Consider the following 144,179-nt stretch of genomic DNA (forward strand, 5'->3'; position numbering starts at 1 on the left):
CTCATGGAGGCTGGGCCCCCTTGGCCATGACCTGAGGCTGGTTTGTGCCTGTGTACAGAACAGTCCTGGGGGCAGATCTGTGGCCTGGAACAGCTGGGAGGCCTGGCCCCTTCCCCAGCAGGGCTCTGGGCTCCAGGGGCTCCCAAGGGCTGTGGGACCCTCGCTCCTGTGCCTGCCTTGCCTGGGCTCTCGGCTCTCACATGAAATGCTGAAGCTGCAGGAATGTTTTAAGTTCAGTGTGGATTTGTGGAGGGCACTCCTAGCCAGCATGGAAAAAGCATTTTTCTTATTTCAAGTCCAATAACAGACACTTCCACATGCATGAAGAGGTGGGATTAGAAGCAGTCTTTCTTCTGGTCTGGTAGACAGACCCCTTTCTAGGAAGGGTGGCTTAGAATAAAACTACTCCTCCTATTTTACATTTTGACAAGCTCTTCTGGGTCCTGTCAGAGCAAAGGACAGCAAGTTTACAGAATGTTAAAAATCACAGGCTCTTTATAAATACTATGTTGAAATAGTCCATATACCTATTTGTTATATTATTATTACTAATTTTCATTAAAATTACATATTAACATATTCCTGTAACAAGTAGCAAAACTTAAAATGCAGTTGATGCTCTTTAAACCAAGTTCATGTTTTAGAAATGTGTCACAAAAGGCATCATCAGACTGCTCTTAGTTGTCATTTTGAAAATAGCTGCAAGTTTGGCACATTTCATTCAGAAAGGTCCAAGAGGAATCAGTACTTTCCCACATCTAACCCAGTTAAGTCTGGCTCTGTACTAAGTTTCTCTCAGTTTCTCTGTGCTATGTTACACACAGTTCTTACCTCTGTATTCTCCCAGCTTTAAGCACTCTTTCAAAGGCAACCTGTCAAAAATGGCTGAAAATTACAACCAGAGCTCCTTGTCCCATCTGGTCCTTCTGTGTTGGAGTCAACATCAAGAACTTGCACTGACAGCAAAGGAAGGAAGTTCACGCAGGCTCAAAAGAGTGGTTTCATTAGAAATTTATTTCCTTAAACATGGCCACTTTGAGATTAATGATACTACTTCAGGGAACATGAAAGAATAATAAACAGTTTTAGAAGGGAAACAATCAGGTAAGTCAGGATTTGCTTTTCAAACAGTAAAAGGCCAAGCTCCAAGAGGCAATAAATTTTGGCATATGAGGACTAGTATTTTCAAATCCAAAAGTTGGCTTAGTTTTACAGTGGAAGCTGACTGCAACCTTAGCTACCTTTCCACAACGCTGGACTCAGTCATAACTTAAATGTACAGGAGCATAATGTGAAAAGATTTTGTTTTATTAATTAAAAGTTAACAGCAACAGGCACATATTAAAATGAATATGGCAAAGCCTTTACAAATGGCTTTACGCTGAAGCTCTCTTCCAAAAATGGCTGTTGCAACAAACTGTAAACAGAATTAATAAACAGTCTTTTACAATAATAACAGGGAAATACAAATGAACTAAAAGAAAGCACCAGTTTCTCAAACTAGATTACAGTTGTGCTTACTGTACTTAAAACAATGTAAAACAAATTACAAAAATGGAATGTTTTAAAGTTTAAAATTAGTCCTTTAATTTTGTCCTAAAAAACATTTTCTCCTTTTCCCATCAAAAATCCATCAGTGGGTAATGTTTCAGTAGAGGGAGGAATACGTAAACAATGCACTTTTTTTTATTATTTTTTTTTCAAATCAAAAACAAATTTGGTCACTTAGCTTTGTGCATAGTTTAAGGCATCTGTAGCAATTTGTTACAGTTTCCTCCCCAGTGTGGCTGTTCATGAAATTGTCACATTCTAAAAGAATAAATTAAAAAAAAAAGAAAAAGAAAAAGAAAAAATGTTGCCGTTCAAACCCTTCCCCGAGCCCTCCCGCCCTCCCCCGTCCCAAACGTACTCACACACCCACACATACACACACGCTGCAGCGAAAGGGGCATTTGTACCCTTGTTCTGAAGGACACGCTTCCCATCCCACTTTATTTCAGATTGGCAAATACCCTGAGCTGATTATGGTGTTTAGACATTCCACCTTTTTCTTGCATGTGCAGTTCAAGTGTACAATAGTGAGAACAACATGCGATGTTCCCACTGCAGAATCGCAATGCAGTTCGGACGCTTCCCCCCCACCCCTTCCCTTCCCAGATTCAGAAGTGTTTTTTCGCTGTTAAAAAATTGCATTCCCATACAGCACTGGAGTAAAGCTTGGCTGTGCTCTATGATGAATGCTCAGTTCCCAGTGCACAAACAAAATTATGGCAAATGGGAGGCTTTTCTGGCATCCAAAGAAACAAGAGCTGCAGTCTCAAATTTGATCTTTTTCTTTTAAAAAAGCAAAAAACCCAAGTTAGTGGTTCCTTCACAGCCATGCGCAAAGGTTAAGTCTAGAACCGACAGTTTCAGAGTACATTTGTAAACATCGAGTCTTGCCAGAGGCAGCAGAGGATGGGCACTTCACATTTCCGTATTAAAACAGGGACTGAGTGGAAGGTATGCTTTGAACACATTTATGCAAGTCTTGCTAAATTCCAAGGGAGTGGAACAATCCATGTCAAGTCTTAGATTTGAAGACCGTATTCCAAATATCATGAGAAAACCCAAGCCAGGGGGCACGGCGACGCTTCCGTCCCGTTGCTCCGAGGCTCGGTCGCTGCTGTGCTTTGCATATTCGAGGTTCCGAACGACAACCAACTGAGGCGGGTGCATATTGCTCTATGTTCAGGTCTGGTGGCTTAAAAAAATTCTGGGTTAAATGGTCTGTGTCAAAGGAAAACTTGGAAATAAATAATGCTGGCATCATTTTACCATTCTACCAAAACCTTGGGCTGGCATGTGTCTCCTTGAATCCAACCGTGTGGATACCGAGGGAAGAGGCAGTTTTGTCATGGAGATTGAGGTCAGGACAATCGAGGTTCCTGAGGTAAAATGTCTGAGTCCATTTCCTCAAAAGTGGGGTCAACATCGTCACCGCTGCCCGACTGTTCCCTCTGCACTCCCTTCCAGCTTGCCTTGTTCAGTCCCAGGTGGCCAAGCATTGTCTGAGACAGCCTCGTGTTGGAAAACCGGGCCCATTCCCCAAACAGTGGTTCCACTAAGTAAGTCATAAAACCTTCAGAAACAAGCAAACAGGCAGATTAAATAAAAAAACAATACAGAGAAAAAGTAAAATACTCAAACTACATACTTTAAATAGCATTTAGTAGCAAACAATAAATGTGTTAAACTACTATCCTCCAATGTGCATTTAAATATTCATGTAGATATTTTGGGCATCTTTACAAAAAAATCTCTCGAAATGTAAAAGATTCTACTAATCAGAAGAACATCAATACACTGCATCACAAATTACCCTCTTTCTTTCACAGCAATGACCAAATGAAGACAAATACTGGACAATATGGAGGAGGAGAGAAATCTAAACATCAGCAACTAAGTCAGACAATTTAGGAAACCTAAAGTTCTAAAAGATTTTATAATTAATTGCCCTTCAGTGTGTCTGAATTATACTAAACAGGGGAAAAAAGAATATATTGTTTTCACAATCCTAGGGTGACTAAAAATAATTTAAAATACTACCTTTAGAAACTTTTTAAACAAGGCCACAAATCAATACATTGATGTACTTTGTGTGTATGCACATGTTCATTTATTTGTAATGTCTATTTACATGAAACAAAAAAATCAATGGTAAGATAGCCAAAACTGAATCTTTTAATTAAAAAATATATAATTTCCTAGCATTCTAAATTAAACAGTGCAGCTGATTGAACACATCAGCTTTTGTGTAAATCTAAAGCATTAATTCATTCTGTGCTTGTTGTTAAATTTTTTCTTTTCTTTTACTATGTTTTTAACTGAGTCCCACTTTACCTCCATAATCAACTTTTATTAAAAAAACTATAAAAAGACATTTTACTATTTAAATCCAAGTTAGGTTAGCAAAAACTATTAATATAATGGCTATCCACCATTCTCCATCACATCTCTGCCCACCACCCTCCTTAAAGGCTGTATTTAAAGGGAATGCTGACATTCCAAAAAGCTAAACCCAGCATGCCCAGTTGTCACAAGCTCACTGCAAAAGGCACCCAAGACTATATGGCAAGGGCAAGGGACCCTCCTCTTCCCAAAACACCCTTCAGATGAGGAAAGTTCTGGGCAGCAGTGTGGAGAAGTCAGACAGCTGCCTCCCACACTGAACCTGCTCTGTGAGGAAACAGAGGGGCTCCAGGATTGTCAGGGCAGCGCCATTCATAAACAATCCAAGAGAGGTTATGTAGCAAATAAAAATAAAATTGCTGTTTATAATGAAGTGCTGCCATACACAGAGTATGTTCAGCTTCTAGGAAATGTATCCAAAAGGTGCTTTTTTTCAAATTGCATGCTGAAAGAAATCTACTAATATGAACTGAATTGCAGTTACCAATCTGGATGTTGGCAATAGTTTCTGTCTGTCGGTCACAAAGTGGACTCACACCCAAGTGATATTTTTTTTCAATATCACCTAAAGAAACAAAAGCATAATGCAACAATTAAATCATCAAGCCCCAACCAAATCAAACACTAACAACAGTGAACTGTGAGCACTGGCTAACAAGGATACTACCCTACAGCTGGTGGAATGCATTTAGTTCTCTTCCCAACTCCCAAAAAACCAAGCAGATCTGTCAGACTAACAATACTTACAACTACTGTATTTAAATACTTGGTATTTTTCATCAAACAGTAATTACAGAAACCCCATAGAACCACAAGTTTCCTGAAAGATTACCATCCTCTTTCTTGCAAAACCTACACTGTCATAGAAACGACAAATTAATCCCCCCCCAGCAATATGGAAGAGGATAGCTTAGCTTTCAGAAATTTCTTGCTAAAGGCAATTTGTGTTTCTGCTTCCCCATCACCTTTATCTAAGATTACGTCTCACATGATTAGCACCGAATAAAGCAGTCTGTCCCCATTTACCATATTCACGTGCAAATTAGCAGGTCTCAAGTCCACCAAACTACCCTTAATTTTATTATAAAATAATTTAATAACAATGGAGCAAATTCACTCCATTTGCAAATGAAAGGCTTTATTAACTCCTTACAGAAGTAGTCTAAACTGCACAGTAACTAAAAATCTCCCTGGCTCTTACCTGATTACCAACAGGCCTCACAGCTGAAGCTTAAATATTGAAGACACATGATGAACGTATTCCATAATTTGCTGAAACCACTAGGGCAATTTTAAAGTGGCCATAATTATTAATCTGCAGCACCTTTCAGCTGAAGGATGTATTTTATCAGCCATGCTAGGTTCAGATTCTAAGCAGATTCTCTGCTGAGTTTTAGTAACTCTGACCTTTTGCAGGAGACACAACCCATGGAAGTAAAAAACTCCTATACTGTACATCTCTGTTAGTGCAAAATATAAATGGACTAGGGCTCATGGACACTCTCTCCACACTGAATACATGATATACTAACAGATACTTCTACTCTTACTTGCCTTGATGGAAGAACTCCTCCGTTACTTTCTCACTCCACTGCTTGCTCAGCTCCCATGTCCGACAGGGGTTACAAATATCTGCACACTTCAAAGCCATCTAACAAGTTAACACACAGTGTTAGATCATCTTTTCTTCAACTCAAGTGCCTGTAATTACTTAACTCTTGAGAGCAGATTATTTTAGGTTTTGTGAATAACAAACCTACCTACCACTTCTGCTCCAAAGTTATGTTCTGTAATATTTAAAAAACACTCAGGGAATTGTGAGATCTCATGATCATCCCTGAGTAATATGGAAATTCAGTCAACTCAAAGTATTTCAGGACCACTATATTTAGTATACTCACTGGTACAGGAACCAAAAATAACTACAGAAAAAGAAGCATCAAAGTAAGCAAGCCGTGGTTTCCATTTCTGGCTCTCATGCATGTATTTTTAGGAATAGTTTGCACAAGACAGAACTTCTCATCTGTTTGTCCACTTTCTCTTATAGCCCACAATATGAACCTAGTAAGAAAATGCCGACAAACCTAAGAAGATTCTCAAGGCTTTTGTTTTTAATGTTTGCTAAAGCTCACTAGCACAACTGCAAATTGATTCACAACAGCAGTGTTTTCCTTCTCCAAAATATGTTCTGATAAAGCATTTCACAGTTCTGAGGCTGCAATGGAGTTGTTAGAAGAGCTAAACCTTGTCTTGGAAACACCTTGATTCAGCAGCTCCAAGTTATCAGACGTACCAACACACACCAGCACTTGGGAGAAGTGCTGGCTGTGGGAACTAAAGTGAACAACCTCTTTGTAATGGAACAGAAAGACTAAAAGACACTTCTGCTCCGTTTTGAAAGAGGAGAAGGCCTGGCAGAAGCAGTATTTAGTATCTTAAAGCAAATTAGTTTTTCCACTAAAATGCTGTTTTCAAAAATACGAGCAGGAAGTTTACCTGTAAGATGAAGTGACGATGGTTTGCGTTCTCCAAACATAGATCTCCTCTATCCAAATGGGATCGGAACATGGACAGGTACTCGTTTTGTTGGCTGATGTCTGTGGCAAGAATGAGATCACCTATCTGGCTCTCCATCAGCTGCCTGAAATAACAAACATTCAAAAGCATATCATTTAAGAACAACAGTCATCACTAGATCTACTTGGCATTTTATCATATTTATTATTATAGAAATACAAGCTTTATAATAAGCCTTTTCACTGAATTGTTTGTTTTCTTTTCCTGAAAAATTCCTGCAACATTCACAGAAATATCAGAATATTTCATTGGCAGCTTTCAGAAAGACTAAAACAGTTTTTAGCTTTTTTCCTCCCCCTCCTTTTTTTTTTTTCCCTTAAAAATGCACGAACTGATTGTCTCAAGATTATTTCTTGTCAAGAGTAGGTGAAGATGGTCTATTTTAAACTACAGTTGTGGTGGCAGAACGAGAAAAGACTGCCAAGTTTAGTCTGAACAGGTGCTTGACTACATGAATACACTCCTTCAATGTGCTTGCAATACATGTTATTTTCTGAGTATCACGTTGCACCATGAACTGCTCTACTCTACCAGCACAGTATCCAGGAATTCTTAAAATAGATCTCTATATTTTGTACTCAAAACTGCTGTGCAATAACTTATCTTGTTTTGCAGGGCTGTCTTAGCTGACAGATTGCTTCTATCTGAAACTAATCTATACTATGTGGTATAAACATACCTGTTTTCTAATGACATATGTGCAAATAAACCAGATTCTCTCAGCAACCCCACTGCCGATCTCCAGTGATGGTTCTCTAATACTGAGGTATTCTGTGAATTAAAAGGGAATAACGCATATCAGTAAATGCCCTTTTCTTAGGCTGAAGAGCTATATAAAATTTGGCTGTGTTTTGGGGTTTGTGTTTTATTTTCTTCTCTTCTTTTTTGTTTTTCCCAGAGGTTAAAACCCACAAATCCTGAATACTTACTTAATTTGCACAATTTTTTATCCCAGTGCCATGGAAACACTGTCTGCATTCCATCCTTCCACTAGCTAAACACATCACAATTTATACTCCTTTTCTACACTCCTCTCCAAACCTGTTTTTAACAAAACAACTGATTTTATCCTTACCTTATATAAAGTCGCTAAATAATGATTTGTTTTAATTAGGAAAGGTTGGTTAACGCCTGGGTGATCCAAATCATGTGTGGCAGCTGCTATTAAACTAAGCAGGACATCCCATGGAGTTAAAGACTCAGAAAGCTGCAAGACAAACCCAAGAAATGTTAGTAATGCAATAAGGCCTTAGAAAAAGTGCATGAATGTTTTCAGTAATTAACAGCCAATAGAAATTTGGAGAAAATCTTGAAGATGTAAAACTAACATTCTACTGACTTTTCACAGTATTTCCCCCCACAAAAGCTACAAAATTTCAACAATGGTTTAAGCATTATTCTTTCTGAATGGCAAAGTCCACTCATAAAAAATGCCAGCACACAAAATCCTTTGTGTCTGGTAATGAAGCTCAATTCCTAACCAGACCCCATAAAAGCAGCAAATTCTTAAAATTAGCTCTCCCTCTCATTCACCAAGTCCATTTGTGTCTATTCTGCTTTAAATTCATACTAAATTTTAAAAAGCATGAAAACCTTTCCTCCTAAGAGGAAGAAACTAATGCTCTGGAAGACTTGGAACTATTTAGAATGTATTTCTACTCTTATGCAAAATTGTATTTCAAGGTCTACCAGGACCAGAACTAAAGGAGGAAAATCTGCCACAAATAAATATTTTCAAAGAGCATGTCAATTAACTCAGCATGCATCTACATGGACTTACTGTCACTGTTCATAGGTGTTCCTTCTTGTGGTAGAGAGGTTTGAAAGTTTAAACTCAGTAACAAAGTCTAGTTTGCACTAAAACAGAGAGGACAGTTCTGCCCATATAAAGGTGAACTGCAGCAGACACCCTGCAAGGACAGAAGTTTATGTTCCCCGTTGCTTTTGCCATCTATCACACCTCACATGTTTATTATGTACTTTAATGCAACAGAGCTGTAGTTCAGTACACTGAACTGTAGCTGCACATGTTACTAAAAATACCAAGCCTATTCTTGTATCTGAAGCTTTACAAAACTTCCATCACGAGTATTAAATAAAAAATGCTCAGAGCTTCCAAACTGAATGCCATAAAAAAGCTCATCATGTACCAGCTCTAATCAGGCTCACTGCACCAATTGGTCTGAGAACAGCACTGAGAAACTGAGTGGGAGGAGTGGGCAAAGAGCCTCTGAAAAAGGTTTTCTGGAGCCAAAATTTACTTGTTTTTACCTCAGAAGCAGAATAAGGAGCTATTCAAGGGAATACCAGATTGGTGATAATCTACAACAAGGTAGATAACTTTTCATCTAGCTACAGAGCACTACAGCTTTCAATTTAATACAGAAGGACAGGACTTTGCCCTGAAACTGTTCAAGACACCACTTGAAGCAGCCTGATAGCAATCTAAGTAGTAGAGGAACAACCACTAAATTAGTTTAGCTCCTTAAAGTCTGCCTCTCTACCCTTTCTCAAAAAGAAAGCCAAAGAGAACTCCTAATGTATTGCTATAAACTGCATCTTGTAGAAGTAAACTGTTCAATAACAGCAAAGATGAGCAAAGCAAGGGTAATGATAATTTATGGAAGAAGAAAACCACCCCAGATGACAAGCACACAGGTTTATTGTTGCCAGCTCTGACTCAGGCTCCAATTCTATATAAATGTCCTGGGGCACAGCACTATATTAAATAGCTGCAACTTTAATTCCTTGCTCTAGTTCAGCAGGAAGTCACACAAAAGACAATGTCAGCTCAGAAGGGGGGACAAAAGAAAAGCACACTAACTGTGAATCCACAGCCTCAGCAACAGGGAAGGCAAGGGAGAGTTCAAAAGTGTTTCTTGTTAGGTTCTTAGGTTTCTTTACTTTTGATAAAACCTGCATGTGCATATACACATAGACACATGCATGTAGGTTTATGTAAGATCAATGACCTTACTGCTCTCTACAACTGCCTGAAAAGAGGCTGTAGCCAGGGAGGCTTGGCTGCTTCTCCCAGGTAACCAGTGACAGCATAGAGAACACAGTCTAAAGTTGTGCCAGGGGAGGTTTAGGCTGGACATTAGGAACAATTTCTTCACTGAAAGGGTGATTAGAGATTGGTATGGGCTGTCCACAGTGCTGGAGTCACCATCCCTGGAGGTGTTTAAATCAAGGTGTTTAGGTGGATGTGGCACTCAGTGCCATGGTCTAGTAGACAAGGTGATGTTTGGTCACAGGTTGGACTCCATCTCAGAAGTCTTTTCCAACCTAAATGATTCTGTGATATGTGCACACAATCCATTCATATGCATATACACACAAACACATATTTCTTTGTGTATGAGTGATGTAAAAGTGAGAATGCTCCTTACCTTGGGCTCTTTTAAGTAACAGTGCATGGCCTGAGTCACATCAGCAGCATGAACTGCATTATGATAAGGATTTTGACTGTGATAATCTTCTTGAACCATAACTGCAGGAAAAAACCAAATATCCAAATTTAAATAAAATTGCAATTTTTTCAAGGACCATTTTATATGCCCCTATTAGGCACAGAAATATGCAGTATCACAAGTTACATACAATAAAAGCATCAGAGTCAATAAATCAACAGCTGAACCATGATGCAGCTGTAAGATTTTTATGCAAAGAAACAATGTTTGCTAAAGGAAATCAACTTCGTGTAAAGTCACCTCAGAGCAAAAATTAAACAACTTGAAATCAATATATAATCTGAGATACTCTGACTTTGAGAACTTCCCAGGGAAGGCTGTCTTTGACAATCTGTCTGAATGGTGAGTCAATACTGAATACAAAATGAAAATTATCATTTGAATCTGAAAAACTCATCATATGAAGTGTTTTTCTTTCCCATTCAGGAAAGTGGTCATGGAAAACCACTTCTATATGTATTCTAGGCATTTTCTCATATTTGCTACTCAAGCAAATGTAAGCCCATATACAATTTAGAAAATAATCTCATTTAGATGCTGGTCTGACTAGCTACACCTAGATTCAATATTCCCTATTTAACTTCTTCTTTGCTTTCCTCCTCTTTCCTCCATCTTCCTGACTGTCCTGGAACATTACAGGCAGAATTTTTTGAAGGGCATCAACATTAGCTCAAGTACAGGGAATGAAAAAACTATAATGTTAAAAAGGATTGAAGGGAAGGAGCACAGCAATCAAACTATATTCTAAAGTCTTGCCTACTATCTCTAAAGTCTTGAGGTTTACTTGGAAGAACTACACATTAGTTCTTCCAAGCAAACCTCAAAAGAACATTTTCCTGTCTGACTACAGTCTGTCAGTCCCACCAAACAAGCATGCCCACAAGCTTCTTTTCCACTCAATTTACAAGGCCAGAGGATCCATGTAAGTGTGAATGTAATGTTACAGCATTACTGACATGGTGTTTGTGAAATCTGAGGTTCATGAAAAGTCAAAATACTGTCACCACCATGTCATCTCAATAGTACTCAATGGATAGGTGACAGCTCATATGAAAAATAATGAAAATCAATATAAATGGCTTTAGGCTTTATTAACCTGCAGTAGAACTCTCTCCCACCTATTCCTCACATCAAGTGCATGAATGCATATATCCCTGGCTTTCCTTTTTAATTTTATTATGGCTTCATAGGCTGATCCAGCTACCTGAACTTTACAATTTTCCTAACTTACTTATTTTATTAAAGCAGATCTAGGTCAACACTTTGATCACAGTTTGCCAGAATCAGAGTAGCACAACCACCCTGTTTTCAGGAATGCAGTACTTTGCATTTTTTCTCCCCTGGTTTAGGTCTGGAATAAGAACCTGTAAAGACACAGTAAGAAGATGCAGATCTCCAAGCAGATCATGGAAATCACTGAAAGACTCTGTGTGTGTGTGTGTGTGTGTATGTATATATACACATACACAAAAAAAAAAAAAAAGAGTTAAGATCCTATAGAGGACTAAAATCAAGATTTCTCTGTTTAAAAAGATTCCAATAGATTCTCATATAATGTGAATTTTGTGTAGCACTGGAGCATTTGAGCTGTCCTAGTCTTCCAGAACTAAGTTGTGAAAACAAAAACATTAAAAGACTTCCAAATGTGATTGCTCCCGTTAAGTGACAAACTTTGTAACCACAGAATTGCTTTTCTCTGAAACTGTGAAAAACTGCTGAAAGGGACCAGAAACTTGTTTCTCCTGGTCAGTTAAAAAAATCATCCCAGTTCACAAAATTAAAGATACTGTCACAGAAGAACCAAAGGAAGGAGGTCTCATACCAGCACCTGTCTATGTGTTGGGATGCAGACAGCTCTGTCAAGTGAATGTAGCACTTGGTTTGAATATTCTACATTGCATTTACAATTATTTTCAAAGAAGCATTCCAGTGACACAGGCCCAGACGTTAAATTAAAATTGTCCTGTACTCTGTCCAGGGAGAAACTATGTCCACAGTGCAATGCTTACTTGTAGGAGAATTTGAGCAAGCAGGGGTAACACCAAACTGGCACCAAAACATATTTCTGACATATTCCATACAGTTAGGAAACTGTATCATTGGAAAAAGTAAAGATCAATATAGAACTAAAAATCAGAACAAAGAAAGGAGCTGTCTAGCCTTTCCCAATACAAATGTCACACAATGACACATATATTCCTGATTGTTTAATAGATACTAAATAGATTTAATAAATAGAATACAGCATCAGCTATGAAACTATTAAACTTCTTAATACTTATTTGGATTTAACACAGAAAATCGTATACTCATAAAAACTTTGAGAGATCGTCTCAATTAATATAATTTAAATCACTGCACAATGTAGATTGCATCAGTACCCTTCAAACCTTATTGCTAAACTACAACCAGGACTTCAGTTAAGGTATAAAAATGCAGATAAACAGCAATATTCATCAAAATAAAAAGCCGTATTTACCCAAAAATCTACGAAGTTTCATCGTATCTAATTGGAAGTGTTCAATTAGTCCATGTAGATTAAACAGATGAAAGGTTAAGCTGACTAGACTGTTTCCTAAAAATAAGATGAAAATACTAATTCATTGGAAGCCATGAAATCAGTGACTCTTCCACAAGAAATGTATTCTGTCAAACAAATTGGTCACAAAAATTATACAAGCAAACTTCTCTACACCAAGTCATGATATTCTACATCAATTCATAAATATTAAATCTTACTACATGACAAGTTTCCATTAGCTGTCTCTAGTAACCAGTGGTTTTGCTTAATTCTAATGCATTCACCAACTGTCCAATGGCAACTGATAGGAAGAAAATGTTACTGAACATTAAAAAACCTGTTTCAATATGCAAATCTATTATAATTATATTCCATTTTATAATTATATTTATGCAACATATCACAAACACATATACAAAATACAAATGTAATCAGGCAAAGAGAAAAGCTAGGCAACACTACTGATTAGAGGACATTGCAAATATGCTCTCTCTCATTTTCATCATGTATTTTGCTGGACTTCTTATTTTACCTGGAACTCTACAAAAAATGTATATTCTTACAAGCTTATAATATATGTTGTCTACTCATAGCTTTATTACAATGTTTTGCAGTGGTAAAATAAGTAAAACCATAAAGAGACACAGACCACAATGTTTATATGTTTATTTTTTAATAGCTTGTCTATTATTTGCTCTGCAAACAATGTTATGGCTGAGAACCTTCATTTAGCACTACAAAAACTAGCACAGACAGAAACTGAGGTACAAGGACACAACAATTTCTTCTAAATAAAGTTTATTACTAGACTAGAATTAATGTATTCTCATGCCACATCTTCACAATGATAATACGCAATTCTTGGAACAACATTTACTGGGGAAATTCCTCCACAGAGGTTCATCCAGGGCAGCTCATCCAGCAGTTTTATATAAAGCATTCTGCCCTTACAAACTTTCAAGAACAAGCCTGCCTCATCAAAATTATTTAATTAGGATGCAAAATGGATGGTGATATTGTAAGGCTTCCACAATAGAAGCTCTTCTGGTAGTACTTTAAATGTATTTGAAAAAAGCACATCTAAAAGGTAGAGAGGGCTCTTATGAGACGGATGACTTCAGACTTCTCTCATTTGATAAACTAATCTAAAGAAGCTATGCTTACATGTTAACTTGTACACATAGCTTTTTTTTATTCAGTTATATAAAGTTTATCATTATCTATATAAGCATTCCATTTTAACAAGTCCTGGCTATTTTCATTTTTTTCTATCCAACTTCTGTATTAAATATAACTGTGAGGTTACTACTTTTACACTTGATTAAGCCAAGGACCCCTTCAATGAAACAGAGGAGAAAAAGATCTTTTGGTGCCACATTCTCCTTTTTGAACTTAATTTCTTGTTCTGGCAACTTTAATTGCAACTTTGCTACCTACTCCACATGACTGCTGCAAAATCTGCAAGAGCTGCCCTCCATTCTCTTCCCACACTGGCACAAATGTCACTGTGATATTGGACTTGCTCATCTCCTCCTTCCATTCTGCTCAAAACCCAGCTGCCATTGCTGAGATTATAACGCAAAACTTCACCCTGCCCAGTGCAGCAGCCCTCCCTCCTCCTTCCCAGCACATTTACACATCTCTTTTCTGCCTAAAAATGAACAATACTTGGGTTTTGGTTTTTTTAACCAACTATTCCTGTAGTTCCTACTGCTATTTGTAATGGGCACACAAAAGTCACCAAAATGGTCTCTTCCTTTTTCTATGTTGTGCAAGCGATGTGTACAGCAGCCTCCCTCTGCTCAACTCCCAATTCTCCAGGTATTCTATGTCATAATTATAATGGATTAACACCAACATGCCTCTTACAGCAATCTAAAGTAATAGAACTATTCTATCTAACACTACATTTATCAGAAAAATACTTGATCAATATAAATGACCTTTTGGACAGAACCATAAAAATTACTGGCACCTCATAATCGAAAAAAGAAGTCAAAGATCATAAAATTTGTCAATTTGTATTCAAATTACTGCTTTAAATTACTAAGAGAGAACAGCAACCTATAAAGTACATAAATGGCCTCTTCTAAAAACCAATTATTAGTATCAGTATTGACAGTATCATTATTTTAGTGGAGTGACCAGGCAAACTAGGACTCAGATTAAAAACTATTAAATCGGTAAGTAGTACCTGATGAAATTTGCACTTTTTTAGCAAACAAACAATCACAAACAACACTGCAACATAAGTGTCATAGTTAAGTTATGCAAGAAGACAAAGCACAAATGAAATACCAAAAGTAAACTCACCATTTGTCAGTCTATCAAAAAGAAAAATATCAAAATTCCAATTTCCAACCTTCTCCAGCATACACTGAAAAGAAACACAAAAGCTGTCATTTTTTAATCAGTATATGTCTATCTTCCTGTAGCTCGGAGGAGTATTTAAGATTTCAGAGACAGATCAAGTCTTTAGAATTTCTACATAAAAAATAGTAGTAAAAGAATAATTAAATTTGTCCGATAACTGAACAACACCACAGATTTACAAATAAAAAGACTGGAGGGAAATAACCAAACAATAAGTGCCTTGGCAGAACTGGTTGGAGATCCTCCTTTCAACTTTCTGTCAATTTCTCAAAAGACAATTAAAAACAATTAGGCTCAAATCAGAAATAGTATGGCAGAATGACTCTGCATTCAGACTAGTAAATTAATCTCTGTGTAGTTTTTACCTTTTCCTTTTTTCCCCTGCTTACAGAACAGTATCTTTGTCATTCACTAGATATTTGAGCCACTGTATAAGCATTTTAATTTAAGAACCTGGCTTTTGACTTTTCACCCCACTCAACTAGCACACCTTTATCACATCTGTTCCACATAAACTGCTCTTCCCACAACAGGAATGACCAAGAACAGCAAACAGTGCAAGAGGCCTCACCAGAGATGAGCAGTCCCAATCTTTGCCTCCCTTACCAGTATGAGAAATACCTGTCCAGCACATTTTACAACAGAGTCCTGCCTTCTCCTATTCTCATTAATTTGGTAGAGCTGTTTTGTGACCTAATTATTGGTTCTAGCTTTTCTCTACCAGCTGCTAAAACTCTGCTATCAGAAGAAACAAAAGCATTAACAGTATCTTTTTATTATTAAATTGCATGTACATTTTTAAGATCCATTCTCCGGGTTCTCCAATATTTTTGTACACCACAGCCTGATAATATTCAGCATGGACACAGCCATTGTATTGTAAGTATATTGGTATATTGTTTTTCTGTGTCAGATGACAAAAAAGCACTGCATGCAGTGACACAGCCTTTGAGATATTGAATAACCTGAATAACCTTTGCCTGTTCAATCCCCTTCAGCACTTTCCATCCTCTGTGGCAAATACAGCAGCCTTTCATCCAGGTAGCTGCTCCCTTAGCACCAACTCTCTTCCCAGTATCTGCTTTCCCTGCTTTAGTGCTGAACAAGTGTATTTCAGCTATCACATTTCTTCTCTAGAAGTGCCTACCAAAGAAAAAGTCAGTTTGACATAAGCATGTCCTGAGAAATCCATTTACTGCACTTTATTGAATTCAGGCAGTCACTCTTCCAGTTGTTCACTAGTGAGGTTGGACTAAAAATCAAAGGGAACAGTTGTCTAAATTGCTCCATTACATTTCTTAAGTACAGATACATTTTCCTCTCTTCATTTTTTCTTCAATTATTCAAGGGCATCCTTAATTCACCAGTTATTAAAAAAACCCAAAAAACCAACAAAACAAAACAACAACAAAAACACTAGCAACATAAAAATCATCCAAGTAAACTTGTGGGCAGTAGAGGAGTTTGCTACTGACCATGAAATTTTGTCTCAATTTCATTACAATATATACATATACATACATACATACATATATATATATATATATATATATATATATATATATATATATATATAAAAACACATAAGAATACATACACAAAAAATATGCTTAAAATTGGTGTTTGGTTGCCCTTTTAATATGTGATATAGTTATATATACCCGCAAGCATTTAGAAAAACACACTTTAAAAAAATAAAAAAATCAAGCAACCAACCTTTGCTTGTCCATTATAATCATCATCTAAAATGTTTGAAGAATTTGGAACAGTGATACCACGGAAAAAACGGGAAGATCTCAGGTATCGCTGGAAACTAAGCAACCTTCTCACATTTCTTGCAGACACAGAGACCTCGATTTCAGAATTTGCTACAAAAAACAAGAAAATAAACACTCTCTCTAAAAAACCTTTATCAAAAAGACAAGTGCTCAGGGAAGTTTGGTATAAAGATAATGCCCTTTTTTGAGTATCAAACATTTCAGCACAAATACAGATATTTTTATTAATACTAAATACAGAGCCACAGATTTGAAAAAAATATGTTCTGTGTAAGCATCCTGTGAAGAAAAACAAATACTTAAATCATAGCTGCAACTCATCTTTTTAAGGAACTCTGTTATTGAAAGGACAAAAATATTACTGATATTGTTTAAAAACACACACAGTACTGCAAACAAATTATTTTTGGAAAATTGGTGTCATGGATACACATCCAATCCATGTCCCTAACAAATCACCTAAGATGACATATACACCAGCAATAAAGTATCAGAAACTGAGTGGTGATACAGGAGATACAAGTAGGCTTTGAGCAAGTACAAATTACTTTTACACAGTTTAGAGCTCAGAAAAATCTCTTAACTCTACTATGCTGAAGTTTTAAACACACTCAAGTAATTTTGGTGCTTTTGCAAATAACTACACTCTTCTGCCAAACAATTATGACATTTATGTTCACAGCATATCTAATTCTGTTTCCCAGTATGGTGAAAACACAACAGAAAATTATTTCAGCCTCTTTCCAAAGATTAATCCAAATATTTTGCTTTACTTGTATTAGGCAAACTGATTTACACAAAGGACCAATACTAGTTTATGTCCAGTTCCATTTGATATACCTGAAGTGTTTAAGAAACCCCAGCATCAAACTACACAGAGCTACAGCTCCTTTGTAGCGAGCCAGATATTCTCATTTTGAATTACATTAGGCCAAACTCAGCCTTGACTTTCTTTTCAACAGTGCCCCCCCAATTGCAGTTTTATATAACCAACAGAAAGCCAAAAATCTTATCTTGATATTCACTCAACCTACCAGAAATGACTCATGTTAAATAGTAAAATTTCAAACAAGAGGTATTAAGTAAGGAAGTCAATGCCAACATGCTATTTTTTAAAAATACAGATAATAAAAAAAATTATCACAAGTCTGTAGCACAGACCTCTTGTCCTTCCAAAAATGAGACATATTAGAAGTTGCTGAAGTAAGGAGTTACAACTTTTATTCTTAAAGTCAGTCTAAAATGTACACAGGAAGGTGTGGCCTTATTGACAATCTGAACTAAAAGTCTCAGTGATTCCTAGTGACAGCAGCTTAATTCTGCATAACATAAATCTTTATCCATTTTAATTCTTCTCCCTGCAGAAGTTCCAATTTGCTTTCTGTTCTATGGTAGCTCATAGCAATTACAGCAATTACATTAATATATTAATTCCCAAAATACACTAATAAAACACCTCTAAATAGAGCTGACAGTGGCATAGAGTGATCATAGAGTATCTAATCAAACACAGCACCATTCCCTACCAATGGTCTGTGTTTACAGAGATTCAACTGACACAACTGAATGTTCTTTCAGACATGCCTGAAACACTTCATCAAGACACTGAGGTTCAGGGCTAACACAGATATCTCCACATGAAGTACCCTCCTTCAAGCCATCATTCTCAAGGCCAAGGGCTTTTCCTCTGAAGACACTGGTACCTATAATATATCCCAGGGTTTTTTTATTAAGTAAACAGATGTACTACATATGATAAAGGTTGCTTATAAAGCAACATTCATGTGTACAGCAGGAAAATAAATAGATTCTGTCATGCTACATTACTTTACCAATATTTCTAAGCATATTTGTGACCATGATGTTACAGTCTGAGCACTACCAGCCTGCATAATAGAGAAGCAGGGAGCAATACAGCTGCTGCTGCTAATGCAGTGTATGCTACCAGTAAGAAGTGTCTCTCCCCCACTCTTGATCCATTTCCCTCAGAGCCAAATTTCAAAATAGAAATTATTGGGTTGAAAATATAATAAAATAAAATTATTATATTTATGTTATAAAATTATCTAAAATACCCACAAAGTCACAAAGCATAGTTAATTTTCTTGTTCTCAAGTGGTCTTCTACAGATCTACAGTTCACAAAAACTTGTTTTTGTTGTCATGCTACAAATTAAGTTTCCCCACACAGGTACCACCCGTTAATCTTGGAGGGAATAGTACACTGTAGGTACTACAAGGAAAACAGCAGCTTCTGGCAGCAAAATACACAACAGAACACAGAAATGCAATAATTTGGCAGTACAGGCCTGTGTTCCACCTATACTTGTATTCAAAGTCATTTAGGAGGGGTTGCACATCTTCTTGCTTCAGGATTTTTTCTGAAGATGATAGAGGTACAGAGGCAAATGAGTTACTTGGTTTTCTGTGAAGCTGAACCGTTGTTCTCTTCACAATAAGCTATTGACACTTACTCATCTTACAAATATGTTTAAACTCTAAATTATCACCAAATTTGCCTAGCTCATAAACCACTTCTACTACGCATTAATCCTAGGTTTTCTACCCCTCATTAAAAAAAAAAAAAAAAAAAAAAAAGCAAAGCCTACATTATTCCAGCTTTCCTAGCAGCAGTGCTGCTTATTACAGAATCACAGCACTGGTGAGGCAGGAAAGCACCAGATGAGGTTCATCTGGTCAAACTCCTCTGCTCAAGCCGAGTCACCTAGACCAGAACCATCTCCCAGAGGCTTTTGTGCATCTCCAAGGATGCAGACTCCACAACCTCTCTTGTTGTGTCAACACTTGGTCACCCATCCTCACAGTGAAAAAGTGTTTCCTGATGTGCATCAGTTTGTGCCTACTGGCTCTGGTCCTCACACTGGGCACCACTGAAAAGAGCCTGGCTCTGTCTCCTTTGCACTTTCCCTTCATGTATTTGCATACATTGAGAAGTTTGCCCTTGAGTCTCCTGTAGGCTGAACAGTTCCAGCTTTCTCAGCCTTTTCTCATCAGCCCTTTAATCTTCCTCACCCTTTGCTGGACTCTCTCTGGTATGTCCATGTCTCTCTTTTCCTGGGGAGCCCAGACAGGGACTCCAGGTGAGGCCTCTGATGCTGCACATAGGAGAGGGATCACCCCCCTGAACCTGCAGGCAATATTCCTCCTACTGCAGCCCAGGATACCACTTGCTTTCTCTGCAGCAAGGGGATATGGCTGGCTCATGTTTAACTTGGTGCCCACCAGGAGACCCAGTTCCTTTTTTGCCAAGTCACTTGAGGGCTGCCCCTGCTTGTGGTGGGGCTGTTCCTCCCCATGGGCTGGGCTTTGAGCTTCCCTTTGAGCTATTAGTTATTGCACATGGATAGCCCAAGCTAGATAATAACACCTTAACTAAATAAATGTCTTTATCCTTTAGATCTGAAATGATCAGAGTAACTTCCAAATTAGAAAAGAGATTTTGAGCATTGCCATCCCTCTGCAGCTCCAGAGCACCTGATTTGTGGGACTACACTAAGCCAAAAACTAAATTTCTCTCTTTAACAGTTAAACATTTACCCCAGGACAATTCAGAATAAGCAAGTCAGATGCAGAGGTCTGACAGGTTATTAATTTAAAGGGGAGGCTGAAACAGAAAATAGCTGGCTTTCAAGGAAGGGGGTGAGGGGAAGATACATTCTCCAGCTGCAGGAACACTGATAGCTACTGTGCCTGCCTTTTCCTTTCCCTCACATATCAATTATTATTAAGGACACAAAAACCAAGTGCTTTGTGGTTTTGGCAGATCAGCTAAGGCCAGTTAATGGAAAAGACTGGTAAAATGAATGATACAGTTGTGCAATGGAAACTTGGCATTTCTCTCCTGGCACATTCATTCTCTTTAGATGCATGATTAATATGAGAATGACAACCTCCCCGCTTCTATCACGAGTCATGAAAAGAGATGCTAATTTCAGAGACACTACCAAACCAAGGCTCAGTAATGTACAGATTATGGAAAGAAGACTAAAGAATGAAGAGTGCACTGCATTTGCTCATGAACAAGCATGCTGCAAAAACATCTCCCAGCCCAAACATCTTTACTTTCATTTGGAGCCTTCAGTGTGCTAAATGCCCTTCTAATATCCAATATTGACTATTTGCTCACAAGGACAGTTTAAGGACAAATAGAACAGTAAAATAAATTTGATATTTACAGCTTTTTGAACTGAAAGAGAATGAAAGCAAAGTTGGGATGATGGGCAGGTTAAGGACACTTTAGCATTGAGAAGTGCTTTTGGTGCAAGGAACCAGAAGGTGAACTATAGGGCTTAGTGCCTACTCAACAGCAGCTGTCCTATGACTTCCTCTTGCCATTCCTTTGTAAATTCAAGTTATCATCCAAAGCATTAATCACAGGTTTTGGGGCTTTTTGTTTGTTTGATAAAAATGGTTATATTCTTGTTTCTAAGCATTTTAAGTGAGATGCTGGTATTATAAAAAATTCCTTTCTCTAAAATAAAAAAAAAGAAGCAATTCTGGTTATTAATATCAGTTATTTTGCTAATGTGATGCATATATAGCAATAAAGTAACACAAGTCGCCTTCATGCAACAGATTTCATCTGTATTCCGAGACACTAATTTTAATCTCTTCCCACTCCCAATCTTTTAACTTCATGAAAACCTAAAATAAAATGTTTTAGCACATTTCACAAGGGTATTAAATATTTATTTTTCTCATGCCAATATAAAAAGCTGAAGTAAGTAAAGACAAGTGACAATCACTTAAAAGATCCCAATATACTGATGGATTTAGCCTCAAAATTATTCTATCTTTTGTATATTAAGGACAGTCCACAAAAGGAAGAATGACAATTATCACTTGGTTTAATTATTAATGGAACCTTAAACCCTAGCAATGTACTTCAATTTTCTTATAATGCAAAGACAGACTTACACCCTCTGACAGCAATCTGGTTAAAACAAGGCTATCCAGGCTTTAAGACCTTTACCTCCGTTTCTTCCTTGCTACAGCCTAAAAGGCAGATAGAAAACTATCCATTATAAAAAGCACTGAGTTTTGCTACACACCAATAAAAAGGGCTTAATTGAGGATCTTGGGTATCACTACCACCAAAAAAAAATGAAGGAAAAAAAAAGGATTTGAGTATTTGATCCTTCCTATGTTTGGATGTAAAAACTGAACTTTGAGGTGAGCATTGGCCCACCAGAGAAGGCTTTTCCCCCAAAAATATGAAGGAATTACCTTCTTTTAACGAAGTGATCTCTCGTGAATTTTCCGTATTAACCCAACTGCACAATTAACAGTTTGACATAGCAGATACTATCACTAAACCTGACACATCCTCTGAAAATTTCCACTACCTGTAAATATTTGTTGGAAAGAAATATTCCATTTTAGATGCCAATTAAAACCATCTAAGGATGCACCTTTCTAAAGATCCATCTTTCCAGAATAAAAATAATTTTCAATTTATTAATAATTTGAAAGTAGGATCTAGCATTTCCCACCACTAGAGGGACCCATAACCATTCTAATTTCACATCTATTCCCATCAAACCATTAAGAAATGCACTATATTAGATCCATGAATGTTTGTGGGTTTTTCTAAATTAAGTCCTGCTATTTAACTCCCCTGAATGTTTACCACTCATGGTTTGAATTTTAAAATATTTTTACAACATTCAGTATTCAAGTGTTCTAGAAAACTATTACTTCATTTGGAAGATATAATTTTAGTAAGTATTTTAAAGTTACATAAAAAGACTAATTTAGATTATTGGGGTCTAAATTACCTCCCTATAGTTCCTGTCTTTCTTAGAACCACTTAGAAGACTAGCATCATTGCAAGGCACTACACTTCATCTTCTGCTTAAAAAAATATTAAGCCATACAGTTTTGGTTTTAATGTAGTACAATATGTAACTATATACACATTCATAAATATTTTTTTATTTCCAAATATTTTCCATCGTTTTCCAAATAATAATGACTGCTGGAAAATATGCTGTGGGATAAGGATTAATGAAATAAACATGGCTTTACAAGTGTCTTCTGAGTGGAATCAGAAAAAAAAAATAAGGTTTCAAGAAAGTCTAGCAGTACCACGACTATCTTAAAAACTCTAGTGGTTTTCATCGGATGGTCCCCAATGGAGGGGAAGTGCTAGGCATCACCACCACCTAAAATAACTTTTTCTGAAGAATCTTACAGAGCAAAAGGATCTCACTGCCTTAGCAAAGCACAGAACCATAGAATAATTTAGGTGGGAAGGCACAGAAGAGACTTCTGAATGTCCTTTATTCCAATCCTCTGCTCAAAGCAGAGCTAATTTAAGGGAATTTGCTCAAAATGAAGGGATTAGACTACTTCAGTATGAAACAAGTGCCAATTCTCCACTGGCACTATAAGTCACTGCACAGCGGTAGAAATGTAAAAAAAAACATCATGAAAAGGTATCTACAGGACTTTACTAATTTACCTCTTTTGAATTTTGGCTCATCTTAGAATTTCTGTAAACACCTCAGGAAAGATACAAAATTAAGTGAATTAAACACTGCCATTTCTGTGCTTAAATGAGTAACATTTTGCAATAATCTCAGGACTATGAAACTACATACAAAGCAGTCTTTCCATACCAGTTTACTGAATCATAAGCCCAGCAATCCTGCAGTTGTGTTTTTGGGGATTTTTTAACCCTAATCCACTCATAGGGCATGACAAATCTGTAATTCACAACAGCATACTGTAAACTAAGAAACCTTGCTGAAGCTAATTATTTAGAGGAATATCATCAGAACATAAATATACAAAATATATACAAACACAGCCTTTTACAAAATGGGTTATGCCATGTTAATCAAGATACTGATCCTCCTGAAGAACTTGACATATAATGGTTCCTAACTCTTTTCCCAAAAGGATAATATATTTCAGATCGTTGCCAAATCATTTTCTTGCTGTCTTCCCAGAAAAGCCCACCTCTCTTCAGTGTCCTAGAAATCTTCAGTTCTACAGTAAATGAATGACAGAACTCTCAACTCATCTTTTTTGTCTATTTTTCATCATCAGAAATAAAATTAGAATTGAAAACCAACCCATCATGGTTAACAGAAAATGAATTTCCTTTACCAGCCTTTACTTTACTTTATGATGGTCAGTACAGAAAGTCAAACTGGGAGCGCAGATGAAAACAAAAGAATTTTCAGGTATTTTCTACCAAATTGTCCAGCATACAAGAAAAAAAAAAAAAGCCTTTCTAAATAAGGTACTAGGAGAAAGAATACATTGGAGAGGTTCAGAAGAAATGGGGGAAAAAATAGAATACATCACTGTCCTCTTCTATGGTCAAACTTAAGCCAGCAATGAAATACAGAGTGGCCTGTACCTGTGCAAGACTCCAGAGCACACAGACTATTCTACAGTACCTTGGAAAGAAGAAACAGTAGGTAAAACAAACATCTAGAATAACAAAAGAAAAAAAACCAAACCTGCTCTATATTCTCAGTTAGAACTTTTTATCCCCACATCTTCCTTAACCAAGTTCACTTCAAGCTCACTCTTTTCATTTGGCCAATACAACTGTATTTGGAGCATTTTCTGATTTCCCCTTGTGTAACTGCATTCTCCAAACTAAATCAAAGTCAAAATTTCTCTCACATTGTGGAACACAATTTATTTGAATAATCCAGACTGTGAATAATTAGAAGACAAATTCAGTATTGTATTATTCACAGAAAGGCAGCTTTTGAAGTAATCTCTCAAGTACAAGCTTTTTACTCCTCAGTGAAGGCATTTTCAAAAGGAAACAAATACTTCAAGCTATGATCACATAAATCTTCCTGCATTACTTTACTCATTGCGAAACTCACCCTTCTTCACAGTGGACTGCTGAACAAGACAGATAATTCCTGTCAAACATAACCAAATAGGTAATTCCTCTATTTTCTGAAACAGAAAGGGCATTGAAATTAATCTGGACTCTGCTTAGTTTATCTCAATCTTTAGATGGTATCACCAAAAGCATCATTAGCTGCTGCTACAAGGATTTTTCAAATTGTTTCAGGCAATCCATTTGGATTTGCACTCTTGTCTCTTCTTTGAATTCTGGAATCTCAGCCAAGGGAAGTCTAAACTCACTGTTCAAGGTAACCATTTTCAAATGGTACATGAGCTAAGAACCAGAAAGTTAAAAGCATCCTTGAAACAGCACATGCTGACATTTTTGCCAGATCTCAGAATAGCTTATAATACATTCCATAAACGGTAATTTCCAAGTAAACAGTCTGAAGGTTGTATAATAAAGGTAAACTCTGAAATTTCATCATGTATTTGCACTCTCAAGGAAGAGAATTAGATTTATCCATCACCTATAAAAGTATCTCTTCCTTTCTTTCCATTTCCCCCTAAAAAGGTTCCAATACACAGCTAAGGAGAATCATCTAAGTCTCGATGAAGTCTTATACTGTACCATTACGCTGTCTGCAAGCAACTATTTTCTTCAAAATTGAGCATTCCTGAATGTTACCAAACACATACTGACTAATTCAAAATCCCTTCTTCTTTCTAAGATATTTTAACTCACAGATGTGACAGATTTGGTTATCTATAAAACACAAAACAGAGGCCGCCCATGTAATGGCATTATCATCTCCCCACAGAAGCATGCTCAGATGAGACTGGCATGAGAGAATTCTAAAAACCTTTTTGACAAGATCTTACTTATTCTAGGCCAGGCATAATAGGAGAAACAAGAAGAAAACCATGTTTCTTCTCTGCAAAACCAAAGTATTCATTGTCCTATGTGGTTCCTCCAGACTATATCCAACAATCCTTTCCTAAAAGGAAGCTTAAAAGCATTAATTTCAGCTGTATCGGCATATGACATTTCTCAATATTTTTTTGTTATCTTAATTATTCATTTTATCTTTATTCATTTTGGCTTCACTTCCTCGCTATAACATACTGTAGGTATCACTGTGCACACTCACTGTTTGGGGTTTTTTTCAGGAGAAACAGAGAATGATTAGGGCACATTATATATGCCTTTCTTTGTGCATGCTAGGAACACCTCCAACAATCAAAATTTCTTATGTGTAGTGTGCATACATACATACATATATAAAAAATAGACACTATTGACAACCTCTCAATAGCAAGAACGCAAAGCCTAAAACTTTATTGCTGGTTTACTATTTCTGAAATAAAGGATTATTTTTATCTTGTCACTTACCAATTCTTCTATCAAAGATTTTGTTTCACATTAGCTTTTATCAACATATTCTGACAACACTGAAGACTGAATTACTGGATATGATGTCTCAAGTAATGTAAAGAAAATTTTGAAGTATTCGTGTAAACCACAGCCTATTGGTAAACCAGAAGACAGTAAGAGTGATTATAACCACTGCAATCACTTCTTCAATAGCTTCCCTGAAAACCAAACAGTACATGCTGCATTCTCAAAGCGAACTGCAAAACTCTCTTCTTGTTTCTCAGGGAGTCAAAAGTAGATCCAATGCTCTACAGTCACTTCAATAAAACATTACAGTGTATGCATTTTACTGTGCAACAGTGAATTCAGAGGAAGAAAGCTGAGGAAGAAATTCAGAGGAATAAAGTTGGCTGCTCTATCCTTTCCAGAAATGGTGGATTTAAGATGTCGTCTTGACGTTATGCCCATGGTCCCACACAGGCATAACCAACAGAACACAGTAACAGAAAACCTACTAACTGATAACATTAACCAGCTGCTAACCAACAAGAAGAATATAATCCTCACTTTGCCTATTCACCAGGAAGCAGTGTTGTTAAAACAAAAATTTATTAAGCTATTCTTCTTGGTAGTTCCTGCAATTACCTATAAAAAGGAGACTGCTGGAATAACAGATAATGAATTAGGAAAACTACCATCGAACAAAGTTAGCTTAATCATCAGTGAAATCCTGTATTTAATAAAGCTCAGATATTACTCCCATTCCACTGTCCTAACAACAACAATATATTTCCAACCATCTTCCTAAAATAAAACTTCCTAAAAGTTACTCTTGAGAATACTTCTGGACAGGTTAGAAACTTGAATATTCATGTATCAATTACAGAATTCTGGGATGAAGATAGTGATGCTGAGCTTATAATGCCTAAGAAGATACAGAAGTAATCTTTAGAAATAAGTGCTGATAAACTTCACTTCAGCAACACTGGTTGAAGCTATGAGTTCAAATAGTTATGAAGCAAAGTAATGCATTTAAAATTCACTACTCTTCCAACCTATCAGTAAAATACTGGTTAAGAGCCTATCAATAAATATTAGAGAAGAGACTGGTCAGCATATTATTACCTACCCCTCCTGAAAGATATTCAACCTCTTCTCCAAACATCATTGACAGAAAAAGAAAACAATGCTGAACAACCAAAGTTAGCTAAGCAAAACACAGAACAGCACTAATGCTTCAGCACTGTGACTGACAGCAACTATATAAATCCTCTGCAAAACACATAAGCAATGATCATTGCAAACAATTTAGAACCACAGAATATAGCTAGTGGATAGTACAAGACATTTACAGTGGAACTATACAAACACAATGGAGAAAGCATGTCCATGCATTACTGATGTTCAGGATACAGCTGTGGTGGGGAGGAAAAAAAAAAGCAACATTCAGATGGTTTAGTCTGCTTCAGCTAAAGAGACCCCTTCCAGTTCAGTATTTGCCCCAAGGAAAGAAGAGATGACTGACTCCTCTCACATGTTATTGCTCGAATGGGTGAGTATTTTTCAGTCATTTACATTTTGCCACATTTACCTCTGTGTGGCAAAGTCAACTCCTTCTGAAGTAACCAGGAGAGGGCAGGGGAACGGGCAGGGAGACTATCCTAAAAATTAGGTCAAGTCTGATTCTTGCAACTTCTCTCTACTGGCAGTCTCATAGTGCATTACTAAATCTCTTAGACTTAAAACAATTAAGGAAACACTGATCAGGACTAAATTATCATTGCATTAAAAAAACATTTTATGGATAAAAAAGAATCCCACATTTATGTAAAGTACTAGATAACCTACTAATATGGTGAGAGATTGTGCTGAATTCCTGGCTTTGAAAGAAACTCCACAATGTGGCAGGAGCCCGGAAGTCAAAGAGCACCTCTTCAACAAACTACAGTCCTGAAGTGCAAAAAATCTGACTATAATATGACAACTCTGAAAACTAACAGACGAACTGACCTGAGAGGGAAGTTAAAGCCAAAGAAATTTTTGGGCCTCCTAGCAATATTTTTTGCTGTCATTAAACACCACAGGTGGTGTTGCTAAAAGCTGGTGGCTGTGTCTCAACAAGTAGGGGCAAGGAGAAAGGGTGTGAAAGTCCTTTTCCTGACTAGTCATGATCTGCCTGATGCACAATCATCAGGATAGAAAGAAAAAGTGTGATGAGGACCATAAAAAAGTTAATCTGAAAACAGCAATAATATCATATGTTGACTGCCTTTTAACAGGCAGCTATTTTAATACTTGTTAGTATTTTCCTATATCAGCATGAAATGCCACACAGATATATATATATATATATACACACACAAAAAGACAATTATGTACTTCATAAATTGCATGCTATTTCTGCAGAGAATTTATTATACTCAATCAGGACTTGAGATGAAACTCTTATCCTCTATATTGAAAAAAATCTACATAGCACACTCTTCAAACTTTGTTTTCTCACCTATTTTCATGAAACTTTTGAACAAAACTAAGAGTTTAAGAGTTTTAGAAATTATCTACTTTTAAAAATTATAACTTCAGTTAAGATCAGAGTATAAGACCAGTTTCTGCCACTCATTTTTATTCATAAGGTAATTACAACAACCACACTTACTACCATAAAATCGGCTTTACTAAATCTCTCCATTGCATTCAGAATAGTTGGAATTGTGCTGATACAATGCTGGTATAGATCCTTTATGACACTTAATACCTTAATTATTGGCATAATTTAATTAAGACTCAGATCCCCTGCATTTTTGCTGCATATTGGTTTGATGGTGTCAAAACTTTATATTACAACTTCTGACAAATTTAGTTGTAACAATATGGATGGATAATTTAACTTTTTTCTCTACAAAAATATTCTTCTTGTAACACTTCTGAAAAAAATAAAAGATTCCTCAAACACATAATCAAAAGAATTTAGGCTGCCACTTTCTCCTAGAACTTTAATTTTTATTTAAGATCTGTCTCTGTCCAAAAATTTAAGTCCTAGCTACACACCTGAGTAGATGTAAATGTTAATTCATTATGATGAGGTCAAGAATATTGACATTACTGTAATTCTGTTCAATCATCATCCTGGACAGGGCCTTTCTAGTGCTTTATAAAAACAGAAAAGTATTCTCCTCAACTGATTGTGTCTGCCAAGTAAGCACACAGCACACACATCAGTAGCGGTTTAGAAGATCCATCTTCATTTTCATATGGATTCAGGTCTAAACTCAATGAGTTTAAAATTATAATTTTTTTTAAAAAAAATATTTAGTAGTGAAGATTTTCCTCTTCTACATTTGGTAATGAACTAGAATGAAAGATTTTCCTAAGAAGTATAAAAAATCATCTTGCTGTAAGAGCTGCTAACTTTACTTTAGAGGCTCAGTTTTTAAAATTGATGGAAGCCTTTGTTTATTTGTCATTTATCTGCTTTTAAATACTTACAGTGAAAAATACGGAAATCAATGTATGGATGAGAACCTCTTCTCTCTGTTTCAAATCCTGCCCGACTTCTTACTCGCACATCTCCTAGAAACAGGGTCAAGAGTGAAATAAAAGTGTGGAAGAGTGGCAGAGATAAAATGCAAATGAACATAGCCTGGAGGGGTAAAGATTCATGTTCTTAATGGAGGAGAGTAATTCAAACAATAGGCCTACTTCAATGCTTTTTGTTTTAAAGGTGAAATTCAAAACAAAGTTTGAAGACTTGTTAAACATGCAATCACATGCTTTCTTGCCAAAATCTCTCCTGCCTAAGCATACGTTGCCAGAAGCATGTGATAAGCATTCAGATGAAATTAGGAAGAGCTTGCTACACCAGTATGGTAAAAATGCACCTTAATATGACAGAAAACAAGAACATTTAAAGTTGATTTGTTCCTCAGTAACACACATACAACAGTAACATTCTGTAGAATACAAAAAAGATTCAACTTCTAGAAATGGTAGCTTTCAGCAAAGAAGCTAGTTACAATATGGTTTTATATTATATAATATTTTCCCACTAGCATTTACTTACTTGCGCTCAGCTGTTTGAATATTACACAAGAGCCTATTAAAATACCAAAACTCAGTATTAAAATTTGATCAAACTATTTTGCACTGTAATTAGCTTCAACCTCAATCTTTTAGCATGCTACTTGATTTCTACTTATGCATTTTACCAACTGAAAGCTGATCAGTATTCTTTTGTTAGATAGTTGTACGTATTAATATAAGCAGTTCACCTGCATTAAAACTTTCACTTAAAATCCTTTTGTAATTACAAATTTGGAGAAATCTTTGAGAATCAAATGCAATACTGTTTCCCTCCTCAAACCCTAACAAAGATAAATTTAAGATGTGCAAATGTTGTGGTTTCTAATTATGAAAATCTATCAAGTGTCATATTCGCCTCACTTCAAACACAGCACTTCCCATATGAAACCAAAATAAGTAATTAACAAAAAGCACTATGATTGAGTTTATAAGAACTAAATAAAAATACAGCTATTTATTTTTCATCAAGTCATAAGCATCTTGAGAGCATTTTTTTCCATTTTTTCTTTTCTAACCTGCAATGTGTAGCGCTGAAGCAGTCAACTTATCAGAAAATAGCTAAAGGTACTGACTTACACTTCAGTAAGCATGCTTTTTAAAGATACCTAATAGGTATTTTTCTAGAGATACATATCTATAAACACTGACACATCTACAGTGATGCACTTTACATGAATGTTATCTTGTGAGGCATGCTGGAAGGACCACAAAAGGGTAAGCAGGCCCAGGGCTCCCTTAAAGTTTACACATCAGTAAAAATATAGTAAATACATGTGCCCTTCAGTTATTAATCCTTTTTTATTTTATCTGAAAACCCTAACTGAGCTGCAAGAGGAAGCAACCCAATTACTATCTCCAAGTATTAATTTTCAGACCACTTACAATATATTACTTATAAAGGCTTCAAGCATTCATTTGAGCAGAGTGCAAGAGACTCGTTTCCTTCCAGGCAATACAGAGGCAGCAAATTGTAGAACTCTTCTGTTAGGCACAAGCAACTGGTGAATTTTATTTACAAAATAAATTAATAAAAATGAAAAAGAGAGGAAACTTTGGAAGAGAGGGGGCAAATGCATTAGTAGCTGTAATGAAAATAACAGGGTGACGGAGGAAAATTTGACTTTCATTACCTTTCACTCATATTTATCTGGGTAATCAGGCATAGCTACAGCTGTGTGAATGAGTTCACCAGCTAAATTAAAAGAAAATAAAAGAGGTTTTTTAGTGAAGCTAATTTTTTACAGAAAAGGTGATACAGCTTTTGTGATTTATTTTTAGTTTAAAATGCAGGTTTTTTACTTTTAAAATTTACAAACCACAGTACCAATCAGCAAATAGTTTCAGACAGTGTATGACTAGGTTGTGGCAAACAATTTGTTTTAAGTGTCAAAAATAGGAAAAGTTTACAGAAAAATACCTGAAGACCAACATGGAATTCTGCAAATAATAAAATGAGCAGGTTCATCTTATAAATGATGTCCAGAAAGTTTCTCTCTGCTTTGTTCTTTTTCATTTACTACCCTTGACTAACAGCATAGACTGAATAATAGTATCCTTGGTACCCTTGAAATGCCTGCAATGTTGAGAACTTTAGGAAGTAAAGCAAGAAAAACTGTAAGTAAAATGAAGAAGTGCAACTGACTACATTACTTTAAACAGGAATGATTAGAATATCTATTTACAGGAATATTTAGCCAAAGAAGGAATTGGATACTAAAAACACACATGGCAAACTAAGAAAAAGGCAGCTGTAAAAAGAAAAAGCTAAAATAATTGTATTTACTTGCATACATATAAAATGAGGAATTCCCAGTAAGGAAGGTAAATATTTTCATTACATAGTTATTGAACAAAATTCTCTCTCCCTAAATCATGGTAGAAGAAGCGATTAAAAAAAAAAAAGAACAATATCTCAACAATTGATTATTTTTTTTAGAATACAACTGGATTTATTCTGGAAAAATATACCCCTTCTACAAGACTGGAATTCATTACAGCAAACAAAGCAGAAAATTCTCTTGTGCCAAAACAAAAGCAAAAGAGATGCCTCCATTATCATGGTACAGAACTGCTGCATTTTTCAAGATTTCAGACCATAAATGTACTTGAAAAATATTGGTACAAGTGGAATTTGATGATACCATACATCCATCTGAAGTTTCTAAATAAACAGAAGTAGAAAAAGGGATAACTGGCTGCACATTATGAAATAATGTGTTATTAGCACAGTGAAACTAATCTCTAGTGCATATGTATAGTTAGTTCCAAAACATCCAGAAATACTGGATCATCATTATGCATTCACTCTTTGGTTAATGTAACCTGCAGAAGATTAATGGATCCCAAATGCACCCACTTCATTGTACCTTCACACAACATAACATGTTCACATCAATTTGCTTGGGAAATCCTGCACAAGTGTTTTGCAACCCTGTGACTGTGAAGTTATGCAGAATTTAATTTTAAGAGACATGTTTATCTTCACAGAGAACTTCATAAAAAAGCAGAAGATATCTCAGATTTGAGATTACTTTTATCAAACAAAAGGACACTGTTACATAATTCCTTCAAACAGCAACAGAACTCCAACCGCAGAGCCAACCATTATTACAGTAGCCAAAAGACAATTAAAATTCAACACCTAAAACAAAAGAACTTATGAATAACTTTTGTTTATTTAGACCCTTACAAACATATTGAAATGCTTACACAATTTTTTAAGCCATCAGATCCCACAGTTTGCTTATAGGTAAATTTTCTTGGGGGAGGGCAGCAAGCTGACTGACAGCTTTTATCTGAAGTATCTCTTCTTGAGCCACTTTCAGCCACACTGGAAAGATTCCTGTGTTACCTCTATGGAACACATTCAGGTCCAGCATCTTAATGATACTGGACTTCCAGGGACAATTTTTTCCCTCTTTGAGAGTCTTGCTGATTCCAAGGAATCAAGAGAATCAAGAGAAAGATTTTAAAAATGTGAAGCTTTCCTTTCCAACCTTTAATCTGAGCACAAAAATGATACAATATCTGATGGCTGAGTATTTAGCTACACTTTTATCCAGAATAGTCCTGCATGATCAGGATCACTTGCATTTTTAAGACAAAGATCATACTGGCAAAAATTTAATTGAAGACTAAATCAATCATGGAAGAAGGAATGTAGGAGGGAGGTTTGCAGCTATAACTGAAAACTGAAAAGTAATTAGGGCTGTAACAAAACTTACCTTGAAACAGATTGTTTAATTCCTGCCCCTGTCTCAGATTCCTGCTCACACCACAAGGACAGCTCTGATACTTACGAGGCAGCTGAAATGCCACAGCTGACATCCCTGGGCGTTAGGGTTACCCAGCACATATTTGGTGCTGCCCTAACACTGCAGTGTGGCACAGCAACAATGCAGCAGCTGCTTGGGGAGCTGAGGCCATCCAGAGCAGGGGCAGAAACCTCAGAGACCATGGAGGACAGCTGGGAGCAGATATTACAACAGCCACCTCAAGGTAAAGGATTCAAGTCAAAGCCATGAGGTTGTGAAGAGCAGGATTTTCAGAGAGAATTAATAACTTCACAGATTAAAATTCCTATTAAATTTGTTGGAGAAACAGATGACAGGTCAGCTGAATGTGCCAGAATTAAAGCAAACAGAAAACATAAAAACAAACTACCAGAGAAGAGCGTGCACAGTACACAGTAGTTTTTCTCCAATGATTCCTATTTGAAGTGATCAAGACCTCTAAAGGAAGATAAATGCTCCAATTGCAGCTGAGAGGTGCATGCTCACCAATACAAGCAGTCAGTGTCTCACACTTTCTACCCCATGCACAGTAGAAAAACTTTCAGTCAATATAAAGCAGCAAGAAAAGGAAACCAGAAAAGCAACAGAAAAATCAGAAAAGTATCAAGATTACACAGAAGCACTTACAAGATATTTTGAGAATTCCCCATAGTTGCTGAGAAAAGTGGTTGCGGTGATGCAGATGTTTTAGCCTTTTCAAGGTCTTAAAAGAAAAATTCTACAATGCTGCATCTGTATCTATATTTTAAAATAGTAAATAAGGCACACGGGAGTGGCTTAGTGTATATTTTGGGAATGGGGTATGACAGATGAGTCATTACAGTCAACTCTGCCTGTTTATATCGACACACTGATGAAGGCAGTTAGGAGTGAGCTTTTTATTTTGCATACTCCTAAAACAGGATCTTTTAAATTGAACCTGGACACACTGCCATAGCACAGGAATTCCTCATTACTTATTGTAAATGAATTTCCATTGGATTACCATTGGAACAGCCTGAAAACATTGAATGAAGCAACTTCATGGCCAGCACAACTAAACAAAGGCAGAGGGAGTTATTATAGATACTTTTAGCCTTACATTTTTGGTCTGCTAAGATAAACACCTTATCAAGGTACATTTTATTAGTAGATACGTTTATTCCATTAGTATGGAATAAAACCAACCAAGTAAAAGGCAAATCTGCTGATGACTGTGCCTAAGTTCCCATTAAGTTACAGCTGATGATTCCTTATAGATTATTTCGCTCAAGTGCACTAAGATAAATAGAACAAAACCAAAAATCTAATAATACTGCAGGAAAAGCAATGCTTCACATTTCTTGCAAAAAATTGTAATAGAATATATTAACCCTTGAATCTACTCTAATATGAATGTTTCTAAATACTGATGAGTCCAACTGTTCAGCTTTCAGGCTGGTCTTTTTTACAGTCGATTTACAAGTACAAAAAAAATATGTAAATAGTTGCTAACTTGTACAGTATAGTACAGATAACATTTGCATAAACCAAATGATATCTATTAAGTGAGAAAATAACACAAATTTACGACACAATGATTCAAACATGCCATGAGCAATTTTTTGTTTGCTTGTTAGTACCCTCCTCCCCCACCTAAGTTGGAAGTCAATCCTTTAAAAGATTTACTGCTTCTGAATAGCAGAACAGCATGAATGAATTATGCCAGCAAGAATTATACTATTTATAACAAACATCAATCTCATTATGTAATAATTAATTTCAATGAGAGTACAAATGAAAAATTAATTTACTTAACATCATGTTCTGAATATTTTCCAGTTCTACCTATGAGAAGAGTGGAAGTTTTCCAAGACAAATTAAATTTTTCTCTCCAGTCAGATGCATGTATCAAAAACTAGAGGAAGCCATGTTTTGCTTCTGTCTAGATTTACTTGAGCATTATCACAAATCCTTCTGCAGAAATGATGGGCATAACTACTTAATTTTAAGTTCTGAAAACAAAATAAACCTATTTACAACAACAACAACCCAGCAGCTTTTTCAATAAACATTTAGAACCCAGTATTTTCTGTTCTCATCTTAACAAATCCCCAAAGTAATTAAATTCTCTGATCAAAACTCCTTCAATAGACAGTCAGAGCTACAGTATTAACAACTACATAAATGTAAAAAATCAAAATAACTGGAAAAAAAAAAGTGAAACTGCTAAGTCAAAATTGAATTTATCTGTATATATGACCATATATTCCTACATATGTAGGTTAGGACTATAAATTCTTATACACACATGCATATATCTTACAATTTTAAATTCAGAGACAATGCAGTTATGAATTTCTGGGGACTTGAACATGTGCAGTATACAACTAAACTGAAAAGACTCAGGGCATAAAAAGACATGTTCTGGCTGATTTAGTTGGAGATGGTTAAGAATTTGTAACGAGTAGCTGCTGGTGTTCATTGAGCTGCGTGAGACATCATGCAAGCATTCATAGTCCATTTCAACACAGATTCATAGCTCAAGGTGGCTTAAATTAAGTGGCATCACACAGCAGTGGAACAGACTTAGAGCACATACACAGTCCCCATGCCATCTGCACCACCAGCAGCCTCCAGAAGAGGTGTGGGAAATACTGAATCTGGCAGCCAGATCTGCAAGAGCCTTCCATCTTTCTCCTCTCAACAAATGACCTCAAGTCCTTCTGTGCACTCACTACCACAGAGGGTCTCCCCTGGATGCTTTCCCCTCCCAATACCATTCTTTTGTTTGAACTGGGCTTTACCCTTTATCTCCCTGCTACTCTGGAAGACTCCTCAGTAAGTTGACTGAACTACTCAGCCCTGTCAAGCACCCTTTCCTTTCTCAAGTCACCTTTAGGATTAACAAGAAAAATATTGTTTAAAATCACATCATTATTTCAAGTACACCTGACACATTTCATAGCCTCAGTACTGAAGTTTTTAAGAATGTGTGGTAAATCTCCAATAAATGTTCTCTAAGCTACAGTTTTAACTAGAAAGATACAATGCAGAGGTGGCAAATTCCATTACAGAAAGATCAACCATGAGTCACTTAGAAAACTTTACTTCTACCAAACACGTTGTGTTAATTATAATACCTTCCCTTTTTCTTCAATATAGGAGTAAAACATCCTACACAATGTTTAACTCAGGAAAAAAGAAACTAAAAAAGGCAAACAATCAAAAAAAACCCAAGTCAACATATAAGAACCCAAACTCTTGTAGAGATTCTAACCAAAATATTATCCAGGAGAAAGAGAATGCTAAGTTTATCAATTCAACAGAGATATAAAAAAGTTATTATTTAAATCAATCACAAATGTTGGAAGTTGCAATATAGAAAATGGTATGCTTACCTAGCATACGAATGTACAACGCAGTCTGATCTGAGCTGTCATAGGAAATTGCTCCACGTCTCTGAAAAAAATAAGTGTATTTTAAGCAAGTTAGAAGCAAATAATTTTTAAATTGAAATGAAAATTATTGACCATTTCCATTTTAACTCTTAATATTAATTTTAGAAATTGTGTGTCTTTCATGCAAAATGCCTTTTTCAAGTATATGTATTGACTGATTTTGCTTTAAGAGGGAACAAAGGAAGGATAGGAATTGGTAGTGAAAAGATTATGAAACACGAGATCAGAGTGTGGTTAAAAACACCCCCATATATTCCTTTCCAATGTTCCTCAATCATTCCTCACAATAGGAAAGCCATAGAATGAGATTATGCAGACACAAGAAAGTGCTCCTCATGGCCTTCTAGAACACCATATTGAAACAAATACTTTCAGTTCCTGGTTCATATATCTACCTTTACCTATGGGATATCTCCATCTTCTAAAGGTAAGAGATACAATAAGTGAAATTACACCGTTACTGCAGCCCTAGGATGCCACATGCTACTTTCATTCTACCTTGTATTTTCTGTAGGCAAAGCAAGGTATCACTGAGGTAAGATGCATAAAGGCATTTCAGAGAAAGCCAGCAAGTAGTATTGCAAATTTGATGATAAAAGTTCAGAAGAGTCATCAAGTTATCCATGCACAAGACTGAAATACTCCCACATAAACTGTATTTTTTACCTACATGGGATACATTATGTGTCATACATATTCAGCTAGTGTGGTGGTTACAATCCAGGAAGTCTCCCACGAAGTGGTGAACTTCTCCTCTAACAGCTAAAAACTGGAGGAATGTTCTCACTGGCATCACACAGTCTGCAAAGCATGACTCCACCTAGCACCCAGCCTCTCACTGAGGCTTTGACCATCTTCTGCCCCTTCCTAAGGCCTTCATTAATGTTACCTGTTAATCCTAAGATGAGAGGATCACCTTCACAATCAGACCTCCATTTTTTCTTTACAGAAATAAGATTTTTTGTGGGAGGTGCACATTAGAAACTCCTATGACCTTTCTCTGCACACTACACTTCTTTCTTACGCTGAGGACAGTGAAGTCCTTGATGCCACCAAGAGTCACCACACGCCTTTGAGAACTCAGATAAAAGTCAGCCTGGTGGCAAACACAATCACCCATTTTTCTATGTACACATCAGGAACAACACTAACTCGGGGACACACAACAGCCTGAAAATGTGCAAGTTCAAAAGATAAGAAATCAAATCATGTTAGGAAACAGGATAGAAAAAATAATGTTGCCTATTGAGAAGAATTCTGAAGGAAATGAGGGAAAGAAAAATTACATGGAAAGGCAAAAAGGCAGAACTGCTGATATGCATCTATCTACAGAACAACCTAAATGAACTCAAAGACAGACTAAAGATGAGTAACCTCAATCACCGTGATCTGTACAAGTGATGTGCTAAAACTCCAAACTCATAAGTTACACTTATTCCTTTTAATATTTTTCATGCCAAAACAAAAATTAAAACCTTACACTTGAAGTTGTAGAAGCTTTTTCCAAAAGTAAGATTAATATGCAATTACAGAAGTGACCAAAAGACCTAGCTCCAAATGGGGTCCAATAATAATAATGGGGCCCAAGCTGTTGTAAAGACTACAAGGAAGAACTCCCTGTACAGAACTTTTATGTTGTCTCAGCCTTTGTTCTATATTTTCTTGGAAGATCATAAACCATGCAAATAATTCCTCAATATATGTTTGTACAGCATTTCTCACAGCAGTATGCCTGTCCCGATGGGAAAGGTAGAAATACAGCTACTCAGCCAGAAAATGATGCTGATTTCTCACTAACATTTTCAATGTTTTTCATTAAACTTGCCTTTGAGTTTCAGAAAATCTCAGCTGAATATATTTTCCATAGCCTGGAACATTTCATATCACTGACTAGGCACAATCAGTGATGTAATTTAGTGCTAACTTGCAATTTGCACCTGTCCATCACAGATTTCTGGACATGTCCAATACAGTTCTGTAATCTAATACAGGAGAAACCTAAGCACACATGCAGCTACAAGACCCACATACAACTGGAGCATTAGTCTGCAAGAAAGAAAACAATATACAAAAATTTACTGAAAAAGAAATCCTTTTGATATGTTGATTCTAAAATATTACTTGCTCCCTAAAATAAAATATTGTTAGATAAAGCAGTATATATAAAGTAGTGCATCCATGTATGATATCAAATACAAAGCAGATTTTTAAAATCATACAGTAGTTGCTCATATGGACAAGTGATTTTGCTCTGCAAGGACATATTTGAAACAACCAAATCTAGTAAAATTACATTAGAAAATTTGGTTCTCTAAGGAAAAAGAGAGACAATTTATTGTATAAATTTCACTAGCAATACTACACAAATAGCAGGACAATTTCAGCTAATTCCTCAAAGACACTTATTCATTGAAATTTGTTAAATAAAATATATAAGAGGAAAACATGTATTAGCAAGTTCCACCAACAGATGTTTGGGGGCGGGGGGGGGGGGGGGGGTAATGAGTGGTCAGATCTTTTATCTTTAGACCAAGCTAGTAAGTGAGGTACAGAGAGTTGAGCACTGTGGTGGGCAGTCAGAGACAAAGGACAAAGCTAATGGTACAGAGGTTTTTTAGCAACTTGTGGTAAGTAAACAAATAATATTGCACTCACCCAGACACAGATTGCTTTGTGTCAGCTTACCCTGCAAATAGGTAACAGACCATCTCCTGCAGGCTGTGGTGCATCACCTATTTTCCCACTTCAAATAACACTGACAGTGCATTTGTTATTCTACCCCCTATAGTACTCCAGAAAAATTCAAGGAAAAAGGCAGAAAGAGAGAAGTAATTTAACATACCCTCTATGGGGTTCTTTAAGATATATTGTTGATTCCACTACTTGATTCCACTACCCAGCAAAGAGAAAAACCAGATTTAATGCTTCAGTTTTTCCTGTGATATGATCGGACAGCAAATTCATAAGAAGAAAGACAAACGTGTCTTGAAGAACTAAAGTTACTGCCAAGCACCAAACTGTTCAAACAACTTAATCAGCAGGATTTTACACTTGTTGATGACCAAAAATGCCACCCTCCTCATGGCTAATCAAAGGCCCATTCTCTGTAGCCTACACCAAGACACCAACACCGTACTTACCCTAAAAATATACCTTACTTACAAAGTTGAAACAACCATGGCATACACTGAATAACCCTACAGAGACCTTGGATCAGAAAATATTACTTGTTGTCATGTTATTGTCAATATTTTTAACTCATTTAGCATAAGAATTTATTTCTAAATCTCTGCACCACCTCTCTGGTCTACCTGAAGATTTGTACCTGTTAATAACAATACTGACCCTCTGTAGAAATATCAAACAAGTAAGCACCATTCCAGCAAGCAGACAGAATTACTAGTGCTCAAAGACAAGACAACCCTCACGGGTCTGTGTTTAGGCAGGTTCCATTTGCAAGCACAAGGACAACTTGGTTGGTGGGAATGTGCTGGATCCTAAGTGATTCAACAAATTCCTCAAATGATTACCTGAGGTTCTCAACTGCTCTGCTCCCTTCCAGGCACGAGCACAGCCACCTGACCTGGGTGGGCTGATTTGCTTCAGCCATGAAGATGGATGTCAGAAAGATGACTGGGAAGGGTAGTTTATACTGCACTTCCACTTTCAAAGCCTCACCTTAAACTTCAGTTTCACATTAGAGTATCATTTATTCTTTAGAAGGCTGATACAGTCAAAAAGCCTCCTTTTTTCTTCTCCTTTGAGACATATTTGTGGAAGGTGAATGGAAGAAGTTCAAACTAAATTGGAAGATCCATTAATCCTCTAACAACACTGATACAAGGACTCTGCAAAAACACGCAAAGGGAGTATCTACCAGAACTTAGATTTAAGTCAGATCTCTCTGAATATCTTTTCACAGAGTATAGAAAGTTATTAAAGGCCACGCAATGGGAACAACGTGCCAAAATAGCACACAGATACATCTTCAAAGGGAAACCGCTTCAGTGATGCTTGGGAGCACAAGCATTTGCATGTACCACTTGGAAACGGAGCACCTGCTGCTGTTTGTGTCAAACAGAAATGTTTCCATTGATGTATCAGTTTTATCGCAGACTTCCCAATCTTGCTGAGAGCAGAGCACCAGCATTACTGCTGGGCACTTCATTTCAGCAAGGGCCAGCTTGCAGACAGTCTAGCAAAACAACTCCTGTTCTCATTCTCTAACGACACCTGCTAGAGATGTTGGCCTTCAAAATTCAGTACCACCCATCAAAAGAACCATCCATGCTTTTTGATGGACTACATGACCCTCATTTTGCTACTCAGTTGTTTATACAGAAGCTGGGAAAGAAGAGACAGGACAGAAAGCAACACAGGCAGGTGTTTCTACCTACCTGACTTTCTAGTCCAAGCTCTTTCCTGAACTATCAGAGCATTTGTCTCAACTGCTCTGAAGACAAGTGTGGAGAAGTTGTTATACCAATTGCAATGCTACCTCAAATATACACCCTTGGAAAGCATTTAAGATCATAAGACCATTTATGAACTAAGAGTCTTGAGAATGACAAACTAGTTAAGACCTTACATCTCCAACTATTATTAGATTTCAAAAGCAAGACTGTCACGTATCTTAGACTTATTTCAAGTATTTGAAAGTTCCATGCTAAGAGGCAGTTTTCCAAAAAGCACCATCAAGTTTTTAACTCACTAAAGCACAGAAAAATGCTCTTCAGAAGCACTTAAATTGACACTCAATTCAGGTAAGCCACTGCAAAATGGTCCTACTACTATTTAAAAATTTCACTGCAGTTCAAAGCATTACTCTGAAAGTTTACCAGCAGTAAGAAAACGTCATTCATACTGCCTTTCTGAAATTTAATCAGCAATAAGAACCACACCTTTCCTTCAAATATTCAAATGTGATAATTTTAATATTTTCTTCCATATAAAGCTATTTCACATGATCAAGACAGATGGGAACCATCTTTAAACTTAGCTATCATTTGACTGATAGTTATCAATGTTAGTGATACATATATCTCACAAGCATCTGTAAGCTATTTTTTCTCATATACCTCAGATGTATATCATGTGGCATAAAATTTACCCGAAGATTTACCAACATTAAGAAAAAATCAAGACTTAAAAATATACAAAACAAAACCTTGACAATTGATCAGAAAGAATGTACAGTCAAAAAAACCCCACAAGCAATTGGTTTAATTGGTTTACAGGGGTATTGCCTAAGGAAACTAAATCAGAATAGCATCAAGGCAATGGCAAAATAAGTAATTGAATGAACACAAAAGCACTAATTCTTTAAAAGAAACCACCACTAGCACATGCAGAAACACAATCATAAATAGCAGGGAATTTTATGCCTAACTGTATTATGTCAGCTACCTGGAATTTTTCTTTTTCCCCACCTTAAAACAATCTCTGACCAAACTGGATTAGACATAATCCTTGAACAGGTTTTTATGTCAAGTTCCAAAAAGCCAGCAGTTCAACAATACACCAGCAAAATGCAGATGAATTACTGGTCTAGCACACAGGCTGTAAATCTGTAGAATCTGCCTTCAGTCACAATTGAACATCCACTGGGCATCCTGGTCTCTTTCTTGATGTGACAAAAGTTGTCACAAGTGCTAGCAACTAAGCCTGACCATTTTTGCTTTTAATAAATTTAGAAACACGTTATTGGCAATGACTGAAGAGTACAGGCATGGGTGCCTGGCAAAACTTGTTTTCACAACAAACTCAAATTCATGCTTGTTCATATTCTCCTGTTAATTGTACAAAAATTTTAGAAATGTGTTTCAGTAGCAATAACAAAAAATGATCTATTAACGCAGGAACTCTATTTTTTTTTTCAGTTTCTTTAATTCTCTCCAATTATTCTGGCTCTCCTTCATAATGCAACATTTAAATTTATTCCTCCTTCTTGCAGTGAGCTATGCTGAGAAGAGCCTGGTCTCATCTCCAGACACCAATCTCACCTATATTTACCAGCACAAATATTCATTATGGGGATACTTCCATTCTTTGGAATGAGAGAGTAAAAATCCTACCATAAAGCATGCATTTTGCAAAACACAGGGATCTCAAACAGAAAGGCTACAAAGTAAAGTAGATATTTCACATAAGCAAACAAAACTGGTATTTCCACTCCAGCAACTCTGAAATCAACAATACAAAAAGGATATCCTGTCCAGGAAGCAAAATACACTAATTCGTATTATTCTCACTATGTTTAAAATTGTTTTTCCTTATTTTCACAAAGGCTTCAAGGTGCTGTAAATCTGGAAATCTGTTGGTAACACAGGGAAGCCAACTTCTGCCATTCAGAAGCCATTTCAGATCCCTTTTTTCTCCTCTCCTAACTGGCACTGCTACAAACACACTCCTTCCCACTTCAAGGCAAGCGAAAGTCAAGAGCTACAAAATCATGTATGAACACTTAAGAAACACAATCTTAAATGGCAAATGATGTTTCCAAAACAGATTAGATTTAAAAGGAAAAAATAAGTGCTTGTGAAGTTCTTAATGACTTGTTTTCTCTCAGACTACTTATAAACCCAGTTAGTCAAAACAGATTTAAAAAATGGCCTACCTTAGAAGTAATCCATTTGATAAGGATCAGAGCTAAACACCAGATCAATGCAATTCCCATTGGATCACCCCAAATAGCTGAAGCATACTCTCCCCCCGATGGCCGCCAGTGCTGAAGGCAGCAGGGCACAGCAGTGAGGCACAAGGCAGGCAGCAGCTGTCACCTGACAGCCCCTGCAATGTGCTCTGCCCCGCTCCTCTCGCTGCCAACGCCGGACTCAACAAGAAAGTTTTACAAGCAGAGGACATGGCAATTAGTAAAACCTTACTAAACCCCACAGAAATGCCAACGGAAATGTAAAACCATGATTACATCCTGTCATCATCTTTAAATACAGCAAAGTGTGCCAGACAATAGGATCAAACTCCAGTAGTCAAAACACCCAAGCTAAGTCAGGATACTGCCTTGCCTTGAAATGCCATAAAGAGCCTGTTTCCAGCAGATTCCAGCATTTGTGATATTCACAAGCTCCTTTTATCTCTGCCACCTGGAGAACTGCTAAGAACTGAACTTCAAAACATATTTCAAATTTGCTTTTATAGCAACGTACTATAAATAATGTTAATGAAAGTAAATGCACCGAATGTGTGCAATTGTTCAAACCAATTGTCATTGTCTAACTTCTTTTGTCCACTAAATACCCATGCCTGAACCGGAATGGGGCTTTTATCTATTGCTCCAAGGGTTGAACTTGGCTACAGCCTCCCCAGCCCTTCCCAGAGTTGGAAAGCAGTCTAACTTCCTCCAAGAACACTGATTGTGCAGCAAAGTGGTCCTATATGCTTGGTGCAGCCTTGAGATTGATTCTAATTTCTGTCATTTTAAGCTGACAAAAGTGTTTCATTTCAAAGATACAAATAAATCTCAAATACTTAGGAAAAAAAGGAGCTACAGCGGGGGAGAAAAAAGAACAGTGTAGGATAATGAGGAGTTTAAAAGGATGACACTGAATAACTGAAAGCAAATTTATATGAAGAATCTGCTCTTCCTATATTTTCTGTTTTTTGCAAAAAAATCAATTCCAAATTCCAATATGTGCACAAAACACAAAAGTTAGCTCAGAGCACCAAAGGAGTAGTTTTAACATTAAGAAACTAATTTCCTCCCTTCCACAGGAAAAGGGGACACACACCACAGCAGATGTTTACTAAATTAAGGAGATTTGTTAAGTGGGATAGAGCTCTTTGTTATTTTATATCACGATTCCGAATATTTATGATGTCTTTTAAGTTATAATCATGTTCTCAGCACAACCTGTGAATCCCTAGAGAACCATTACATTCCAAGCATTTATCTTCTGCCCTGTCCCCATGCCCCAGAAAAACAGTCAGATCGAAACCAAAGGCAAGAACATTCAGAATGGGCCTTTTGGTACCTCACTTCATGAATGCAGCACTTATCTAAAGCTCTGTAAAGTTCCACATAAAATACCAACTGTCACAGAGATAAATTTAAAAACATTACCACCTCCAAACAGTTGACAAGGTTAAAACACCCTAACAATTAATCACCACTAGTCTGATGTTTCTTTAAAAAAAACAAACCCACAATAAATGGCATCAGGCTATATTTGCATTACAATTTGGCACAACTGGAGCAGATCAAAACACACCTGCTGCTCAGATCTTTACACCTATACTATATGAAGCCCAGGAGTTTTAATTTGTTTTTGAAGGCCATATTTACTCCAACTTCCTGAACCAGATCCTACTACAGGAGGTTCAAAGCTGCCAAAATATGATCCAGTAACTGATCAAACCCCTACAACCTTACTGAGGTTTAAGGCCCATTAGGTGCAGACAATGAGTGAATGATTTAGTTTCTTTTGGAAGAAGCCTGGTTAGCACATACCAAAACCACTCCAGAAAACAATCAAATGAGCACAGCAAACAGGAACAATGAGGTGATTTGCTTCAAGACTGAACTCTCCTCTGAATAAAACTCAAGCATAAATAACCTTATACTCTGAAATGTCAAGCATTCCTCTCCATCACCACTATTATCAATCCTCCCTGACAAATCTTGTTTTCCTGTCTCAAAACACACGAAGATGTTCTTGGAGTGTGCACATAGTCTTGCCCTAGGTGTATGGAGCAAGACTTTCTCCCACCAATTTCAGAAATACATTATCTAGCAAATACATTACCTAGCAAACAGAACTATACAAAGTGATCACCCTTTCCTCTTTTGTCTTCCACCATTAAGTGGTTTAATTAAGAAGCCTTCTCTTACTGGAAGTTATCTTAAAACTGTCTCATGCATAAGTTTAATATGAGAAATAAAAGTATCTGACTGCTTGTTAAGCATCACTAGACCATTATGTTAATTACAGCTTGGAAATGGAAAGATTGTTTTGGCAATACAATTCTGGAGACAGAGTAAGATCAGAAAGTGCACTGGTTTGTGTGAGAAGTTTAACAAATCAACACAGAAGCTCAAGTGCTTCTTTTGGATAAAGTGTTGCTTTGAATAACCCTACTAACAAAAGCAAGGTGAAAGTGAAAGAGATTACATTTTATAAAGAAGAAATTATTCCAAGTTATTAGTAAGTACTGTAAACCTGCAGGTAGAAGGCAACATAAAAATGTGGTAATACTAAATTCCCTCTGTTAACTACTCCCTGTTCTACTGCCTCAGTTCTGGGACTGCAGGGACCCTTCAGCTGTGGACACCACCATCAGTCTCAGCTTCATCTTGACACTAAGAAGCACACAAAAAAGAATAGCTATCATACATTGCATTGTTTGGTTGTTTTTTTTTTTAATTGGGGAAGTTGCTAATGCTGGTTCATTTTCTTTCTTCTCATTTTCTTTACTGCTTTCTAACAGATTCTTTTTCAGTTTTTCTAAAACCCATTTTCTTGATGTCTGCAGAGACACCACGTTTGGTAAGGCATACAGTACCTAACATTCCCATACAAGTTGTTACCTATTCCTCTCTCCTTACCATCAGCTCACACGTACAATTGCTGTCTCTTACCATTTCTAAGGAAACAGAAATATCCCAATGGCACCAATGTAGACTTGATGATATGCAGTAATGTAGATGCATTCAAGCAGTCAAAGGCATGTTTTGCTACAATTTTTGCATTTACTGAACAAACCTCTCTGTGCTATTTCTGATAAGACAAGCATGCATTATCAATACAGCAGAAAGCAACTGGGGTCTTGAAACAGTTGTTACAAAGATTCCACTAAGGAATTTGCTAAAGATACCAGTTTGCTCTCATTGGGAAACAGGCATCACATGGGACCAGCTCCTACCCATTCAAAGTAGCTCCCCCATTAACACACCATGATTATTTGTAAGGCTCCAATTATTTCCACATACACTCCTAGAGATCTGCAAGGCTCCATGTGGAAACCCATCATTTCCTGTTACGTCCTCTGCTATTTGGAGTACCACATACAGGATCCCAATTTTACTTGTGTATTTCTAAATACCCATCTATTCCAATATTTTTCTGTATTCAGTTATTTTCCTGAAGTTCATCAGCCCTGACGAATGGCTCAGGGTTACCTTACAAAGCTTAGTAACTACTGTTTGTGCAGAAGTGCCTTTAAATGCTCTAACCCCCAAAAAACCATTTCAGTAACACCTACAAGAAATCCAGAGTTGAAGCAAGAGCACCAGATTTCAGATACACTGCTGGGTCTCAATGTGGCTCCGTTTAAATACAGCAGGGCTTTGTCGATCTCCATCACCACCTGAGTTTTTATGCTCAGTTGGAGGCATAAAGTTGCTTATCACTCCTACTTGCCAGAATGACCTGATTTCATGTGCCTGCATCTGTACACCTGGCCCAGAAAAGAAATCTCCATGGAGTCTCCTTTGCCCTTCAAACACCCCCTTCCAGAACAGAGGCCTGTGGCACACTGATTTCTAGGATACACTCCTGACTGACCTATTACTTGCTGTGAACCAGTCTGGGAACTTTACTATGTCAACAGCATGTAATGACAGTAGAGGAATAAGCCTATCATTTACAAATTCATCAGCACACAGTGGAAAAAAAAACACAACTCATTTCCATCTTTTCTTTCCTTTTCTCCCTGTCTCATTATGTATCATGTGTGATCTCTTTCTCCAGCAGACTTCACTCAAAAAGAATAATTAAATGGTAATCTATAAGTATTCTTGTAACAAGTGTGGGTAGCTACTGCTGCAACCCAACCCAACCACTAAACACTGCTCTCAAGGGGAAAAAATAAGAAAATGCACCATTATTTTTATACTGATATAAGATACTGAGAGCACAACTTCTAGAATTTCACAGTGTATACATGATAACCAACTTTTACAAATGCTACTTCTATTTACATCTTATTTTAAAATGTTATCTAAGCAATTTACTTCCAATTCAGCTTCTTATTTAAAAGATTTGCCATGTTAGCCCAAATTGCAACTAGGTACAAGATTCCAACTACTCCAGCTGTTTATTAACAAAATCATATAATCATTTAGGTTGTTGAAGACCTTTAGGATCATCAAGCCCAACCGCTAACCCAGCACTGCCAAGTTCACCACTAAACCATGTCCCTAAATGCCACATCTACACATCTCTTGAATAATTCCAGGGACAGTGACTCATCAACAAAGCTACATATGAGCTAGCAAGGAACAAGCAAACATGAAAATCTAAGAAAGTTAGCAAAATTCACCTTCACAACCACATATTAATCACCATTCCAACTGCCTCACTTGTTGCAACTAAACTCAAAAGGCTGGTTGATTTTAAACCAAGGGCTGAGAGCTCCAAAACATGAACTTTGAAAGTCAAGGACAGCTACGGATCCAGAGGGCAGAAATGAAACCCTTAAAAAACACTTTTCAGTTTTAGAAATCTTCCATTTCAGCCCTCAGTAAGATAAAAAAGGAAAGAAATCCCCCTTAGAAAAGATACAATCCCAATGAATGAAAGTCAACAACTTGCATTTTAGTACCATCATTGTGCGAATTTTCTATTGCTACTGCAACATAGCAATAGAAAACTATTAGGATCATGCTGTGTCCTTTATTTCTAGAAGGGATGAGAGTAGTCTATATTTTATAAAGAAATCATATAAATCTTGTCCAAAAAAGCACATTATTAAACATTGCATTGTTCTGCTGGCTGTTTTAAACCTTTCCTCTTATTTGCTCAACATCATGATTTTGCAGGTTGACAGAAATGGACATGTAACACTGAAAAAGGCAAAACCATACATATTGTAGTTGAGGGGTGTATAAAATACCTTGAATCGGTTTACTTCTTTTTAAAATGATTCTTTTGTGATACAAATTTGAACACTCTCACTACCTCTGTCATATAATGAACTTCAGCTTTTTAACTAGATGTGTTTTCATAACAAAAAATGTTATATGGTATAAACTGTCTCAGTGACAAGCAATCCAATTTAGATCATTTAAATATGGAAACACTGAAATGTATTGTTTTAGGTAAAACAAATCACCACAAGATTAACTGAGGTTCTACAATACAGTAGTCTTCCTCTGATTTATTCAGACACACGCTTTCAAAGGATACTTACTTACTATGGCATTTTAGGACTTTGCTTAAATTCACAGAACTAAGATTTCTGCTTTCTCCAGGGAAGAGATTTTGGAAAGGAGTTATACACCACTTTTTTAAAAGCCTCTTTAAAGAACAAACAAACAAAAAAAAAAGAATGAAAAAGTAAGGACAAAGTTGACACACATGTATTTGTCATTTACTTTTTTGGAAATATTCATTTTTAACCTTGGATGTAGTGAGTCTTATCACCTTGAACAGAGAACCATATTAGAAGTTGTACAGATTCTCAATCAGGACTGGTCTACAGCAGCCTGCATCTGCCCACACCTGTTGGCAGGTACTGCCAACCTGCTCATTCACAGCAGAAACAAGGCCCAGTTTAGAGTTCAATACAAACACCTTCATCTGTGATTTCAAAGAGCTGAAGAACTGTACCATTGTTACAAGACAAGTTCCACCAGGGTCTCAAGACTGCAATCCACCCAGTAAAGGTAGATTTAAAACTCAAGAAGTTGAGTTTTATCTACTCTCAGTTACTGCGTTTCATGCTAAATACACCTTCTGCCAAGACTGAATGGTATACTGGAAGCAAATCAACAGTAATTTCAATTCCCACGTACTTCACATATTGCAAGTAACCCAGCAATGTGAGAACAGTTGAACACTATCGTGTGACAAGAACAGCTACCAATGTTTTAGACTTTGGAATAAAAAATTTATGTTCTATTTCTAAAGCATATCCTTTGAATGGTGAAAGATCATCTTACTGTGCTATATTTAAATTGGAATCTAAATAAAAAACATTGAGTTTACAATCTTACAGAAAGAGAGCAAAACTGTCAACACATCACAACAACCAGAAAAGAAAATTACAGAACTTAAAGTCACACAAGTTGTATTTTATAATTCTTTACAAACCATCAATACAAGACACAAAGGACACAACAAGTCTGTGTTCTAAAACCTCCAAGATTTAAGCTTTTTGCCTTGGAGAGAAGCTTTCCCAATAACTTTTACACTTATGTGAACACCACGAGCTCACCCGTGATGCTTCAGAGCCTCCAGAAGGGTGTGTGTGGAAAGGGGAAGCACAGGAAGCACTCAGGGCCTCCCCACACAGCAGCTCATGTATGAATTTCTACAGATGTGGCTGTCCAGCTCATGAATTCAGGGAAGAGAGCAATGCAGTGCAATAAGTGAAGGCTAAAAGGCACAGGGGCAGGGTACAATGTGAGATGCTCCTTTTCCCTTGCTCCCTGGGCTTCTTTCTCATTCACACGTGAAAAGGAAAAGGAAAGAAATAAAATTTATTGTAACAACTAAAAGCCTCTATTTGACTAAGTGATGGGTACTCCCATAGCTATGAGGGCTCACCTCTCCCTAAGCCTAGAGGAAGATCTTCCTGCCTGGTTCTTGTCTAGCAAGTTTTCCTAATCCAGCACTGCTAAAAGCTCCCTTTAACCCCTTCACGCACACTTCAATTCACTTTGGAGGAAGCATTTAAAGAACAGCTTACACAAAATGAAAATATTCATGCTTACTAAGACTCCCCAGGCAACACAGCTACCAATTACTTTAAGCAAGGATTTTCAATTTTCAAATCTCATTTTAAAAAAATTAACAATTCCCACAGGGAAAAAACAAACAAAATAAAACAAAACCCAACACATTTCAGCAGTTCCCCAGGCACACTGGCATATGGTAAAACTCTAACAGTTTATATTAAATATTAGAAAGACAGTAATAAAATGGTCTTTGTTTCTGTTTCCTTGCTAGCCATCACATAAAAATATTAGGTTGTCAAAGAAGATTATATTTCAAGGGGAAAGCTGGAAGATTCACCTTCACAAATTAAGCAGAGAGCATAAAATATCTGAAATAAATAAAGTCTGGATTTCATTCTCTTATTTTGTGATTATTTCCATTAAAGTAACTGAAGAACCACAGAGGACAAACACTGCAACTGGTTACACCATTTGCTGTCAAATTCACAATTCAATATTGTATTTAATTTATGACAGTAAATGAAAATAATAAACTTTAAGTCATCACAGAGTTAATGAAGAATAAAGGGCGTCAAAGAAAGATCACCAAAAGGCAAAGCACAAAACTAAGAAGCCACACATGGTATCATAGTACAGTACATGAAATACAGAAAAGACAAACCAACTACATTCAACTTCCTTCACCTCAACAAAACCCCTAACATTTTAAACTTAAAGAAAACCCAAACAAATGAAACTAATGAAAAACCCAAAATTATCAAAAACCAAACAACAGAAAACCCAATACACACCCTCTACAAACCCAAACCATAGCAGTTAATTTCTGCTACAATGTTCTTCCTAGACAAAATTTATCTAGAGATGCATCTGCACTAAACACTTATTGCAGAATTTGCTTGCCCACCATACCCAAAAATGCTTTTAGTCTTCCAATTAAGGATAAACTGACCAATTTCAACTGAATTGGATAGGCAGATCAATTTCAGCTCAACCCCTTCAACTTGAAGAAGTTCTAATGAGACAGTAAGCTGAAAACCCTAGACTTCCCCATGGCATACCACTTGCCATTTCAACACCCACTTTCCAGGCCACAATATATTATTGCCAGCTTCCCAATTTTCATTTTATTGAGCTACCAATACAACCCTTTCTTACTTCTCAATTCTCATTCTCTGACCTGTAGCAGATGCAGATTTCTTATAGCAAATGCTCTAAAAATTTGACAATGAAGTTTAATAAAGGGACTTTCATACAAACCTTATGTTTCATAGACATCTACACAACTTTAAACATGTAATTATTGCCTTGCATTAATATTCTGTCAGCATGTAGGTGCCAGCAATCCATGCATCCAAACAGTTTTCATCAAAACCCAAATCTTCTTGTTTCAGCTTCTCAGATACACTACAGATAAAGCTGACCCTGAAACAGAGAGAGCTTTTCAGTAGTGTTGTGCCTCATGTCTGCAGGTGTTGAACTGAAAAAGACTACTGTGTTTGAGACTGAAATAGACTGAAAAGGCTCAGCTTTCCATTACAGAGATGTCAGTGTAAGAAATATTTTCCTGGACATAAAAAAGCATACTTGTTTTTGTTTAGTTTGGCTTTTTTTCTAACAGGTCAGTACTAAGAAAGAAGCAGCTGACAAAGGAACAGAAGAACTATAAGCTCAAAACTAATATAAAAAATTCCAAGGCAAAAAACAATGTATGACTGTAATCCTGTTAGGGGAGGCATGGAAGGAGGTATGGAAATAGGCATACAAAGGAAGTGTTCTATTAATAGATTAATACATTTTTGATACACTTCACTGCTGACATATTGACATAAGAAAAAAAGGTGGATACTACCACTAGTATCTTTCTACAGCCTTCTCTCAAGAACTATATCCTTGTACAGACTCCTCATTATTCAACCTGAGTGTGCACTTTATCACATTTACAACATTCCAAGACCTCCTACAATTAAAAACCACTTTCAAGTAATTTTTCTTACAACGATTTCACAGCAGTACACCTCTGAATTTAATATGCCATTTTTGAAGGTAACAAGATGCTGCTTTCATTGTCAGGATTTTAACACTAAACAGAAATTGAATTAAGCATAAAAAAGACGTTATTTCAATAGGATTTAGAAGATCTACATTTGTAAAATTACGTGCCATTACCATTTTACTTCGTTATCCTGCAGGGATGCTGAAAACAGCCCTATAATTATTACATTGTTTCTTAAAGAAGCAAGAATTGTAGCACTACCAACAAGAATGTTTATCTCTGAAGCTCCTTGCCACCCACTGGACACCTGTCAGTCTTGGCACTGGCCTTTATGTGCCCATGTAAAGAAGATTTTGCATGGCATAGCCCTCTCTTGACCAAATTAGGCTAACCTCATCTGCATTGACATCAGTGCCTACAATTTTGGAATCTCATCGACAGAAATAGCTTTATCACAGGGCCCAGCATACAAATTAAGCATCTGTATAGGGCAGGCTGAACTTGTGGAAGTGATAAAAAGCTGTAGTGGAAAAATCTTAGCATATACTTTGAAGCTGTATCTAATTAAGGCAACAGTTAGCTACTCTGGGTGAACTTGCTATTTGAAGTCTGGGGTTTAGTCCGCTTGCTGTATTCTCTGTTTGCACACAAGCTAATGATAAAATCTTATATTGTGACCAAGAATCATGACTAGTAGCTCTGCATGTATTTCAGGAATGTGGAAATCGCACACATTTTTCATATCAGATTCCAGTTTTGTCTTCAAATTTGGCATCACTAATCATCCCATTATTCTGCAAGAAGCCATTTCAGCTTGCTACAGGATTATCTCCAGGACTAAACTTCTGCTGCCTGCTTGACAAACTAAAAATATCAAGACACAATAATTTCATTAATTTTATATTATTTAGAGAAAAGGGGAAATCTGGTATATTGGATCATAATTTTCTTATTAATGTAGTGAACTAATTTTACAAAGGAACTTTTGGAAAGGAGCAGAAGGACAAAGCAAGCTAGACAAGCAACTCCCAAAACACAGTTGGAAGAGGAGGTAAGAAAAGGAGAAGAGTAGCTTGTATGACTGCAGAAAAATTCCAGGCTTCTCATCGTTATGTCAGAGCTGGGAGCTCACAGATCAAAAGGCACACAGCATCAGTCGTCCCGTTTTCCAGGGGAAAGGAGGATCTGCTGTCAGTTACTTCATCAAATATGATGGAAGACAGACACAAGACCTCAATATAATTAAAGCCTTTCTCATTTTAACGGAATTTGAAGACTGGTGGAAATACAGATGATCATGCAGAACAAAAGAATAGTAGAAAATATTAAAAACATTTTTTTGCTTTAGAATAAGTTACTGAATATGGATGTTATTGCTCCTAAAGGGAACAATACTGGAAGTGCAAAGACTACTCCCAAACACATAGCTATGAAATATACAAAGAAGTGCAACCCAACCTGTAGTTCAAGATCCCTGGGTTTTTGGAGTTTCCATGGGGAGCCAGCCTGTGACACACACAACAGAACCTTGCTTCCCATGCTGTAAATCAGCCTACCCCACCAAAATTGCCTTAATGTCTTTCTTACTGCTTTCTACACAAAATTACAAATTGCCCTCATGCCTCTAATCAAAAATTTCCGAACAACTCCCTCTCATTCTAATGTCTCTTCTTTTGCATCATATTCCAACAAATAGTGTAGGAGAACAGGAAAAGAAAGGTAGCACATGCTGTGGCTAACCAGTTAGCCTGGGTGAAGTCCTATGGCATACCACACCAGAGAATTCCTTGAAATCGCCAGTGAAAAGCCCAACTCTCAGTCTTTCATTTACTTTCCAAACTATGAAGAGCAAAAACGTCTCAAATCCTAGACATAATAAAGTCATTTTTAACACTGAACTTTTTATTTGGCTTTGAGATACATAAAGCAAGTATTTCCATTAAGTATTTAATAGAAATAATATCTCTAATAAAGTATTAATAGAAAGTATTAAGTACTTTCTATTAAGTACACACAAGTATTTTTATTAAGTAGTTTTTATGTCTCTCAAGGAAGTTGCAGACATGTCCTTCTAAACAAGCAATACAAACATTTTGGAAAATATCCTGCATTGAAGGTATATTTGGCAACAAATCATCAGCCAAAACATTATATTTTTTTATTATAATCCATACTTATGATGCCCTTAATTTTAAACTCACTTCAAAAAATATGTATTAAAAAACCAAAGATTACTAGCAATTCTCCTACAGCATATACTCACTGTTGTTGAATAGACCAAGAGTAAGATTATATTTTGATTTTTCAGAGTTCCCAAGTCAATTTATGCACATAGGTTGTTGCTCCCATAACTAAGTCATAATTCTTTATTTAAAAAGTGGAAGGTCTGAAATGGCAATAGACTCCACATACTGCAAAGGGCTCAAACTCCAAAGGAAGAATTAATTTTTTCAGTGGTTCCCCTAGAGCATTCATCAAAACTATCAGAGGATTTCACAAATTGATGCCCAGAGAAGTTGTGGATGCCCCATTCCTGGAAGTGTTCAAGGCCAGGTTGAATGAGGCTTTGAGCAACCTGGTCTACCGGAAAGTGTCCCTGCCCCTGGCAGAGGGGATGGAATTAGATGATCTTTAAGGTCACTTCCATCCCAAACCACGCTATGATTCTATGAGAAGTATTCATCCTCAAACTCCAGCCCAGCATCAAGATCAGAGCCCCGATATCAGCTCTTCTGGGCACACAATTTAAGATTGCTACAATTGTATTCTTCAATTTTTTTTAATCACATGAAGCTTACACATAAGCATGGCTCCCGAGCCTAAGCATCTCCCTCTTTAGAGGGGGGTGGAGGAGAGGAAGAGGGCAGGAAAGGCAAATTGGGCTGCAAGATCTCACATCAAGCATTCAACAAATGAGAAGCATACAATCATGATGCATATGTCCACACTAATAAGCAATTCCAAGATGGAAGCATGGGAAGTATCTTTTCCTCCAGTGGCATTTAGCTGTCCTTTAAATACATCCAATCCTTCATTCTTCCCAGACAAAAACCACAAGGTATGGTTAAAATGCTTTTCACAACAAAAGCAAGTACATTTTTAGCAATTAAAGGAGGCAGAGATTTCCTGTAAAACATTTAAAAAACATAAAATGTCACAATGCATTCATGTAAGGATGTTAACATGGAATGAAGAGGCAATTGAAATGCATATTTCCTAAATGCTGTAATTATCTTTAGAGTTATATCCATAAGGGAAGAAAACTTATTTCACAGCTCTTCTGTTTCGCTTCAATTGGGAAAAAAATACAAAAAAAAACCACACCAAAAAAAGAAAAAACACACAAAAACAAACAAACCAAAAAATCCCAGAAAAAAAACAACAATCAAACTAAGAAGCTATTGGTCAGAACATAACTTAAGAGAGAAATTAAAAAAACTCTACAATCATCTCAGAGACCACTTCTGGTGTTTTAAGATACAAACTACATATATAACTCATAATTTCTAATTATAGAAAAAAATCTGTTTCTAAAATTAACACAATTAAAATGTATCTTGAGCAATAGAGAAATCTTTATACAGAGATATACAAATATACTCAGCATGTAAGCTGGAACCAAATGCACAAATTTAAAGCAATCATTCTTAACCAGGGAGTACAAACATTTTACAGAAAATAGTACAATACAAAAAAAGGTAGTTCTGTAAACTGATACATTTTATCCTAGACCTGAGATACACTTTTCCAGGAACAACCGAACTTTCAACACTGGATTGGCTATTTCTATTATCTACAAACCCTATAGCTCAATAAAAATCTAAAACTGTGGGTTTAGAAGTAGTCTGAAGCTGTTTCCCTAGGCAGACAATGCCTACTAGGGTTGTAAGTAGTGTAGTAATCAGGGCTAGGTGTGGACAGGGCATTAGCAGTAAAGCAATCTGTCCTTAATGATGAGAAGAAGTTTTCAAGTGCACAGTTCGTGCCAAAATGCCTTTGATCCTGAAAATTCAACACTGTACAAAGCTTTGAACCGGTTAGCCAAAAAGGCACTGCAGAGTGCTCGAGAGTCTCCTCCTTTATAATGATTGAAATGAGACTAAACACTGCTCAAGTTTCCTTTTTTAATAAAAATAACGGCTTGATGTCTTAAAAATCCCCGAGTATAGCACAGTTTATCTGAAAAACTGATGCCTCATTCCCAAGTTATGGTTTTTTAGTGGTACAAGAGTACTCCAAGTACTTCCCAACCCACCTTGAACTGAGAGATTGCAATGCTGCATGGGGTACAACAGCCAGGGCTGGCACTGACTGGCACCTCAGTGCATGGACCTTGCTGTATCTTCTTTTCATTCCCAAATTTTGCAAAACAAGTTTCAATGTAACACTCAACCTCGGAGAAGCAGAAGTATGAGTAATAAGCTGAACTCCTTTCCTGGATCCAGCCTCCACCATGCCATGGGCACATGGTAACAGGAGGCTCACTGCCCTTCAGCTCTTCACCTTTCAGCCTTTCACTGAAGTATGGCTTGTCCTAAGGCAATATGTATTATTCCACCTCTTCCTCAATCCAGACATGTTGTGGAGGAGTGGGACAAGCTCATACAAATGCAAGGCTCCTGAAATGAGGAACTGGAGGAAAAAAAATATTTTTTTTTTGCAAGTAATGTTGGAAGACCACAAAAACACAGCTTTGAAATCAGAATTGTAACTATTCTTATTGTATTACAGAAAAATACTGTTTGAAAAGCAGTGTACATTTGTAAAAGCACAAGATAAATTTTAGTTTGCATCAACCAGTACTTTTTTATTATAATACTTTTCCCTTTTTTTGCAGAAAAAAAAATAAAGACAACTAGAATCTAAAAAATGCCTTTGAATGCAAAGTAATAAAGGTCACAACAATACCCCCTACAAAACCACATGAAGGGACAATAAACTACCTTCCACTAGCACATGAGATTACTGGAAATTCTCACAATATTTTCATGGTAATCGCTCCATATAAAATGGTTTTCCTAGAAAACACCCAAAGCTTAGCAACACCCAAACCCTTCCTCTCTATATTTTAAATTACATCACAAACCCCTTGAAAGAGGAATTTAGCTTTTAGCTTTTATTCTCTAAACAAATACCACAGCATACTTGTTTATTTTGCTTTAATTTTTCCTAGACATTTTGTACATAAAATATATTCTGACAAACTCCCTGATGGATTACTTTGCTATTTTTTTCCCCTAACAATTACATATAAGCCATTCTGATAAACTCCCTTAAAAACTGAAAGAGTGGTAATTTCCATAATTTACATATAAGCCATTCTGATAAACTCCCTTAAAAACTGAAAGAGTGGTGATTTCCATAACTGCTAGTATTTTTATTATTTAAAACATAAAGGGTGAAACATAAGAAACCAAATGACCAACTGAACAGAATCCTTGCTACGCCGTGGATAAGACTAAAAGTAGGAGAGAAAGCTTAACACCAACATTACTTATTTTTGTTTGCTTTTAAGACATGAAAAAATGGCAGGTGATGGAGGTCTGAACAAATCTTTGAGACAGAAACACAATTTTCAAGGAACCACAATTGGATTTGCATCATTGCTGAAGCTGGGGAAGCTTGGCTTGTAGTGAGGGACAAGAACGTCTCCTGAAATATGAGGAGCAAGCATTCTGCAAAGCCAGAAGAGTAACTCACCTCTCCACAGAGGCTGGAAGAAGTGACTGAATTCCTAAATCTCAATGTCAACAGCATACGTATTCTAAGAAAGGGGAAGACAACATTCACAGGCTTTTCTTTAGCTCATGACAATTAACTACTTGCAGGTCAGAGCTAAGCATCACCACCACCTGCTTAATCCAGAAGAAACCTGGGCTGCACTTCACAGTCCACACAAACAGGGATCCAGAAGTGAAGTCAGACATACTCCTGCCTCCCTCAACAAGCAGATTATTTTTTCACCTCTGATTTTACATTTAGGCATGCATATGCAACCGCACACCAGTTTGGGCAAAGTTTTTTAAAAGTAACTATCCTATATTTATTTCCTATATTTATCAATCTGAAGTGCCAGATATATGAAAATCCTTCAGAGAGCAACTTGGCATCATGCTGAGCACAGCAGCAAGTTCTGGGCGCTGAGATAATTTGGTACTACAAAGTCTAGAACGGACTCTCAGCTTATGATTATGGGAACTGCCTCCATGTATGTGCTAAAGCCGTGCATGTCAAAGCCTGCTACATGTGCAGGAGGCTGCTCTGATTCCAAACCCCTCTCTCCAACAGAAAATACACACATGCATGATCTCAATGTAGGTAAGAGACCTTTTCTTTCCAAAATGCAGGTGGTGTCAAACTCCATCAGACCAAATCAATGGCATACCAGTGAGTCCCTTAGAGTGACAACAGTCCTGCTAACAATAACTTGGCATATTTGTTGTCAATACATGTTTCTGAAAAACATATGGGGTGGGTTGGAGGACACACGGACAAACAGTTGGGAGGGAGGTAATCCTGCTTTCTAGGCCACTTTTTTGTAACTGTGGTCAAAACTGACAAGCAAGCTACCAAAAAGTATTCAACACTAAAGTATGAAAAAAAAAATCACCAAATCAAGAGGAAAAAAAAGCTAACAAGTGCATAATGCCAAGCATTATACAGATTGTATCCTGAGCTTTGCAAATAGCCAAGAACTATGATACTTCTTAAAAGGCAAATCAATTCTGTAATTATTAGCAGTGAAGTAACATTGCCATTACATGTGTTGATATAAAAGGATAATTCAGTACCTATAAAGACAGTTCAATCTTTAACAAAACTGATAAAACTATCTGCAGTATCTTGATATAGTTGCCATTTAAATCTACAAAACCCAACTCAAGTAGGACATCATTCTTTTTTTTCCCCCTCACGCTCCTGTCTAGATTTCTGCAACAATCAACAGCCCACAGCTGAACTCATATGACACAATGAAGGCCTCCAAGACGTCAAGGCTGCCAGATTCTGAAGGTGTGTGATGATTTTACATTAGGTTCTTTATTGTGCTGGCAAAAGAACACTCTGTGTGCTGATGGAACTGACATCATTAATACCCACAAAAAGTTTTTCATTACAATACAGAAAAGATGTAGTCAGGCATTAACTAGCAAGGCTCTTTCCATCCCCCAGCCACCCCCAAAATGAAGATCCTCAAAGTCTCTTAGAAATCTTCTATCAAGGGATGCTTTCAAGGATAGCACCAAACCATGCCAAAATACTATCAGAATAATATACTTGGTCCTAATGGAATGGCTAAGATAAAAACCTGTTTTAAAAAGCACAAAACATTTGAAAACATAATAATCACCCATTAATATTACGACAAAACATCTACCTATGTTTGCAATTTAAAGGCATTAGACTTCCACTTTTTCACAGAAACAGAAAAATACTAACAAAAGTTAATTGTTACAGAAATACTGAGAATTTTATCTGAAGTATTAAGGTATTGAAAACATGCAAGCTTGAAATAAAAGCTAAAAAGTGAGGGACTGGATAACAACTGACCTCCACTACTAAGAATAAAAGCCTAGGAACAAAAAAAAGTAAATTTCAATAGCTGCATTTATGATGCTTCACCTATTGTATTTGAATGAAAGCAACAGGATACAAAAATAATTTTTATTTGCCATGATGCAAAAAGCATTTTTTAAATAAAATTATTTAAATCATTCTAATCTGAAAATATAATGAATTCATATTATGTAACAGGTATAAGGGTTAACTTCTAAGGAAAGTATTTAACTAGTTTATGTGACCTTGGAAACTCTTAGTAAAAAAATATTCAAGCTGCAAATGGAGTTGTTACATTTGTCAATCTAGATACAATTTCTAGAACACTGCTCTGTAGACTTTCTCTGCATGGCCATACTTATATTCCAGACAACACCAACAGAGGTAGTACTACCCATAAAATCAGTTACTTCACTTCTCCAAACAACAAGTAACAGACACCACCAAAAATTACCAGCCTCGAAGTTCACTTCAGGAAAAAACTTCTCCTTTTTTTCACTTACCTGCATACCCTGAAAACAGTTTTCAGAAAGAGACAAAATACTGAAAACATGATGGAGGTCTCATCTGCCAGAAAGGATCTTAATCACCAGGTTATTCAGCTTTCATTCTTCCTGCTCAGTTTCTTACAACCACACTTTCCTTGCCTATACATGAGGTACCACAAATTCTTAAGTAACTGACATCATTTCCAAAGACAAATCACCTAGATGGCCGGACAAAGCTGATTAAAAAGATACAGTACATCCATACCAGCTTCATTTGAATGCGTGGGAGGAACCGACAGCCGTGCCAGCACATTTATGTAATGTGGTCACTGCAGATGTTCAGAGCTTTGAGCTGTCAGCTGGATTTGGAGATACACATCACCGAGCAGACTGGCAATTTAAAGAAGAACCCTCCAGGTGGTATTGTGTGGATTTTAACATGGTGAAACATCTTGAAAAACATGCTGGGATATCTACCATAGAGAACAGGTTTTAAAAACCTCAATGACACATTCCACCATGGGCTAATTAGAATTAATTTGTGCCCCATAGCCTCAAGAGCTGCTCTTGGAATACCTAAAACTCCTTAATCATCTTTAAGAAGGCACCTTTTTGCCATACTTTGATGATTGTAGGACAATTTAAAGTAGCAAATCTGAAAATTCTAAATTCCAAAATTTCTTAATTCCAAAACTTGTCCATCCTCATATACCAAGTTTTAATGCCTTTATTTCTTGTTGAAGTGTGTGCCTAACAGAGAGAATGAATCAATAACCTCATCTGTCCATTTACCACTGCCAACAGAAGCCAGAGGGCTGCACTTAGGCCACCTTTGTACCCTTACAATGAATCAAAGGACAAGAGCAAAGAATGTACAATTCTTAACACCACTACACAGGAACTCCTCTCTCAAGTATGTGAAAAATCTACTCATGAAAATCCTCTTCCCCACCTATATTTTTTTTCCTTTTAAATTACACACTCATCTATGCCTTTTGCCTGGCCTTCCTACTAGTTTTACACATCCAGGTTTTTTTCTCCTTCACACTGCTGTGGAAATATTTTACCTCAGTGTTTTTAATATCAAAAAGTACAGCTCACACTTCTAAATACCACGTTTGCTTGATGAATTCTAGTTGAAGTTGTGAAGTTAAAAAAAAGACAAACCAACATTCTTAGACAAGAAAGTAGGAGATACTAAATTTATGTGCTTCATCTTGTGAGTAAGAAGGACAGATTATTGGAGTTTAGACACATGATGAAGACTCAGCATTATCCTACACATCTGTCCACTAGCTAGTTTCATTCAAACACTGCTTGAGAACCTTAAAAACAAGCAGCTTGACAGTCCTTTCCTCAAAATGGTTACTAATAAGTAAAATAATAAGTTGATACTTAAATACTTGAAATATACTCAGGAAGGTGAACATTCATGAAAGATAAATGCAGTTGCGTATCATGCCAAGAGTATTTTAATGTTTATGAATTACTAAAAAAAGTTTTAAAACCAGAGATGTTTTCTAGTCTAAAACAGAAAAAGAAGACATCATGTTGCTCTCCATAGCAAAAAACATTCCCAGTAATCAGAATAACCCATGATTGCTGCTGGAGGCTTAGAAAGTCTTGGAGATACAGCATAAAAAGGCTATCATCAAAGACATGTCCTTCTCTAACAGAGCAATTTTTTGCAAATAAGCCTAAACACATTAATTTCATTCAGTGAAAAAGCAATACACGGCAGTTAAAAGTGAAAGTAACACTAAAGAGGCCAGCACTAATGCTTATTGCAGTATGTGCCCCAGTAATTCTCTATTACTGGTTCTGGGGCCCCCATTTACATGCTCAGACCCTAGAGTATTTGCGTTCATGCTCAACTCTTTTCCATCTCAAACAGCAGCATCAAGCAAGACAGACTAACCAGACCCTTCTTCCCTAAGCATGAGTCCCTCTTCCCCTCAAAAGTATAGGAGCAGAAGAACTCTCATTTTCTACAGTAGACAAAACAGCCTATAGGAGAGCCAGTAAGACAAGGAAAGGGAACTTATGAAAGAGGAGAGATTCCAAAAAAATCTAGTGAAAGGATGCACTTCTGTATGTCTGTGTAGCTGAGGCTGGAACAGAGATGCTGAAGGAGACGGACACTTCAGCAGTGCCTTTCAACCAGATTACACAGGACATGAGAGGTCACGGCTTTCACCGCAGAGAAAACCACATCCCCTATCTCACCTACAATCTTTGTTTCTCAGCCGTAGAGCAGAGCTCTAACAGTACTTTGACTTAATTTTACTGCAGCATTATTTTTCAGAACAGTACTGAGAAAGATTTAAAATGCAGACAACCCATGCACATTTTAGCCAAGTAAGTGTAACTAGCTAGTTCAGAAATGCAAACTGGAAAAAAAAAATTTCGATACATAAGGGTTAGACCTGCATACTAGAAAACTAAAGAACATAATCCATTCACTAATTATCTATGTTAACTACACAACCATTTCACCTGCCTAGCAAACTGCAAATCTCCATCTTTGTTTAACCCAAACATTACAGTCTTGAAGGCACCAAGGAATTGTCACTAACATGTTTCACTTTCCTGAAACAGAAAGTGTAGGACCATGGACTCATAGAACAGTGAAAACCTGCAGGATGCCTGGGATTGAATATTTAAAAAAAAAAAAGGTATTGAGAATAAGTACTGCAATGACAGGATATGATATTAATTCCCTTTTTGCATATAACCAAGTTTTGTCAGGTCAAGGATGAAACTTTACTTAGAATTATTTCAGCTTGTTATGGGTCTAATTAACCCATATCAGAAGCTTCCTCTGGATATCATTGCCTTGGTACTTTTACCAAACCCTTTCCAATTGCTGATCTGTGGGCTAAGGACAAAATCACATTTCCACAGTCTCCCTTTGTAAGCTATTTCAGGCCTGTATTCCCTATTGGTTGATTTTGATGTTAAGACAGCAGTCAAAGGAAGAGTATGGTTTCAGAAAAAAAATACAGAAAATAGAAACTATAAACAAAGTCTCCATCTGAACTTTCAGTAGAATGAGGCCCACTTCCAAAACCAGGATTCTCTCTCTTTCCCTGTGCCCTTGCTTTTGCAAGTCCCTTCAACCCTAAGTAAAAACTACCCCTCTCTCCAAATTACTAAGTACTTTAACAGCCACACTGAAAGATCCTGTCACCCCATAGTTAAGAGTACAGTTCTCACACCTGCACCCACCCAAAGTCAGCCTGCCATCCAGAAGCAGGACTGCTGAAGCCGCTGGTGAATTATGTGCTAGGCACACCTCAAATATGGCCCCTTTGTCCCAGCTGCATGCAGGCAGCAGTCCTGGATCTGCTGGAATTCGAGACAAGGCAGCAGCACAGGGGGCCCAAACTGAAGGCAGAGTAATAACAGCACCTATGAGAAAACACCATGGACCAGACACATGTGAAGCTGTTCACATCCTTGTGAGGACCCACGAGAGGCTTAAAAGACCACTGGAACAGAAGAGTAAAATCTGTCACACTGCACTGAAAGTTTCAACCAGATGAAAAAACTAATACAGAGGCACTGAACACTGAAGAAGCAACTGAGAAGCAAGCCCAATGTTGGAAACTGTAACTCAGCAACTACTGCCTCACTGGGGGCCTCTACTGTGTAGGCGCTGCCATACTCAGTACACGATCTTTTTTTTTTCTCATTCCCTGCAGAAAATTAGCAGCACAGCCCATATTCATATGCAAATAATCTCGGGTCACAAGAAGCAGGGATGAAAGCATACACAACTATTACACACACACACACACACACACCTAGGTGTCTGTGGAAGATTTAAAAGCTCACAGCTTTCTCTTACTGACAAGAGCCATTTCCTTCTGTTTCCCAAAGCACTGATCCGTGGAAGCCCTAAAGAGCAGAAACCTGCTTAAACCTTATCACATATTACTCTAACAAATAATACTTTCACAATAGGTCCATCTTCTTTATTTACCAAATACTTCCATTGGCACTTTTAGAGTGAAGTGAAGCACCAGGCCTCATAAAGACACCTAAAACTTTCAGGGAAGGTTTTAGAGAGGCTGCATCTGGGCTTAAGCCACCATGTACGAACACAAAGAAAGCAATGCTGCAAAGCAGGCAGCAGAGGGAAAGGATACAATGGATGAAATAAATGTGGATCAATGTGTGCATTCAACAAAACCACATTGTTTTCACAACAATCTCATGCTGGGGTAATATTCTGCTATCACGCACGTCACACAATTATCTGATCTTCACCTTCTCCCAAGAGGAACAAACCCCAAAAGGCAATGGTGGCACATCTCTCATAATGCCTTTTGTCAGTCCTCAGTGTTTGCTCTCACAAATACTACAAAGGAGATTTCAGGCATAACCTGAAATCACAAGGTATCTTATACAGCAAAGATGAGGAGTTACTAAGAGAAGACAGCCATGCACATCACCTTTTCCATCCTCAAGTTTTACTTCAGCTGCGGAGCCATCATCTGCTACTGATCCATTCTCTTCTCAAATGCCAGCATGCATGACATAGAAACCAATACATTTACTGCTGCAGCTTCTTCTCCTCTATCACAATCCAGCAAACGTATCAGGCAGTATGGCCTATTTTATCTCCTGTATGTTGACAGCTCTCAGGAATGTTCTCCTGGTGCCACTCTGGGCAGACTCTGGGCATGTGCCATCCCAACTTGCTCAAGGCACTGCTCCTAGGCCAGGAGTTGACTTCTCCACAGGCCTCTAATGAACCCACACACAAATACCTCCACAGGACTGAATGCACTTCAGGACACGATTCAAAATAATTCTGCCAATCAACATAATCAGCATACTGTGATCTCTACTAAATTCAGCAGAAATGGATGGCTGAACAACTGTGCACACATGCACACAGTCAATCCAGATTTGTTTGACTTGGCAACTCAGTAACATAAAGAACAGCTATTGTGGTATGACTGTCCTTGGCCTAAGACATGCTTCAGGGCAAGCTCTACTAAGTTTGAAGGAGATATCTAACAACATGTAACCTGGAACCAGGAAAACCAAAAGGACTAAGAAGAAGAATCCCGACAGTTACCTGACATCATCCTGAAACACTCCCAACTGTAAAACAAACGTGTCGTTCTGACCAAAAGCTTCTAAAACCTCACTATAACTGATAAAGGCTGGCAATCTAGTAAGTAAAATTTCTTATTAAAAAGATCAACTGAGAGCAACAAATATTACCAAAATTGTCATCTTGAGGATATAATTTTGTCTTGTGACTTGATGAGACAGGACAACATGGAAGCAAATGCTACAATGAATACTGTTTTTTACACTTTTCTGAATCTACACAGCACCCACCATATCCTTATTCAGTTACTACATTTTCATATATATCAATATATTTATTTTCATATGTATATATTTATATATATACACACTCACTCCCACATACAAACACACACTAGCAAGCCTTTTAAGTATGCTAAACAATTCTCCAAAGACAAATGACAGGATTGAGCCTCATGTTCTCACATACTTAATTTATAAACTCTAGCAACCATAGCCACTTTTCTTTAAAAATATGCAGAGAGGAAAGACACTTTCAGTTTCACAGGAAAACAACCTTTCATTTATACATTATTTCTAAATTACTACTCATACAGCAAGAAAACCAAAATCTTTCATAATTTGAAGTCAAACAACCCAAATTTTGAAATTGGATGTTTTACAGGTAAAAAAACCCCACAGATTCTTTTGACTTAATGTATTTAATCAAGTACAATCAATTTCTTCAAAAGTTATCAATAGTCCTTTTAAAATGTTCAAACAAGCCAAGTCTAATACCTGAAACGCACAGAACCATGGACTCACCTAATAAGGATGAAATTACAGATTTTGAAGCCATGTGAATAATAATATATAAAAGACACAGAGTGCACAACGCGTCTTTGGAAATACTAAATACCTGAATACAGTGCATTACTTAATTTGAATAACACCACGGAATTAATGAGCCCACTCTTGTTTGCCAAGAAAGTGAAACAATTCCACACAGTTCAGCTGTTCTGGACATTCCTCCAACTGCAATGGAAACAACTTGAGTCAGTGTTGCCACACACTCTGGGTGGCCTCTGCCCGCATAACCCTGCTCCTTCCCGTGAGCCAACACTCCTCAGATCCTGCAAGAAAACCAGGGAGAGACAAATGAGCAGAAAATTACTGCTACAAAAATTAAAGGGCTTTCTGCTGCTGCAGCTTAGCAAACCAGCTTTCCACAGGGTCAGAGGAGTGCAACTGTCAGCACTAGAGCAGGAGTAAAGATAGGCAGCTAAAAGCAATTACTGCGCAAGCAATACTGCCTCTACATTTAACACCAAAAGCACCTTGGAACTATGACTGCAGACATTAAATAAAACTCATACCTGAAAAAGAATTTCCATTTAAAATAATATTAGTAATAAAAACGAAGGCTCCTGTCAACAATAATCATCAACCACAAAGCCTCTCCAAGCATCAAGCACAGCACTACTACATGTCAAGGCAGAATTAAAAAAACTGCCCTTCTCTTTCTCATGACACATTAAACACAAAAATCATTGTACTTAACGTTTACAATCTTAATTTCAGGAGTGTCAGAAACAAAAACCTTCTGTAACATGTATTATTACACTGAGAAATGAGCTCAAGATGCATTTTCTAGCCTTACTGACCTTTCTCTTCTCCCACCTTAACCAGACCCTTTGTCACCCATGCTCAGCATAAGAGAAAAATTTGATCTCCTGACTCACAAATTGCTTCCAAAACAATCAAATTTTTCAGCATATAGCTTCTTTCCCATGTTCTCATATAAATACAACAATATTAAGAATGATGAGAAATGTCTTAAACTTCATTAGTCTTAATTGTCTTTTCTATTTATTCAGCCAATCATGAATAATTGCTCCTTGTCTAATCCTCTCAAATCATCTTTCCTAAAAAGCTCATGAAAATGGATTAGCCTTGTAGTGCACAGCTGATTATTTCACTTACAGTCTATTGTATCAAAAGGTGATAGGTGAAGAATTTTAACCAGAGGCCTTTAATTAAAACAAACAAAAAAAAATCCCTTCAGGTCTGAACTTAAGATGGAAGGACGTGGCAAAAATAACATCACAATATCAGAAGAAAAGAAAAAACACAAGGTAACCATAGCTTCAACCATTCAACACCCGTATGGAGATGAAGCCTTTCTCCTCCTTAAAAGAACCTGAAAGTCAATACAGATCACAAAGTACAAGCCCAACACAAAACTTCAGGAATTTAGTACCTGCAATTTGCTAGGTTTGATTTCTAGTCTTCACTTATGGTAGGTTGCAAAACTCCTGCAATAATCTGAAGTGACAAAGACATAAGCAGAAGGACTAGATGCAAAGGACAACCATTATCCTTTTTGAAAGGAAAAGGAAAAAATATTGAGGGGACAACAAATTTTTTAGCATTTGGGACATTATGAGCTTCTCAAGGTTAAAAATTCAAGATTATTTTTTGGTTTTAATTCAGGCAATAAAGCTTTACCATTTTGTCTACCAATTTGTGAGCTAAACACTGTTTTATCTGGACAAAAATATAATCAGTTTATTTTGTCCAAATGAAAACAAGTTAGGACAAGCGTATTAAATATATTGTTTAAATTAAGTGGAAAGTGCAGAAATTCCTATTATCACCATATTAAAAGAAATGTAGCTCAGACTTCACAACAGATAAACAGAACAGTGGCAGAACTCCATAACAAATGTACAGTCTAAATCTCATAATATACAATGCCATCAAAAAACCTGACCTTTACCATCCATATATAGACATTTATTATTTAGCAGTTTCACACTATGTTTGCGGCTATAAAAAACTACAGATTTTTTTTTTTTGCTCAAAACCTGAAAAAGCTCAATTATTGCAGCTGAAGTCTAAAATTCCACAGGTAATAATCAAGGAAATTTAAGTGTTACAGGCTTTTTGAAAACTGGTTACAGGACTTTACCATTGCAAAAGAGAAGACAAGGCACTACTGATAAGACACACACCCGTGCCACACACACATATTTCAAGAGATTACTGTGGCACATGAACTTTACTGGAAAGTTTAAGAAAATGGAAGTGCAAGTTCATGCCTGACTAAACATGAAACCTCCTCCTCTGTATGTGATCAACTGCAGCATCAATATATGGGGTGTATTAGCTACAAACACAAAGCAAGAAGCAACACAGGCCAGTGGCACTCCTGCCACGACAGCTATGGTTCCTCCACTACCAGAGTATTCTATTCAAAGTAGTTTTTGTGAGAGTGTTAACTTTTTCTGATCCAGATATAACTGAGTCCCTAGGGAAGTTACTTGCTTGCCATCATCCCAACACCACAAGTACCTCCATTCTAAAGACAACTAAGAACCATCACATCAGACAGAAAATTCATGCAGTTTCTAAATCCCTTCTGTTCCAAGGCTCATCCACCTACTGAAGTCCAAGTTCCCATTGTGATTTTTTCCTTCACAGCCTTGGAATAAGTTTCTTATATTTTCCTTTGATTTTCTTTACCCCGTGGGATAGAATTGACCCCTTGCCCTAAAGGGGGCAACAGGCTGTATTTCACGTGTATTAAATATCCAGTGTTATTAGTCAGAGTAGCCTCCAGCTACGTCTGTCATGGGAGGAGAAACAGGAAAAAATCCCTGTGACTGGTAGAGGAAACAGTGTATTTCTTTCCTCATATCTCATCTGGCAGACAGGAGAGGAAGAAATAGTAAAATATTCTACTAATACAGACCTTTCTTTATTACTCTCATAGCTGCATATTCCTTCTGATGCTCACACAGGCAGAGGAGGAAGGCCTGCTGCAAACCTTGGCTCCTTCACAACTTCAGCTACAAGCTGAGAAAAGAATTCACCCTCCACCTTGTGATAAAAAGCAGACTCCAGGAATCTCTAATTATAATTATTGTGGGAGTGTGGTCAGGAAGATAATAAATCAGATTGCCATATCAAAGGTGTACAAAGAGGGGGGAAGTGGGAGGAAAACAGGAGTCAGGCTGCTGTAACAGAAGTAAAAAATTCTCAGGGTATGGAAGGGAGGAGGGCAGGGAAGGCAAGATAACAGCCACAAATTTATTTTCAACTAGAGAGAAAACAAAATATTTGGCTACAAATTCCTTACAATACAGCCAGGACGCAAACATACAAATAAACAACACTCCAACTAACCCCTAAATCTAGTTTCCCATAACTGCATTTTTATAATAAGACATTTTTTCTTTGGCAGGCTGCCTTGTTGGATTACACAGGGTGGTTATTTACACTGCAGTTACTTGTTAATGACATAATCAGAACAAACTGAAGAAAAATTCAAATCTGATGAAACTCGAACTCTTTCAACGTTTCCAGAGAGGATTTTGTGCATAACTCTGAACTAGAACTTGAGAAGTCTGTGTTCAATTCCTGGTCCCAGACACATGCTTCTTGTGAGACCCTACATGCACGTGCATGCCCACATCATGTATTTGTGCTTGCTTATATAAAAGACTTTTTTCAAGCAGAACTGAACATTTCATTCAGCTGTGAATGCACAGGAATGATGATTTACACTAAATGCTTTATGTAATATGACTACCAAGATTAAGATTCCAATTTTTAGCCTGTCCATCTTCATGCCTTCATTTACAAAGAAAAGACATTCTAACAGAACACACTACATTCCTTCAATCATAAGATACATGAATCTGTATCTTAGACACACAACTGTATAAATTCACATGAGGAAAATACTGACATGTGTTAACAAATATTTACACAGTAAAGGACAACTAAGCTACTCTAGTTCCACATTTCTGGGAGGAAAAAAAAAAAAGGCAAACCATCAAACCAACTTGAGCTGTCAAATTACTCATTATTCCCATGCAGGTGCAGTGAACAAAAGCAAATACAACAGGTTCACTCCAATCCAAAAGGTGTTTCATATATACGAGCCATAACCTAGCATGACTTGGAAATGTAGTCATGAATCTGAGATCTTCAATGCAAGAAAATTACTGAGTTAGGGTAGAAATCTACAATTTCAGCAGAAAACCAGTGAAAAGTTGCAGATACCAAGTGATGAGGGAAACACAAGAAAACAAGAAGCCAATGGTCATTGACATGATAGAGAACTGTTCTAACAAATCACCATTCTATTACCAGCATTTTTTTCCACTGTAGGCTTTTCAAAAATAGAAGAATCAAAGAAATAAAGATTCATAATGCAGATGTCCTCAGCATTGTTTTTCACGCTCCAAAACTGCAGAGCAGACGTGTCTGAAAAATTACATTATTTTATGATATGTTGTTAACTCAAAGCTGAGCTTATGGACTCAGAATTAACTGAGTTTGGACACTGTTGCTTTTCTCATCCAACCTAGAAAAACACACTTACCTAGCAAACAGGGATTTTTTTCAGGAAAACTGCTGAAACAGACATCCCACAGAAAACACTCCGAACTCCAACAACCTGTATTTGCCTGCTATTAATATATAATTAGTTCATATAGAATATGGAATATTCATATACTAATGCTGACTTCTTGTAAAATTGCTTTATGGTTAAAGTATTTCCCAACTTGAGCACATAGCTATAATCTCTCTTTTCAAATCAATTTCTCTTTAAAGACAGCATCTTAAAAATGAGGTTCATACAAAGCACAATCATACTATTACACAATCTGGACAAAGGAGAATTGACTTCTGGTGATTTAAGACAATCTAATTAATGGGGACTTTAAACTATTATTCTGTTTAGATCGTACATAGACAATTCTAGGCCATAAAAGAAGCTGCTATGACCTTTTTGCTGAATGAAGTACCAATGTTGCTTTACACTAGAACATACGAAAAAGTTAATTGGTCATAAAACTCGGGGCATTTTAAAAATGAACTGCCACATAAAATTACTGTAGTGTATGAAAGCCTCAATCAGACTTGTCTGCGCTGTGCGTAGAGTCAGCGTCAGTCTCTCCCTCTCATATGAATAGATGCAATCTCAGCAACCAGACACAATAAATACAAGATGAAGGGAATGGCAAGCAGAGCAGCAACACAGAATTAATTCCAGAGGCTAGGAATCACAATGTGAAAATTATTTCATTATTTTAACTCATTAATTATTCATGCAGTAGAGATACAGGAAATGGCAGGCGAAATCTAATGAAAGAGCCAGCAATTGAGAAGCACTGATGAAGAGGATTAGAAAGGTATAGAAGAAAAGTTATGAAAAATGGTGGATGAGAAAAGAAAGGGGCTTAGGACAAGGTTTCACATTCAGTAGTAGGGCCAATGAAAGGCATTCCTTCTGCTGCTCTACTGCTCACTACTCCTAGTCTAGCATTGTGGTGTGCTGCTTCCTCCTTATTAACAGTCACAATCATTTATGAAACTGTAAAATGAGTCAGCCATGGCTGAAAAATAACCTGATCAAAAAAAAAAGAAAAAAAAAAAAAGGGAAAAAAAAGTTGACACAACTAAGAGGAAGATGCAGGAGTAGAAATGAGCAGCTGCAAAGGAAAAATAGGTCATGCCAACACTTCTCTCAGCAAAAAGGTGCAACCATGGAATTAAAGACCAGTGTCTATGTCCAGACCATATAAATACACCTCTCAACTGCATCTTTTAACTTACCCTCCTACATGCAGAGCAAAACACGTTTGGTTTACATCAGGTGACAGCGACAAGAAGAAGGTGACAGTGACACAAAAAAAGGTGGTCTAAGCACTTTGCTAATGCTAGGAAAGTGGAAGGATACACCTTTCACTGAAGAATCAACCAATGCAGTATATTTCTAGTTGTTCTTAGTGACTTTCCCCCCACCTCATCCCCCAAGTCAAATTCCATAGGATTCCATTTGTGTGATGTACAATCTGTTGTTCAGGTATGAGAGTCACCAAGTCTGACACTGCATTGCTCACTTGCATGAAATGGAGATGCAAAGAAGAAGGGTCGTGAAGCAGGCTACTGAATACCAGGCTGCAGGCCATGGTACTGCCTGGTACACAGTAGCACTTGGCACTTCAGGTGCAGACAGTGCCTACATTTCTGAGATTCAAATGGAGTCTTCTATTGTTTGCTCCATTCCCTCTTCATGCAATTTCATCATTAGGACATACCTTTCTTTGTCATCATCAATTTCAGTAATTTAAAAACAGAAAGCCTAAAGCTAGATCTTTACTTCTATTCAGACACTGCTACTAGATACCATTGATGCCATTTTGGGAGGAACTAAAGAGACTGCAGAACCAGTTACAAAGTAGAAAGATGGGAATGAGTCAAAAATAGCAGGTTAGGCCAAAGTTTTCTTACTCATTTATGATATGTTTATGTCAATTCAGCATGGGGTGAGGGGGAGTGCAATGCAGGACAATCTAAAAGTAGCTTGCAGCTACATTTGTGAAGTGGTTTTCATTATAAATCCTTATTCATAAAAACGCAGACTAAGAATTTTCACACTAAGTAAGTACAATTCTAGAAACTTTTAAACTTCTATTAACAACCCAAGTTAAAAACTAGATGAGGCAATAAATCAAAAATTGTTCTCTGAAAGCTCAGCTTTAATTTGAAAAAGATAATTTTGTAATATATGGAATGAACACCCTGAATGTATGATCCAAGGTACTAGTTAACATTCACCTGATCTCACAGTGAACCTAAATTCAAATCTCATCAATGTGAAATATCCTGGTAATTTCAACACTTACACATTCAAATGCCCTCAAAACCAGCTTTTAACAATAACACTTAAAATTATTTCATATTTAAAGATGATTATTAACTGAAACATTTGTATATACCCATACAACAGCAGCTTTTTACCTGACTGGACTTAAACAATAAATATCACAAATAACCTCCAGATGTTACCTTTATTATTTTTGTTGTAAAGACTTTGAAATTGACAAAAATTAAGACTACAGGGAAATGATTAATGCATAAAAGAAAACTACAAGGAAAAAGGAATAAGCCTTTCTCTACATTTATTGCATACAGTAAAAGGTGTAAATCACCACATCTAAGACTTTCAGTATTAAGAAAGAATTGTTTTATGACAAGAAGTGTTAAGCACTATTAAGAACAGTTGACTGGTGAGATTGAGTAATTTCTATTATTTAAAGCTTTTATGACTTTCAAAAGTCTAGTGGTACCATCTTTTCATTTAAATCAGTTCTGTAAAACTTCAGTAAGCCTGTTTTACTCAAAGTGATGGCAGGAAGCTACCGAGTTTCCTGCTTGTGTTAGTTTTGTGCTGTTTTAGTGAACTGAATGAGCAAACACCTGACAAGCATCAGAGATGGCATAGAGGAAGCAGTAATAACACGTTCCCAATGTCAGGGCTTTTAACCTTCAGCAATAATGAGTTATGTCAACTCACTGCATCTCATAAGACTATATCTTAAAAAATAGATTAAGCAAACAGATTAGACAAACATCTGCCAATAATGCTGCAAGTACAATTTATCCTTCCTAGGGCTGAGAGGAGTAAACCAGAATCCTCGAGATCATTTCCAGCACCACTTTATTTAAGCTTTAAAAAAGCAACATACATTTTGAATTTTGAAAACATTTTGAATCCATACAGAGAAACTTCAAGAAAACTGAAATTCTACTTAATAAATTAAGAGATAAATATTTGCCTGCTTAGGTCTGTCCAATTGAATGCTATGTCTAATGTAGTGTGCATTAATCTCATGTATGTTTCCCATATAAAATACCTTCTTGCTGGAAGGATAAGCCTAAAACACCTTATGACTCAATCATGTCAAGTCACTTTTAATCTGTAAGTGGGAATGTAATTTTCAAGGCCTTACATTTTCCAAGAAAACCTGCTAAATGTCTCTTAGTGGTAAAATGCTGGCTGTACATACCAGCTCCTTGGGTACACATCTCCAGTGCTACTCCTATTGCTCAAAGCTATCTGGAGCAGAAGACTGAAAATGACAAACTGCTAAGGGTTCAGCACTCTTTGGACAGAAGTGAAACTGGAATGTCTTACAAAAGACTTGTAAGGTGAAGCTACATTCACAAGTTACACAGAATCACGAATCTCACTAGTGATGCTTCTTAGTCCGTCATTTACACCAACCTGTGATTGCAGGTCTGGCAGACCTATTCACATCCTATTGTTTGCAGGAGACTTCAAGGAAAGAGGAAAAAAGGTAAAGCTAATCAGATGTCGGATAACAGCAAAGGCTTCCTCACTTAAATATCCTAATTCCTTATTATTGCATAAACTTGGTTACTTGTTGGTTTATGCAGACAAAATACTACCTGGTTAAGCACACATAGTTTTCCCTTTTTACGGGTTATTCAAGTACCTCTTCTTTGAGCGGCATACTAGCCTGAAAATAGGGAATTCATTGAGAAGCTTGAAAGTTAAAGAAAAAGCACTTTAAATGTCAATACCAGATGTAATTTGGTAAGCTTGTGTACACTTCATGCACCACCTGTTCTGGAGATCATACAGAAAGAAATACAATGTATTACCTTGACCATTCTGCCTATTCCTTTTCAGAAAATCGAGAATGCTTCAAAGAAGGGAGACTTATCTCCACAGAACGAAATGTGCTATATTAGGTTGGACCTTCAAGAGGACTTATATATATGGAAAAGCCACCATCACCAAGTACAGCTCAGAACAAGCAGTACAAATGGAAAAGATCCTAACCTGGTTGCTATAAAATTAAATTTGCTATAAAAATTAATTTTGCCATGGAAAATTAATTTCCCATAAAACCAAAGTTTTTTGGCAATTATTACATGTATATCAGGGAAGGAAGTATTGCCAACATATGTTCATCTTCATCTGCTTGCTAATAATTGTTTCCACATGCATTCAAGTTCCTGGTCATTAACACAGTATTTTGTTGATTTTTCCTACATGTGCCTAATGCTCACACACACACAGAGCTCCACTGCTACGGAACAGGGGAAGAAGCCAAAAGCGACTGGCAGCTCTGTACTTTCTACAAAGACGTATGTGTAGCACAGCAAGTCATGAAAAAAAAAGTAGAATAACTTAGTAAGATACACCAAAAACGTAAAGAACAAAAAATTACCATTACACATGCAAAGACAACATCTTTGTAAGGACAACATACTTCCCAGCACTTAAATAGACCTTTCAATCTCGACATAGGAAATCCCTCGAAGCCAAAACGGGCTGATTCCACTAAAACATATGCTTTCCACCATAATTCCAGATTTTCTCCAGAGACTTCCGCCAGAATATAATTTCATCACTGGGTGCTGGGAAACCATACTAACGCACATCCAGAAATTTAGGGCAGTGTTCACAAGAAAAACCTGCCTTTTGTCTTGAGAGTTACAACGACCTTTTTCACAGTATTTCCAACACGATCAGATGAAACAAAATACAGTACAGTTCACATTGTGACTGATGTAATACGGGCTGGGAGCAATACCGTGGAAACGAAAAAGCCAAGGATCTTTGTCTTCTTCTAGACAAATTGCCAAGCCTCAATACTTGGAGAGAGAAAAAGCAGAGCATCCCAAATAAAACACTGCAGTGCATGTTCACCATTTCAGTAAAGTCGCTGCAGCTTTTGGCAACCCCACAGGAAATTTGGACCCTTCAAAGAAAGCCCAAGCTAATAAAAGAGATAAAAAACAGTCCTAGCTTAAAAATTACAGGATAAAAAAAAAATAACCTACTGGCTGTAGAAATAAAAATAAACCCCACGGAACTCACCGTTAGCATCGCAAGCGATGCTAAATAAATAACCTCGGCAATAACTAGTCATAAAAATATTAAATGCTGCATTTTCTCGCCACCGCGCCGGTATTCGGGGGCAGGCGCGCAAGGGCGGCGGGCCCAGCAGCAGTGCCTACCTGTGAGAGCTGCCGGGGGTTGGGGCAGCCGAAGAGCGCGGAGCTGGAGCTGAAGCTGATGGCCCCTCTGCGGCTGAGGACGTGCTGCGGCACCGGCCTGTCCAGCGGCAGCACGGGCAGCTGGTAACATACTTCCATTGACGAAGCCTCCGTGCGCCGGCCCGCCGCGGGGCAGCGGCCTCGCCCGCCGCACCTGCCCGCGCAGGGCTCGCCGCAGCGGGGAAGGACGGGCGGCGAAGCCCGCGGGGGCCCGGCGCCTCCTCGCCGCCCCCGCGCCCCCCGGGGGGCCGGGCCGGGCCGCGCCGGGCCCCGCGCCTTTGTGCTCCGCCGCCGCCAAAGCCCGGCGGGAGCCGCCGGCGGGAGCGAGGGGGAGGCGGCGGAGCGGGACGGCTCTGTCAGCGCCCGGGGCGGCGAGTCCCGGCCCTCAGCCCGCGGCCGCCGCCGCTCCCTCCCTCCCTCAGGCGCGCTGCCGCCGGCGGGAGCCGCTGTCAGCCCCGCTGCCCGGCGCCGCGCATGGAGGGCCGGGGGCCGCGCTGGGGGAGACACGCGCCGCGCTCGCCCCTATTGTCCGGCACAGCCGGGAGCGGGAGGAGGAGGAGGAGGCGCCGCTCTGCCGAGGGGAAGGGGCCGGGCCGCCAGAGAGGGGACCCGGACAGGAGGGGGAGGAGGAGGAGGAGAACGGAGAGAAGGAGGAGGAGGAGGAGGAGGAGGAGGGATGGCGCCTCCGCCCCGCCCGCGCTCGGCGGCCCGGCTGGAGGAGCAGGCACGAGCCCGGCGGACCGTGCGTGGGTCGCGCGGCTGGCGACACGCGCAGAGCGGCGTCATAACGTCACCGCTGCCCACACTCTCCCCGTCCGCGCGCACCAGGCAGGGGCGGCTCGGCGGGCCCCGCGCGCCGCGCGCATGCGCCCTGCCCCCTCCCCCTCGCGCCTTCGCAGGGGCGGGGGGCGGCACCGCCCTCCTCCCCTCCCTCCCTCAGCTCTTCTCAGAGCCACGGAGCCGCGGAACGGATCGGCCCGGAAAAGGCCTGAGGGGGCATCGAGTTCAACCTGTGACCGAGCACCACCGTGACAACTAGACCATGGCACTGAGTGCCAGGTCCAGGCTTTCCTTAAACACTTCCAAGGACGGTGACTTCACCGCCTCCCTGGGCAGCCCATGCCAGTATCTAGTCACCCTTTCTATGAAGACATTCTTCCTAATGGCCAACCTAAACCTCCTATGGTGCAGCTTAAGACTGTGTCCTTTCATCCTGTCGCTGGTTGTCTGGAAGAAGAAACCGACCCCCATCTGGTTACAACCTCATTTGAGAGAGCTGTTGAGAGCTGTTATGTCACCCCTGAGCCTCCTTCCCTCCCAGGGGCCTAAACACTCCCAGTTCCATCAGCTGCTCCTCCTAAGATTTGTGCTCCAGACTCTTGAGCTACTCCATTCCCCCTCTCTGGACTTGCTCCAGCACCCCAATATCTTCCTAAATTGAGGGGCCCAAAACTGGATACAGTACCTGACGTGCAGCACTGCTTGGGTGAGACCCAAGGGGTCCTGGAATCCCTGGGCCAGAGCGGTGGTAAGTGGGGGTTTGACTCAGTGTCCCTGTGTCATAACGTCATCCCCAAGAGAATGGGAGGAGGTTTGTCAGGAGAAGTTTAGGTCAGATATTGGGGAAAGGTTTTTCACCCAAAGGGTGCTTGGGCACTGGAACAGGCTCCCCAGGGAAGTGGTCACAGCCTGGCAGCTCAACAAGTGTTCCAACAATGCTCTCACCACGTGGTGACTCTTGCGGATGGTCCTGCTGTGCACAGGAGTTGGACTCTGATGATCCCTTCCAACTCAGGATGTTCTGTGTCCATCAGCCCTCAGTTCCCCATTCCCCATCTCACAGGCTGTGCCCGGACACTGGGGGGCAGCTCTCGGGGGGCTGTGGTGTCACCAGGGCCAGATTTGGATACCCTGGCTGCTTCTTCAGGAGGCTGAGCACCAGTCAGTACAGCCTGGCCTTGAACAGCTGCTTGAAAATCAAACATGGAAAGATAGGTTTGTTTTAAAATGCATCATCCATCAAATGCAATACACTGGGGAGTTTGTATTTGCATTTGAACCCTTGTGGTTCATTTTTAGAGTGGGGAGAGGTGGGATTTTTTGCAGGACAAAGAGGTAAAACCATGTAATTTTTGTTAACATAAAAAATGAGGCTCCTGCAAACCACACAATCCCACAATTCCAAGAATTGCACTTTAAGGGAGAAAAGGAATAATCCATGACGTGATCTACTAGCCCATAGCTATGTACATCATATTAGCTGGGACACCTAGAAATAAACTTTGCTATTTTTTTTTTCTTTTAGGACTAAGCCTCCCTTTGTCTCTCTGCAACTGCTTTTTTTTTTTCCCATCCTTTCATCTCTTTTATTTCTCCATCATAAAAAAAAATCCTAAATATAGCATGATAGGTAAGGGAACGTTTCTGTTCTTTGAATAATATATGAAGTGCCTGTACCCACTTAAAAATCAGATTTTGCAAAATGATTCATATGATTTAATTTTGCATAATACATTGTTCTTCTCAGTGCTTGCTTACTGGCAGAAAGGTTTAGATTTCACATGATAGTGGTTATTTATAGGCAATGACACAGCTTTGGAGGAACCCATTTGGAAAGAATAGGTGGTTTGTATGGAGGATTTTCATCTATTTGAACTAGTTCTAGAAGCAAGTAGTTTTATACATGTGGACTGATGGCCATTTCACCTTGAGCTGTGAAGTTAACAAATGCACCTCATTCTTTTGCAGAGCTGTAATCCCACTTTGTCTCATGGATAGCCAAAAGAACATAGGGACACATGAGGAGGACACTGAATCAACTACTGTGTCTTAAGGGCTTTTTTCAACTGTTTTTTTCCTTTTTTAAAAAAATTAAAATCTCACAAGCATTCCCAGTATGATTTTATAATGCATGTGCACAATATTTCAAGATACAATAAGCACATGGTAGTTCAAAGTAAAATAATGTACTCAGCTCTTTTTTTTTCCAGTAATTAAGACATGTCAGGTTTTCTTCTGCATTCTTTGATAGTTTACTCATATTTGGCCTGCTTACATTAAATCAGCAGTGCATTTGAGTTACTGATAGGACTCCACCAGCTTCACTGGTGTCAGGATTTCCCTCTCCCAATAAGTTTTCAAAATTACTTTTTGTTCTTTTCTACTGAAAAAGAATTTGTTTTCTGTACTCAGGTAGGATGGATTTTTATTCTAGTCAATCTGAAATTCACTTCATCAAAAATATGTCATGTTTTTAGGGGAAATAAAAAGTATATTCTTACTTAACAATATAAATAGTGTATATTGCAATCCTATATGGTCAGACTATAAGTGAAGATTATTGACAGTGTGTTTTAGGGCTCCTGTCAGCTCTGCATACTTTCCATCTGTTTATTTGAAATTAGTTCTTTAAGGACACTTTAATTTTCAGTCTGACACAGTGTATCCTTAAATAGCATACCCAGTGTTGCCCCTCAGATTATCTTTGATCTCTAATTAAAGTTACATAAACACCTTTAAGGAAACTGAAATACATTATTATGAAGTAAGCATAGATTTTCTAGGCAGTGACTGTTTCCATAAGTGAGATATTCTCAGGACACAAATTACTATTTTTTAATAAATACAGAAACTATTAATATTAGCCTGATGTTGATTTCTTGAGAAAAACTCTTAGAGACTCATAGAATGGTTCGGGTTGGAAGGGACCCTAAATATCATCTAGTTCCAATCCCCAATCTTACCTCAGGATGACAGACAAAGCCTTAAAATTATGGGGTAAGTCACATATTTTCAGCCTAAATATGTTTGTTGCAAAAAGAATGCATATTCTGTGACTTACATTCTGCCAATTCTTCTGTTGTCTTCACTTGCCACTCACTAAGATCTTGTAGAAAAAGAAAGAGGGTTTTATTGATTTTTGTCATAGAGGTTAAACAACTCCAAATTATTTATTCAGAGCATTTTGTTTGAAATAAATTTCAGCCATGGAGTTCTTTGAGTACCATGGTGGTGCATGTCTTAAAAGCATCAAAGGATATGATGAGGTGCCATAGTTCAGCCATGTAAACCCTGTGTCTTATGGATCCTTTATCATGGCAGATACAGCTATTAATTAGAATATTCAAATTTAGGGAGCATTAATAATTTTTCAGTGTTTCTTTTCACATTTGCATTAATGTCTTTTACACATCTTTATTATTTTCAGGGTGCTATTTAGCAAGGGAGAAGCATTACTGATGGCCGTATTTATCAGAAAGAGCAGCACTTGTGAAACTGGGGAGATGGAAGATCACAAAATCAGAGTTAGTTTAGTTTCCTGGTTACAGTAAAAAGATGAAATCACACAGGTACTCCAGCAAGACATTCTGCAGGATTAACTGCACGGCACAGAGTGCCTCTCTGGGGCACACCCAGCTAACACGAGCAGAACTGAACAGTCTGAGCAGAACAGGATGCTTTTCCCGTGTTCTCTCTACAAAATGGAAAACAAGCATCCTCAAAGGCATAATGTGCTTGTATTTTGAAAACATCCTGAGAACAGAGGAAATATTTATTTGTACAGGTACATGATCAAAACAAGCACAAGACGCTTTAGCTTTTCTTCTTACCTGAAGAAGTTATGTAGTCTAAAAACCAGGGTTATTCTCTAGACAAGTAAAAAGTGTCTTTGTTACATCCCCAGTAATGCATTTTTAGACATTGTTTTCGTCATCTCTTTAGTCCTTTTTTTCTATCCAGAGTTATTGTCTGAGTGAATACTGTACATTTCCATAGGAATTTCAGACATCTGGCAGCTCAGTTGAAATGTACTTCTCTCCCTATTTGGTGTGTCCCTTCCCTCTGCCTTGCCCTGGGTCTGCATTGGGCTCCTTTGAATTGTTGGGCAATACAACATTCTTGTCTCCACTTTGGTTTGACATCCCCTGCACCCTGGATATTTTCTGCAGAACTTTGCATCATCCCCTCAGTGTGTTCATTCTTCCTGAGTGTGATAACTCGCACTTGCTTTCACCTGAGTGTATTGTGATTTCCTCAACCCATTTTTTTGGTTGGTCAAGATTGAATACTAGTCCTGTCCTTCAATATGCTTTCAGACTTTCCTGGCTCTCTGTCATCTGCAATTTTAATAAGCATGCTCTCAAAACAGCTCAGCAGTAAAAATTCCATGAATGAGTTAGTCTAAGACCTGGAAGAGATCTGAAGAATGGTATTCAGTATATCCTGTCAGCTCATGCTAACTCCTCTGGGAATGTTTTACAGTCATTTTTTGCACCCATATTGCAGTAGCTTTATCTTTTCTAGGGCCCAGGTTCATCATTCCTGACTTTAGAGGCTTAACTTGGAGAGTAGTTGCCTAAGGCTAACTTCATAGTCAATAATTAAGGGAAAGACAGCAGGCCCTTCAAGTTGTTCTTTGAAGTTGTCTTTCTCTTTACTGAAAGGAAGGAACATGGTGTAACCTTTCTCCTAGTTTAAGTGTGCTTCAGTTAGTGTCTGTGAAGGCAATCAGATGAAGTGGGGTATGTGATGGTGTTTATGGCACTGTCAGGGTGGGCCGTGGCGAAGGACGGCGTCAGCAAAGACAAGCTAAGTCACGTGTGCTGTGTTCCCATTAGCTACAGGTTTTGTCACTCTGCTGGAGAGGCAGATAAAGTTGGTTTGACTTGTCTGGGCAGACTGCTTGTTTGCTTTTGCTTCAGTTTCTGGTATTTTAAGTATTATATTGAAACCTGTTCAGAATATTTTCAATGTTTGTAATAACTTCAATTTCACTAAGCTGACAGTGGCTAATAAATATGTACCAATTCTACGCCAAAACCAGCAAGCTGGAGCAGAAAGTTAAAGAGTGATCCCAGAGCATTTCAAGTTTTAATTTGCTTCCAGCCCCAAGAATCATCCTCTATGCTTAATTTAAGACTGGAGTTTTACTGACAAGTTATAGCCTCCGGGAACAGGTCTGACTGTGGAAACAGGCTAACAAAAGTCAGTTCTAAACACAGCTACAGACTGTCACAAATTTAATATGGGTTCAAAGCCAGCTCTTTCTAACTCCACTGAAGATATGACTGGGAATAATTCTTTCTAAACGCAGTTCTAAAAAGATTTTGCTAGAGTGCACACAGCTTAACTGGTCTCAGTCAGTGGAGTTCTGATGATTGCATTTACCTGGACAAAAATCCTTACACTACAGTTTAAATAACTAAGGGCGTTGGTGTCAGCATAAGCCTGTGGAGAAAGCTTCTCTTTGTGTCATTTTTACATGAATAATAACAGCTGATGTGCAGAATATTTTTAATATCAGAGTGGGAGGATATGAGAACCCCAGGTGCAGTTTCCGAGGTGCAGCTTATAAGTTTAATGGTGTTATTAGAATCTGAAAATTCACAGCTTTTTATGTTGGTAATGGAGGTGGGTTTGGACCCCTATGAACAGATGTAGCAAATTAATTGCACATTCACCAGATGAATCACTTCTTAGCATGCCACTCAGTGTACAGTACCTGGCAGCCTCCATGATAAACTGTAGAGCATCAATCTCCCATTCTATCTTTAGAAAATCTAGTGATTTATTTTGATTTTGTTTGGTAGCTTTTTTAATGTTTTATGCCTCAGTACCTCATTAAAACTGCACATCCTTCTAAATTTCTTTACATGAAGGTGTAATTTTTAGCACAGTCTTTGCAAGGATTTTCTAAAGCAATTTTGACTTTTATTTTATAAAAAATTATCCATAATTATGGATTAGAGTTAGGTTTGGATTTGGAAGTCATGTTTAAGTTCAAAAGATTCCTGATGCTACAGCTGATCCTTTACTGGTCTATTGATATATACTAAAGATGTCCTGTAATATTAAAACTGAGACTATCAAATGCTGACAGAAGTGAAATAATGAGCTAAAGTTGCTGCTTACCACCTAGGCTGAAGCAACAATGTTTTTTTAATCTCATTGTGTTGTGTTGTTAAAAATCACAGGAAAGCACTTTGCTGTTTATAGGTCAAAAATTAGACCTTTTTTGGGGTCCTGCCCTCTTCTAGGGCAGAAGGGGTTTTCTACTGAATTAATTCTGCAGAAAGTTCTGTAGTGAAATGAGCCCACAGGAGAAGCAGCTAATGCAATTCCTATTTAAAAAAATAAATAAATCAAGCATGAGCTTTAACTAGTCCTGGTTTTTATAGGACCAGTGCTGGCAGTAACACTAGAATTTCTTCAGACAAAGAACATTTTAATTTATGTCTGGTTGTATTAAAGATCAGCACACTCACTTGTTGCAGAAGCTTATTTGTATGAAAATGTAGACTAGTTGCTTTTTTATATAGGCTAAAATTAATGAAAATTTTCTAGCAACAAAAGGACACTTTAACAACAGTCTCTCTTTGGTGTATGAAGCAAATCAGAAATGGGAATTGGAGTAACTTGCAGCATTTGCACTTCTGAAAATTTGGATGACTACATACAGGAACCTACAGTCTTTCTCTTACACCTACATTCCTCTTGCATTTTGGCTTTTTTACTATTCAGTTTTATTTTTATTGAAGGGCTATTGTGTGCAATTATTCCCTCACAAAAAAGTTAAACTGAAATTAATATTAACTACTATTAGAATTAACAATCTCATTCAGAGGATCACTTTAGTAGTAAAACTGGATACTAATTAGTATTCAAATAAAATGACTTCATTATATTCCAAGCAGTTATTTTTATGCTTTTTCAAAAAATGCTTAAGCATACTACCTCAGTTTCTCCATTAAATTTGAGCTTGCTTCAGAAACTAATCAGGATTTAAATATTTTTCTTCCTTTTCAGCTCAATGGTGGAACTGCTCTTCTGTCAAAACCTACAGCAGTAGAAATGTGAGGATTAAAATTTGAAGCTACTCTTGTTTTTCTGCCATGTAGCATCCTGACATTTCTTTGTGAAGGAAAGAATGTGTCAGGGTTAGCATGAGCATGACTTCTCCTGCAAGTCTGGAAAAACATCTGTCATTCTGCCAGTCTTCCCATTAACTACCTGAACAAATGCAGCAAAAAGAGTTCATTACTTTCAAGAGACTAGCCCTGCTTTTATTTAGGTTTATTCTTTGCTAGACCTTTTGTTTTCAACAATTGTGAAAAGGTGACTGGCATCCTGTCACATTTACAACTCACTAAATTTCTATGTCCTTAATGCAATTAAAACTGGAAGGAATATTGCCAACGTGTCAACAAAAATGCAACAAAGTGATGGGAGGGTTAGTTTACAGAAATTCCTCAGCTCCTTTGTCTTGACCAAAAGAAAGAAAACTGTTCTTGTAAGACTAGGGCGTACTAAAAGGATTAGCTCTGATAAACTTTTATGTTCAGATAAAAGAGAGTCTGAGTATTAGGAGAACATTTTTTTCATCAATTTCTTAAAACCAGCTTTGCAGTTAATTAGAGACAAGTCTCGTGTTTTAAAAGCTGTATGGGGGAGGGGGTGGGGAAGCGGGGAGTAGTGCAGTAAAACAAAGAGGCTGAGCCCTGCAATGGAAGCGCACTGGAAATGTGGTTTTAAAATGCACATTTTGCTGATACACGTTGTGCTAAAGTAGATCCTGCTGTGCAGAGAGGCCATGCCCCTCCATCTCACTCCTCCTGGCTGTTTGCTCCTTCCAGTACTGATGCTCACCTCTAGAGAAAGCCAAGAGAGTTTTAGAGAGTTAAACTGGAAAAAAATTACTCTTAGCCCCACCCCTTCCTCGCCCCCCCATAAAACGTGGGACCAGCCAAACAGCACAGCTGGTTCAAGGTGCAGGTATGTAACTAGCAGTGGGAGTGCCCCTTTTGGAGTCAGCCTACCTTAGACCACATCATCTGTATCATAAAAACTCACCTACATGGTGTAAATCAGTGTTATGTAAGGAGTTACTCAGCTACCACATAATTTAAAAAGTGGTTCATTTCAGAAAATCTAGTTTTAAAATCTCACAGAAATATATTCATTGGAATACGTGAGTAACATATTGAAATATATAGTAGATAAGAGCAATATGTAATGTATGTATGGAATATATTACATATGTTAAATATTTATGTAATATATTTGTGATACAAGATAGGCATAGCAGAAATTGTGGTGAAAATATGGGTTAATTGGCATAAAGTGTTAGTGGTATAAAGCATATACTTAATTTTATGCGTGTTCTTACATGCTTTGCTGAGCTGGGATTATGGAGAGCACCCTCTAGTCGTGTCAGAACATCAGTTAAATCTACATAAATCAATACCATGTCAGCAGTTTTCTAGATTAAATTACATTACTAGGAGTTTCTAGACTACTTTTCTACAAGCATAGGCCTAAGAAAATAAGCAGCTTTTATAATGTTTCATCTTACCGTGGACTCAGGATGTTTGTTAATAGAATTCTTTAGTAAGAAATTTCATACTAAAATGTATAAAATCTGAACAAATGTGCTAGTCTGCAAATTGTTCCAAACCTGCAAGGCAGCATGTTTTATAGAATACCTAAAACCAGGAAAAACCATAATGTCTGTTTAGTTCTATGCAGGAGGTTTTACTTACACACCCAACTTCTGACTACACAAAATAAGTAGAAAGCCCTGTCTTAAAAGACAGAATGAGTGTAAAACCCCAGTAGAAGTGCTGACATTTCTGCAGACTATGAAGAATTGAGAACAGGCCCAAAAAGCTTAATTTAGCGAAAGATTGCTTATCTTGCTGTGATCTTGAAATAGATGATCTGCGGGCAAATGACATGTCATTGCATCTGTAGCCAAAATAATCAATTCCCAGATAATGGGAGAATTTAATTTGTTGGAAGTTAGAATTAATACTAATACACTGCAAGTCAATACTATTTGCATTACAAGTGCCTGTTTTATTGCAAAATGTGGATAAATGTACAGTCTGAAGCTATGCTCCCAAACAGCAAATATATTCAAAGCTTAAATTGCTTTATAATTCAATTTTCAGTTATATTTTTGTTTTCTTGTCACTTTATTATATCTGTATGCATGAATGTCCATTTGTGGAAACAATTGATGAAATAGATCTTTCTAAACACTAGTTGAAAAAATATAAACAAATGTTCATCAAGCAAACTTATTCATAATTGCTACTTATCAAATGTAGGAAAAAATGTTGTTTTCCATGCAATTTGTAACAATTAATTTAAATTTCATGTGACTTTCAAATTAAATAGGAAAAGGAAAATGGGTGAAATCTGCTATTGCCTGGCACGAGCAAAGGAGATTGTGATGTGAAACAGTAGCAGCATATATTGACCAAGTAATGTTACCAAGTAATACATAATATGGATCCTGTTCTCCTTGGATTTGACATGCACTCTGCAGCAACCCATTTCCCCTTTCTGTGGCACAGACTCCATCCACTCCCTGTAAGTCTTTATAATACTGCTACATTCCATCTGGTGGCCAGTTTCTACTTGCTCTAAGGGCTTTTGCCCTGCTTCCCAGAAAAAGCTCCACAGCTTCAGATTTGTGATTTTGGAATAAAATTAATAGTGGAAATCTGAGAGATACCTATTATTTGATAGTCTAATTTCCAGTTGTTAGGATTGTACAAAGCTCCATGCAGAAGCTGCTGCAGGGTTAACCTTGGCTGGGGACTGATGGTGCAGCAGGGCAGCAGTAGTTCCTATGCCTTCTTAAGTAGCTTAGGTAGTCTGCTGCTAGGATACCAGAGTTTGGGAATCCCTGGCTAATATTTGCAAATTGTTTTGAAATAATGTTTTGAAATAACATGTAAAAGTTTGAAGAGCTATTTTTTAAGGAAAGCAAGAAAATTAAGTAACTCACTTCCTTTGAAGTGAATCATCCTCCCCCTGCCACATTTGGAAAAAAAAAAAAAACCACACTGTAAAGTTTATTGTGAGTAAAACCCATAAGGTTCCCCAGTCATGTACAGTAATTTACAGAAAATTTTATAAATAAGACTTGCAAATTATTGGGTGCTCATTTTCTGTCAATCTCAGCTGTGAGTTCTGTCACTGATTTATAGAGGGTTGGGATCTCACATTCAGAATCAAAAGGACATTAAAAATTATTTTGTAGAGTTTATAACAATCATAAAAATCTTTATTGAATTCTGGACAATTTCCATAAAGCCCATAGGACTCCCTGATATAATAAATGCCTTGTAATCCACTTGACTGAACTAAGAAATACGAGTTATGTTAAGGCCTGTGAATATTTCCCTCTGAAAATTGTTTTCAGGTAAAGTGTAATTTCTCATTTATTGATAGCAATTACCACTGCATTTTGTGGCCTGAATTTTCTATTGCAATCAATAGATAAATCATAAAGTTGAAAAGTTCAAGATGTTCTTTGGCAGAGAATAAATGCCAGCAGTCTCTACGTTTATGGTTATGTTGACCTTATTATGGGCAAATCAGCCGGCTTGAAAATAAGCAAGTGCTAAGCAGTGGCCTTAATTTCAGTACTGTTTTCTTGCTCAGAAGGACAGCCCGTGCTCTGTTGTCACAGCTGCCTAATTGAAATTTGATCACACAGCTGGATCACTGGTCACGCACCAGTGACCGCTCAGCGGCTTTGGCAGCTCTTTGCTGTTACACTAACTTTTTGTTTCCCAATCATAAGCAAATTAAAGCAGGCAGCTGCAAAATCATCAATAGGTTAAATTCATTAGCTGTTCTCACTATGAAATAAACAGGAAAATGAAGCTCTTCTTGGTCTTAATTAGTTCTTATAAAAGTTGGCAGGGAAACAAAGACATTTGTACACTCCTTTATTTTTATAAGAGACTTGCCCGAAAGAAAAACCTCAGACATGTAATTTCCTTTTTTTTTTTTTTTTTCCACTCCCATGCTTAATGCTCTCAGTCAGAAGCTAACCCAGCACTCTGCCTCTGAGGGTAGAAAGAAAGGTGGTTTGGCAAGGGCTTGACTATGGCTCTTTTGTGCGGATCGGGGCATGTTTGGGGGAGCCTGCACAGGCTGTTTCCACAGCGATAGGCCACACTCGCTGTGTGCAGTCTCCTGCACGGGCAATTCCTCTGCAGGAGAAGCCTTCGCCGACTGCTGTGGTTCCACAATCATTACTGCTGGCTCTGGGCCATGCCACATCACCCAGCAGTACAAATTTGATCTGGATCAGGTGTGGGCACATGATTACATTTCTGTCAAATTAGCAGAGCGCTCGGTGAGGATTCTCTGCCGCCTGTCTGCTTTTATCCTGGTTGCAGAGGAAATGCACTGGGCCGGAACCACAGAGCAGTAGGGCCGTGTGGGCAACCGATACCTGCTGCAGCACTAATCCTGCTGGGGCAAAGGTAACCTGCCAGAGTTTTGTTGGAACAAATTGAATTGGCAGAGCACATTTCAACTAGAACGGCACCTTGTGTCACGTACGATGGCAGTGTTAAGCTGGCAGCAGAAGTCTCCAATATGTTTAATATATAGTTAAACATTGGCCTATCCTTTAGCCACAGACTAAGTCCAGAGCAGTCTTATTTCTCCTTATTCATACTATTTTCCAAAGAATTTACTTGTGCTTCATGCATGTATGGCGTTCTGGCTCCTGTATCCTTCTGAAGGTGCAGTTCTGTGGTGAGCTGAAAACAATGTAAGGCTTTACCGCTGCTGAAAAGGTGTGATGTCACCACTTCCATTGCATCAGCTCTAGTAATGATGCCAGTTGTGGAATGAGTCAGACTAGAAAGCTGATTTTGCTGAAAACTAAGGAAAAAAATAATAGCAAGAAAGAAAATCAGTGAAAGTTTGCACCACTCCTTTGCTGGCAGCCCTAAGATTAACTTGAGCCAACTGTGATCCCATGGATTCAGACTTTGAGTTTCAGCTCTGACTATTTTCCAGCTGAGAGGTCTTGTCATAACAAGGTGAGGTAAAAAAACCCTTAAGAACAGCTGTGATAAATGTTTAACAATGGAGCTACTAATTTACTGAAATGTTAGTCTTCTGACCATTGCGAAATATTTCCAGTAGCTATGTGCACAATAACATTCATGTTTACGGTTTTGCTTATTTACTTTACTGGTGAAATATTTATGCTAATGAAATACTTAAAAAAAATTTTTAATTTCTCACAGTAAGTAACATTCAGGAAAGAAAAATATCTTAGACTTCTGTCTTCTCATCTGTTAATCTGTAATTCCCCAACTGGGATTGCATTTTGCTTTAATTCTTTGACTTGTAACTCAACCACTGAACAGGCATTCCTTTCTGGCTCTAGATAAGATAGTTACTCATCAGCACTTTAGAAGGAATTTACCTTTCTCAGGCATCAATTAAGTGAGCATTTCTAAGACAGGGCAATAAATCCAATGTGGGGATTAATGAAGCTTTAGAGAGAAATAGCTACTGCCTGCTATCTCCCCTGCTGAATCCCCTCCCTCCTGGGAACTATGTACGTAAGCAGCCAGCTTGCAGGAATTTTGGAGAGAATAGTTGAATGGTAGGTGCAGGGTAGAGAAAGAGCTTGCATAGACAAAGACTGCAGGAGATGTCAGAGGGTGAATTATGAAAACTATATGAAGGAGGAACAACTGGGGAGAACTGTTTGGTGCTGAAGAAATGTTGTATTTGGTGGAGAGAACAAAAAGCAAGTCTTGATTCCCAAAGAACAGGTACTGTGAAGATGTGGTACTGCTATTTCCTAATATGTTTCTGGTAAAATAGCCTGAGAAATAGGTCAAGGCACTTATTTATACTGTTCAAGCTAATCTTCCTGAATCTTTGCTGTAGCTGATTAGGCCGTGCTAAAATGAATAACCTTGCTACCAGAACTGTGGATTTTTAAATTTACTATAGGAAGTTGTAAAATACTGCCTTAAAGCACTACAGCTGCTTGCACAATAAATTACCAAAATACTGCCTAAATAAAGAATTAGGGAACTCTCTTACTTCACTTTTACTCAAAGACCTAGAAAACTCACCTCTGAGTTGTCAAAGCTAAATAAACTTCCTAGTCTTTGCTTTTCAGAAAGTATTTTTATTTAAAGATGGACATATTATTGTGATTTACATCTTAGTTAAGGCTACCTCCATAACACACTTTAAATTAGGGAGAATATTCAGAACTTTCCATAAATTGCAGATGGAAATAAAATTCATAAACCCCATTTCAAAGATAGCGGTGTTTCCTGAGTAAGTTGTTGAAAAAGTTAAGTCTATTACTATTACTTAAAACATCATGTCAGGGGCCTCTAGTTTAAATTGCCAGGAAAAAAAAATTGTTTATGTCTTGTCACTTAAGTAGTCTGCCAAGGCTTTGAATTGAGTTTACTGGAATGAACAAGGAAGTTGTAGGTCTGGATTGCTTCTTTGTGTCAAACTGACCATGGAAAGGCATGAGAAATTTAAATATGTAATTGACTGTTCATTTAAGGCTTCTGCTTCTTGAGTTTGCTACTTTTTTCCAGTACTTCAGTTAAAGATATTAAAAACCCAAGATATATTTAAATTGAGATATTCTATGTGAATAGTAACAGAAGGTCACAATATGTTCAGAGAATTCAAATATATGAATGTTCTCTTATGAATACTTACTTCATGTATAGATGGAGTTGCAGATGGGTTACCAGATGGAATACCTTCCTTCAAATATAGTTTCATGTATTTAAAAATGGATGCAATGCAATCATATTATTTAAATCAATTCTGTTATTGCTTTTGAAGCCATAATGACAGTAACTATTCTGTAACGGAGAAATGAGGCAAGAGGAATGTAACTTCTTGCTGTAAAATTGTTGGGCTTGACTGACATCTAAAAAGTCTCTCTCTGAAGAAGGGACCTTAATCCAGTGCTCTTTTCTTTGGGAAATTGTTGGAATATGTAACACCATGCAGTAAAGTTCAGACAGGGCACTAGATGTCCAGGAGCATGTGAAACAGAACTGGATACAAAGAAATTATAAGAAGAGCATTTGGGGACATAGCAATTCAGAAGTACTCTTCCTTCTTAACAAAAATCAATCCCCATGCCTTAACCAGTGGTCTAGCACATCTTGGAAGAAGCATTTTTTTTTTCACTGTCTCCGTCATTTTCCCCTTGACCATCTTGCTTAGCTGAATGTTCCAAATATTGATATCACCAGAGCATAATATTAAAATATAAGACAAAGGAAAAAATCCTGCAAAACGAGAACACGCTACCCCTGTATACACCTTTTCTGAATTCACATATTATCAGCCTACCATACATCACTTTACTCATGCTTTCCTTGTGTTGGGTCTTCTTTTTCCAGACTGCCATTCATTCACCAGTGAAAAGTCATCAGCTAGCAAGAGTTCTTGTTCCAGTATCCTCACCTGCCTTCTTTCTCTTGGCATGTCTGGTCAGTCGCCAATATAAATTCCAACATCCTTGTGGACCACCTCTTTGTTGAACAAGGCACAGAAATTAGCCGTAATAGTAATCATAGCAGGGAGGTTTCGGGGAAAGCAAACAGGGACACCCAGAGCCACTTGCCCAGAACCATGTCCAGCTGGCTTTTGAGTGACTCCAAGGATGCAGACTCCCAACCTCTCTGGGCAGCTTGCGGCAGTGCTCAGTCATTGTCACAGTGAGGAAGTGTGTCCTGATGTTCAGAGAGAACCTCCTGTGTTTGGGGGTTTGGAGTCTGGTCCCATTGTCTCTGGTTGTGGCACTGGGCACCACTGAGAAGAGCCTGGCTCTGTCCTCATTGCACTGTCCCTTCAGACATTTGCACACATTGATGAGTTCCCCCCACAGTGCCTTCTCCATCCTGGACAGTCCCAGCTCTCTCAGCCTTTTCTCACAGGACACATGCTCCGGTCTCTTCATCATCCTTGTGGCCCTTTTTTGGACTCTCTTCAGTATGTCCATGTCTCTTTTGTACTTGGAGGCCCTTATCTGGACCCAGAACTCCAGATGTGACCTTACCAGCTGAGTAGATAGTAAGGATTATCTCCCTTAACCTGCTGGCTTCACTGAAGCATGTCAAGACAGTTTATTTCAATCACCAAGTTCCTTAAATTAAAATCTGAGATTTTCTTTCCCTGCCACAACTGGAAGAAAGAGTAGGTTCTCCGTAAAGGTCAGGAGTGCTTTATCTAATCACTTGTATCTCCTACATGCTTTGATGTTGTCAGTATTAACCCTATCAGATTCAACAAACTAAGAATATAATTCAGCTTTTAAAAATTGTCTTTCCTTGCCTTGGAAGTTAAAATTCACACCACCGTTGAACAATGACGCCAGTACCTTCATGCATGTATGTAGTGGTTTGACAGGAAATGTGTTTTTTGGGATGCTGTGTTTTGGGCCAATGGATATTCAGGCTTTAATATTGGCATTTAACCTGGCCATTAGGACATGGACCCGCCTCTGAGAACACGGGGTTAAAAGCAGAGCTCTCCCTTGGGAGGGTCCTTTTGGGTTTCCGGCGGGAAAGAGTTCGGGTCTCTGCCCCGGCCCAGCTGCTGGCTGGGCAGGGGGAGGGGAAAGCCATGTGGCCGAGAGAGGTAGGCCTGAGCCCGGGGGTGGAAGGGTGGAAGAGAGAGAGAGAGAGAGACCGGGAGCCATCGGGCAGCCCCCCCTGAGAGACACAGAGAGAGAGAGAGAAAGAGCCGCTGCCTGGGACTGTAACTTTGAAACTGGATAAACATGGGCCTGCGCCGGCAGCACGGCTGGGACGGAGAAGGGGGGGGGGGTGCAGCCGGCCGCTTGTAGGAGCTTTTAACCCCTTTTTGGAGAATGAGAACTTTACAGATCATTGACCTCTCCGGGAAGATAGAGTGGAAGATGAGGAAGGAAATGTGCAAGTGTGAGAGAGGTCTGGGCGAGTGAGAAATAGTGTAGAAATAGGAAGAGTAGAGAAGAATCCTAGTGGGAAGAGATGATGGAGTGGCTTTTGCTGGACTCTTTTTGTACAGCCATGGACAGACCCATGTTCCTTGTGACACAGAGACTGCATCTAGGGGGAGGCAATGCCTCAGAACCAAGAGGGTTCAGTGTTGGTACCCCTCGGCCCCAGGGGGTGAAAAAATGGGGGGGACAGGTGTCCCAAAGGAGAGATTGTGGGGACAGGTGTCCCAAAGAAGAGACTGTGCCTTTTTTGGATCGGGACAGAGCATCCTTAAAAAGACAACCCTAGAAGTAGCTCTGGTCCGTGTTCAGTGGTGAGAGCACTGCACATGAAAAGGAAGAGGTCACAACAGCAGATGTACTCCGGGCGGTGCCACGAGTGACACAGAAACACACGAGGCTTCAGCTGTGTTTCCAGGGGAAGCCCATGGTACAAGAAGGACTCCTCTCCTCTTGATGAACTGAGGATTGATTGTCTAAAAGGTGCTGCTGGACCGAGAGTTGGTGATTTGAAGAATAGATGCATTGTATTGGAAATTTGGTGGGGGGAGGAGGAAATGTATTTGTAAGGTTTTCATTTTCCCTGTGTGTGTGTTCCTTTTATCTATAGTTGTAGAGTAGTTAATAAAGTTCTGTTTTTTTTCCTTTCCTAAGTAGGAGCCTGCTTTGCTTATTCCTGGTCACATCTCACAGCAGAAACCAGGGAGAAGGTATCTTCATGGGGGCACTGGCATTGTGCCAGTGTCAAACCATGACAATGTATATCTCAGCTCCAGGCTTTAAGTTCTTGAACTCACTATGAGCTGGAAAAAGAGGGAGTAGTAGGAGGAAGGACTGGAATGACTCAGAGTCCTTCAGTCCTTAGCTCTGGTTATGTGTAACTGGAGGCTTCTGAAGTAACCCCAGACCTCCTGTTTGTCTGGGCCATGTTTCAAATTTTTTATGTCTGATATTCAACTTTGAATTTCCAGGCATGTTCTGATTTGCCTGGTTTGAAAATACATGGAATGTATACATGAAATGTACAGTATAAACCAGATTTTTTAGATAGAAGAGCCTGAAACTGTGTTTTAGTTTTGCATTGCCTGCCACAGCGGTCTTGTGGTGCACTATCAGGTGTTACAATACAAAACCCATAAAAATGAATGAGAAGGGTGAACAGGTAATAAATTATCTGGTTATTCTTCTGAATTGCATAGCTGATCTGACAAAAAGATTTATGACAATTCAGCAAATTTTGAGTCTTTTAAAGATTCTTTAGAATATGTTAAGGATACAGAACACCAAAAGGGACAAAACTCCTTCGATTCACCGGGATTGTGTTCGTTTCCTTCAAAGAAATCAAGAGTGCTAGCGGGAAAAGCAAGGCAGATTGCAGAGTGGTCCCGGCTCTGCGCACCAGAGGGAGCTGCATCCACACGGAATTGCAAGTCCTGGTGTGTGCCAGGAATGCAGAGCAGGGATCTTGTAATAGGATGAATATAAATACAAGGGATTTGGATAACCTGGAAGTGATTTTATTTTCTGCCTGGTTTTATTTCTTTTCCCTAAATTTCTTCTTACCGTTAGAAAGAGTACATTTTGTTTTGCTTTGTATTGCAAGAATTATAAAATCATTTCAAAGATAGCGATCAAGCATGTTGATTGAATAATCTGGTTTATTGTGTTCACACAATGCAGTAAAATTAGCTATACCTACTCTGTTGTTATTGTCCTGGGAAAGGTACTTTGACTATGCTATTTTGATTTCTCATAATTATGAAAATCACTCACATTTTAGATTGAAATGTCCTTTGCCTTGTCCCCATAGGAAGCTGAAATTAGAGGGAAATTTTGAAATTAAGAATATACCTAAAAACTAGAGAAATGTTAAAATCATATGCTTCACATTAAAAAGCATCCAGTTAGCAATTTTTGTATCAGCTATCCTCTTGTTTTGTTTTTATATGGTCATAATACTATAATCATAAATATACTTTATATATATGTGATCATAACATACTTTATTATGTATTTGACCACAATTGTATCATATATGTGATATATATATAAATATATATAAATATATATATAAAATTATAAATATACTTTATAGATATATACTTCATGTGATCTTAACTATACAACCCATGATTCCTGTCCTCCTAGCTCTGCTCATGGATGGTGGGGGATAGATGTGAATGAAAGAGCAAATTTGAGCCTGGAAACAGGGTGGCAAGGGGAAGGTTTTTCAGTTTTTGTCTTGGTTTCTTACCATGCAAATCTCTTTTAATTAGTTATAAACAAAATTCATTTTCCCCAAGTTATGTCTGTTTTGCCCATAACAGTAACGGGTAAGGGATCACCCTATCTTTATTTTGATCTTTGAGCTTTTCACTTTATCCTCTTTTCCCATTCTGTTGAAGGGGGGATGGTGGATGGTGTGAGGTGGGTAGAGGTCTGGCAGCCAGCCAAAGTCAACACAGTACAAAGGATATGGTTTGGAATTGGGTGATCTAGGAAATTTTTGAGTGCAAAGGATGAACTATTTGGTTCCAAGGATGATATACCAGAAAAAATTGAGGTTTTTAAGTCTTTTATAGTCATTTATAGTCTTCTCTGTTTCAAATGGAAAGGAATGGCCCTCTAGATTTTCATGGTGTAAGAGAAGAAACTCCATCAGAATAAAAGACAACATTCTACACCTTCTGTTTTGATATAAAAATTTACAGGAACTCAGGACTAAGTCCTAAAGGGACTTCTTCAATTAATCCTGTTTTGGAATAAATTGAGTAGTAAACCTAAGCCATGGCTGGTCTTAAAGAAGTGTAATTTAGGGCAAGAGACTGTTTTATATTTAAAACAATTTAATATATCTACATGGGAAAAAAAAAAAAGACAAACTCAATACCCTATCAGGAGTAAAGCACAGAAGAAGAACTAACTCAATACAGAGTTGTCCCAAATTTTTTGGTGTCATTAACTCTTGGATATATCAGCTTTTAGACTCATGAATGTTTTATTTGCTCTTTCATAGATCTTCCTGAGAGATAACCAACTGGATACTGGACAACAAAAGACGTAATCAGACTCCACTGACCTGTTTAACCCTGATTGTGAAGGATGAAAAGCAGCAGCTGCTTTCTGTGGAGCAGCACTTCTGGTGGCACTTGCTTCTTTCCTTTGGGTTGATATTGGCATAAGGACATCAAGGTATTGAACTCATAATGTTGTGAGTTTATATATGCCAACCTGTGTGCCACCACTTTTTGAAGCAGGTATGTTCTTTGAATAACTTTGCCTTATTTTTCAGCACCAATCCAAATGAACTATGGGTATTGTAAGAAAAAAAGGCATATTATTGCAACCTCTGTATAAGATGCTTAATGCTGGGTAGTGTAAAATCGGCATAGAAGGAGCTGAAGTTAACTGGGGTCCTATCTTCTTAGGAGATGCAGAATTATTACCAGAATTTGGAGTGTGTTTTAATAGTTTTATTGTCATTCAAGGAAGAAGACAACATCTTGACTTTGTTCTACTGCTACAAAAATAAGTAGCTCAAAAATAGGATTCTAATGTAATTTCAGCCATGAGGAATGTATCTAGTACTAAAATTGTGACTGTTACATCTTCCTTAATAAGGAGAGTTTAACTTTTTCTAGAAAAGTAGTCTTATTGCACTTCTAGTATTTTATAGGACTGCTTTAAATAAGTAAGAAATAATTTTGAATAGCTAAAGTTAAAGCTTCAAGTTGATTAATCACTAGAAGACTGAATAGGCTATTGAGTCTAAATTTCCATAGCTGACTAGGTTATTAAAATTATTGTATGAGAAAGTACAAATTACATGACCTTGTAGTTCTTCAAAATTAAATCCACCATGACTTTAATTTTGGTTTAGGCTTCAGGGCTGTCAGGTAGCTGATCAGCATTATGTCACAGATTTTTAACTAATGCTGTATACCTGTGACTCCACATGATTACTACCATTACCTTGTGCATTAACAGGCTTCATATGCTTTGCATGATTCCAGTGCCAGGATAGATCCCAGGATTATGCTAAATATCCTCTAGGCATGCCATCATGAACAAAAAGCATGTGTTTTATTACTGCAGATGGTAAAGTAATATCTAGATACTCACGTGCAATTTCATTTTCTAATTGTTAACTTAAAACCAAAAGTTCAATACATTTAATTGAGGGATTGTTTACCACACTTAAAAGTAGAAAGGTATTTTTTTTCAGCAGGTCAAAGGGCTCTTAATTGTGAGTTGGTTGATCAGAAAAAGAAAACATCACAGTAAATACTATATGCCAGAATTACTACGTGGATTATGTTTCTCTGTGTACTTACATGGTATTTGATTTTCTTTTTCATATTGAATAATACCAAAGAACTTAAAAGTGTTACATGATTGGTTCTGAACCAAAATGTGGCTTAGTAAATAATATATGAATAATGTCATGATAGTGTTTCTAGCTCAGCAATGAGAAGGGTGTAATAAAAGAGAGGGTAGTCTTACCTAACAAAGCTGGTTTATAGAAATTTTTCTTATGACTGGGGTGACAGCTCACTTTTAGGCTTTTTCTGTGATCACTTCAACATTTGGAGAGGGGGCCAACATTCAAAGAAAGAAAGTTGTGAAAGTTTTGTTGTGGCAAGTCTGCCATCAATGAGCTGTAGCTTTCTCTTATGAATCATAGGTATCTATATCTTGTGGTTTAAATTGTGGTTTATGTAGAATCCTATAATGGTTTGAGTTGGAAGGGACCTTAAAGGTCATCTAGTTCCAACCCCCTACCCTGGGCTGGGACACCTTCCACTAGATCAAGTTGCTCAGAGCCTCATCCAGACTGGCCTTGAAAACCTCCAGGGATGGGGCAGCTCCTCTGGGCAACATGTTCCAGTGCTTCACCACCCTCACAGTGAAGAATTTATTCCTAATATCTAATCTAAATTTAGCCTCTTTCAGTTTAAAGCCATTCCCACTTGTCCTGTTACTGCATGTACTTGTAAAAAGTCTCTTTCCACATCTCTTATAGGCCCTCTCTAAATATTGGAAAGCTGCTAGGAGGAGTTTCTGCTCTTTGAGTTTCTTTGTGTCATTGCCTAGCATTAGCAAGGTCTGGTTTAAAAATGTTTCATTCTTCAAATCCAAAAGGATGAACTGCACACTGTAAGGAGGTAGTCAAACCTCTCAGTGAAGAATCACTGGTTTGTCTGCTTCTCTTCTGTGAAAAAGGAAGGAAAAAATGTTAGATCTGAAGTGGACTAAATCTGTCAGTCTGTGCTTGCACTATACTTAAGGGTACCATGTTAAATTTATCATTAATTCAATCCTAACTCTTGTATCTCAAATAAGATAGGACCCTGCTAGATGTCAGTATTTCCCATGAACAATTTTTTTATAAAGTTACTTTTATAATACCTGGGTCAATTCTTGGTATCTACTCTCATCATGTAGGTCCAGATTCACTCCACTGGTTCTCAGGGTCATGGTTGGGAGTCACAGAATCAATCAGGTTGGAAAAGATCATCAAGTCCAGTCTATGACTGAACACCACCATGTCAACTAAACCATGGCACAAAGTGCCACATCCAGTCTTTCCTTAAACACCTCCAGGGACAGTGGCTCCAGCACCTCCCCGGCAGCCCATTCCAATATCTAATCATTCTTTCTGTGAATAAATTCTTCTTATGTCTGACTTAGATTTCCCCTAGTGTACCTTAAGACTGTGTCCTCTTGTCCTGTCGCTGGTTGCCTGGGAGAAGACACCAACCCCCACCTGGTTACAATCTCCTTTCACGGAGTTGTAAGGAAGTGGTTGGGTCACCCTTGAGCCTCCTTTTCTCCAGGCCAAACACCCCCAGCTGCCTCAGCTGCTCCTCATCAGACTTGTGCTCCAGAACCTTCACCAGCTCCATCGCTCTTTTCTGAACTTGCTTTGGCACTTTAATGTTCTCCCTGAATTGAGGGGCCTGGAACTGGACACGATACTCAGGTCATCCTGAGCACACTGTGGAGAAAATAGGGAGAAAGTGCTTGGCCAGATGTTCTTGGAGTCTCTATGTCTGTTGACAATATAAGGAGTCTAGTTTGGTTCAGATTCAAATTTAATCACAATTTAAGCACCTAAGATTGGTTAGGCTGAACCTGAGCCCTTGTGTTAAGAAAGCAAAAATTCTCCACAAAAGCTTCTGTTATTTAGTTTCTGCTTTTCCGTTTTCTCATTTTTTCCTAATTGTAAAATACATTAAAAGACAGAAGATAATATAGAGGAGATTTTATTCTAGATGCATTTTTATGTATTTTTAACCTTTTACTGCCTGAAAAAATCTATTAAAATGAACAGTAAGAAATACTATCTCTGTATACTTGCAGTCCCTGGTATTTTAAATGATGTTCTACATTAGCAGCTTTGGTAATGCACTGCTATCATGGCTGAACAAAGGCAACGTGCTTTATCAACATCAGGTGAAGCGTTATATGAAATCCTGGCACTAGAAAAGGGAGCAACACATGATGAGATTAAGAAGTCCTACAGGTACGTAAAATGTGCTTTGCAACAGGTCTAAAAATGCTTATTTGTCTGGCATGATTATGATGGCAAAACCTTTTGAGTTATCTGCACAGTAGACATTCATTGTCACAATCCTTTCTTCTTTTTAAATTTGTGAGCCTGAAAAGGATCAGAGATGACACAATGTGAATCTACTGATTTCATCCCACAAGTAGTCTGTGAATAATCTGAAATATTTTAATCTAAATGAATGAGAGGTCAGACTGTTGGGATAAACTAACCTGGGCTATTTGAATACTGCACCCAGTTCTTGTGTTAGTATTTTTCCTGAAGTCTATTGAAAAGTAAAGCTAATGCAAGTGCTGTAATGACAATTTGAGAACTAGAGTAAGAGACATGAGTTCAATCAGTTTATCTTGTCAGAAAAGAAAAAGAAGATTATTTAGAAGAAAAGAAAAAGATTGTTTGATTAGAGTGTGTAATGTCCTTGAAGGGGAAAATTGCTAGGTGTGACATAGTTGTTCACTTTATGAAGGTAGGCATAACCAAAAGCAGAGCTTGGGATCTGAAAATTATTTGAGCTGAAAAGGAGGTACATGGTTTTAACTGTGAGTGTAACCAGCTACTGAAAAATACTGGCACAGGAATGCTAGTTTCTCTATTGAAAAAGAAGAGAGGACATTAAGAATAGCTTGAGTCAAACACAAGTTATCAAAATGGTGTCAAATATTTTATTGTTGAAATGTAACAAGACCTAGAAGTAAGACCAGAAGATTTTATGGGTAATTTTGCCCTTAAATTTGCTCAGCTGCTGTTGAAAAATTTTAATGTCACCTGTGAAGTAGATGTTCTTGACACTGAAATATGTCAGTCATGTACTTGCAGTTTTAATAAATATTGTAAAATTTTTATTACAGCATAATTCTGGCTATTGTTTGTTGCACTGTATTACCAGGCAAACTTAACACAGCTTACTTTTCCTATTGAATGTAAGAATATATCTGAAAAAGGTTTATGAAATAGATCTACTTGCATCATTTAGCTTGAATTTTGGCAAGACTCTGTCCTCCATGTTTTTGAACAAATTGCATTTCTCCTGCTTTCTGCTCCTAAAGGCACATATTCAATGAAGGCAAAAGTAGTGAATGTCCAAACTCTTCATACAATGGAAGGAGAACTGTTGACATCCCATGGTTCTGTTGTCTTGCATAATTATACCACTGGGAAAAAAGGATACTATGGTATCAAATTCACTTATGACTTGCACCTTCTGTGTCCCTGTAGTACAGCCTGTCTATCGAAATCATCTTCTGTCTCAAACTTCATGTTTTCCAGTTGCTTTTACATTTAATTTTCTGGAAATCCCCAAAGGAGAAAGTTGTCATGGAAGAATGTAGAATGCAATTAACTCCATTTAATGCTGAGCATGAATATGGGTGATTTACACAGTGATCTATGGCAAAACTGACAGTGGTGCTTTCTCCATCTTTATTAGTAATTAGAGAAAAAAAAGGCTGCTTCTGACTAAAGTGGAAATGTCAGAGGGATTCAATTTTAATAGAGTAGCTGTAAATATTTGCAAGATAAAATGATGAGTCAGTCTCATAGATTTGCTTTAATTATAATTTAATTTATGTTAATCCAAAAATCTGCTGCTGAAATGGTATTCTTTAGTACAAGGTATAAAACCAGCCATACCTGATTCTGAGTTTCCTGCCATTATTAATTAAGTCACTGTTAATTATACCGCCACAGCCCAGGGCAAAATTTGCTTTTTAATAAACATGACAGACATGACTCTGTGATTTTATTTGGAGTTTGGCACAATCTAATTTATCAGGGAGTAAAGCTAATGAGCTTTTAATCAGCAGAATTTCAAAGGAGATCTGTTTATCTTCAATATAATACAAAAATAATTTTAGAATCTTTTTTTTGGCGTAATAGATGAAACTGTACTTTGACTTATGCTTTCTTGTCTGACAGTGAAGTAATATGCAGAGAGATAGATACTGGATTTCTTTTCTTCAGAAGTTTCAAAAGATCCTGTTTGATAGACTACTTACAAGAAAACCATAGACTCATAGAGTGGTTTGTGTTGGAAGGGACCTTAAAGATCATCTAGTTCCAACCTTCTGCCCAGGGTTGCTCAGACTAGACCAAGTTGCTCAAAGCCTCATCCAATCTGGCACTGAGCACTTCTAGGGATAGGTCATCCACAGCTTCTCTGAGCAACCAATTCCAGTGCATCACCAACCTCACAGTGAAGAATTTCTTTGTAATGTCTAATCTAAACCTTGCCTCTTTCAATTTCTAGCCATTACCCCTTGCCCTACACTACACCCCCATGTCAAAAGCCCTGCTCCATCTTTCTTGTAAACCCTGCCTAAGTACTGAGAAGCTCCAATTATGTCACACTAAAGATTTCTCTTTTCTAGTCTGAATAGTCCAAATTCTTCTGGCCTTGCCTCCCAGGAAAGGAGCACCATCCTTCTAACCTAATCATGGTGTGCCTCCTCTGGACTTGCTCCAAAAGGTCAACACCTCTGTGATGGTATATTGGTGATTAAGAAATTTATTAGAAAATGTGTACAGCACTCTTAATGCCATTTAATTACTATGAAGCAAGGAGGGAAAATGGCTTAATCATGCCTATGCCATTGGCCTGTTCTACTCCTGATAAAGCCTCTGGGTTCATCCAAGGCTCCCCACAGCCACAAGGACCAGAGCACCTATGGTGCAGGAAAGAGAATGGAAAGCATTGGAGAATGCGGGCATCTATCCCGCTACCTCTCACATGCTAAGCGAGCACTCTACCACTTGAGCTAATTCCCCAGGCTGCAGCCTCTGACTGAGGTCCTCTCCCCTCCCAGGCCTGAACCAGCCCTGACCCAGGGTGCCCTGCACCCAAAGCCGCAGCCTCCCATTCATATCACTCACAACATCAACCCACCCACTCACATTCCAGCTGGAGAAGACTTTGGCCAACTTCAGAGCTCAGAATCACCATCCCCTGCCCAAGGGCTCAGTCAAAACTGCTGGGGCAGTAATATTCCCAAACTCAGACAAGGGCTCACAACTGGGCACTCATTCTGGGGAGGCCCCTGGGCAGGACCAAAAGGCAGTGGCAGTGGCAGTGTGGGATGTGTGTGAGAGGCAAAAGGTGACTCCTTCGAGCCGGAGTTGAACCAGCGACCTAAGGATGGCCATGCCAGGGAGCCTACAGTCCTCCGCTCTACCAGCTGAGCTATCGAAGGAAGCATGGGGACATGCCCAGGGCCTCGCCCAGCACTTTTGCCAAGCCACAGTGCACCATCATGCCTCTATTACCACATCTTCCTTCAAACAGCCTCAGCTCCATCATCACAGCTCCTTGCTCAACACCTTAGTCCATCACTCATGCAATCCACAATCAGAGATGCTCCATAAGCTCCTTGGACATCATCTTCTACACATGGACTCTCTTCATGGCCACACAGATCTTACCTATATCCTGCTGCATTTTCCCTTGATTGGTTTTCACTGTGCTGTCTTTTGGTCTCTGCTAAAGCATAAGAGAAAACAAAATTATAGCCATTTCTCTGTTCTGTAACCTATGCCTAAGCACTGCAACAAGTCCTCCAAACATCTCTTTCTCCAAACTGAACATGCCCACTCTCCTCAGCTGATCCTGAAAGAGAAATCTATCAGTTATTTAAGATTCTTAGCAGCCCTCCACTGAGGTTGTTCCATTCCATTGATGTCCTTTTCTGTATTTTGTTTGATATTTGAGAACTGTCAAGCAAAGAGAGAGCATAATTTCTTCTGTAAAACTGAACATAGTAAACTTGATACAACCCTAGATGTCTGCCTTATCTGTAAATTCAGGGCACACCATAAATCTCCACAGGGGACAGATGGATCCCTGGCAAAGGGCCCTGTGTCCCCACCAGGGAGAATGAAAAGCACTGGAGAATGCAGGCATCGATCCCGCTACCTCTCACATGCTAAGCGAGCGCTCTACCACTTGAGCTAATTCCCCAGGCTGCAGCCTCTGACTGAGGTCCTCTCCCCTCCCAGGCCTGAACCAGCCCTGACCCAGGGTGCCCTGCACCCAAAGCCGCAGCCTCCCATCCATATCACTCTCACACCACCAACTCATCCACTCACAGTCCTGCTGGAGCTGACTGTGGACAGCACCCGTGGTCAGAACCAACATCCCCTGCCTAAGGGTTCACCCAAAAATGTCTTGCCTGGTTATTACAGCTTAGGCAGGAGCTCATGGCTGGGCACTCATTCTGGGGAGTGCCCTGGGCAGGATCAGAAAAAGGCAGTGGCAGTGGCAGTGTGGGATGTGTGTGAGAGGCAAAAGGTGACTCCTTCGAGCCGGAGTTGAACCAGCGACCTAAGGATGGCCATGCCAGGGAGCCTACAGTCCTCCGCTCTACCAGCTGAGCTATCGAAGGAAGCATGGGAACATGCCCAGGGCCTCGCCCAGCACTTTTGCCAAGCCACAGTGCACCATCATGCCTCTATTACCACATCTTCCTTCAAACAGCCTCAGCTCCATCATCACAGCTCCTTGCTCAACACTTTAGCCCATCACTCATGCAAACCACAGAAATGTCCATAAGTTCCTTGGAAGTCATCCTCTCCACATGGACTCTCCTTAGGGCCATACAGAGCTCACCCATGTCCTGCTGCATATTCCCTTGATTCCCTTTTATTCTGCTGTCTTTTGGTCTCTGCTCAAGCATAAGAGAAAACAAAATTATAGCCATTTCTCAATTTTGTGACCTACACTGAAGTACCACAAGGTCATCTGCAAGTCCTCAGAACCTCTCTTTCCTTAAACTGAACATGCCCACTCTCCTCAGCCCATCCTTAAAGAGAAATCAAGTGCTTCCTTGTGATTCTTGGTGGCCCACCACTGAGGTTGTCCCATTTCATTAACATCCTTTTCCATACTGGGCTTGATCTTTGAGAACTGCCAAACTGTCTGGGTTTAAGTCAAGCTAAGGGGGTAGACACTTTAAAACTAGTTACTTCCCATTTATTTTTAGCCAATTCCCTTCCACCAATAAGTAGAGAGGAACGTGAGTAGATCTAAATGAAAAATAAGTTTACCAAAAATGTGAAATAGCACAGACAAGAAAAATAACAATAATAATCACTGGTTGCAGAGTTTCTAAATCTCACAGACTCCCTGCAAACAAGGAGAAATTAAAAGTGGCAGAGAAAACCCTCTGCCCAATATGGCACCCTCCATGAAGGATTGCATGTGGAGAGACAAAGACAGTGGAAAGCCTCCCCCTCTTTTGACTGCTTGACGACAGAGTGAACAAAAAGAGAGAAAAAAAATGCAAAACAACACAGATACCAAACTTCCATGATTATAAAAAACTCCCCCTAAACAACAAGCAGAGAGAACATGGGCAAAACAAAAAGAAAACCTAGATTCCAAAACCTGACAAATGCCCCTCCTATCTCTGGTGGCAGCAGCTCTGTCAAAAAAGGCACTCCAGCAGCTGAAACTCAATCCAGCTGGAACTCACATAGGGACTTCACCTTTTCATGAGGAGAAACAGCAGGCAGTTGGCAGGGGAGACTCAGACTCCATGCCTTCCCATTTCCACTGGGCGCTGCTGGCAGGTTGGAACAGCCATGTGGAGTGGGGCTGTTGTGCTTTTCTTGGTGCGACGTTGTGACTGTAAACAGGTGAAATTTGCTTTGAAGCAGTCCAGGACCACAAAATGTGGCTCCTTGGAAGTCTGAAGCAACCCTCTCAGGAAAGAAGACAAAAGAAAACCAAGGGGAGCTTCTACCTACTCTGCCTCAGCTCTGTCCCTGTGAGAACAAAAAGGAAAGAGCAAAAACCAAGAGGCAAGAGAGAGCTATACCTGAGAGATTCTGGCTTTTAGAAGACCTGGCAATGCCACAGCCCTGCAGTTCCATTTCCAGCCACAAGGCTTTCCAGAGAGAGTAACAATTCTGGGCACAGATGGATATGGAATACGGTAACATTTTGGGTTACGTAGGACACAACCAAAGAATGAGAAAATCAATTAATCCATTAAGCTGCCCATAGTGCTCTTGATGTCATCCTTCTCTGCAAATCCAGGGCACGCCATATATTTCTTCACAGCCTCCTCAGAGGTCAGATGGATCCCTGACAAAAGGCCCTGTATCCAGACAAGGAGGAATGAAAAGCATTGGAGAATGCAGGCATCGATCCCGCTACCTCTCACATGCTAAGCGAGCGCTCTACCACTTGAGCTAATTCCCCAGGCTGCAGCCTCTGACTGAGGTCCTCTCCCCTCCCAGGCCTGAACCAGCCCTGACCCAGGGTGCCCTGCACCCAAAGCCGCAGCCTCCCATCCATATCACTCTCACACCACCAACTCATCCACTCACAGTCCTGCTGGAGCTGACTGTGGACAGCACCCGTGGTCAGAACCAACATCCCCTGCCTAAGGGTTCACCCAAAAATGTCTTGCCTGGTTATTACAGCTTAGGCAGGAGCTCATGGCTGGGCACTCATTCTGGGGAGTGCCCTGGGCAGGATCAGAAAAAGGCAGTGGCAGTGGCAGTGTGGGATGTGTGTGAGAGGCAAAAGGTGACTCCTTCGAGCCGGAGTTGAACCAGCGACCTAAGGATGGCCATGCCAGGGAGCCTACAGTCCTCCGCTCTACCAGCTGAGCTATCGAAGGAAGCATGGGAACATGCCCAGGGCCTCGCCCAGCACTTTTGCCAAGCCACAGTGCACCATCATGCCTCTATTACCACATCTTCCTTCAAACAGCCTCAGCTCCATCATCACAGCTCCTTGCTCAACACTTTAGCCCATCACTCATGCAAACCACAGAAATGTCCATAAGTTCCTTGGAAGTCATCCTCTCCACATGGACTCTCCTTAGGGCCATACAGAGCTCACCCATGTCCTGCTGCATATTCCCTTGATTCCCTTTTATTCTGCTGTCTTTTGGTCTCTGCTCAAGCATAAGAGAAAACAAAATTATAGCCATTTCTCAATTTTGTGACCTACACTGAAGTACCACAAGGTCATCTGCAAGTCCTCAGAACCTCTCTTTCCTTAAACTGAACATGCCCACTCTCCTCAGCCCATCCTTAAAGAGAAATCAAGTGCTTCCTTGTGATTCTTGGTGGCCCACCACTGAGGTTGTCCCATTTCATTAACATCCTTTTCCATACTGGGCTTGATCTTTGAGAACTGCCAAACTGTCTGGGTTTAAGTCAAGCTAAGGGGGTAGACACTTTAAAACTAGTTACTTCCCATTTATTTTTAGCCAATTCCCTTCCACCAATAAGTAGAGAGGAACGTGAGTAGATCTAAATGAAAAATAAGTTTACCAAAAATGTGAAATAGCACAGACAAGAAAAATAACAATAATAATCACTGGTTGCAGAGTTTCTAAATCTCACAGACTCCCTGCAAACAAGGAGAAATTAAAAGTGGCAGAGAAAACCCTCTGCCCAATATGGCACCCTCCATGAAGGATTGCATGTGGAGAGACAAAGACAGTGGAAAGCCTCCCCCTCTTTTGACTGCTTGACGACAGAGTGAACAAAAAGAGAGAAAAAAAATGCAAAACAACACAGATACCAAACTTCCATGATTATAAAAAACTCCCCCTAAACAACAAGCAGAGAGAACATGGGCAAAACAAAAAGAAAACCTAGATTCCAAAACCTGACAAATGCCCCTCCTATCTCTGGTGGCAGCAGCTCTGTCAAAAAAGGCACTCCAGCAGCTGAAACTCAATCCAGCTGGAACTCACATAGGGACTTCACCTTTTCATGAGGAGAAACAGCAGGCAGTTGGCAGGGGAGACTCAGACTCCATGCCTTCCCATTTCCACTGGGCGCTGCTGGCAGGTTGGAACAGCCATGTGGAGTGGGGCTGTTGTGCTTTTCTTGGTGCGACGTTGTGACTGTAAACAGGTGAAATTTGCTTTGAAGCAGTCCAGGACCACAAAATGTGGCTCCTTGGAAGTCTGAAGCAACCCTCTCAGGAAAGAAGACAAAAGAAAACCAAGGGGAGCTTCTACCTACTCTGCCTCAGCTCTGTCCCTGTGAGAACAAAAAGGAAAGAGCAAAAACCAAGAGGCAAGAGAGAGCTATACCTGAGAGATTCTGGCTTTTAGAAGACCTGGCAATGCCACAGCCCTGCAGTTCCATTTCCAGCCACAAGGCTTTCCAGAGAGAGTAACAATTCTGGGCACAGATGGATATGGAATACGGTAACATTTTGGGTTACGTAGGACACAACCAAAGAATGAGAAAATCAATTAATCCATTAAGCTGCCCATAGTGCTCTTGATGTCATCCTTCTCTGCAAATCCAGGGCACGCCATATATTTCTTCACAGCCTCCTCAGAGGTCAGATGGATCCCTGACAAAAGGCCCTGTATCCAGACAAGGAGGAATGAAAAGCATTGGAGAATGCGGGCATTGATCCCGCTACCTCTCACATGCTAAGCGAGCGCTCTACCACTTGAGCTAATTCCCCAGGCTGCAGCCTCTGACTGAGGTCCTCTCCCCTCCCAGGCCTGAACCAGCCCTGACCCAGGGTGCCCTGCACCCAAAGCTGGAGCCTCCCATCCATATCACTCTCACACCACCAACTCATCCACTCATAGTCCTGCAGACAAGCCCCATGGTCAGAACCACCATCCCCTGCCCAAGGGTTTCACCAAAAAATGCCTTGCCTGGTTATCTCCCACAGCTTAGGCAGGAGCTCATGGCTGGGCACTCATTCTGGGGAGTGCCCTGGGCAGGATCAGAAAAAGGCAGTGGCAGTGGCAGTGTGGGATGTGTGTGAGAGGCAAAAGGTGACTCCTTCGAGCCGGAGTTGAACCAGCGACCTAAGGATGGCCATGCCAGGGAGCCTACAGTCCTCCGCTCTACCAGCTGAGCTATCGAAGGAAGCATGGGGACATGCCCAGGGCCTCGCCCAGCACTTTTGCCAAGCCACAGTGCACCATCATGCCTCTATTACCACATCTTCCTTCAAACAGCCTCAGCTGAGACATCACAGCTCCTTGCACAACACTTTAACCCATCAGTCATGCAAACCACAAACGGAAGTGCTCCATAAGCTCTTTGGATGTCATCTTCTACAGATAGACTCTCCTTAGGGCCATACAGATCCTGCTGCATTTTCCCTTGATTGGTTTTCATTGTGCTGTCTTCAGCCCTCTGCTCAAGTACCAGATAAAGGACAGCATTTCCTCTATTCTGTAATCTCCTACAAGCATGAAGGTCATGCCTAAGTCCTTTGATTCTCCAACAGTCTGAACATTCTCACTGTTCTTGCTCATCCATGTAGAGCAGTCCCTCCATTCTGTGAGGTTCTTGGTGGCCCCGCTGAGATTCCTCCATTCCATTGATGTCCTTTCCTGTGTGTGGGATCACCTGCTCCCAAGCATCCTGATGGCCTTTTTCTGAGGTCACTGCACATGGTCCACATGTGTCTTCTACACAGAGGCATAAAGTTGGGCACTGTCATGGCTTTATTTTGCAGGCTGTTGAACATCACACAGCTGATCACTCAAGCCCTTCTCCACAGTGGAAGTAAAATTCACAGGGTGAGAAAAAGATGGTTTATTAGGGCAGAAAAGAAATGGAAAGTGAAATAACAACAACAATAATAATAACAACTCTAATATTAATAGAACTAAATCACATGATGCACAACACAGTTGCTTTACACTCAATGAATGATGCCCAGTGAGTTCTTGAGCAGCAGCTCCCAGCCTTCTTTTCCCCTAATTTATATACTGAGCATGACATCATATGGTATGGAATATTCCTTTGGCCAGCTGGGGTGAACTGTTCTGGCTGACAGTTTTGCCCACCAGCCTCCTTGATGGTGGGGTGGTGTGAGAAGCTGGAAAGTCCTTGACTCACGATGAACACTGCTCAGCAAAAACTCAACCATCAGAATGTTATCAATATTTTTCTCCTCCTTGATCTAAAACACAGTACCATACCAGCTACTAGTAAGAAAATTAACTCAATCCCATCTGAAACCAGGTCAATATTTATGCCTTATTCTATACCATTTATGTCATGCCAAGGTCCCACAGGTTCCAATGCTTCTTTTAGGGTCTTTTTATAGACATATGCAGATATAATTCCCTTAGCCTATGGACCATTCCTCTAAAATGTCCATTGAGTTTATTTAGTCCATGACTTTTGGCTCCTCTTTAGCAGTAGTTCTTTGGGACAGGAGACATGATGCATGATGTTGGAGTGCTGTATTCTGAAAACAGTTCTGGTTCTATCATTGTTTTGATTAGCCTGGTCTAATCAAAATTCATTTTTCATCGATTAATAAAGCTAAATATTTATTGTAATAATTTTGATAAGGTATATAGCAACCATAGCAAAGGTGTTACACATTATTATATAGCAACTAATATAATACAATTCAAATAATTACCTGTTCTCACACAGAATCAAATCCCCTTGAGGTACACATCATACTTCTCCATCCTTCTGCATTAGTCACCAAGTGCACCCAGGTTCTTGATCAAAGGCAGTATCAGGGATGGGTTTGCCTTTGCCTGAAGTAGGAATAACCCAGCCTGACTTTCCCAGCATAATTTCTATGTGCACTACAGGGACTTCCCCCTTTTGTAAATGTACATCAAAGTTTTTATTGGGCAGGGCCAGTTTGATTAGAAGATGCTCTAGTGTTGGCTAACCACATGACTTTTGCTAAATGTATATTCCAATGTTAAAATGTCCCAGCACCCATTGCTCTCAGTTTAGTCTTTAACAATTCATCTGTCCAATTTTCTGGAGGCTGGTGCATGGTAGGAGGTGTGATATACCCATTCAATGCTATGCTGTTTGAGCCAAATGTCTAAGAGGTTGCTTCTGAAATAAGTACCATTGTCTGACCCAGGTGTTCTTTCTGGAGTTCATTTTTACCTCATTTCTTAAGGCCCAGGATAGTATTCCAGCCAGTGGCATCATGCACAGAATATATTTCCAGCCATCTGGTTGTAGGTTCCACCACAGATATTAGTAAAAATTTCTTTAAGCAAAGAGTAGTCAAGCCTGGAACAGGCTTCTGAGGAAGGGGGTTGAGTCACCATCTCTGGAGGGATTTAAAAGATGTGTAGATGTGCATTTAGGGACATTGTTTGGTGATGGACTTAACAGTGCTGGATTAATGCTTGGATCTGATTATCTTCAAGGTCTTTTGCAACCTAAACAATTCTACAGTTCTGTGAGTGTAAGCACCTGGCACTTGCATTGGCACATTTCTGGGAATGTGATATCATCAATCTGCCAGACCTCCCCATGTTTACATTTCAGCCACTGTCTTCCATTAGAGAGAGGCTTTCACTGTCTGGCTTGCTTTATTTCAGGCCATGTTTCATATTCATGGATAATCATGGATCAAGTTCGTGGTTAAGTCCGCCCCTCAGTCAGGAGGTGATGTATCTGTTGTATTTCTTCCTTAATGGCCTGAGATACCATGGGCCCATTAAGTTATAAATAGTTCACACTTACGTTACCAGTCCAGATCCACCTGATCCACTTCAATCCTAGCATCCTGACCCATCAGCTGGGATTTTTGATGTTAGTTAGTGACTTGAGTCTTGGGCAAATGACTACATGATATACTTTAACCACAAAGTTCTCTATCCAAGCAGAAATATCCTGCCATAACCCAGCAGTCCTGGTGGGTTTACCTATGCTCTGCCAGTTGACCTACTTCAATTTCAATGCCCTCTCCAACCAAAGCATTTGCCACCATCTATGAGTCTGCATAGAGATAATGTACTGGCCATTTTCCCTTTCAGCAATGTCTAAAGCCAGCTGGATAGCTTTCAGCAGCAACTTTGACCTCTGAAAACTGACTAGATTTACCTTGTCATTTAGCAGTGTCTGTGATGTGTATGGGACTCCACACAGCAGCTTTCCACCTTTGATATTTCCCCAAAACACAACAGGACTCACCAGGGCATATTTTTTTTCATCTTCTGGTTATTTCATTTACAATGAGGCTTTGTCAGCACACATCACCTCCTTTTCAGGCAATATTCCAAAATCGTTGCCTACTGGCCAGTCAATGATCACTTTCAAAATTCCTGGGCCACTGGGATTTCCTATTCAAGCACATTGTATCCTTGGTGTGCCCCACTTATTCCACGGAGCATCAGTGGCATGATGTGTAGAACAGACTCTCCCTTTGAATAGCCTGAATATCCGAGCACTGGCAGTCAGGGTGCCAAGAGGAGCTGTGCTTCAATACTAATCATGTCTGAAGCACCTCAAACTCCTTCATATGATGTCAATATTTCTTTCTCAGTTGGAGTAAAGCCAGCCTTGAATCTTCAGTGTCCCTAATGCCAAAACCCTAAGAGTCAACCTTGAGCCTTCCCAGGATGCTTTTTGCCAATGCCTTCAAGTAGGACTATTCTCCCCAGCTGCAGCACATTTTCAACACCTTATCTTGCCCAGAGCAGCCTGAGGGCTACTGTATGTACTATTTCCTTTTCAATTTGTTCAAAGATTTGTAATTGTTCAGGGCCCAAATGAAATAATTCTTCTTCCAGGTTAGTTAATAGAATGGGCTTTGTATCAGACTATAATTTGGAATAAATATTCTCCAAAAACCTCAAATGCCTAATACAGGTTATATTTCCTTTTTGCTAATTGGTAGAGACCTAGCTGTTATTTTGTTGATCACATTCATTGGGATACAATGACATCCATCTTGTTACTTTATTGCTAATAACTGGATCTCCCATGTAAGTCACTTGAGCTTACTTTGATTTATGGCAAAACTGACTTTCAGAAGATTTAGACAATTTTCTTTCCCTTCTCAAAAACTTTGTCTGCTGTGTTTCCCCATATGATGAAATCATCAATGTATTGCAGGTATTCCTGTTCTAGTGCAGTCTGGTTAAGTCCATGGAAAATGGTAGGGCTGGATTGCCACCTCTAGGGCAGGTGTACTGGATGCCCCTCCAACTGAAAGCAAATTGTGACCTGACTCTGCTGCCAAAGGGATTGAAGAAAACATGCTAGTGATATTGATTGTGGCAGGCCACTTGGCTGCCTTTGATACAAACTGCCTCCAGTTCAAATTGAAGTTCTAGCCAGTCTGGCATGGCAGCACTTAGCAGCAGCATGGCTTCATTCAAGGTACTATAATCTACTGTTGGTCTCCGCTCTCAATCAGATTTTCACAGTGGCCATGTGAAACTGTTACAGGATGAGCGAATCCTGCTGATACCTCCAGGGCTTTCCAGCTGACCAATCAGCTTATACATGGGAATCAGGGGGTCTTGGTTGGTGTGACCAAGACCACCTATATAATATAGGGATGAGATGGGTAACACCTCATTTATGAGTTCTTCCTCTTCTTCCTCCTCAGTCTGCAGCCACCTCTCTTCCTCCTCTTTTCTCTGGCCCTGCTTTGGATCAGTCTTCTTCCCGCTGCTGACTCTAAGAAGACGCTCCTTCATCCCTTACTAAAGGAGCTGACTTCTACTCCCAGTATTTCTTCCAGTGAAGATGATATTGGTACAGGTGGGTCCTTTGGTTCAGATGCAGTCACTGGGACTGGGGCAGCCTGACATTTTGTCATCAGATCCAAAGACCTTATCCCCTTGAGGATACTGAATAGTATTGAACAGGACTTGCTAGGCATGGGCCAGGCCCCAACATGTTGCAGTGATTTGTTTCTCTCTGGAATTACCAGGCTGGCAGCATACTTCTTCCAAATATTTCACTAGTTTTTCAGGATTCTGAACTTGTTTGGGGGTGAAATTCCAGAATATTCGAGATGCCCATTATCGTACATACTTGCCTGGACTATCCCATATATCCTGCGACTATATATGCTCAGGCTGAGGGCAGCTATCTGGGTGGTATCCTTAAAAAGTTGTTTAATTCTAAACAAGGCCTGAAATACAATCAGGAGACATAGCAATAAGAACATACTGCTTTGAACATCCTGACTACATTCAGAATTCTCAAGAGCTATTGTAATTACCCTGGATGAGAAGGGGAAGATGTGGGAAGTGTATGCCCCACGGATTGCCTCTAGGAGGAAAGAAAAAGGATGTAATTAGGAATAGTTTCCAATAGATGGCTCTAGAAGTATGGGGAAGATAACAATACTTGATTACAAATAAATTAGTCTTGTGACCATCAGCTTTATGATATCATAAACCAGTGTTACAAAGTTCGACAACATGATAACCTTAGCCCAGCCCCCAGAGGTGATAAACAGCACAACAAGAAACATTCAGAGCAAGTAAGATGTTATGTAACCCAACCCTGAGAACAGAAATTTATTTACTCTCAACTCTGAGAGTAAGTAAATCAACATCAGGATTAGTTATTATTACAGTAATATAATGAATGCTTAAAAGAAATTTGTTTTACTGTACTCTAGTCAGATTTGTCATCATCTCAACCCTTCAAGCCCCATGTTGGGCACCAAAAAGGGCTGTTGTGGTTTAACCCAGCAGGCAGTTAAACCCTACACAACTGCTCACACACCCCACCCCCAAGAGGGTTTTTGGAGAGAACTGGGAGAAAAAAGCAAAATTTGTGGATTGAGAAAAACACAGTTCAAAAGGACAGAAAAGGAAGGGGGAAATATGAATAATAATAACAACAGAATTAGATTACACAAAATAAGTGACATACAACACAATTGTTCAACACCTGAAGAACAATGCCCAGACAGTTTATAAGCAGTGGGCCCCAGCCATCTTTCTCCCTAGTATATACTGAGCCTGATGTCATGTGGTATGGAACATTCTTTTGGTCAGCTGAGGCCACCTGTCTCATCTGTGTCTCCTCCCAATTTCTTGTGCCCCCCAGTCTCCTCGCTAATGGAATGTGGTGCAAGAAGCTGAGAAGTCCTCAGCTTTGCATAAACTCTGGTTACAAAGAACTATAACAGCAGTGTCTAACCAACATTATTCACACTCTGAATCCAAAACACAGATATTAGGAAGAAAATTCGTTCTATTATAGCAAAAAAAACCCAAAAAACCTATATATAACATGTACACAATTATAAATTGCATCTATCCAATGAAGAGGAAAGTCAGATAATTACTTCCCTCAATCCAGAGGCCCTGCTCTTGGAGAAGTCCTGGATGCTGTCCTCTACTTTACTTCCCAGGTTTCTTTTCCCTTCAGAAGATAGGGGGACCCTCACGAAAAAGGCCCTGTATCCAGGCAAGGGGAATGAAAAGTACTGGAGAATGCAGGCATCGATCCCGCTACCTCTCACATGCTAAGCGAGCGCTCTACCACTTGAGCTAATTCCCCAGGCTGCAGCTTCTGACTGAGGTCCTCTCCCCTCCCAGGCACCCAGCCCTGACCCAGGGTGCCCTGCACCCAAAGCCGCAGCCTCCCATTCATATCACTCTCACACCATCAACCCATCCACTCTCAGTCCTGCTGGAGGTGACTGTGGACAGCACCCATGGTCAAAACCACCATCCCCTGCCTAAGGGTTAACTCAAAAATGCCTTGCCTGGTTATCTCCCACAGCTTAGGCAAGAGCTCATGGTTGGGCACTCATTCTGGGGAGTGCCCTGGGCAGGATCAGAAAAAGGCAGCAGTGCCAGTGTGGGATGTGTGTGAGAGGCAAAAGGTGACTCCTTTGAGCCAGAGCTGATCCAGCGACCTAAGGATGGCCATGCCAGGGAGCCTACAGTCCTCCGCTCTACCAGCTGAGCTATCGAAGGAAGCATGGGAACATATCCTGGGGACATCACCCTGTACACACTCACCCAACACTCTTGCAAAGCCACAGTGCACCATCATGCCTCTATTACCACATCTTCCTTCAAACAGCCTCAGCTCCTACATCACACCTCCTTGCTCAATACTTTAGCCCGTCAGTCATGCAAACCATGACATCATTTTCTTCATGAGTTGATGGGCTCTTCTCATGGCCACACAGAGCTCACCCATGTCCTGCTGCATTTTCCCTTGCTCCCTTTCAATGTGTTGCCTTTTGCCCTCTTCCCAAGCAGATGACACATATATAGCCATTCTACTCTGAAACCTCCTCTATGTCAAAAGGTCATGTGTGAGTCCTCTGAACCTCTCTTTCTCTAGGCTAAACATATCCACTCTCCTCATCCCATCCACACAGAGAAACCCCTCCATTCCTTGAGATTCTTGGTGGCACTCCAGAGACAGTTCTCTATGACTGTTTTTCTGCTTAGAAGATCTCAAAATGGGGTACAATACTTTAGATGACATTTGATGTTTATCAAGCAGAGGGAGAAACCTTGGTTAAATTGCCCATGAAGACACAGATGTCATTTTATTCTTTGCATTCTGGATATACTATGATCACCCACAGGTCCTGGCAAAGGGCCCTGTGTCCAGGCAAGGGGAATGAAAAGCATTGGAGAATGCAGGCATCGATCCCGCTACCTCTCACATGCTAAGCGAGTGCTCTACCACTTGAGCTAATTCCCCAGGCTGCAGCCTCTGACTGAGGTCCTCTCCCCTCCCAAGCACCCAGGGTGCCCTGCACCCAAAGCCTGGGCTTCCCGATAACCCCACCCTCACACCACCAACCCACCCACTCACTTTCCTGCTGGAGGTGACTGCGGGCAAGCACAGTGGCAGAATCAACTTCCCATGGCCAGGGTTCACCCAAAAATACCTTGGCCTCTTATCTTCCCAATCTGAGGCAAAAGCTCATGACTGAGTAGCTCATTATGGGGAACCCCCTGGGCAGGACCAAAAGGCAGTGCCAGTGCCAGTTCCAGATGTGTGCCATAGCCAAGAGGTCACTCCTTTGAGCCAGAGTTGAACCAGCAACCTAAGGATGACCATGCCAGGGAGCCTACAGTCCTCTACTCTACCAGCTGAGCTATTGAAAGAAGCATGTATTTCAGATACCTAAAATATTACAGTCATTCAATCATTCCAGTCTCACACCACTCCCTTGGATTTACATGACCCTCCTTTGCAGGAAATAGGAGACTTGACTTATTTCACATTGCTTCTCAAGCCTACAATCCCTGGCCAGGATAGACACAGCCATGGTGGCTCACTTGAACAGAAGGTTGAAGGTGGCTCACTTGAACAGTGCCAGAACAGAAGGCACTTTCACCATGACAAAGCAGGGACAACTGCAACCAAGGAAGTCACTGCAGAGGTTGGAGTGATGATCATGTCCAGTGACTGACAGGCAGGTCCAGACTGACAAGCCAGGGGTTAGGTCAATGCAGGGCATTCATCTGCATATCAGGTTTGGATCCAAGGTCACTGTGACTTGATAGCGCTATGGCTGTGGCCATTACTGAGCTAGAGACCAGGACTCCTGATTTTTAACACAGAAAGAAAATGAAGGCCCAGATGTGAACATAAGGAGAACTCCTGTGCTGATGGTTGGAGGTGCAAACCCCACATGAGGCTGGTCAGGGACATTCAGGCCTTTTCAGGCACTTACTGCCCACACAAGATGTAATGATCACCATGTGAGAGAACCAGCAGCTCTCCACTACACCAGCAGATACCAACAGACTGTCAGGGTCCTCTCTCTGCTCTGGCTCCATGATTGTGTTCTCAAAGCAATCAGTTTGAATGAGTCCTCAGGGCATCCCCAAGTAGCCCTAAATGAGGGATCCCATCATTTTGCTCAAGATTTCAGCCAGTCAGATCACACCAACCTCCAAGAATGGAGACTCCAGGGCAGCATTCTTCTCCCACCATGCTGATCTGAGGAGGTGTCAGGTCCTGAGAGGGTGGTCTTGGACCACTTTTTCTGGGATAGCTGTAAAACATCAGGTCCCTAGAAGGCAGTTCTGGAGGCAAGTAACACTCAGGATACCTTTGGGCTAAATTAAGGCAAAACAATGCCAAACAATCAATTAGAAAAAATTAATTTATCACAGCAGCAGTTTAAATTTATTGTAAGTTGAATAAGTTTAAATCTTATTATAAGTTGAATGGCCCATGGCAGCAATGATCTAAACTTTTCAGAACAGCCCGTGGGAGCAGCAATTTAAACTTTTAAGAAGAGGAAGAGAAGAAGAAAGAAAGAGAAGAAGATAGACATAGAGGAAAAGATCTGGATCACCAGCCAGGGTTCCAGTGGTGCCTCTGGTTCAGTTCCTTTGGGTGGTGGTTGCACACCCCACCCATCTCAGTTGTGCTATTTATAGACTAACCCTCATGCATGTGCATTTTGTTATTCTCAAACTTTTCAGAAGGGGATTGGGGGCTTCATGGTTTCAATTCCCTTCACAGATGTCAGAGAGACAAGAGCAGTTCTGTCTCATACCTGGTTTTGGAGATAGTTACCCAAGATAAGGAAGCTGATCCAAGGAAAGTGTTATTCTGCATTGAAAGATGCTGTTTTCTAACTGCACCTTATCAGTATGGAAACTGTCCTTTCCTCTGCTACCAAGTGTTTGAGACATTAACTCTTTTTAGGTTTTAATTGTCTCATAGATGAGAAAAAACTGAAAACTCTGCTGCTTCAGTTGTGGCCTGTTGTTTTTCTTTCCTTTATTAATCACCACAGTAAAAGGCCTAACTGTTGAATCAATAACCTCCTGATAGGCATTTTGATAAGTGCTTGCTTATTTCCCACACAGTCCTTTCTTCTTCAAGATCTGCACTCAACAGCCTCACCTCAAAGGGCAAGTGCACCTGCTTCCAAGAGTCCTGGTGGCTTTATTCTGAGCTCTTTGCACTTGGTCAATGTCTGTCTTATACATGGAGGCCTAAGGATGGACACAACATTCTGGATCCTTTCCAACATACTCAGAACAAAGTGAGAGAAACCGTTCCTTCAATTCACAGCCCATGTTGCCATGGACATAGTCCTAGATAATGTGCTCCTCTTTGCAGCACAGGTTCAAGCAAGAGGAATGAAAAGCATTGGAGAATGCGGGCATTGATCCCGCTACCTCTCACATGCTAAGCGAGCGCTCTACCACTTGAGCTAATTCCCCAGGCTGCAGCCTCTGACTGAGGTCCTCTCCCCTCCCAGGCACCCAGCCCTGACCCAGGGTGCCCTGCACCCAAAGCCGCAGCCTCCTATTCATATCACTCTCACACCATCAACAACCCACCTGATCATGTTCTTACTCGTTGTGATTCCAGACAAGACGTGTGCTCAAAACCACAATTTCCTGACCAGGGTTAACCCAAAAATGCCTTGGCTGTTCAGTCTCTCAAGGTTGGACGAGAGCTCATGGTTAGACAGATCTTTGAAGGGGAGCCCCTTGGGCAGGACCAAAAGGCAGTGGCAGTGGCAGTGTGGGAGGCAAAAGGAGACTCCTTCGAGCCGGAGTTGAACCAGCGACCTAAGGATGGCCATGCCAGGGAGCCTACAGTCCTCCGCTCTACCAGCTGAGCTATCGAAGGAAGCATGGGAACATGCCCAGGGCCTCGCCCAGCACCTTTGCCAAGCCACAGTGCACCATCATGCCTCTATTACCACACCTTCCTTCAATCAGCCTCAGCTGAGACATCACAGAACCTTGCTCATGTGCTCCATAACCTCTTTCAACATCATCTTCTACAGATGAACTTCCTCACAGCCACACAGATCTTACCTATATCCTGCTGCATTTTCTCTTCATTCCCTTTCACTCTGCTATCTTCAGCCCTCTGCTCAAGCATAAGATACAACAAAATGACAGCCATCCCTTTATTCTGTAACTGAGTGTTGGGACATCATGTGTAAGTCCTCTGAACGTCTCTTTCTGGAAACTGAAAGCACCTACTCTCCTCAGTCTGTCTTTAAAGAGAATTCCTTGAGTTCCTTGGTGGCCCTCCACTGAGGTTGCTCTGTTCCATTGATGTCCTTTTCTCTACTTCCCTTGACACTTGAGAGCTGTCAAGCAAAGAGGGAGAACATCAATTCCTCTGCCAAACTGCCCCTGGCAGTCTTGATACAACCCTGGATGTCATCTTGCTCTGTAAATCCAGGGCACACCTTGAATCTTCCCACAGCCCCCAGAGATGGATCCCTGGCAAAGGGCCGTGTATCCAAGCAAGGGGAATGAAAAGCATTGGAGAATGCGGGCATCGATCCCGCTACCTCTCACATGCTAAGCGAGCGCTCTACCACTTGAGCTAATTCCCCAGGCTGCAGCCTCTGACTGAGGTCCTCTCCCCTCCCAGGCCTGAACCAGCCCTGACCCAGCATGCCCTACACCCAAAGCCTGAGTCCCCCTAATCATCTGCACATTACCACCCACCCACTCACTTTCCTGTTAGGGGGGACTGCAGACAACTCCAGGGCTCTGAACCACTGTCTGTCACCAAGCGTTCACCCAAAAATGCCTTGGCTCATCATCTTCCCAAAGTCAGACAATGGCTCATGGCTGGACAGCTCATTCTGGGGGTGCCCAGGGGGAAGCAGCGCCAGTGTGGGATGTGTGTGAGAGGCAAAAGGTGACTCCTTTGAGCTGGAGTTGAACCAACAACCTAAGGATGGCTATGCCAGGAAGCCTACAGTCCTCCACTCTACCAGCTGAGCTATCAAAGGAAGCATGGGAACATGCCCAGGGCCTCGCCCAGCACACACTCAGACAACCATTCACTTCCATATCACCCCATATATATTTGCATGACACTGTCCAGGAGGAAAAAAGAAACACTTGCCTTAGACCCACATTGCCCAGAAAATCTCATGTCCACAACACCAAACCAGGGCAGACCCAGCCACGGTGGCTCATCCCACATCAGAAGCTTGAGCAGAAGTCACCACCAGGCACTGCAAGCAAGGAAGTCAGTGCAGAGGTCAGAATGATGATCATGTGTCCAGGGAATGCCAGGCAGGTCCAGACAAGAGAGGATTGAAGTCAAGCAGAACTTCCATCTGCACATCAGTGTATGTGTCAAGAGTCTTTGTGGCTGGACATATCCAAAGTTATGAGGTCATTTCAGATGTATTAGGGCTTGCAGCACCCCAACAGATGTGATGTGTATCCATGGAAGGGAGCCTAGAGCCCTTCACTCCACCAGCACAGCAATGGAGGGACCCAAATAAGTTCTTCCTCTGTGACAGAGCAGTCAAAGAAATCAGTTTGAATGAGGGCTCAGGACACATCTTTTCAAATCTCCCACAGCAGCCCAAGCTCAAGGATCACTGCAGGTGACTCAAGGGTTCAGCCATTTATGTTACATCAGCTTCCAAGCATGGAGTGCACAGCACTCCAGGACACTCTTCTTCTCCTGCCTGTCTGACCTGAGGAGGGAAAAAATGGAATCTCTCCTGCTTCAGTTGTGGCCCACTGTCTTACTCTTCTTCCCATCACCACAGTAAAAGGTCTAATGGTTGAGTCAATAACCTCCTGAGAGGCATTTGAAACCTTCTGCTTAGCTCACCCAAAGCCTGCAGTTTGTGACCATCTGTTTTTCACATATTATAATGGAATATTTTGGGTTGAAAAGAACTTTTAAGTTCATGTTGTCCAACTTTCCTGCTGTGGGCAAGAGCCTCTTCCACTAGATTAGATAGCTTAAAGGCCCATCCAACCAGACATGAACTTTTGCAGTGATAGGGTATTTTCAAGTTCTCTAGGCAACCTTTTCCAGTGCCTCACCACTGTCATCATAAAGAATTTCTTTTAACATAATCTAAATCTACCTTGTTTTGTTTAAAACCATTTCTGCTTGTTCTCTCACCATAAGGTCTGCTAAAAAGTGTCTTTGTCTTTCTTATAAGCATTCTTTATCAATTGAAAGGTTGCTATTAGATCTCTCTGGAGCCTTCTCTTCTCCAGGCTGAACAGTCCCAACTCTCTCAGCCTGTCTTAACAGGAAAGGTATTTCATCCCCAGTCAGTCCTGTGTCCTTATTCTGGACCAGCTCTAATCATGTCTTCCTTATGCTAGGGAACCCATGGCTGGACACAGCACTCTAGGTGTGGGCTCACAAGAGGGTGATAAAGGGGCAGAACATCTGCTGGCCATGCTACTTTTGATGTAGCCCAGCATATGACTGATTTTCTGGGCTACAAAAGTACATTGCCAGCTTATGTCAAGTTTTTTTCATCCACCAGCACCCCCAAGTCCTTCTCCACACAGTTGCTCTCAATCCATTCCTCTCTCAGCATGTACAGATACTGGTGATTGCCCTGACCCGGGTGCAGGAGCTTGAAGGCTTATTTAACCTAATGAAGTTCACATGGACACACTGCTTGAGCTTCTTGAGGTCCCTCTGGATGGAATATCTTCCCTTAAGCATATAAATTGCACTGCTCCCTTTTTTATCTGTAAAGTTGCTGAGGCTGCACTCAATGCCACTCACAATGGCATCATTAATGAAGATATTAAATAGTATTGGTCCTAATACAGACCCTGAGGGACACCACTTGGTACTTGTTTCCACTTGGATATTGAGGTGTTGACTACAGTTCTTTGAATGTGGCCATCCAACTCATTCCTTATTCATTGAACAGTCCATCCTCCCAAACCCCATGTCCCCTATTTAGTGCCAAGGATGTTGTGTGGGATGACATCAAAGGCTTTAGCAAAGTCCAGGTAGATGACATCCACAGCTCATTTCTTTTCCACTGAGGCAATCAGTCTATTGTAGGAGGTCACTAGATTAGTCAGTCATGATTTGTATTCAGTGAAGCCATGTCACCTGTCTCTAAACACCTCCCTGTCTTCACATGTCTAGATGTATATTCCAGGAGGATCTGTTCTGTGATCTTAGCAGGGTGGCTCTCACTGCTTAGTGGTTCCCAGTCATTCTTTTTACCATACTTAAAAATTTGATGTTTTGCTCCTCTCAATAACACAGGACTCCACTTGAGAAGGTAGGCATAAAGGTGGGCAAGTAATCCCAAGTAAACAGAACGATTCAGATACCCCACTCTACAGCCCTTGCTCCTGTTCCTGTAGTTATCTGTGCAGCCAGCTACAAAGAACTCCTAATAACACCAGTGGGCAGAGGGACCTCTGACAAGGCCCTGTACCCAGGCAAGGAGGAATGAAAAGCATTGGAGAATGCGGGCATCGATCCCGCTACCTCTCACATGCTAAGCGAGCGCTCTACCACTTGAGCTAATTCCCCAGGCTGCAGCCTCTGACTGAGGTCCTCTCCCCTCCCAGGCCTGAACCAGCCCTGACCCAGGGTGCCCTGCACCAAAGCCGGAGCCTCCCATTCATATCACTCTCACACCATCAACAACCCACCTGATCATGTTCTTACTCGTTGTGATTCCAGACAACTTCCAGTGCTCAAAATCAATTTCCTGACCAAAAATGCCTTGGCTGCTCAACTTCTCAACTTCTCTTGTCCTTAACTCAAGGACTAGAGCTCAAGGCTGGACAGACCTTTGAAGGGGAGCCCCTTGGGCAGGACCAAAAGGCAGTGGCAGTGTGGGATGTGTATGAGAGGCAAAAGGAGACTCCTTCGAGCCGGAGTTGAACCAGCGACCTAAGGATGGCCATGCCAGGGAGCCTACAGTCCTCCGCTCTACCAGCTGAGCTATCGAAGGAATTGCAGACACACTCCCCAGACCTTGCCCAGCACACACTCACCCAGCACTTTTGCCAAGCCACAGTGTGCCATCTTGCCTCTATTACACATCTTCCTTCAAACAGCCTCAGCTGAGACATCACAGAACCTTGCTCATGTGCTCCATAACCTCTTTCAATATCATCTTCTACAGATGAACTTCCTCACAGCCTCACAGCCAGAATATAGAGCTTACCTATATCCTGCTGCATTTTCCTTGATTCCCTTTCACTCTGCTATCTTCAGCCCTCTGCTCAAGCATAAGATACAACAAAATGACAGCCATCCTTTTATTCTGTAACTGAGTGTTGGGACATCATGTGTAAGTCCTCTGAACGTCTCTTTCTGGAAACTGAAAGCACCTACTCTCCTCAGTCTGTCTTTAAAGAGAATTCCTTGAGTTCCTTGGTGGCCCTCCACTGAGGTTGCTCTGTTCCATTGATGTCCTTTTCTCTACTTCCCTTGACACTTGAGAGCTGTCAAGCAAAGAGAGAGAACATCAATTCCTCTGCCAAACTGCCCCTGGCAGTCTTGATACAACCCTGGATGTCATCTTGCTCTGTAAATCCAGGGCACACCTTGAATCTTCCCACAGCCCCCAGAGAATAGATGGATCCCTGGCAAAGGGCCGTGTATCCAAGCAAGGGGAATGAAAAGCATTGGAGAATGCAGGCATCGATCCCGCTACCTCTCACATGCTAAGCGAGCGCTCTACCACTTGAGCTAATTCCCCAGGCTGCAGCCTCTGACTGAGGTCCTCTCCCCTCCCAGGCACTCAGCCCTGCACCCAAAGCCTGCGCCTCCCATTCATATCACTCTGACACCACCAACCCACCCACTCACTTTCCTGCTGGAGGTGAGTGCAGACTAGCCCCATAGTCAGAATCACCATCCCCTGCCCAAGGGTTCACCAGGAAATGCCTTGGCTGGTCATTTCCCCAGCCTCAGACAAGAGCTTATGGCTGGACAGACCTTTGAAGGGAAGCCTCCTGGGCAGGATCAGAAAAAGGCAGCAGTGTCATTTCCAGATGTGTGTGAGAGGCAAAAGGTGACTCCTTTGAGCCAGAGCTGATCCAGTGACCTAAGGATGGCCATGCCAGGGAGCCTACAGTCCTCCACTCTACCAGCTGAGCTATTGAAGGAAGCATGGGCATAGCCTCCTCATGTCCTCTGATACTTCATAGTGTTGTTGTATCTGACCCTATAGAGCATGCTTTCCTGTCTTCAAAATATTGCTATCCTTATTCAGAAGCCCCCTCATCAGACCCACCCCTGTGTCTGAGCCTGGCCTGATCTTGCTTTTCAACCTAAGCCACCACTGACAGAGGTCTTGAGTTTATTTCACTTACTTCATTTTCATAAGAGCCTTTATCCATCTTGACACACTTATCCATCTTGAGGGATAGCTGTTTCTCTGTTTGCTGTCACTTTTCTCTCCCAAACTTGCTTGCTGCTGTGGAGGGCTGCAGTGGGCAGTGATCCTAAGGCGGTGAAGGAGAAAGTCATTCACCATGAGAAAAATATGAATGGACATAAACCCATGGTTTTGGTATAGGAAGTAGACTTCAAACTCCTTTGTTCATTTCACTCTCTACTTTTTTGTCTTCTTCTTTTTTGTCATAATGAATCCTATTTGTTACCTAACTGGGAATCTCACTTTTCCAGGGACCCACAGGTACTCACAGTACCATATACCTAGTACTTTGTGTTATCTCACACAGTTTTTGTCCTTTTATTGTTTTTTGGGTTGGACCTAACAGAGTCCTTTGTCTCACTCATATGAATTGCACTGCTAATATCTAAATCTTTTTCCCATTGCTAAATCATCTTCAGTTAGTATACATCATCTCAGTGTGCAGAGAGTTGTTTTGGCAATGAGCTCTTTTTAGTGAGAACATGTGTCCCAAAATCAAACTAAGAACATAGATTATCTTTTGTTAATTGCTGAAAGTAGTCCTGTTAGTAGTCTAAAACAATACTAGGTAAAGTGAGAGTGCAACTAATGTGTTTCGTCTTTTTAAAGTCACATTCTGCTCAAATTCTTATTTTTTATAAGATTGTTTGGGGTGTAGGTCAGCCAGAAGATGTCTTTGGGTCTCTGGGAAAAGAAAGAAGGGCTGGAAATTGATTGTCCAATCCCTGCAAACATACATGGGTTTTTGAAAGTAATACTCCTCTCTTTTTTCCTTTTTTTCTTTTGTTTTTTAATTGTTGGGGCCTGTTTTCAGGTAAGAAAAGGGATAGATTGTATAATTTACTTAAATACTTGGATGACACATAATATCATTAGTCATGCAAGACTTAGCTTGTTTTTTCAGTTCTTATATTTATTTTTTTATTGTGTTTAGGGCACATGTTTAACATGACCAAAACTTTGTGTTTAAGGTGAAATATGCACAGTGTATTAAATATGACCAAACACAAACCTATTCATGCTATTAGACACATGTTTAAGGAGTTATTTATGACCTATGATTCTGTGACTAGAGTGCAAGAGAATTGAAGAGATCGTTGGCAGAAGCTGTTCCCAGGCTGATATCAGTCTTGATATTGGCAGAATGTCTTCCAGGCAGGAACTGTCTTCAGGAACAAAGCAGTTACTTTTTACTGGAGGAGTAACCTATACTGGGACTTCAGAAGGAAATCAAGTAGGACTCTACTCTGAGGTTAAATTTGTTCGAGGAAGTGTAGGCACACTGCCTTCACACCACAAATACTATTTTTGGTCATAGCAGTTATGGCTAGCTCTCAAAATATTTGGAGAGAATATTTACAAATAGAAACGTAGCTTGGCTGTGATTGAATCGGCTTAAAACACAGCTAAGTCACTTTTGATGCCACTAGAGGTCAGCACTAGTCATTAAATAAATGTCCTGGAGACTGCTAGCTCTTTACCGGCAGTGGTGATTTTTGAAAATATCTACTTCTGTCTATGCTCGTTGTGCAAGTGTGTGTGAGTTCACACCACCAGTGCTTCACGATGGTTGGAAGCAAACTCCTTCTTCTCGGTGCCATGCTTCCCCAGTGCTGGGAGCCAAGCACTGCACTTTTCAAGCTGTACCTCTCCTCAAATGCCACAGTGCTGAGTACAGTCAGGGGCAAAAGGCAGTGACAAACCCTGACCTAGTAAAGGCTTCCAATGGCATCAGCAGCCCAAACTAGTTGGCACTACTCCACTCTCACACCATACAGGGATTACTGCATTTAGTTCTGGGCATCCCAAAATAAGAAGGATATGGACCTGCTGCAGCAAGTCCAGAGAACGGACACAAGGATACCCAGAGAGATGGAGACAGGCTGAGAGAATTGGTGTTTGGCCTGGACAAGAGAAGGCTCAAGGAAGACCTTAGAGCACCTTCCAGTACCTAAAGTGGTCCTGCAAGACAGCTGGAGCGGAACTTTTTACCACAGCATGAAGTGATAGGACAAGGGGCAATGGCTTTAAACTAAAAAGGAGTGTGTTTACATTAGATGTTAGGAAGAAATTCTTTACTGTGAGGGTCATGAGGCACTGAAACAACTTGCTCAGGAAAGCTGTGGATGCTCCATCCCCAGAAGTCTTCAAGGCCAAGCTGGATGGGGCTTTGAACAGCCTGGTCTAGTGGAAGCTGTCCATGCCCATGGTGGGGGGCCAGACCTAGATGATCTTTAATTTAGGTTTCTTCCAATCCTAACTACTCCATGATCCTGTGAAAATAACCATTCTGTGATGGTTCCTATGATGATCCTATGACAACCCCCTTTTACTCCTTTAAGGATTGTCTCAGAAGTGCAGCAGTGAGGAACTAGGCCAAAAGACAGGCTCTTGAAACTGGGATTAACTCATTATGCTTTGCCACCTTGTCCTTCAAAAAGATGCTTCCTTTCTATTGTAATTGCTAACTGTGCTCTCCATCATCACTGTCTGGGCTTCTACAAACACAGACACTGTTTACAACATTTTAATGTAGCTACTATTGATAGGCAATTGAACACAGAATTTCCTTTGCCATATAAGAAAATAATGTTGCCTGGATAAGCAGTGTGATCATCATGTTTTTAAACAACCTTTAAAAAATCTTTATCTTTGCTAAAACCTGCTAAATGATGCAAATGAGTTGGCAATCATAATGCAACAAATGCCTGGGATTTATTATCATGTTGCAATCTGTGCTTTCATCATATATCACTGTCTACTTTAACACAGTAGCTGACTAGGTATCAATACACAAAGTTCATTCTCAGTGCAATAGGCACACCTCTTTCATCAAAACTTTCATGTTTGGTTCCTTTGTGTCACTTTTCTTCCACTGAGTACATCAGAGCTGGAAAAAAGAAGGCTGAACACACAGTTCAGAATTATTATCACTCTGTGAAAATATTTTTTGCAATGTTTTGTGTCTGTATATATGCACATATGCAGATGACTTATTTTCCTTCTGGTTTTTTTTGTTTGTGTCTCATATTTAAGAAAATTGGCTTTGAAATATCATCCTGACAAGAATCCAGACAATCCAGAGGCTGCAGAAAAATTTAAAGAGATCAACAATGCTCATGCAACCCTGACTGATGTGTCCAAGCGAAACATATATGACAAGTATGGATCATTAGGGCTCTATGTGGCAGAACAGTTTGGTGAGGAAAATGTTAACACCTACTTCATGCTCTCCAGCTGGTGGGCAAAGGTAAGCTGTTATTCTCTTTTGGAAATCGAATGCTACAATGCACACTGACAATTACATACACAAGGAACCACGTGAAAAACATGATCTCTCTACAGGCTAAAAGGATCCTAAAAAAAGGATATGATCTGACTCTAAACTAAAAACTTAATAAAACAAAATTATCTGGAAAATCGATGGTGGCAGAATGTAACGTAAACTCAGACTAGCACTAATATAGAAAGTTTTATCTTTTTTTTAACCTGGTATATAATTATAGTACATGTTTTGTAACACTTTCAGACATTAATTAGATTTGAAACTAGTGCTCCAGGTTAATTTTGACTTTCTTTTCTGTAATGACTAAATAAAAATGACTCATTATTCAAACACAAGAAGTCCCATTTATGTGACAACCAATTAATTAATTATTAAGGTACAAATTTAGCTGTCTTTTTTGCTATATATATCATACAATGCAAGTAAGCAATAATAATACATAACACTATGATTATGGCATGATATATGTGCCTTGGTGATGGAGTGAGAGAAAGGAACTCAAAGAAAAGATTAGAGGAGTGGAATGGAGGAAGGGAGTACGACAGGAAGAGAATGATATAACAAAACCCTGCATATTGCTCAAGAAAAAACACAAAAGGGGCTGTTCTAGTCATGAAGGAGTTGGGTTCGTTTGTTCCCTTATCACATTGGTGTCCTCTGATGTTTGCATATATCAAATTCAAGTGTTTCTGCAAATACTGAAATGTTACAGACATGCAACACACAGAATTGCAAATGTGGAAAATCCACGCAGTTTCCATCCCACCCGTCTCCAGCCACAGCAGCCCCGGAAAGCACTCTGCTGGGCTGTGACAGAATACACAGGAAGATGATCTGTACTGCTTGAAGCAATGTGATGACAGTTTTTATCTGAGAACTGTGGAACCCAGAATTCTCTGTTCAGCAAGGAACAGGCCAGTGCTGCATTGCCCCACATTTCCCTTTTAAGCTGGGAAGTCACTTGGGCACTTTGGGGTCTTAGAAGCCATAATTTGACTTCTGAATCAGGATGAGGCAGAAGCTGCTCAAATGCAGAAACAGTGCATGAAACCAATGAATAAAGTACGGGTGTTTAAATCAAACTTGCAAAGGTGCTGCCCCTCAGGGGCTGGTTGGATGCTGCCTGCTTGCAGCTGCTGTAGCTGCCTCCTGCTGCAGGCTGGACACCCCACCATAGCTGCTGTCATCTCCTGATGGATCATTCCCCCTTGTCTTTGCTGCCCACCCTCTCCTTCTGCCTCTTTGTCACAGGTGGCCTCAGCACTGACAGGGCAACAGCGTGGACTCCTTTAACAGTTTTTGGCAAAAAAGATTTCTTCACCATTTCTTTTTTTTTTTTTAACTTCTGTTTTTCTTTTATTTGGTGATCTTTAATGGAGATTTTATGGAGTATAAAATCCTCTGGGGTCATAAAATCAGGTACAGAAATAACCACTGTGGCTTTGACTCATAAAGAGAGCAGTGGGGAGTAGAGAGAAGCTCATAAGTCTCCAACAACTAAAGGAGAAATGTGAGGATTGCTCCAAGCAAGCTGTATCCCAGAGGTGAGACAAGACACGCTGAAGAGCAAAGTAATTACTATTTCCTGGTTTTCAAGAATTTTTTACAAAAAAATTTTAAAATATATATATAGAGTCATTTGAGGATTACCACAGGTGGTCTGTCTATGTCTCCCCCAACCCAAAATCCTGCCACCCCCAAAGCATAAAGGGGCCACCAAGTGGTTTTGTTAGTTAGTTTGGTTGTGGTTTTTTTCTTTTTTTTTTCTTTTTTTGCAAGTTGAGCTCTCACTATTTCTCATTTGTTTTTAACTCATGCACAAATGAGTTAAATGGATCAATTTGAAATTTTTATATTGGTCATCATAATACTAGTTGAGTCTGAAGCATCATCTGCAGATGACCTCTGTACTCCTGATTTCCTCCATTCTAGTGGAGGACAGTAGGGACCACAGCCTTGGCTTGTTATCTTCCTCATTGCACTCATTCCTCTTCCCAGCACACTCATACCAGGAAAATCTGACAGTTGCAAGGAGTTTTATCATTAGCAGTAAAGAAACTCAAATGAAAGGAGAAATGAAAAATGAAAATTACTGTTCTTTTTGAGAGTGCTAGAGTTTTTAGCAGGCATATTAAACTGGGAACATACAGACATGGGTAATGAGAACTCAAATTGCTTCTCCACTGGCAGCATAGAGGTTGTTTAGCTGTTTTAGCAAAAACCAATTCACCTTCTACCATGAAGACAGTTCATTGATTAAATAAATAAACTGATTTTTGATTTAACAACTATGATAATATAAGTACAAGAAATGTTGAAACATTAAAGGTATCATGAATAAACTCAATGTGTTTTTCCCTATACACACTTTCATTCTGTTTTATTTTTTCATTCTATACATTGTGGTGATTTATTCTCCATAATGGCATAAATGATAAGCAGTCAGATAACTTATTTTGGGAATTATGGCACTGTTTCAGGTGTCCATTAGAAGGAAAGCAGTTTACGACAGAAAGTCTGAGTCCTTCTTTTCATTTAAAAGCTCCTTGCTCACTCTAGATACATGCTTATATTAATATTAGGCATATAAATAGTCTTATTACCTTCAAAGATGCCCCAGCCAGCCCCCACTAACGTTACCTCAGACATGCATACATAATATTATTTGCATAGCTCCATTGTCTGAGTTTGACAATATCCTGACATTTGTGCTTACTTTCTTCTTCAAGCAGCATATTGTCTTAGGAACACAACAAATACTTGGCAGACTGAACAACTGTCATGCTAAAGCCAGGCTGTACCTCCAACCCATATATAGCTGGTAGCCACAAAGCTGTGCTGCTTTTACCCACACATTCAGAGAATCATAGAATGGTTTGGTTTGGAAGGGACCTTAAAGATCATCCAGTTCCAAGCCCCCTGCCATGTGCAGAGAGACCTCCCGCTAGACCAGGCTGCTCAGAGATTGATTCAACCTGGTCTTCAACACCCCCTGCAATGCGGCACTCGTAAACTCCTCAGGACAACCTGTTCCACTGCCTCACCACCCTCACAATGAAGATTCCCTCCCAAATACCTAATCTAAATCTACTCTCTTTCCATCTATTTCCACATATCAGCTCTGATTTGCTTTCCAGGAATGTCACTGGTTTTCCTTTGCTCTTATACCGTTATGTCCATGAAGAGATGTCCATGGAGATTTCTTCTGTGTCACAAACATCTCCATGTAGTCCTGGATCTACCTGTGGTCAGGAGTCAGGCTGCTGTCATGTCCCCGTGGAGCACAGACTGGCAATGCCAGCCTAAAGGCTCCCCTCCTACATGTGCCATTGCTGTGATGCAGCACACACTTGAACATCTGGGGAGCTGTGCTGTGAACCCAAGCACTGGCCTCACTGAAGGAAGAAAGCTCTGTAAATTTAAATTTTCTGGCTCTTGACTCTTTCCAAGATCCCTGGTCTTGGCCCCAGGCAATTGTGTTGGCTCTCCTGAATCCTCTATGCTTTGTGCCATGGGGACAAGAGTGATGAAAGGCGAGAACTTCCTGCTACCTGAGTCCCCAGATCAAGGAACCATAGTCTGAGGACTATAATTTAGGAGATGTCACCTGCACAAGGAGATGTGTGGTCCTGCACAAGCTAATGGGGGGAGAGAGAGAGACACCTACAACGGGCAATTCAAATACTCTTATGACTGAACCTTCCCCTGGAAGGGCTTTTAACTTCTCTTTGACTGTGTGGGGAGTCCATAGCAGCTACATCCTAAACTGGATGCCTTATCTCAGTGCCCAAAATTATGTGGGATGCATCTGGGTCTTTGCTTCTTTTTCTCTCAGCTTTGTTATTGACAAGAGCTTGCCAGTAAATAAGTGTTTGCAAAAATGATCTTGGGCAAATGAGTCATTTTAAAGATGGAAATGAGTCATGTTAAGGTGGGTAGGGTTTTGCATACTGCCTGGAGGGTTTTTCTGAGGACCATCAGCAGAACAGCAGACTTTGAAACCTTGAGCATGTGGGGGCCTGTTGGTTGGTGTCTTCTTTGTGGATTTGGTCCTTAGTGACAAATAGGAGGTTGTGAGTGAGAAGGGTTTTGGAAGACCTGGCCCTTGTCCAGGCACTGGGACAGCAGGTGGACTCCTCTGAGTGCCAAGCACTTAGGAACCAGAGTTCTGCCTTCATCTGTAAGAGAGAGCCACAAGTTTGGGGAAGGTCACTGCTAACAGGACTTTCATCCTGCTGTGTTTAACCCAGGGCCTGTTTGCAGTCTGTGGTTTGCTGACTGGCTGCTACCTCTGCTGCTGCCTCTGCTGCTGCTTCAACTGCTGCTGTGGAAAGTGCAAACCGAAGGCACCCGAGGGGGAACAGCAGGAGTTCTGTGTGTCTCCAGAAGATTTGGAAGAGCAAATTAAGAACGACATGGAAAGAGGTGCGTATTGTAGGGGCTTACTGTGTGGCAAAGCTGTTCAAAACAACCTTCAAAGCCTGTAGTCCAGATGTTCTGCTCACAATGCTGAGGCTGCTTCCAGACTTTAGTGGAGACATGCCGAGTCACTCTAGCAAAGCCCACAACCCAGTGAACCTCCCAAATTATCTATTAATGAAAAACCAAACTTATGGGATGTACAACTAAACATTTCCTGTATCTCTTATGAGACACTTACACAATAAATGTCTTAGGGCACATTTTAAGAGACAATGTTCATCCTCTAGCCTCCATGCCCACGTTCCTTTATATCCTAGATCCTATATTCGTACAGTAGGCTCAGCTGGACTGGTGCCTGTCACATCTGATTGGCCTGAATAAGCTGTCATTCAGACTTTAGTTGTGTAAAATTTATCCCTGCTTGTGGTGGATATTGTACCCATTCAAGAGAAGGCTTCAAGAAAAGATGCCAAATTTCCAACAGTAAGGTTGTGCAGTAACCCAGGAGTGTATGCATGGGAGCTGCCATGGACCTGTCCCTCTCCCATCCAGCTCCCAAGCTTCTCACTCTCTTCTGCAGTAGCAATTCTACCTTACTCAGGCCTTGGATAAAATCCAGGTGTAAACTAATCCTCTCAAAAATGTCTGTAGTTCCTGGCCCATTTAATTCTCTGGTGTGCTTCATGGTGGAGCAGGCAAGTGCTAACTTAGGGGCAAGAGGAACAGGGAACTTAGGAGACAGCAACATGAGCCTGTGGCAGCAGGATGACCTTCACAGCAGGTCAGCCTCTTTTTTTGCCTTTGCTGCATCCCCCCAGCTGCACGTTCAGATTTTGGCTATGCCAAGGGATGATGGGGATGTTTTCATAATTTGACACTAGTATGGGATACATGCTCTGAACAGAGTCCTGTCCCAGTGTGCCAAAGTGGGGCAGTTTTGCCTTCATATTCAGGGGAAGCAGAAACATCTCAAACTGGATAGATATGTACAGAGTGAGAGATGCAGTGACCCTTGCTCCAGCAATAAGAACCCAAGGTACCAGGGAAGGACTGGAGACACTTTTCAGTTGCAAATGTACATAAACTATGATTAAGATTATGGGTTTTTTATTAGGAAGGACCTAAGTCAGCTCACTCATTTTCTCTTCCATTGTTATGGAAGATCTTCTACTGTTATATTCTTATGTTTATTATGCTTAAAATAGCACTGCCAGATTGCAAATGTCATGTTCCCTTAGCAGTAAGAAAATTTTCCCTCCCAACTTTTCACACAAATTTACCCTTCCACAAATATGTAACAAAACACTTGTAGTAGTTGAAACAAATGCTATTTTTATAACTGCTATGCCAATGTGTGGTGGTGTTTTTAAACTGATTTTGCCTAGAGGCATATCAAGGTAAACACAGTCAGCTTAAAAATTGATCATACTTAATCAGTCTCTGCAAAGGCAATAAAAACTACTTGTGAAAACTTCTGAGTTGGGAAAGTATTTTTTCCCAACACAGAAGTATTTTTAACCATAATACCTTGAGACAAAACTAATAAACTTTAAAACATTAGGCACCTGAAAAGTGCAAATCTAAAGTGGGTCTTGTTCTTCATGAGTCTCTGATACCAAAGCCAATTCTAAAGTAGAAGTATGGACCTTTGAAGAATCAGAATGCTTAATTTCTGCCCATTTTCTTAATTTGTTTATTTTTAATTTGGATTATATTTATTTTAATTCTCCCTCAAAATCCAGAACAAAATTCCCTGGTGCTCTTTCTTTCTGGCACAGGTACCAGAAGGTATTGGTATTCTTTAATTTTAGGCCCCCTTGATATCCCTTTACTCCCACTGAGTCCCACTGAGACCAAATTAAAAATTAATTTTAAATGCTTAGCAAAGTACCAGTCTGAAAAAATAACATAATATGGAATTTCATGTTTTAAGTATTTGGAAGACAGTATTAAATACATAGGTAGGGTCTGAAGGAAACTAGATCTTTATACCTTTCCTACCCTCCTCTTCAGTCTGGCTACATTTTCCTCCTAATCAAAACCAGCAAGTCTCAGTAAAGCAGAATTCTCTTTATTTTAGAAGAGATCAACACATAAGGAATAAAATAAAAGCTTTATGACAAAGAGTAGCACGAGCATCTTTTCTGCAGCTGAAAGGAAAACAGGCTATGCATTTAGGAAAAAAAAAAAAGAATGACAACCAGATCAAAGTGTGCTGCCTCCCTTCCTTCTTCCCTTGTCATCCCAACTTCAGGCATGCTGGCCAGAAAGACACAGCTGACTTTTAGACTAGCAAAGACTGGGCTTTTTTGAATGTTGAGCCATAGAAATTAATACTCATGCCTTCCTTTAGGTAAATAATAGAAATGTTCCTGTATGTAATTCAGAAACAAACTGTGTAATTCAGAATCACTTGTGCAGCAGATTTAATTTTGGAAGAGGAGATTCTATTAGGATCCGAGTTCTTTGCATGCCCTCTGAGCACAGACTGAGCATTCCAGCCAGTAATTAATTTCTCTGCTTCCTGCTGTCCCCAGCATCTACAGTATTGCTAACCAGAACTTCTTACTGAGGTCAAATGTAGATTTTTCAAGCTAAGGCCCCACTAAAAACTATCCAAATATTTTTTTAATCAGCCATTGTTTTTCTGAGGAATGCATCATTGATAAAGCATCAAAATTCCTGATGCTACAAAGCTCTGAGACTGAGCCCTTAGTAGTTGTGCTCAATGGGAGCTGCCTGCTGCTGGCTGCACTGCCCAAAGGACTTGAGATTTAGACCTCAACTGCCATGTCAAACTGGCATGACTAGAATAATTTTTCAGTTCCTCACATTTCTCAATAACAAAATTAACATTTTACAGAGTTGATTTCATTCCTCATACTAACATACCATAAAACATAATTATTAGTGAAAAAGAAAGAGGTGTGAGACCAAAGGTTCAGTGATTCATTCCTTAAAATGTAAGAGCAAAGTGAGTTGCCACTGAAATCAACATAATCATGCCAAAGGCTTCAATTCTGTTGATTTTCTATTTCTCCAGAAAAAAAAAAATCTAGGGGAATTCATATTCCTCTAGAAAAAGGGTTTAGTCAAATAAATGTCACTAGTTCTAGTGCTCAGCTAGTTCAATGTCTCCCTTGAGAGCCTTGTTTTACAGCATGTATTTCCAGGGGTAAGATGACCATCAGAACTAAAGGAAATTAGGGGCTTGCAAGCCCTGGCACATACTTAGCTTACAAGGATTTCTCCTCATAACTATTGATTTGTACCAGAGGACTCTGACCTAATATAGAGCAGAAAACGAAAAATTAAATGTTTCGTTTGTGCTACTACATTTTAAAGATGACATTTTTTAGTGTTTCAGATCAAACATGACATTAGAAAGGTGCAAAATAAGGTAATCTGTGGTATCCTGCCATGTTGTTATAGGTAACCTGTCAAAATGCACTGGCAGAGGGAAGTATCACTCGCTTGTCTGCAGCACAGACACGTGCAACACTTCATCACTTTCCCACACACATGGGGCAGGTTGACAGATTTTGCTTCCACTGAAGTTGATGGCAAAATTTTTGTTAACTTTTGTGTTCCCGGAGGAGGTGGCATTGGAATTTGGATTGCCTTTGTACTTCAGGCTGTAATGATGCACTCAAAGCAGTTTGGCAGGTCTGTTCTCTCCTGTTCGGTTATCGTTGTAAGAACAAAGCAAGGCATTTCTAGACCAACTTTTATTTTACAGAAAATGAATTCTGGGAGAGAAAAAAAAAAGGACAAGAATAAAAGAAGCTGAGTAGAAAAAATACTTTCCCAACTCAGAAGCAAAAAGTTTTTATCACTTCATTGTCTCCTCCACACTCCATATGATACAAATGTAGGCGAACAGTGAGCAGGAGCTATCTATAGAAGGCAGTTTAAACTGTGAATTCTGCCTCACCTCCATTCTGCAGCTTGCCATTAGCAGACTATATTTGTACAGTTTATTATGCTATGGGTCCCTGTTCTGCTAAAAAACCCTATAATAAATCTTAGAAGGGTCCAAGCAGCAAAATGCTTGGTGAGGGTGTCAGCTAAGAGCTATCTGCAGATCAGCTGGAGGCAAGGCGACAGATTTGCAGTGGGTCCTGCTCTCCTGTTGCACACCTGGGTATCACAGCAAAATGAACTGCTAATCTCTGCCCTCCATCAACAATCTTCCAGAAAATGAACAACTTGGAGGCAGAAGTGGGTGGGAGAGAATGCTGCTCAGAAATCTAGAAAACACACAGCAACTTAAAAATGGATTGGAACTGCCAAACTAATATGAGCCTGAGCTGAGCTCAAAGCATTAATTACTCATAGACTTTTAGAAGTTATGAAACACGTCTGTCTTTGACCTTGTGTCTAAATATGGAATTGCCCATACAGAGAAGCTGCTTGGCATTTAATCATTCTTGCCTTTCACCTTGACAGAGTCAAAGTTGTTCTACCCCCACTGAGTGGAAGCCGTATGGCATGCAATTAGATTCCTGCTCTGGGTTAAGTTACTCCTGTACATTACATCTTTTGCCCATGATTCATCCCATCAACTGTCATGTAAACAGAAGGAAATGTCAGATGAGATTTTTTTCCCTGAACATTTGGTCATTTGGCAAAAAAAGTCATAATTTGTATTTGATTACTGTGAAGACTTTGCTAGTATCAAGATATAGACAGTCCAAAGTTTTCATACGAAACATTTCACTAAGATGGCTGAACTTGTAAAAGTCAGTCTCTGAGACTTGAGTACTTCCCTCCCTCCAAAAAACATGTGGCTTGGAAAGAGGCCCAGAAGAAGCTGGCTTACTGCACTTTCTAAACCTTGTTCTTTATCAGACGGAACACAGTAGCCATCAAACTCTGTAAAGACTTCACTTCTACTTTCCTCCACTCTACAACAAATGAATTTTTATAGATATATTGGAAAAGCAAATACAAACTTGCACGGAGTGAGAAAGTACACAGCAGTAAGGATTTATAGAGTGATAATATGAAGTTTTGGCAGTTCCAAATTCATTAAAATAGTAATTCCCAGAGTCCTATTGCATATACATTACATAAGACTTCAAATTCAATTTAACATTTTTATTTAACTAGCTGGCTTTCAGGATAGATATGATTTCTCTCCGCTCAAGTGTATTACTATTACTGCTCACGTATTTTTTCCTTTTAACTCTCCTCCTTCTTTACTGTTAACTCTGCCTTCTTCAAGACTCATTTCTGTCCCATTTTCACAAACACTGTCAAGGTTAGTGCTTGCTGACTCACAATAGCTCTGATTATATTCAGCCATTTGTAGGAACAAGCACTTGCTATTAGAACAGGCAGGAACCTTTAGCCTGCAAGCTCTGCCAAGAACCAGGCAGAGCAAATGTCCAGTCTAACAGCAGCAGCAACACCCAGAAATCTGCCATTGTATGAGGACTAGGAGGAAGAGCATTTGTAGGCTTGGTGTGGGCAATGTCACCTTGTTGGTATCCACACAGCTGTAACCAGAAGAGCAAATGAAATGTTGTGGTGCTAACAAGAAATCTGACTTTGGTAGCAAGTGAAGGGTTCTTAAAGTAATCTTTGTTGTCCTCTCCAATTTAGATGGAGAAACTCCTATTACGCTTCAGCCGACTAACGTCACTGAGAAGACACAACTGATTGGGGACAGCCACCGGAGCTACCACACTGAGTCCTAGGGCAGGCCAGGGACCTGCTGAGCTTCTCACTGACTCTCACAGTGAGAAAAACATGAGATAAGTCCTGCAGCCTGTGTTCACAGTTGTCTTTAAGCTAATAAAAAGTAACCTGAGAGTAATTTCCTACCAAGGCAGAGTCTGGCTCTATGCTACTTCCAATAGGTTGATACCTGCACTGTGTAGGGATATACCCATGGCCTGTACAGAGCATGCTGGTCTCTCACAGCTTCAAATTGTCTTTTCCTCTAATAATATTTCCTTTGGGATAGCTGGCCTTCTCCCAGCCTGCATCTGTAGTTTCCCCTCCCAGACGCAGTCGTGACTCCCTTTATGGACACACTGGCTGTCCCTGCCCCAGGAACTTTCCCTGGATGCAGCAGTTTTGCTGGACGGGAAACATTCCTGTGAGGGAGCCCCACAAGTGCTCTTTAGCAGGTCTCAGAGAGAAAGTTGTTGGCACGACAGATGGGGCTCTCCTTCCCAGAGAAGAAGTGCTCTTTGGAGGGCAGCTAGTGGCTTGCTGGGACCCAGCTCTGGCAGTTATAAATCCTGAGCCAAGACAAAGTGCTAGGAGATTTTTCTGATGGTTGTTACAGCGCAGGTCACTCCAAATCCAGGAGCCTCATCCAGAAGCACACATAGGCTCTGTATCTTCCCCAGCAAAAGCTGCAAACCCATGAGACAAACCCTGGGCTGTCCCAGAGCCTCTCTCCTCCTCCCAGGGGCCTGTGGCAAAGCTCCTCCTTTTGGTTCCCAGCCAACAGCTTTCTGCCAGCTGGCTCACTGCACCGTGCCCTTGGCTCGTGGCCCTGCTGCCCTGCTGGCACTGGGCTGGGAGCCACCACACCAGCACAGGCACTGGGGCTGTGGGAGCAGCAAGGACTTGGCAGGGAAAGCAAGCAGCAAAGGAGTGACCGTCCTCCTCAGCAGCTCATTGGGGTAAGACTGAAACCTCCCTTCTGGGCACAGGGGCTTTAAGAGCACATGGCATAATTTTAAATAAAGAGGCAGGAATGAGGTGTATGTTCAGGTGCACCACTGCACAAATCAGTGGAGATACATGTGGGCATGGCTAAAGGAAGCATGAAGAACTTAGGCCACTAATTTGTAAGAGCTAAAGGAATACCTCTTAAATCTTAAGCTTAGCACCTCACTGATTTGACATAGTAGTTTAAGCCTGAGGCAGCAGAATTTCTCCTTATTGATCATTTTACATCAATCATTGTCAGTTCTGTGTATTTGCTATTTTTGCATGCTGTGGTCTAAAGGGGGGGTCACAATGTTCCACTAAATTATACAGACTTGTGAATATATAACTAGCTGAAAGTGTTGTTCCCTTTCTTAAAATTGGATCCCAGAGTTGTGAAACATTATTATCTTCCTTCTATTCTCACTTTTGACATCAAATGTCATTCATCTAAATATATTGGGAAAAGAATGTGTTTTATAGAACCAGCTGTAACTTCAAAGTCAAGACATACTACTTTCAATGTTTCTTAAAAAGTCCCATCACACAAGGATATTTTCAAAACCATTACTTCCTGTTCCAGTTATATATCTGTTCCCTGGACGCAGGCACTGAGGACGGCCAACATGCACACTGCCCTCAGAAATGGCCCTGGTTTTCTTCTTCAGAAATGAGGGAAGATGCTGACATGACCAGAGTGCACAGGCACTCACTTCCCTCCTACCCACAGGCTCCTCTTTGTCCTCAGTTGCAATGGTTTTGGAAACCACTTGTGTGTACATAATTCCAGACCACCATCCTACCTGCCCATTGAGGATGTGCCCATCCAACCCATCAGTGCCAGGAGAGGGGGCAGGTGCCACCATCCTGCCACTGAGGAGGCATGACCCCAGAGGCTTGTCTTTCCAGTGGTAGCCCAGTGCTGCACATCTTCCTGTCAAGGGGATGGATCAGAAAGCTCTGGAGTGCTGTGAGATGGGCAGAGCCCAGAGACTGGGCACTCCTCTTTTGCCTTTCTCCACTATTCCCCTTTTCAGGGTGTTTGTTCTGGCGTAGGATGTTATCCCCAGTGAAGGAGTAGGGAGAGCACATAGTACATAACAAATCTGCAGGTAAAGTAATTTCCTAAGTTTCACTGTCTGGTAGGGAAATTTAGTGTGAAAATGTCCAAATGTTACCTAGTGACTATTTCCACCAGAGAGCTGAAAGAGGCACGGGGAGAAAAGTCTGGTGTAAAGCTGTGTTTTATACGTGGAATCCTTTCCCATATGAAATCCATCCTACTTTTCCCATGAAAGTCATTGGGAATTGCACCCTTGATTTCAACAACAGCTACAGAGCAGGCCCAAAGCTAGGGAGGAAGAAGCAAATCCCATAATAGCAAAAGCAACTGGGGAATTTTTTTCACACGCAACACCTCTGATGGGTCTAGAGGGCCATCGCCAAAGTTCACCAAAACCAAGGAAATTTTCTCCATGGGCTTGAGATGTACCACAAGTCATGTGGTTCTTATTTACACTTTCTAAATGAGAGCCTTTTCTTGGGAAAGATTTATGGCTGGATCTCACAGTGTGAAGCAAAGATGGACAAGCTGCTGCATGTTTTACAGACACAGGGCTCTGTACAGAAGAGCCACAATGCATTAGTTAACATGTCAGTTAGCAAAAAATCTCAGAAGAAACCTGTGACCAAGCCTCTGAGGGGGTTGTCCAGGACCTGCAGCTTAAAGATTTGAGTGTCTGAACTCATGGTTTAATTTCAAATAGGTAACTTAGTTTTTAAAGTACCAAAGCATTTGTGTCTCTCATTGATGTGAAGATCAGTATTCTGAGGACATGTGGAGATAGAATGATGAAGGATTTCAGGACTTAGCTCTTCAATGTGCTTTTACTCTGTTTGCTTTTCAGAAACGTTCCTAAAATGAACACATGCTAACATTATCTGCTTTTGTGTACAGTTCAGTTGCACACCCAGAAGTCTTGTCAAAATGTACATATTCTTGATTTATTTCTGTTTTGCTACATTTATTTATATGTAAACTTCCATGTATTCAAATCTACCTTGGCTGTCAATCACTCTGACTAATAAAGGTTGTATGCATGAATTGTAGCACTCCCTTTACCTTGCCACACTATCAACAACTTAATTCCAGTAACAGCTAGAGAAGCTGTTGAGACAGCTGGCCCAAGTTATGGCTTTGCTCCCTGGCAAGTGTCAAATGACAGCTCAGGGTTTCCCCGAAGAGGAACTTGCTCTTGGATTGCAGCAGATGTGCCCACCCATGCAAAGCAGCCAGACCCATGGCCTCACATTGTAAATCCTTTACTTAATGCAGAATGCTTGTAAAAGAAATCATCAGTGTGACAAAGTGATGTAACACAGTAGTTTCACTGGAATCAGCATCTCTAAGGAACAATTTTCCCCTGCAAAAGGTGTGTGCAGAGAGCGGAACCATGGTGCTGCTGAGGACAACAGCAGGCTTCCTGAGAAATCCAGCACCTCACTCTGCATCTGTTCAAGAGCCAGCACAGAGTGCCAGAATATCTGGGCATGCTACAAGACAGGAATATTTGTCACTAGGCTGGTATTCAGCCTCTGTGACCACAAAAGCCCAAGCATTTGAAAAATGGACAAGGAGCAGCTGTTTTGGCTGTATGTATCCTCAAAGATCTGTTCCTTTGTGTGCTTAGATATTAACATATACCCAGATTCACTCAAAACTCCAAACAGAAGAGGCAGCATAGACGATTTAGGTGTACCACCATGTAACTAGTTATTTAGGCAGTTTGTGCACTTTCACTCTCCACAACAAGTTTGTGGGATAAGCCACAATGCTTAATACAAAAAACTTCAAACATAATTGCATGTCACTTAATTTGATTGCCTACCTTGTATAAGAATGAATACCAATATGATTGCAGTCAAAAAGAATTACATATCTGCCTCTTTGTAGAATAAAATCATTAAAAAGAATTGAAGAAGAATGCTAAACTGAGCACAGTTAAAATTACTGATTTTTTCCTATGTTATCATTTCCTGTAGAAGAGAAAAGAGTGTGCTGTTACAAACCAGGGAGAAAGACCACAGATGACCACAACCCCTTTCCTTCCCTCCACAAACTGAAGTCAGCTCTCTCATCACATCTGGCTTCTCCTTTCACTTTGAGAGATGAATGGGTAGAGAGTTTCAGACAAGAGGACTTAGTTCTTTGTGCCAGTTTCACCTGTCCCAGGGCTGGGAAGACAGTAAGATGGGACAACTTATAGGTGTGGTAGCTGACACCTATAACAGATAGACCCAGTAAGGACACACAATTTTCAGCTAAAGGCGAGAGTCAGTACATGCTAATCTTAGAATGGGCTGGGTAGGAAGGGACCTTAAATATCATTCCGTTCCAACCCCTGGCCATGGGCAAGGATGTGTCCTGTCCAGCCTGGACTTGAACACTTCAGTTGGCTGGATAAGAAAATGTGTTCCTTTTGTGGCAGTATGTGCAGATACAGCCTTATGCTGTAAAAACAGTGTCTAGACATTTGGAAGAGAGGAGACTTGGAAAAATGACCTTTGGAATTTCAACATCCTAATTAACTGCGATGACACAAAGGGATCTCAGCCGGTATCCTCCTGCACTGACTTGCTTTGTGACACGTTGGAGTATGAGCACACATCTTGTTTTCCTTTAGAAATTCAGGAGGTGTTGGCAGTCCTGCATTAGGCTCAGCATTCTCTGCTCCCACAGGAACAGTCGCTCCTGAAAGTGAGACACAGTGCACAGGCTCGGTTTACGATGCGGCTGGAACTCTTCTAGAAAAGCAACTGTATCTGCCAAAGGCTAAAGAGACAATTGCTAAAGAGGATGTTTGCATGGAAGGGAGAAAAAAAAAAACTAAGCGTCTCCTTCGAGCCGGAATCGAACCAGCGACCTAAGGATTCCCGCGGGGCGTAACCGCTACAGTCCTCCGCTCTACCAGCTGAGCTATCGAAGGGACCTGCCATTCAGCTCGCCGCCGCGCACCAAGATCGCAGCTGGCCCGCCCCGCGCATGCGCAGCACGCAGTGTCTTCGGGCGGGCCCTACGGCCGATCGCGGGGCAGGGCGGGAAGGCCGGGAGCGCCCCCTGTCAGAAGGGCGGGACGGGACCCGGGCCGTGAGGGGTGCCCGGGGATGCGGGGGGGGGGGGGGGGGGCGTGTGCGGCGCCCTTGCTCTCGGATATACAACACAGTGGGGAAGGCCCTGCTACATGTGGGGCCAGTGGCGCAATGGATAACGCGTCTGACTACGGATCAGAAGATTGTAGGTTCGACTCCTGCCTGGCTCGCATTGCTTTTTTTTGTTCTTAGCCGTGATCGCGCGCTGAGGGGGTCATGGTTTTCCTTCTGATCTCACCATCCTGGCTTCTTAGATTTCTCTTTTCTTTTTCTCACCTGATTTCATCATCCTGACTTCGTCAGGAACGGGAGTGACAGGACAAGGAGCAGCAGGTACAAAATGAGAGGGGAAATTTAGATTAGAGATTAGGAAGAAATTCTTTGCTGTCAGGCTGGTGAGACACTGCAGTAGGTTTCCCAGGGAGGCTGTGGGGCTCCCAGCTCTGGCAGTGTTCAGGATCAGGATTAGGCCTTGAGCAAGGCCTGATAAAGCCTGAACAAGACAAGTGTATCTTGGTGGGAGGTGTCCCTGTCCCTGACAGGCAGGTTCAGACCAAATGATCTGTAAGGTCCCTTCCAACCCTTAGAATTCTGTGATTTAACCCCATTTGTCTGCCTGGTAGTGCTGTGTTTTCCAAAGCAAAACACCACTGTAGGCTTAAATTTTTCAATTTTTTTTTTTTCAAATTACCCCGATTAACACACCATTACATTACACAGGGGAGAAACCCTCTGGCCCTGGGAGAGGAGCAGAGCAGTGTACTCCACATTGGCCTGACATTCTGAGGTTACTCCCACAGGTGACATCAAAGAAAACCACCAGGAGGTCTCTGAAGGCAGCAAGCAACCCTGCTGTAATTAGGAATGTTGTTTACATCCTAATTATCCCTTAGTCTTCAGAAGTGCGAGAAGATCCGTGCTGTGCAGTTGCATGAAAAGTGTGTGATTTTGCAACAAAACCCAAACATTTTCATTTACATAAAGGCTATGCAGTGTATGAAGAAGAGTTTGCAAGCAGGAGAGGCAAGGAAGGCATTCCCAATGTTTAGATTGAAGAGCACACCATAGCTTCAGAGTAGCCAGTTATCAAATCACAGAATGGTTTGGGTTGAAAGGGACCTTTAAAGGTTACCTACTTCCAACCTT

General features: G+C 39.8%; 2 protein-coding genes and 11 non-coding genes across 15 annotated transcripts; 2 read left to right on the top strand and 11 right to left on the bottom strand.

The window, feature by feature from the left end:
• Nucleotides 1-995: 995 nt before the first annotated feature.
• Nucleotides 996-76,458, bottom strand: PDE7A (phosphodiesterase 7A). 3 transcript variants are annotated; one of them, XM_036397678.2, is made up of 13 exons: nucleotides 76,250-76,458; nucleotides 36,622-36,682; nucleotides 29,376-29,459; nucleotides 16,612-16,763; nucleotides 14,836-14,899; nucleotides 12,481-12,576; nucleotides 9,921-10,021; nucleotides 7,604-7,735; nucleotides 7,208-7,299; nucleotides 6,448-6,592; nucleotides 5,506-5,602; nucleotides 4,436-4,516; nucleotides 996-3,121 (listed from the first exon to the last, which is right to left on the bottom strand). In XM_036397678.2, exons 1-13 carry the CDS (start codon nucleotides 76,385-76,387, stop codon nucleotides 2,910-2,912), a joined length of 1,455 nt encoding a protein of 484 aa, XP_036253571.1. In that variant the 5' UTR covers nucleotides 76,388-76,458; the 3' UTR covers nucleotides 996-2,909. The 3 variants fall into 3 exon arrangements, with proteins under 3 accessions (XP_036253571.1, XP_054373215.1, XP_036253579.1); XM_054517240.1 differs by lacking the exon at nucleotides 76,250-76,458 and adding an exon at nucleotides 43,298-43,359; XM_036397686.2 differs by lacking the exon at nucleotides 29,376-29,459 and having other exon boundaries at nucleotides 76,250-76,452.
• Nucleotides 76,459-99,454: 22,996 nt separating this feature from the next.
• Nucleotides 99,455-137,917, top strand: DNAJC5B (DnaJ heat shock protein family (Hsp40) member C5 beta). The gene is made up of 4 exons (XM_036406987.1): nucleotides 99,455-99,618; nucleotides 127,544-127,757; nucleotides 132,044-132,218; nucleotides 137,823-137,917. The coding sequence occupies exons 1-4, from the start codon at nucleotides 99,512-99,514 to the stop codon at nucleotides 137,915-137,917; spliced, it is 591 nt and encodes a 196-aa protein (XP_036262880.1). The 5' UTR covers nucleotides 99,455-99,511.
• Nucleotides 102,760-102,848, bottom strand: TRNAY-GUA (transfer RNA tyrosine (anticodon GUA)). Its single transcript is given in 2 exon segments — nucleotides 102,760-102,795; nucleotides 102,812-102,848. It is a non-coding gene; the product is annotated as a tRNA-Tyr (tRNA).
• TRNAY-GUA (transfer RNA tyrosine (anticodon GUA)) lies at nucleotides 103,948-104,036 on the bottom strand. The gene is given in 2 exon segments: nucleotides 103,948-103,983; nucleotides 104,000-104,036. It is a non-coding gene; the product is annotated as a tRNA-Tyr (tRNA).
• Nucleotides 106,192-106,280, bottom strand: TRNAY-GUA (transfer RNA tyrosine (anticodon GUA)). The gene is given in 2 exon segments: nucleotides 106,192-106,227; nucleotides 106,244-106,280. It is a non-coding gene; the product is annotated as a tRNA-Tyr (tRNA).
• On the bottom strand, nucleotides 108,428-108,516 carry TRNAY-GUA (transfer RNA tyrosine (anticodon GUA)). Its single transcript is given in 2 exon segments — nucleotides 108,428-108,463; nucleotides 108,480-108,516. It is a non-coding gene; the product is annotated as a tRNA-Tyr (tRNA).
• TRNAY-GUA (transfer RNA tyrosine (anticodon GUA)) lies at nucleotides 118,892-118,980 on the bottom strand. The gene is given in 2 exon segments: nucleotides 118,892-118,927; nucleotides 118,944-118,980. It is a non-coding gene; the product is annotated as a tRNA-Tyr (tRNA).
• Nucleotides 119,632-119,704, bottom strand: TRNAA-AGC (transfer RNA alanine (anticodon AGC)). Its single transcript has one exon. It is a non-coding gene; the product is annotated as a tRNA-Ala (tRNA).
• TRNAY-GUA (transfer RNA tyrosine (anticodon GUA)) lies at nucleotides 120,021-120,109 on the bottom strand. The gene is given in 2 exon segments: nucleotides 120,021-120,056; nucleotides 120,073-120,109. It is a non-coding gene; the product is annotated as a tRNA-Tyr (tRNA).
• Nucleotides 122,574-122,646, bottom strand: TRNAA-AGC (transfer RNA alanine (anticodon AGC)). Its single transcript has one exon. It is a non-coding gene; the product is annotated as a tRNA-Ala (tRNA).
• Nucleotides 122,985-123,073, bottom strand: TRNAY-GUA (transfer RNA tyrosine (anticodon GUA)). The gene is given in 2 exon segments: nucleotides 122,985-123,020; nucleotides 123,037-123,073. It is a non-coding gene; the product is annotated as a tRNA-Tyr (tRNA).
• A 4,862-nt stretch (nucleotides 137,918-142,779) lies between the features above and the next one.
• On the bottom strand, nucleotides 142,780-142,870 carry TRNAY-GUA (transfer RNA tyrosine (anticodon GUA)). Its single transcript is given in 2 exon segments — nucleotides 142,780-142,815; nucleotides 142,834-142,870. It is a non-coding gene; the product is annotated as a tRNA-Tyr (tRNA).
• Nucleotides 142,871-143,130: 260 nt separating this feature from the next.
• TRNAR-ACG (transfer RNA arginine (anticodon ACG)) lies at nucleotides 143,131-143,203 on the top strand. Its single transcript has one exon. It is a non-coding gene; the product is annotated as a tRNA-Arg (tRNA).
• The last annotated feature ends 976 nt before the right edge of the window (nucleotides 143,204-144,179 follow it).

The sequence above is a fragment of the Molothrus ater genome, chromosome 1, assembly GCF_012460135.2.
Source record: "Molothrus ater isolate BHLD 08-10-18 breed brown headed cowbird chromosome 1, BPBGC_Mater_1.1, whole genome shotgun sequence".
NCBI classification, from domain to species: Eukaryota; Metazoa; Chordata; class Aves; order Passeriformes; family Icteridae; genus Molothrus; species Molothrus ater.

What these genes read in the sequence shown, in the direction of transcription:
- PDE7A (XM_036397678.2), bottom strand. Translation starts at nt 76,387, where the DNA reads ATGGAAGTATGTTACCAGCTGCCCGTGCTGCCGCTGGACAGGCCGGTG. An exon ending in ATCGTCACTTCATCTTACAG is followed by an intron (nt 5,603 to 6,447) that starts GTAAACTTCCTG and finishes TTAACTTGTTAG; the next exon opens with ATGGCTTTGAAGTGTGCAGA. An exon ending in TATTGCCAACATCCAGATTG is followed by an intron (nt 3,122 to 4,435) that starts GTAACTGCAATT and finishes TTGTTTCTGAAG; the next exon opens with GTTTTATGACTTACTTAGTG.
- DNAJC5B (XM_036406987.1), top strand. Translation starts at nt 99,512, where the DNA reads ATGGCTGAACAAAGGCAACGTGCTTTATCAACATCAGGTGAAGCGTTA. An exon ending in GAGATTAAGAAGTCCTACAG is followed by an intron (nt 99,619 to 127,543) that starts GTACGTAAAATG and finishes CTCATATTTAAG; the next exon opens with AAAATTGGCTTTGAAATATC. An exon ending in TCTCCAGCTGGTGGGCAAAG is followed by an intron (nt 127,758 to 132,043) that starts GTAAGCTGTTAT and finishes TGTTTAACCCAG; the next exon opens with GGCCTGTTTGCAGTCTGTGG.